Raw genomic sequence first — 144,179 nt, 5'->3', positions numbered from 1 at the left:
GGCAGCAACTCTACCACTGCGCCACCATGCCGCTCTAAAGCAAGTAATACTACTTTGATCACCAATGGTTAAAGAAAACTAGAGCAAAGTATAAAGCATTGAATTCCAAATTACTTCTTGATAAACAACGTCCTAAATGCAGACATTTCACCTAGCTGGTAAGCCCCCTACATTCATGATAGCTTCACTCTGCTTCCAGTGGCTTATCATTCTCCATCCACAGAAGCTGCTATGTAGTCAACAGGATTAGAGGGCACCAGTAAAGCACTAACAGACTGCAACAATGACAATGAATATTCATAGCCAGAAATAACAGATTTAGTTCTGCATTTATCTGAATTTCATCACAGCTGGGTATCAACTCCAAAGCTAAGCTTCCCCTGTTAAAATGGAGCCTGCTGTGATGAAATGCTCTCTTATTGTCCCTCTGATGTGCAAAAAAATGGGCCTGTTTCTGATTCCAACGTGTCCGGGATGTGAAAACAACCCATAATTTATGAAATGACAGTTTCTTGATTAGTAACTGTAGTCAGGGGTTAGGGGGAGAAGGCAGGAGAATGGGGTTCGAGAGGGAAAGATAGATCAGCCATGATTGAATGGGCCGAATGGCCTAATTCTGCTTCTATAACTTATGAACATGAAGTACAATGCAATATGAATGAGGTTGAAGCTCAGCTAAGTTAAACAGGATGGAAGAGAAAGTCAGAACAAGTCCCGTCTCCCATCACAATATTCCAGCCAATTTTTATTCCTCCACTCATTCAACATTATTTAGTTTCATTTTACTTATTTTTAGTTTAGAGATGCAGCTTGGAAACTGGCCCTTGGGCCCACCAAGTGCATTCATCAGCTGTTTACTGTAGTTCTATGTACCTCCTCCCTCGCCTCCATCCTGGGACCCCAGTGCACCTACCAGGTGAGACAGAGGTTCACGTGCACCTCCGCTAACTTTAACTACTCCATGTGGTGTTCCCGAAGTAACCCCTTGTACATCGGCGAGACCAAGCGTGCGTTTCACCGAGCACTTGCACTCGGTCTGCCAAGGCCGACTGGATCTCCTGTTGTTCACCATTTTAACTCCCCTTCACATTCCCATACCGGCCTTTCTGTCCTTGGCCTCCTCTATTGCCAGAGTCAGGCCACATGCAAACTGAAGGAACAGCACCTCATCTTCTGCTCGGGCAGCCTACAGCCCAATGGTATGAATATTGAATTCTCCAATTTTAGTAAACTTCTAACAACCCCTCTTCTCCCTTCCCTTCCTTCCCCACCACCCCTCCGCCCCACCTGACCTCCCCCTTCACCCACATTCCTTTCTCTGGTTTTGCAATTCACAACTCTTCAAACGTTTTGTCTCACACCTACTGTTCCAACCATCTGCCTCTCAAAAAGAAATCTTTGCCTGTGTTCTCCTATTTGCTGCACGCTTTGTGCTGCCTCTTCTCACTCCCAGCTTTCTTTCCCCTCTCTGAGTCTGAAGAAGGGTCTCAACCTGAAACGTCGCCTATCCACGTTCTGCGGAGTTGCCACCTGATGCTGTGTAAAGCACAGGAGGGAGATTATCGTCTGAGTTCACTGGTTGCCTCTGGGTTTTACAGTCATCTGTCAGGTGCACAGCTGCCAGCACCTCCCCATGGCTAAAAGCAGCATAGCAAGTGTCTGACAATGGATTTGACAGCCATCAAGACCATGCCTTCCTGCTCACCAGCTGCCAGCACCGTCACAGTTATTGAACAGAGACACTGACTGCAAATACCGTCTGTGCAGATGTTCTGAACGTCCAAATACTCGTGAGAATAACTATCACAACTCCATTGTCGAGCTGCCGATATTTCCCAGCAAAATTCCAGTCCCCTGTCCACGCTTGGTTGCTACACTGCCTTCCATTGTTAGTTGGGAATACAGCACAGCAGCACTATCGCACCTTGCCTTTTTGTTCAGAAACATCTGCCAGTGATTAAAAAACAACAACAAATTGTTTCGTGATGGAAATGTGCGCTGCACAATGCCCACCTAAAACAAAGAAAAGATCTGAATTAGACCAGCGACAAACGCAAACTGTGAGCTGGGTCTGAAGAAGGGTCATAATTCATAGGTTCTAGGAGCAGAATTAGGCCATTCAGCCCATCGTCTACTCCGCCATTCAATCATGGCTGATCTATCTCTCCCTCTCAACCCCATTCTCCTGCCTTTGCCCCATAACCACTTACACCCTGACTAATCAAGGATCTGTCATTCCTCGCCTTAAAAATACCCATTAACGGCGCCACAGACCTCTGTGGCAATGTATTCCACAGATTCACCACCACTGACTAAAGAAATTCCATCTCATCTCCCAAGTCGAAACGCTGTCTGTCCATTTCCCTCCGCAGATGCTGCCTGACCGGTAGTTGTTGTGGAAAGACCTCAAGGAAAGGTTTGTAGGTTAATTGGCTTCTATAAATTGCCCCTATTGTGTAGGATGCAAAAGTGGGATAACGTAGAACTAGTGTGAATGGGTGATTGATGGTCAGCACAGACTCAGTGGTCCGGAGGACCTGTTTACACATAGTGTCTCTAAACTAAACTAAACTAAACTAAACTAAGAATGATTTCTAGTGTGTTTAATTGTCATATGGACCAGTACTGAAACTATGAAATCCTTGCTTGCTGCAGCTTTACAGACACATTAATAGTGCAGACTGGAGAACGTAGAGCAAACTAAACAAAGTCCATTGTAGATCGTAGCTGAGGTGGGGTTGTTGTTAGGGTTGTGCAGGGTGGTTCAATTGGTGATGGGAAGAAGCTGTTCTTCAACACTGTTCTCAGGCTCCGGCACCTTATTCCTGATGGCAGCCGCGAGATGAGAACATGACCAGGACGTTGTGGGCCCTTGATGATATTGGCTACCTCCAGGGGTTCCTCTAGCACTTTGTTTTTTTTCTGGACAAAACTATCCTCTTTCTACATTGAGTTCAATATGCTGCATATCCCAGCATGAAATAGATTTGATTTCAATCGTCCAGCTTAATTCAACTATAATAGAAACATAGAAACAAAGAAAAATTTGTGCAGGATTGGCCATTCGGCCCATCGAGCCAGCACCGCCATTCAATGTGATCATGGCTGATCATGTAAAATCAGTACCCCGTTCCTGCTTTTTCCCCATATCCCTTGATTCCTTTAGCCCTAAGAGCTAAATCTAACTCTCTCTTGAAAACATCCAGTGAATTGGCCTCCACTGCCGTCTGTGGCAGAGAATTCCACAGATTCACAACTCGCTGGGTGAAGGCGTTTTTCCTCATCTCAGTCCTCAATGGCCTATTCCTTATTCTTAAATTGTGACCCCAGGTTCTGGACTCCCCCAAAATCGGGAACATTTTTCCTGCATCTAGCCTGACCAATCCTTTAAGTATTTTATATGTTTCTATAAACTCCCCTCTCATCCTTCTAAATTCCAGTGAATACAAGTCCAGTCAACCCATTATATCATCATATGTCAGTCCCGCCATCCCGGGAATTAACCTGGTGAACCTACGCTGCACTCCTTCAATAGCAATAATGTCCTTTCTCAAATTAGGAGACCAAAATTGTACACAATACTCGGTGCGGTCTCACCAGGCAAATGCAGTAGGACCTCCTTGCTCCGAAACTCAAATCCTCTCACAATGAAGGCCAACATGCTATTAGCTTTCTTCACTGCCTGCTGTACCTGCATGCTTACTTTCAGTGACTGATGTACAAGCACACCCACGTCTCGTTGCACCTCCCCTTTTCATAATCTGACACCATTTGGATAATAATCTGCCTTCCTGTTCTTGCCACCAAAATGGATAACCTCACATTTATCCACATTATACTGCATCTGCCATGCATCTGCCCACTCACCCAACCTATCCAAGTCACCCTGCAGCCTCATAGCATCCTCATCCCAGCTTACACTGCCACCCAGCTTGGTGTCATCTGCAAACTTGGAGATGTCACATTTCATTCCCTCGTCTAAATCGTTAACATATATTGTAAATAACTGTGCGGAACTTGCTACTTCTTTGACTTCAGTCTGAAGAAGGGTCTCGACCCAAAACGTCATCCATTCCCTCTCCCCAGAGATGCTTCCCATCCCGCTGAGTTACTCCAGCATTTTGTGTCTACCATCAGTGTAAACCAGAATCTGCAGTTCCTTCCTACACATTATTCATAGCTTAGTTTAGTTTAGCGAGACAGCGTGGAAACAGATCCTTAGGCCCATCATGTCCAAGCCTATTGACACTTGTTCTCTGTTATCCCTCTTTTGCATCCTACACTGTACTGTATGTAGTGTATGTTTACATAGTACATGTTGTCCCATGTACGATGGGAAGCGATTAATATTCAGATCAGCTCCTTGGTGAATCCACTAAACTTGAAAGGTACTTTTTGCTTTGTATATAAAGTTTAGGTAAGATTGGGTCGCAGAGTTTGAAGAAGGGTCTGAACCCGAAACGTCACCCATTCCTTCTCTCCAGAGATGCTGCCTGTCCTGCTGAGTTACTTCAGCATTTTGTGTCAATCTTAGTTAAAATGGATACAGGTTGTGTTTTCCCCAAACTGTAAACTGTTACGTAAGTACATCACATCTACATTGAGAGGTTTACAATCCAGCATAACTTTGCCAAAACCTTATTGGCCACAAGTACTGCTACATTGATGATTTCGGTAAACCTCTTAAATTTGGAAAACAATTCTGCTTTTTGAAAAATTAATTCCCTCGCCAATGGTTCCCTTTAACCTTATACTTTCCACAGAAGGTTCCCATGCTTTAGATATGATTATTTATAATGAAGAACAGTGGGTTGACCAGTATTAATATTTTATTATCAAAACGTTCTTCATTTGCAAAGCTGTGAAAACATTATGACAAAATGTCAAGCAGGCATTGCTGAGTGGAAACCAAATATCAAGGAGACTTCAGGCTCCTGAAGCCTGGAGTCAATAAGAGACCGTAAGTCATCACAATAGAGAGAGATTGCTGAAGTCAGTGAAAAGGAAAATTGGACAGAGAATACTCTGGGCACTTGATTAAATATTGCTTGTTCTGTACCACCACCAGGGCTTAAAATTACCTTTATTTTCAATCAGAGTAATTATTGTTCCCACGTCAGCAGAAGCAGGCACGGGATGTAGACAGCATACACCACCAGAACTGTGGAACTCAGCATCTCCTCCCTCCTTCATCGAAAATCTCCAGTCCTTAATGGGAAACGTAACAAAGGTGCTGACAGCTTAGATATCTTGTTCAGAACAGCTGCCGTTGTAAATGGAATATTCATCGTGAAGCCACAAAATGCTGAGGTAAGCAGCAAAGTCAAACAAGAGGGGAAGGAATGTTATTCTGCACGTCCGTCCAATTTATTCCCATGAAGCTTTCACCCAACTTTGCGCAAAATCTTTGATCATTTGCACTAAAATAAATAAAGATGATCTTTTAAGCTTCTCGGTCGGGTAGATGAACAGAATCTTCTGCATGGAGTGGGGGAATCAAGAACCAAAGAACATAGGTTTAAGGTGAGGGGGGAAAGATTTAATAGGAACCTGAGGGGTAACTTTTTTACACAAAGGGTGGTGTAAATTTCATTGTTCTGTTATGACAATCAAACACTCATGAAATTCCAAAACCAACCCATAATAACCTACAAATAAAAGTTTGGATCAGAATAAACAAACAGAACAAATTAAAAATCCCACCTTGTGTTCCAGTCAGTCTGATGCAGGGCATCAGAGAGCACGTTACAGTCGTAATCAAAGTGCATGTTCTTTTACAATTATTCAGTGGCCACACTTTGAAAGTTCAATTACCACTTCGAACGACAGAGTGAGGGTTTAAGCCTTGATAAAAATATTGTGAGTTTGTGGACAGGCTAACTCCATTCCCTCATGCTCATTCCTTAAACTGCTCCATCCCCTAAATTCTCAAGGAACCCCACAAAACGTTCTAATTTTCTAACTTTCCAAATGATTCCTAATCTGTGCCCAATCTTCAGCCACACAGTACCTTTCAACCTTTGGTTGCATGGTCTGCTTTACTTTAGACTTTAGAGGTACAGCACGGAAATAGCCCCATTGGCTCACCGAGTCCTCACCGATCAGCGATCACCCCTTACACTAACACTATCCTGCATACTAGGGACAATTTACACTTTTTTTTTAACCAAAACCTACAAACCTGTACATCTTTAGAGTGTGGGAGGAAACCGAAGCACCCAGAGAAAACCCACACGGTCATAGGGAGAACGAATAAACTCCGTACAGCCCTTTACCCTGATTGATTCAATAGCACCAAGGCTCATTAATAAATGTCAGAGTAACACTGAAAGGGGAATATTATGTTTTAGTAACCGCAGAACTTGCTACGAGGACGAATGACAGAAAGATGATGTGATTAGTGCCACGGAACTCCAAAGGCTCTGGATAATTTATAACCTTGAAAATTGGCCAAGGAAATGTGCTACAGAAAAAAAATCAATACGTTTAATTTGTCACAGTCATTCCGGAAGTAAGATAATAGTATGGCAAATTCCAAACCAATTTTGAAGCTTTGAACCAAATAAAATACATCAACTGAAACGTTCCCAGAAATCCTCATCTTCAGAGCTTAAATCTTTGTTTTAACTGCAAAAACACCCTGATGTTATGTAAAATTGTGCACGAGTCATTCGGAGCAAAACAGAAAATAGATAGGAAATCAGTGATTAAGATACCTGGTCAAAATGAGGAGAGAAAACGCACAAGATAAACATCCAGTTGTTTTGAGCAACACAGATGCTTTTTCTTGACCAACATAACTATTTTTAACAATCAAATTGTTAAATATAGCACAGTTTCTCTGTGTCTATCCTTGACCCTAGTGTGTGTAGGATAGTGTTAGTGCACGGGGATCGAAGGTCGGCGCGGACTCGATGGGCTGAAGGGCCTGTTTCCATGCTGTATCTCTAACTTAAACCGAACTAAAAGGAACACAAAGTGCTGGAGTAACTCAGCAGGTCAGGCAGCACTTCTGGAGAAAGGTCCCAACCCGAAACGTCACCTATCCATGTTCTCCAGCTAAGCTGCCTGACCCGCTGAGTTACTCGTACTTTATGTCCTTTTGTGTAATCCAGCATCTGCAGTTCCTTGTCTCTAAACTAAACTAAACTTTGCAGTAGTTTTCAGTTTAGTTTAGAGATACAGTGTGGAAACAGTCCCTTCGGCCCACCGGGTCCGTGCCGACCTGCAATCCCCACACATTAACACCATCCTACATGCACTAGGGACAATTTACATTTATACCAAGCCAATTAACCTACAAACATGCACTTCTTTGGAGTGTGGGAGGAAACCGAAGATCTTGGAGGAAACACACGCAAGTCACGGGAGAACATGCAAACTCCATACAGACAGCACCCGTTGTCAGGATCGAACCCGAGTCTCCGGCGCTGCAAGCACTGTAAGGCAGCAACTCTACCGCTGCGCTACCATGCCGCCAAGGATCCTGTTATGTTGGATTACATTTTTCCAACCTCTTAGGTCATTGGAAAGCAATAGGTTCAAAAGACACTTGTTCCAAAAGACAATCTCTCACAGTGAGGAAAGTTACATTTGGCCCACAAATAAAATTCCGAGGACTACAAACAATTTTTTTTAAAAAAATTATTTGTGATAAACCCATAACATCCCCACAACTAGCTCATAATAGCAGCGGGCAAGGCAATGGAGCTTTATTTGTTGGTCAAAACATGCATACACAGAGCTACATTCCCACTATACCTTCCTGCTATTAGCAGGAAGTTGGCCTGTATTATAATACTTAGTTACTTATAGACACAGTGGTAGAGTTGCTGTTTTACAGTGCCGGAGACCCAGGTTCGATCCTGACTACGGGTGCTGCCTGTACGGAGTTTATACATTCCCCTGTGACCACGTGGGTTTTCTCCAGATGCCCCGGTTTCCTTCCGCACTTAAAGACGTACAGCTTTGTGGGTTAATTGGCTTCTGTAAATTGTCCCTTGAGTGTAAGGATAGAACTAGTGCACTGGGTGATCGTTGGCCTGCGTGGACTCAGTGGGCCGAAGGGCCTGTTTCCACTCTGTATCTCTAAACTAAACTAAATTTTAGTTTACAATGAAAACACTCCAATGACGACATTGTAGAACAGAAGAATGTTGCGTCCCTCAAACAAATGGAGTAACACATGAGGCTGGCACTTTAGATCTAGCTCCATTATGCTGCTTTCCTTTTAATTACTTTACACAGGGACACCACCTTCACTAGGTGTTTTTCATCAATCATTGTCTATCGAGGTCGCCCAACATGCCTGAGTTACGATACCTAGCAGGGATCTCTGTGGAGTGTGTAGCTCCTGTGGAATACATCACACATATCTTTCATACTTGTTCGCACAGACTATTATACATAGTGCGGGAAAAAAACAAACCTTAACAAATAATTCAAGAGCTTGTAAATCAAATCCCACAAGTTTAGTCAGAGAAAGATAAGACAAGAGGGAAAGAAATAATTTATCTGGATGAAATAGAATAGGCCAGGTTACATCTGCTAGAGAGGCAAACTACACTGTGTAAATCATAAAAGATGACAATGGTATTATCATTGCACACATCTATTAGCTAAACCATTTCCGAAAATGATTGCAAAACCAAGAAGAGCCTATGTTACAGCCATCTGCAAATAAAAGGTTGGCTAGAATATGTTTTCAGAATAAGATTGGAGTAAGACTGAATAAAGGCTGAGTGCACAGTTCCAAATATGGATATTTGATGTACGGTTAAAAGTTGTCTGTCTATAAACATTCTTGCCTCTTTGCCTCATCGGGCTTTATGTAAAATGCCTCCCAATCCCCTATTGTTAAATCTGGTTCCAAGCAACTTCACTTTCCTGCCAAACAGCTTACTCTATTTCTGATCAGTAACCTTCCACACTGTTTCACCTCCCAGCAAAGCCTAAGTTTAGTTTAATTTCGAGATACAGCACGAAAACAGGCCCTTCAGCCCACTGTCTGCACCGACCAGCGATCCCCACACTTTAACTGTCCTACACTCAGGATAATTTTTACATTTATACTAGGCCAATTAACCTACAAACCTGTGCGTCTTTGGAGTGTGGGAGGAAACCGACGTTCTCAGAGAAAACCCACGCAGGTCACGGGGAGATCATACAAACTCCATATAGACAAGCCAGGAGTGAACCCGGGTCTCTGGCACTTTAAGTGCTGTAAGGCAGTAACTCTACTGCTGTGCCACCATGCCGACCACAAAGTACTCACTGTATGGAGTTTGTAGGTTCCCCCCCGTGTCTGTGTGGGCTTTCTCTGGGTGCTCCAGTTTCCTCCCACACTCGAAAGGTTAATTGGCTTCGGCAAAATTTGTAAATTGTCACTAGTGTGTAGGGTCGTGTTAGTGCGTGGGGATTGCTGGTCGGCATAGACTCGGTGGGCCGAAGGGTCTGTTTCCGTACTATCTATCTCAACTAAACTAAACATGCTTCATCTCTCCCCTCCACCATCTAACATCTGCTCCTCTTTGCTGCAACCTTTCGATTTACGATTGAAATTTACAGCACAAAGAAAGACCATTCAGCCCATTAACTCTATGCAAGTCCAAAAAGTATTTATGGTCTCTACACTATTTCTACTCTGGTATTTATGCAAGTTGTACTCCTCGGTTTCTGTAGATTAAGCTAAGTACCTCATTGCTGACAAGGGCCTTTTGCTCTGGAACTGCTGAAAAACTATATTCTGCACTCTGATATTTTTCTTTCCACCCAACCTGTTGTATGGTTTGATTGTTTTCCTACTTAATATTATTGGGTTTGATTGAATAGCACGCAAACAAAAGGTTTTCACTGTTGCTCAGTACACATGACGATAAAGCAAACCAACCCAAAGGTGATTTTTTTTAATGTGATAAAGGCTTTTAGTCTCCACTGCATTTTGTGTGAATTCCCATCCTCACCATCCTTTTGATGATAACATTCCCCCTGCACCCCCAATCAGTGATCCTTAACTTACCAGATCAAATCTCAATTTTAACTCTTTACCTGGTGAAATATGCTTTCCTAATCAACCTGTCCTAATAAATGCTTTGCCCTTTAAACCCATGCATTGCAAAGTAAACATTCACAGCCCAACTAATCCCTTCTCATAAATACAAAACAGCCGAGCATCTGCATCATGAATTTTGACTGCTCCTTCTCAGATAGAATCACACCCTTCCTCTGATGCGGCTTAACTGATGTTTTACACAGTTCCACATTCCCTCTCTGTTTTCGTGTGGATAAAGAGTTTTCCTCTCACTTTTTGACCACTTTATCCTGCTACCCTCAGGGATTGTAGACACCTGCTGCATAATCACTGTGTTTTTATACATACAATGATCCGTTTCTCACTATTTACACCCCAGCAGTATGAACATTGACTTCTCTAGTTTCAAGTAACTCTTGCTAACACAGCTGGTAGAGCTTCTGCCAGAGCACCAGGGACCCGGTTCGATCCTGACCTTGAGTGCTGTCTGTGCGGAGTTTGCACGTTCTCCCTGGGCCTGCAGGGCTTTCCTCCAGATGTTCCGGTTTCCTCCCACAACCCAAAGACATGCAGGTTTGTAAGTGAATTGGCCTCTGTAAATTGTCTCTAGCCTGTAGGGAGTGGATGTGAAAGAGGGATAACTTAAGTAATCGATGGTCAGTAGGGACTCAATGGGCTGAAAGACCTGTTTCCATGCTGTATCTCTAAACCAAACACTTCTCTGGAATTAACTCTACTTGCCACCTTTTTGCCCCATGTAACCAATCCATTAATTCTGTGTGCAGCCTACAACACTCTTCCTTATTGTCACTGCACTGCAATTATTTAACTGCTTGCACACATTTGCACACATCTTAATCATAGCTCCTGAATATTAAGTCCAATTTGTTGAGTTTGCCACAGCTCCACAGAAAGCAAAATACTTTGTAATTAGCTCTTTGGAACCCCATTGGTGTACACGTAAATCCTGAAGCCACCATCAATCGTTGCTGTTAGAGTCATACAGCAAAGAAACAGGCCCTTCTTCATACCAACTCAAAGGCCGTTTTTTATGCTTTAGGACTCTGAAACAGGCCTTCCATCAGGCTAACACGTCCATGCCGACCAAGATTCCCCCATCTAAGGTGGCAGAGCAGCGCAGAGGTAGAGCTGCTGCCTTACAGAGCCAGAGCCCGGGTTCAATCCCGAATACTGCTGCAGTCTGTGTGGAGTTTGTACATTCTCCCTGTGACTGCATGGGGTTTCTCCACCTTTCTGTTCAATCAGTCACATGGGTCCTCATCACAAAGCCTTGTTAAACTAAATCAAATGCACGAACATTCCGACCCGTCATTTTTGAGTCAGACACAATGTTCTTTTAACAAATCCATTTCTCTTCCTATTAGAGGTGGCATTGATTGATTGATTGTAAGATACAATATAGAAACATGCTCTTCAACCCACGTTGACCATTGGTCACTCGTTCACATGAGTTCTATGTTATCCCACTTTCTCACCCACTTCTACACACTGACAATTTACACTGGCCAATCAACCTGAATGGTGTCAGGTTAGCAAAAGGGGAAGTACAACGAGCCCTAGGTGTCCTTGTACATCAGTCACTGAAAGTAAGCATGCAGGTACAACAGGCAGTGAAGAAAGCTAATGGCATGTTGGCCTTCATAACGAAAGGAGTTGAGTATAGGAGCAAAGAGGTCCTTCTGCAGTTGTACAGGGCCCTGGTGAGACCACACCTGGAGTATTGTGTGCAGTTTTGGTCTCCTAATTTGAGGAAGGACTTTCTTGCTATTGAGGGAGTGCAGCAGAGGTTCATGAGGTTAATTCCTGGGGAGGTGGGACTGTCATATGATGAAAGAATGGAGCGACTGAGCTTGTATTTACTGCAATTTAGAAGGGTGAGATGGGATCTTATAGAAACAAATAAAATTATAAAGGGATTGAACACGCTAGATGCAGAAAACATGTTCCCGATGCTGGGGGAGTCCAGAATCAGGGATCACAGTTTAAGAATAAGGGGTAGGCCATTTAGAACAGAGATGAGGAAAAAAAATTTCACACAGAGAGTTATGAATTTGTGGAATTCTCTGCCTCAGAAGGCATTGGAGACCGATTCACTGGATGCATTCAAAAGAGAGTTAGATAGAGCTCTTAAGGCTAGCGGAATCAAGAGGTATGGGGAGAAGGCAGGAACGGGGTACTGATTGTGGATGATCACATTGAATGGCTCGAAGGGCCTAATGGCTTCCTCCTGCACCTATTGTCTATGTATCTATGTAACCTATAAACCCGCATGTTTAATTTAAGGCTATCACATGGAAACAGGCCCTTAAGCCTACCGCGTCCACACTGACTATCGATCACCTGTTGAGAAGTCAACCATCCTACAAACTCACGTGTGTTTGGGATGCAGGAGGAAACCGGAGCACCCAGAGGAATCCCACATGGTCACAGGGAGAACTTGCAAATTCCACACAGACAGCACCTGAGATCAGGATGGAAACCATGTCTTTGATTCTGTGAGGCAGCAGCTCTACCAGCTGTGCCACTGAGCGACCCATATATTGTTGCAATCTAATGTGGAACACATCAGTTGTGCTTTTAGCAGCCTTCCACCTCAGCATGAGGAGCCCCAGGATTGCAAGCTGACGTTCACGTGCATTTCTGTGGTATTGCTGCATTCAAAGTGCTGTCCTTCAGATACTAAACCTAGAGCAGCATCTGCCTGTCAAGGCAGACATTGCAGATAGACACAAAATGCTGGTGCAGCTCAATGGGAAGGGCAACATCTCTGGAGAGCCTACTCATGCTCTCCAGGGATGCTGCCTGTCCCACTCAGTTGCACCATCATTTTGTGTCTATCTTCGGTGTAAACCACCATCTGCAGTTCCTTCCTACACAAGACAGACATTGCCACTAGTTCTGCTTAACTAACAGCAGGAAATAATTTGTTTGGTCTCCTTCATTTGCCATCATCCCGCATAAATAAAACAGTAATTCGCCTCATTGATAGGATTTTGGTATTCACAAATAGCTAGAGTTTTTGGTTGTAATACAACTAATCGCATTGGAATTAATAAGTGTTTGAATAAACTTTCAAAATCACGGTGCATCAAAATACAAACAGATGCTACTCTTGAGTGTTCCGTCTAAGCTTGTATATATATTGTATATGGGCGGCACGGTAGCGCAGCGGTAGAGTTGCTGCTTTACAGCGAATGCAGCGCCGGAGACTCAGGTTCGATCCTGACTACGGGTGCTGCACTGTAAGGAGTTTGTACGTTCTCCCCGTGACCTGCGTGGGTTTTCTCCGAGATCTTCGGTTTCCTCCCACACTCCAAAGACGTACAGGTATGTAGGTTAATTGGCTGGGTAAATGTAAAAATTGTCCCTAGTGGGTGTAGGATAGTGTTAATGTACGGGGATCGCTGGGCAGCACGGACTTGGTGGGCCGAAAAGGCCTGTTTCCGGCTGTATATATATGATATGATATGATATGATATGATAACATTAAAATGCTGCTTCCAAAATGAAGCTCCTTTTTTTGTACAATTCGCACACATTTAAAAAACATGAAGTGCTGGAGTAACTCAGCGGGTCAGGCAAAATCTCTGGATGACATGGACAGGTGACGTTTCAGGTTGGGAATATCCGAAACGTCACCAATCCAGGTTCCCCACAAGATGCTGTCTGACCCACTGAGTTACTCCAGCATTGTGGGTTCTGTACAAAAAGGATGCCAACCCAAATCATCGTCTATCAATGTCCTCCAGAAATGCTGCCTGACCTGCTGAGTTACTCCAGCACTTTCAGTTTTAATCTTAATATTACAGCTACTTGAGAGCAAACTGAGCCATTTTTCTAACATTAAAGTATGGAAGAAATCCCAAATTCTCTGCAAAGCCAATGGATGTTGTGCCTATTGGAGCTTTCAAGGCGAGGGTCAATGGATCAATAGGTAGGACATCACCAAGATCAGGTAATGGACTGTCATAGAGGTCAGTCTTGATCTAATAGGTTGATGGGCTGAATGGCCAGGCTGGGAACATTGGAACAGGGCAGCACAGTAGTGCAGCAGTAGAGTTACTGCCTTACAGTGCAAGAGACCAGAGTTCGATCCTAACTATGGGTGCTGTTTATACAGAATTTGTACATTCTCTCTGTGACTGTGTGTGTGTCTGTACAGAGTTTGCGCGTTCTCCCTGGGACTGCGTGGGTTTCCTCCAGGTGCTTAAGTTTCCTCCCACACTCCAAAGTGTGGGAGGAAACTCAATTCCACCAGCAGCCCTGCAAATGTTCAGACCTGTGTGTGAGGGAAACTGGAGAAAATGTAGAATTGTTTGTTAATCTCAGATGAAAGGCAGGGTTGAACTCAATTCTCATTTCGCAGGACACAACAAAATGTCAGAATTAAAGACATAGAGGGACGTAACTAAATTTGCAGCTAAGATAGACACAAAATATTGGAGTAACTCAGCGAGGCAGCATCTCTGGAGAAAAGGAATAGTGACGTTTTGTGTCAAGATCCTTCTTCAGACTCTCAGTCTGAAGAAGGATCTCGACCCGTAAAGTCACCCGTTCCTTTCCTTCAGAGATGCCGCCTGACCTGTTGAGTTACACCAGCATTTTGTGTCTATCTTCGGTGTAAATCAGCATCTGGAGTTCCTTCCTGTGCAACAACATTTTTAGCACTGATCTCTCAAGATTAGCAGTGAGCTGATTAGCAGCGTCCAAATTCAAAGATAGACACAAAATGCTGGAGTAACTTAGCAGGTCAGCAGCATCTCTGGAGAAAGGGAATAGACAATGTTTTGGGTTGGAACCCCTTTTCAGGTGGAAAGGGGTGGGGGGGGGGGGGGGAAATGGAGGTGAGAAAAGACCACAACATGGGTATCTTCAGCGTTTTGTGTCTATCTTCGGTATAAACCTGTATCTGCAGTTCCTTGCAACGCAGTCTAAATTCAGTTATTTCATAACATGGGTGACAAAACATGTTAGACTTAACCAGTGGTTTAATTCCGTATAAGAGCAAGATTAATTCACATTATCAGCAGTTAAATAAACACCTGGGTTTTACAATTGTGCTCTCTGATTGCAGATCGTAGAACACACTCCCCGCCCCACACCCCCACACCCACCCTCCCTCTTCCCGCTGTGAAACACTCCATGAAATAACCAACTTTGTCTCATAACTCCTTTCGCGACGTGAGTCCAACACGAGAGTCCAACACCATCTCCCTCTGAGGTGCCAGTGGTCAGCGGCGAGACGTCGATCAAGCTGGTTCGGTGCGAAGTCCTGACTAATGATGAGAAAAGCATTAACGGTGTTCGATTTCCAAATAACTTCTCGCCTTGTGCGTGTTTGAATCTGACAAATCGCCAAAAACAATCAATGCGACACCGCCTCTTCTGGACGGGACTTTGCAGGGGGTAGAATATTGGGCAGGTTTTAAGCTGAACTTGTCAGAATCCGCCGCTGAACGGATAAAGTTTGTTGATCGACAAAAGCGGATGCGGATGCATTTTTAAACGGCGAGGTATTTTTTTAACCAACAAGTTGGCTCATCTTGTAACATATTAGTCTGTATTCAGAAGTCCTCGCTACGGCTTTAACACGGCATCGGTCCGATACGGATTGATAGCAAGAGTTCGGCGAATGAAAGCGTCTATTCTGTTTCCTATCGCCAGAGTGACTGGCTTTCCTTGAGACAAGGAAAACAGAGAAGCTGGGAAGGATGGGGTCAGAAGGGAGAAAACATTTACAGATAACCAATTCTCAAGCTTGGCCGAAGTTCTGAGATCATTTGTCTAACTCTACCTGGTCAAACAGGTCTCGCACACAGTGAATTACCCCCCCACCCACCCACCCACCCACACACCCACTGGGATGATAGGGACTTTAATGCAAAAACAACAAAAACACAACATTCCCCTTTTGATTTAAAAAAATAAAACCCACAATCTCCGCTTCACTCTTCAGACTTTCTGCGCCTTCCTTGTCCTGCACAAGATATTTTTGAAAGCCTTCCTGAAGTCGTGGTTGAAGATGGTGTAGATGAGCGGGTTGAGGGAACTGTTGCAGTACCCAAACCAGAAGAAGAATTTGAAGAGTGTCTTGGGCGGGCTGCAGCTCTCGGGGCAGATGGCGGTGAGGGAGTAGGTGAAGAAGAAAGGGAACCAGCACACGACGAACACACCGATCACCACGGACAGCACGAAGGTGAACCTCTTCTCGCGGTTGTGCCTGCCCTTCCAGCGGCCCGCCTTGGGGCTGTTACCGTCCTCCGGCTTGTGGAGGCCGCTCACCACCTTGCCCTGCACCGACTGCACCACGTCCGTGGCCTTGGGCCGGGTCTCCGGCTTGGACTTGGCCGGGCAGTGGTGGTCAGAGGACGAGGAGTCGTCATGCTCCAGACCATTGGCTTCTGCCGGCCGGGTGGGACACGCTCTGGTGGTGCCGTTCCTCCTCCCATCGTTGGGCGAGGGTGAGGGCCGGAGCCCGTTGTGTCCGGCGTGCCCGGCGTTCGTGCCGGGGAGTTGGTGCCTGGTCCTCGACTTGGCGATCTGGTAGATCCTCACGTACACCAGGATCATGATCACGCAAGGGGCGAAGAAGGAGCCGATGCAAGAGGAGATGATGTACCATTCGTCGTTGTTGATCTCGCACTGGGGGTTGTCCCGGAGGCCCGTCTCCTTGCCGATGGAGATAAGCGGTGGGAAGGAGATGACGGCGGCGATCACCCACACAGTGACGATGATGCACTTGATCCTCCTGGGCGTGCGCTTCAGGTTGTACTCGATGGCCTGGGTGATGGACCAGTACCTGTCCAGGCTGATGGCGCACAGGTGCACGATGGACGAGGTGCAGAACAGCACGTCCAAGGCCAGGTATATCTCGCACCAAACTCTGCCGAAGTACCAGAACCCCATCAGCTCCTTGGCCAGAGAGAAGGGCATGACCAACGTGGCGACCAGGATGTCCGCGGACGCCAGGGACACCAGGAACAGGTTCTGTGGAGCCCGCAGCCCTCGGCTGGTCAACACGGCGATCACCACCAGCACGTTGCCGAAGATGGTGACCATGATGATCAAGGTGACCACCGAGGTCAGGGTGACGGCCGCCTGCACAGAGTAGGAGTGGACATCGTGGGGAGTGGTGTGGTTGCAGCTCCAGTTACACGGGGTGGCTCCTGGCCCCATCATCGAAGCTCTCACCCCATCCACACCCTGCAACTTCAGCATCGATCACAGCGGCGGCGCCTCCGACTCGCAAGGCGGCTCGGCTCAGCCCAGTGCATCCTCTGCGGCTTCACCTTCACCTGCAAGGCTGGGCGGGCAGTCTCCGGCGGTAAAGGTGGTGTTGGAGGCAACTGTGACAGTGAGCACAGGACAGGACAGGCGGAGTCGGAGCTGAAGACTGAGGGGGGGGGGGGGGGTGGGGGGGCGAGCGCCAGCACAGACACAAGATGGGCTAGAGAGAGAGAGAGAGAGAGAGAGAGAGCAAGCCCTTCGCCTGAGCTGCCGCCCGTCCGTCCTCCCCTTTATATAAACCCAGCGGCGTGAGGCGGTGCAGGACACGCCATCGTCAGGGCACCACGTGGGCTCTGTGGGCTTTAAACAGCGGAAAGTTGGGCGGAGGGGGAGGCGAATCTTCCGCTGGTACTTGGAGTGCCTCAGTCAGTGAGTCAGTTAGCGACTGAGAGAGGGAGGGAGGGAGGGAACGAGAGAGAGGGAGGGAACGAGAGAGAGGGAGGGAGGGAGAGAGAGGGAGGGAGGGAGAGAGAGGGAGGGAGGGAGAGAGAGGGAGGGAGGGAGAGGAGGGAGGGAGAGAAGAGAGAGAGAGGGGGGGGAGAGAAGAAACGAGGGGGGAGAGAGAAGAGAGAGGTAGAGAGGGGAACAGAGAATGAAGGGGAGAGAAAGGGCGAAACAGTGGCGGCCCCGCTGCCAACTCTAATCTCCGAGACTACCTCAAAAGCTGCAGTCTCTTTAATTCCATCAGAGTTTTGTTGAATAACGTCTTAGTGCGAAACTGTCGCCTCTAGTTCCGTCCGTGGTTAATCGCACCCAACAATACGCAGAAACAAATAACCGCAGACGCTGGTTGATGCACAAAATGTCCCAAAGTGCCGGAGTAACTCAGCAGACCAGGCAGCGTCACTGGAGACCATGGATAGGTGATCTTTCGGGTCGAGACCCTTCTTCAATCTGAAGAAGGGTCTCGACCCGAAACGTCATCTATTCCTTTTCTCCAGAGATGCTGCCTGTCCCGCTGAGTTACTCCAGCATTTTGTGTCTATCTTCCGTGCTTTAGAATGTCGCAGGATATAAATTAGCCTTCTTAAACTAAAATTAGGCTTTGCTATCGTTTGCAATCGCGGACCCACATTATAATTTCAGCGAAGTGTTGGTTTTTTGTTGCGCTGCCGAGACTACAGGCTCCCTACCACGTCAATACACTAATATTGTTACAGCTCCACTGTTCTAATTTCGGCAGCGTTATCTTGCTCAATAGAATCGGCTGCGTTTCTCCCGGTTACTCTGTTATTCCCGATTTGCTGTAAGCGTCCTAGTAACAGTCACTGTGCCAACGCACTGTGCCTGAAGAAAGCCCCCGACCCAGAAACATCACCTATCCATGCTCTCCAGTGACGCTGCCTGGCCTGCTGAGTTACTCCGGCACTTTGGGACATTTTGTGCATCAACCAGCTTCTGCGGTAGTCTCGGAGATTAGAGTTAGAGAAAAGGAATAGGAATAGATGACGTTTCGGGTCGAGACCCTTCTTCAGATTGAAGAAGGGTCTCGACCCGAAGGATCACCTATCCATGTTCTCCAGAGATGCTGCTTACGTGGTGCGCTGAGTTACTCCAGTTTTTTGTGTCCATCTTCGGTTTAAACCAGCATCTACAGTTCCTTCTTACACAAATATTCTGAACCAGTCTGAAGAAGGGTCCCGACCCGAAACGTCACCTATCCATGCTCCCCAGAGATGTGCCTGACCCGCTGAGTTACTCCAGCACTTTGTGTCTTTCCTTGGTAAACCAGCACCTGCAGTTCATTGTTGCTGTAATATTATCTGTCAGAGCGGCAGCTTGCATTGTGAGTCTGTAATGTGTGTTACACTAGCATGGATGGGCGAGGATAGTTAGCGGAGTTCTCTCAGCCAGTTTTTTAAACACACACAGAGGGTGGCGGGTGGATGGTTCGCGCTGCCAGGGATGGTGATGGAGGCAGATACGATAGTGGCGTTTAAGAGGCTATGGATCACGTGCGGGCAGAGGAGATGAGTTTAGCTTGGCATCATGTTTGGCACCGACATTGTGGGCCGAAGGGCCTGGTCCTGTGCTGAACTGTTCTATAGACAATAGGTGCAGGAGGAGGCCATTCGGCCCTTCGAGCCAGCACCACCATTCAATGTGATCATGGCTGATCATTCTCAATCAGTACCCCGTTCCTGCCTTCTCCCCATACCCCCCTGACTCCACTATCCTTAAGAGCTCTATTAGCTCTCTCTTGAATGCATTCAGAGAATTGGCCTCAACCCCTTAATAATCTTATATGTTTCGATAAGATCCCCTTTCATCCTTCTAAATTCCAGTGTATACAAGCCAAGTCGCTCCAGTCTTTCAACATATGACAGCCCCGCCATTCCGGGAATTAACCTAGTAAACCTACGCTGCACGTCCTCAATAGCAAGAATATCCTACCTCAAATTTGGAGACCAGAACTGCACACAGTACTCCAGGTGCGGTCTCACTAGGGCCCTGTACAACTGCAGAAGGACCTCTTTGCTCCTATACTCAACTCCTCTTGTTATGAAGGCCAACATTCCATTGGCTTTCTTCACTGCCAATGCATGCTTCCTTTCAGTGACTGATGCATTAGGACACCCAGATCTCGTTGTACGTCCCCTTTTCCTAACTTGTTTCATATGTTTCTATGTTTCATACAGCCTGATTATAGTGCAATTTGCGACTATAAATGGACACGTCCTAACGCCAACTCTAGTTGAGCAAATGTTCCATCGATTTCCAGCTACTTGTCCATTTCGTATCCCAGGAAAGCAGGCGGAAACTAACCTGTGATAAACCACGAGGAAATGACTGGCGTTCTTCTATTCTTGGGAATGTGTAGGAAGGAACTGCATATGCTCATTCAACCCGAAGATATACACAAAAAGTTGGAGTAACGCAGCGGGTCAGGCAGCATCTCTGGAGAAATGGAATGGGTGACGTTTCGGGTCGAGACCCTTCTTCAGACTGTGTTCACTGAGGCAGGGTGAAGGCGTTTTTGTTCCCCCTTTAGTTCGTCGCTGGAGATCGAGTCTTTGGATTTACAGTCTTCAGATGACTCGAGGTTGAAGGATGAGAAACGTTATTCAGGGCTCATACTAAAGAAACCACGCAATCGAGCTGCCGGAGCGACTCAGCAGGTCGAGCAGCATCTGTGGAGGGACTTGGATGGAGGGCGTTTCGAACGAGGCAAAGTTTCGACCCGAAATGTCTAAACCCCGAACATTGCCCCATAGATGCTGTTTGAACCGCTGAGTTACTCCAGCAGGGGTTTAATTGCTCGGAATCCCAGCGTCTGCAGTCCCAGAAATACGTTCTGTCCACATTTTATATTTAGACTGGAAATAATTTGTCCACAAATTACATTTGCAATTCCCCAAGCCTGCATTTGCAGCCTCCCATCTATGGCGCTGCCCCAGTGCCCCCGCTGGTAAAACGTTGCAATTACAACACATCGAAACGTGTCAATTAATCTCTAGCTGCTTCAACGATTAAGCTGCCAACTGCTTAGATGGAAGAGCGCACCGTATGTCGGGGTTTGCTGACGGCAACAAGGTAGGTGAGACAGCACGTAGTGTAGAAGAGAGGGAGGGGGTGGTTACAAAACCAGAGTGGGCTGGTCTATGGCAGATAACGTTTAGTAAAGATAAAAGTGAAGTCATGGAAGTAAAGTCCTTCCCTCTGCACTTTTAAACTGTGGAAAGCACGGCAGGGGATAAGTGGAGATTTTGAGAGGTTCTTGTACAGAAATTAAAGAAAGTGAATGAACAGGTATATCAATGGATATTTTTATGGCGGAGATTGAAAGATTCTTGATTACTAAGGGTGTGAGGGGTTATGGGAAGAAGGCAGTAGAATGGGGTTAAGCTGGAAAGATAGAGCAGGCACGATTGAATGGCAAAGTACTTGATGGCCTAATTCTGCTCCTAGAACTTATGAACTTATACCGCCATCCCTAGGATGCCAGAAATGAAACTTTAGTTCAGGAGGGCTGGAATGCAAGGATGGGCTTTATGTAACAGTTGGTCAAGTGTCTGGATGAATTGGAATATCATCAGTTCTTCGCCCTGCTTGGAAATTCAAGACAGTTCCAATTGAAAGAGTTGAGCTTTGAAATTAAATTGCATTGACAGGATGCAGCCTTCAAATATGAAAATTAAGAGATTCTGTAATTTAGATGAATAAAGGATCTATCAAAAGGTAGATTAAGAGATTTCATTTAATAAACAGGGGCGGCACAGTGGCACAGCTGTTGAGTTGCTGCCTTGCAGTACCACAGACATGGGTTTGATCCTGACTATGGGTGCTATCTGTAGGGAGTTTTCACCCAGAGTGTTGTGAATTTGTGGAATTCTCTGCCACCCTTATGGAGGCCAAATCACTGGATGGATTTAAGAGAGAGTTAGATAGAGCTCTATGGGCTAGTGGAATCAAGGGATATGGTGATAATGAATGGATAACCCTCAACCTATGAATGGATAACCCTCAAAAAATGCAGATCCAACAACCCTTAAAATTAAAACAGGAAATTCTGGGAATATCAAACAGGCCAGGCAGCATCTGTGGAAGAGAAATGGAAAGTTTTTTTGTTTTTTGATTTTGTTTTTTGAGTATGTGTGTATGTGTACTTGTATATATGTACGTATATTTATACATATATATGTGTGTGTGTATGTGTGTGTATATGTATATGTGTGTGTGCGTGCGTGTGTGTGTATATGTGTGTTATGTATATATATGTGTATATATGTGTATATATATATGTATATCTATGTTCTATGTTCAGTTCATTTTTTTTAATTCCACTAATCCTCAAAGTCTGATTTCAGAATAAATGTTTCATTATGAGGTGCAACCATCCTAATTCATTCAGTGTTTCATTCCAAGGTTATTAAATTCTTAAGAACCATACAACCTTGTAATAACTGAATTAATAATACCACACACCAGTACTATTATTGCTTCACTGTTACATCTATCAACCATATTTACAAACTTCTTATTAATCTACAACATGCTGCAAAGCTAATATCATTGCTACCTTTGTATTTTATAATTCAGAAGGATTTTAGATTTTATTGCAAATAATATGAGTTTTATATTATGCACTATTTTCTTCCTATAATTAAGGCATTAAGGCCAAATGTGCAGAAATCTGACATAAAATTCCAGTCACGATCTGACTCTTATACATGCACTCATCAATATATTCCTTTAGAATCTTAGGATAACTCTTGGTATGGAAAGGCTCCATTGAATCTATAATGTTGGGGCAACACCAAAGATACTAGAGGAGCAAGATGAACAACTCCGTCGAAATCGCCTCTACTGAAGTGCAGTCCTCACAGGAGCGGAACGTCCATTTTAGTAAGCAAAACCCGCCGATTGCTATGCCTCTCGTAGTGTAATCAGTGTTTTGGGGGAATAGTATGTGTGTTGATACCATTAAAATGCAGAATATATCTCATCTATCAATTCACAGATTTTTGTTATTTTTCTTTTCAAATGTTTCTGCAAGTTTCTGCCTACTAAAATGGCGCCATGACATACTAGGGTTTTTAGGGTCAGTGGTCTATCTTGCTCTGCTCTATTATCTTTGGGCAGCACAGTGGTGCCAATGGCAGACCTACTGCCTCACAGCGCCAGAGATCCGGTTTCAATTCTGACCAAGGGTGCTGTCTATGTGGAGATCGCACAGTCTTCCTGTGGCCACGTGGGTTTCCTACAGCTGTTCCAGTTTCCTTCCACTCCCCAAAAAACACGTAGGTTTGTAGGTTGATAGGCCTCTGTAAATTTCCCTGAGTATGTAGGCAGCGGATATGAAAGTGGGATAACATAGACTAGTATTTGATGGTCGTCGTAGACTCGGTGGAATGAAGGGCTTTTTTCCAGGCTGTATTGTTCAATCAATCGTCTCCCAACATACATATTCCATCTGGTCTATGGTTCCGCAAATGATTCTCTCAGAATCTTGCCCCATTCCCTTTTGAAGGCATTCACTGATTCTTTATTCCACTATGAATCACCAGTGCTAAGAACTCCAGATCAAAATCACCATCATAGAACTTTAGAATCAATACTCACACAACTGCATGGTGTTTTGCAGACATTGAACTGCACAATAACACAAAGGATACTTGCCTGCGAAGCCACTACAATTAACTAAACTGAAAATGAGATATTCCCCAATTCACTGGGGAAAATTTCAAACGTAAATGTGTGGGAATCAGACAGAACAATAAAGTCAGTTTTAAGTCAAGGCAATTGTGTGAAAAATGGACCTTGATTCTTTAAAGAACGATCAGAACATTTGTTCCTCGCCGCTACCGTGTGAAAATGAACACGGCGTCACAGAATGTAGAAGTGCAGCACTGGAACAGGCCCTTCTGCCCACATGGTTGGTGCTGTGCATGATGCCCAGTTCAACTCATCTCCTCTGCCTGCACTTGATCCATATTCCTCCATTCCCTGCATATCCATATGCCTATCTAAAAGCCACTTAAACGCCACTATCGTATCTTCCTTCACAACCACCGTGTGTTCCAGACACCCACAACCTTCTGTGTAAAAAAGCTTGACCAGCCCAACTCCGTTGAACTTTGCCCCTCTCATCTTAAAGCAACAATCATTGCCATCTCTAGGGGTAGTGGCAGGAGACAGCCAAGTGGTGCATCTGAAATGCTGGTGGGCACAATGTGAGTTCATTGGAACAATTCACATTTTATGTGGCGAGTCTTTAACGACCTGATAAATCTACTTGGAGAACGTTTCTGGGCATCGTGAGAGTACACTCACGTACTTATGTTCATGCCTGATTAAAGGTGGTCCATTTGGTCACCGCTGTACTCGATGAAGCATTGAATCTGTGGGCTGTCTGTATAAGATGCAGAAAGGGTGATGGAAAATCATGTATTAAAACAGTGAAGACTGCGGTTCAAAGCACCTAACATCGTGGAAACCGTTTAGAAATCTCAGGCTCTGTTTTGAAAGTGAACAGTAAAGGTGGTGGACATTAAAAGTGAACATTAAAATTGCAGGTGGTGGATATCTGAAATTTAAAAAGAAAATGCGAAGAACACTCAGCAGGTCTGACAGCCTCTTTGGAGACAGAAGCAAAATCAAAGAATCAATGTTTCAGGTCGACCGCCCTTCGCTTTGACACATCGTCCGGGTCTTCATTAACCCCGTTTCCCGCGCTACGTATGCTGCCAGATTTCTGCACAGCAAACTCACTAGTGAGGGTGGGGGGGGGTGTGGGGGGGGGAATCTTTCTTTTTTTTTTAGGTCTCTTCCGCGGGGCCTTCCATCGCCCGGCGCGGCTCGGCCGCGGGGCCTTCCATCGCCCGGTGCGGCTCGGCCGCGGGACACCATTCTGCTTTAGTTAAACATTTTGTTCATGATGGCCGCGCCGTTGTGTTTGGCTGCCTGCCACTGTATGTTTCTTTTTTTTTTTCCTAATCAGATGTGCAGCACTTTGGTCAACGTGGGTTGTTTTTAAATGTGCTATACAAATAAAATTGACTTGACTTGACTCCGCTATCCTTAAAGAGCTCTATCCAGCTCTCTCTTGAATGCATTCAGAGAATTGGCCTTCTGAGGCAGGGAATTCCACAGAAATACTCAGCAGTTCAGGCTGTCTCTGTACTCTACCGTTGCCCCGCCGTTTTTTCTGTTCTGGGGAAAGGTCTACGTTCTGAACCGTTGACTCTGCTCCCCTTCCCCCCAGATACAGCCTGGCCTGCTGAGGATATCCAGCATTTGCTGCAAGCGTCAATTACTCTTTGCCCAGGGATTTCAGCACCGCGGACAGAGCGAGCCCATGCTGCCCCCTGGTGACCGGCGGCGCCAGTGCAAGCACGGCCGGGAGCGTCCTAGTGCCATCCAGCGGCCACCACTCGCTTCTACCTTAGCGAAGGGATTGAGTTACTGACAACTCAATTGTCACCTATTGTCACCTTCTCAATACAAAAAAAAACAGAAGTCGAAAGTGCCCGTTAGGCTACAAGCACAATGAAAGTAACAAAATGGGATAATGTGAGCACATCCTGTGAATTAAAAGGCCATTTGTTTAATTCTGTATAGTTAACTGGATTATTTTACCCCGTTGAATAAATTAGATTTCGTCTTAAGGAGGATGAATGGATGTTTTATTTTCGGGGTCATTCCATCACCGCTTCCTTTAAAATGCTCGGCTACCTGGAAAACAGATTTAATTCAACTAAGCACATCACCGGGTACAAACACAGACCTGAGAAAACCACATTTGTTTGAATTAAGAGACCTGCCGTCTCCTGTTATTAGCTTTCTTTTAAATCTTTTTTTATTAAATACAAACAAACAGCTCTTGAAATATCCCGAAGGCACTCAGTGTCCCCGATTTACCGTTGAGAGAGTTGTGGAAGTGCATTCTCTCGCCACGTGTACCGAGATACAGTGAAAAGCGTGCTCTCCAGACAAATTATACTGTACGTGAATACAGTCAAGCCAAACATCAGTAAAAGTCAAGTATGCTTAATTGTCATATGTACCGACTGAACAATGAAGTTCTTACTTGCAGTAAGCAGCATAACAATCCAATAAACACACTACTCATAGTTAATATAATAAGCACAAAAAAACCCAATACATTAAACCCCCCAATAATAGTGCATGGAGCCAGTAGTCAGTCCCTAGTGCAACCAAGACAGTTTATAATTCAAGTAGAGCAGGTAGCGCAAAGAGAAAAATGCCGGATTGCAGAATACAGTGTTACAGCATTATAGCGTGAGGTGGAACACATGTACCGACTCCCAGTTTAAATGTTTTATTTTCCACATTTCCATGCAACATGGAATGAGGCAATTCGGCTCATCGTGTCGATGCCGCCTCCTTTGGAAAAGAGTCCTGACCCAAAATGTTGTCTGCCCATTTCCTCCACGGATGCTGTCTGACCAGCTTAGTTCCACCAGCACTTTGTGTGGGGTTTTTTTAAAATTCAAGATTCCAGTATCTACAGTCTCTTATGTCTTCCATCTCATTTCCTTGCTACTTTGCCTTGTTACCAATTTCCCATTAATTCCACCCACTGTCCACATTCAGGAAAGGCGGTAGTGTAGGAATAAAGAACTACAAATGCTGGTTAATACGCAAAAAAGCACAAAGTACAAAGTACTCCTTGGGGGTCAGATACAGGAGGTGGAATGGGCAGATGGGAACAGTGGGGGGGGGGGGGGGGGGGAAGAGACATGATGGGAGAAATGTGTGGGAGATGGGCAGATGGAGTGAGTGGGGAACAATCTGGGTGAGAGGTGTTTTGGGAAAGAAGGGAGTTAGTGGGAAAATCAATGTGGATCGAGGGAAAAAGATGAAACAGGTGACCCAAAATTAGAAAATTTATTGTTTGTGCCATCACATTGAAGACTACTCAGATGGACTTTGAGGTGCTGTTTGCATTTGGCCACACCATGGCAATAGTGTTTACTATCTGCAAAATGTACAGGATTGAGGCACCTACAACAGCCCCTCCCAACCTATTGACTTCTAGTTTAGTTTAGAGATACAGCATGGAAACGGGCCCTTTAGCCCACCAAGTCCATGCCAGCCAACAATCACCCGTACACCAGTTCTATCTTACACACTAGGTACAATTTACAGAAGCCAATTAACCTACAAACCTGAGATAGATGCAAAATGCTGTAATAACTCAGCAGGTCAGGCAGCATCTCCGGGGAAAAAGAATAGGTGCCTTTTCGGGTCGGAACCCCTCCTCTGACTGAAAGATAGAGAAGTTCAGCACATCTTTTGAATGTGGGAAGAAACCGTAGCACCCGGAGAAAACCCACACAGTAACAGGGAGAATGTATAAACAGGATAGTCAGGATAGAACCAGGATCTCTGGCACTGTAAGGCAGCTACTCCACAGCTGTGCCACCAAATGTCCCCTTCTACTGGAGAGAGGGATGGGGGCTGCCAGCACAAGGAGCTCCAGCACCAGCAGCTCTCCTTCCAAGTTAAACTCAATCCTGACTTGGAAAATATCTCACTGTTCTTTCATCTTCATTGGGTCTAAATTCTGCAAACCCTTCCCAAAAGCATATGGCAGTTCCTTCACCCAAAAGACCGCACCTTGTTAACACTGGCCTTAGTCAATGATTCCCAGATCTAAAATAGGAAGTTAAAATGTCATAGAAATCAGAAGCATTATTAACTGGAAGAGGCCATTTTGATCATCTGTCCCACCAATTTATCATTGATCTTGTTACAGGAGTTCACTGGTTCCTGTTACTTTGTCTCATCACAAGGCTATAGCCGTAGTATCTTCTTGTGATTAGGACTGAATTTCCATTTTGATAATGGACCGATAAAGCACTTTGTACATCCTGATATGAATGAATAAGCTGCTTAATTTCACAGCAATTGAACATAGGGCTGGGATTCCACCACTAGTCACATCTTCAGATCTCCACCCCTTTCTGCAGAGACCATTCCCTCTGCAGCTTCCTGGTCAACTCGTCTCTTCCCACCCAAACCACCCCCTCCTCAGGCACTTTCCCCTGCAACTGCAGGAGATGCAACACCTGTCCCTATGCCTCCTCCGTCAACACCATCCAGACACCCCGACAGTCCTCTCAGGTGAGTCAGAGGTTCAGTTGCACCTTCTCCAACCTCATCTACTGTATCTGGTGTTCTCGGTGTGGACTCCTATATACCAGCGAGACCAAACTAAGACTGAGCGATCGTTTTGCTGAACACCTCCACTTGGCCTACATGATCTCCCATTTGCCAAACATTTTAACTCCCACTCCCATACTGACCTTTCTGTCCTGGGCCTCCTCCAATGTCAGAGTGAGGCAACGCCTAAATTACAGGAACAGCACCTCATATTTCGCTTGGACAGCTTACAACCCAGCGGCATGAATATTGATTTCTCTAACTTCAAATAACCCTTGCATTCCCTCTCTCTCCATACCTCGCCCACCCTAGTCCTCTTGCTAATTTAACCGTTTGTATCCCTTTGTTATCACCTCATCCCCAGCCAACAATTGATCATTGTGGGCTCTACCTTTTCTGAATCATCGATGCAGGCTCTGCTTTGTTTTGTACATTCTTATACCTTCAGTTACCCTCTTCTTGACTCTCAGTCTGAAGGGTCTCAAGCTGAAACATCACCTATTCCTTTTCTCCAGAGATGCTCCCTGACCCGCTGGGTTAATCCAGCATTTTGTGTCTATCTGTAGGGCTGGTTACGATGAGATCGATATTGCAAATAAAACAACGAGCCTTTTTGTGATGCTAAAGCACAAGGAATATGTGACCCTGCATGAAACATTAGGCTGCCTGACCTTAACATAAACACCCTTAAATATGCTCTTGCACTTTTATCCCTCAATGTAGCGACAGATGGGCCTCATATTTCTGTTTAAAACCTTGCCGATCACTATTTCTGCCTCCATTTATTATTCCCCTGTGTTCCATAATATAACGTTTGCCACACAAATTGCTATCAGCAAGCCATTGCGGTATTAATGGGATAGGCAGACAGACCTGCCTTTATATAGCACCTCTCACATCCTCACACTAACCCAGAAAAGGCATAAAATGCTGGAGTAACAGCGGGTCAGGCAGCATCTCTGGAGAATACGTCACCCAGCTAAGTTCTCCATAGATGCTACCGGCCCGCTGTTATTCCAGCACTTTGCTTCTTTCCTTGGTTAACCAGCATCTGCAGTTCCTTTTTTCTACATACTCACCCTTCCACAACTGAGTAAGTGTGCTATAGCTAGTGATGTAGCAGGACTGGTGCCACTGACACAATTACAGGATATCTTTGACATAATGGGAATGTATGTTCAGTATGCCAGTTCCTTTATTGCAATTAAAAAAAATATATATCCAAGACCTTAGATACCTTGCATGCTTTTCCGTAGTATAGATTTAGGTTTGGAGATACAGCGCGGAAATAGGCCCTTCGACCCACCAAATTCACGCCAACCAGCGATCCCCATACACTAGCACTATCCTACAGACTAGGGACAATTTACAAACCAGTATGCCTTAGGAGTGTGAAAGGAAATGGGAGAAAACCCACGCAATCACGGGGAGAACATACAAACTCCGGACAGACAGCACCCATAGTCAGGATGGAACCCGGGTCTCCGGCGCTGTGATGCAGCAGCTCTACCACTGCACCACTGTCCAATAGTTCCAAGGAATTTGTCTGCAGCCATTTGGAGAGGGCTTCAGTTCAGACTGGACTTCAGTTAAACACCTCATGAAATACTGAACCGCTGACAAGCGTAACATCCCCTCATTGTTGCATTAAACGTCACTTTGAACCTTGGTGCTCAAGTGTCTGGATTTAAGCACAATCTTTTGAGTCAGAAGCAAGCAATCACAAGGCCAGCCTTTTTCTGAGACTAATACTAACTGTCAGGGTTAATTTCAAAACAAGTAATCTACGATATCACAACTTTTATCATTAACATGAATATTGGAACTTTTAAAGCATATGACATAGAGCATGGAAACAGGCCCTTCAGCCCAACTTATCCTTGCCAACCAAGATGCCCCATTTATGCTTGTCCCACCTACCTGCGTTTGGCCCATATACCTCCAAACCTTTCCTCTCTGTATTACTATGCAAAGCCTTTATGTAAACATGATACATTATGTAAATATGTCAGAGTTTGTATAAAGCATGCACAGATCTTAGATATTTAAAATATTTAAATGTAATATCTCATTGATATGATACAAATATACAAATTGTTTATACAGATTGAATCAGGAGATAAAATTGGCGTGTCAAAAATGTAATGCTACGGTGGTTATGGGAGATTTCAACATGCAGGTAGACTGGGAAAATCAGGTTGGAAATGGACCCCAGGAAAGAGAGTTTGTAGAGTGCCTTCGAGATGGATTCTTAGAACAGCTTGTACTGGAGCCTACCAGGGAAAAGGCAATTCTGGATTTAGTGTTGTGTAATGATCCTGATCTGATAAGGGGACTAGAGGTAAAGGAGCCATTAGGAGGCAGTGATCACAACATGATAAGTTTTACTCTGCAAATGGAAAGGCAGAAGGGAAAATCGGAAGTGTCAGTATTACAATATAGTAAAGGGGATTACAGAGGCATGAGGCGAGAGCTGGCCAAAATTGACTGGAAGGAGGCCCTAGCAGGGAAGACGGTAGAACAGCAATGGCAGGTATTCCTGGGAATAATGCAGAGGTTGCAGGATCAATTTATTCCAAAGAGGTGGAAAGACTCTAAGGGGAGTAAGAGACACCTGTGGCTGACGAGGGAAGTCAGGGACAGCATAAAAATTAAGGAGAGGAAGTATAACATAGCAAAGAAGAGTGGGAAGACAGAGGATTGGGACTCTTTTAAAGAGCAACAAAAGTTAACTAAAAAGGCAATACGGGGAGAAAAGATGAGGTACGAGGGTAAACTAGCCAATAATATAAAGGAGGATAGCAAAAGTTTTTTTAGGTACGTGAAGAGGAAAAAAATAGTCAAGGCAAATGTGGGTCCCTTGAAGACAGAAGCAGGGGAATTTATTATGGGGAACAAAGAAATGGCAGACGAGTTAAACCGTTACTTTGGATCTGTCTTCACTGAGGAAGATACACACAATCTCCCAAATGTTCTAGGGGCCGGAGAACCTAGGGTGATGGAGGAACTGAAGGAAATCCACATTAGGCAGGAAATGGTTTTGGGTAGACTGATGGGACTGAAGGCTGATAAATCCCCAGGGCCTGATGGTCTGCATCCCAGGGTACTTAAGGAGGTGGCTCTAGAAATAGTGGAAGCATTGGAGATCATTTTTTAATGTTCTATAGATTCAGGATCAGTTCCTGTGGATTGGAGGATAGCAAATGTTATCCCACTTTTTAAGAAAGGAGGGAGAGAGAACACGGGTAATTATAGACCAGTTAGTCTGACATCAGTGGTGGGGAAGATGCTGGAGTCAATTATAAAAGACGAAATTGCTGAGCATTTGGATAGCAGTAACGGGATCATTCCGAGTCAGCATGGATTTACGAAGGGGAAATTATGCTTGACAAATCTACTGGAATTTTTTGAGGATGTAACTAGGAAAATTGACAGGGGAGAGTCAGTGGATGTGGTGTACCTCGACTTTCAGAAAGCCTTCGACAAGGTCCCACATAGGAGATTAGTGGGCAAAATTAGGGCACATGGTATTGGGGGTAGGGTACTGACATGGATAGAAAATTGGTTGACAGACAGAAAGCAAAGAGTGGGGATAAATGGGTCCCTTTCGGAATGGCAGGCAATGACCAGTGGGGTACCGCAAGGTTCGGTGCTGGGACCCCAGCTATTTACGATATACATTAATGACTTAGACGAAGGGATTAAAAGTACCATTAGCAAATTTGCAGATGATACTAAGCTGGGGGGTAGTGTGAATTGTGAGGAAGATGCAATAAGGCTGCAGAGTGACTTGGACAGGTTGTGTGAGTGGGCGGATACATGGCAGATGCAGTTTAATGTAGATAAGTGTGAGGTTATTCACTTTGGAAGTAAGAATAGAAAGGCAGATTATTATCTGAATGGTGTCAAGTTAGGAGGAGGGGGAGTTCAACGAGATCGGGGTGTCCTAGTGCATCAGTCAATGAAAGGAAGCATGCAGGTACAGCAGGCAGTGAAGAAAGCCAATGGAATGTTGGCCTTCATAACAAGAGGAGTTGAGTATAGGAGCAAAGAGGTCCTTCTACAGTTGTACCGGGCCCTGGTGAGACCGCACCTGGAGTACTGTGTGCAGTTTTGGTCTCCAAATTTGAGGAAGGATATTCTTGCTATGGAGGGCGTGCAGCGTAGGTTCACTAGGTTAATTCCCGGAATTGCGGGACTGTCGTATGTTGAAAGGCTGGAGCGATTGGGCTTGTATACACTGGAATTTAGAAGGATGAGGGGGGATCTTATTGAAACATATAAGATAATTAGGGGATTGGACACATTAGAGGCAGGAAACATGTTCCCAATGTTGGGGGAGTCCAGAACAAGGGGCCACAGTTTAAGAATAAGGGGTAGGCCATTTAGAAAAGAGATGAGGAAGAACATTTTCAGTCAGAGAGTGGTGAAGGTGTGGAATTCTCTGCCTCAGAAGGCAGTGGAGGCCAGTTCGTTGGATGCTTTCAAGAGAGAGCTGGATAGAGCTCTTAAGGATAGCGGAGTGAGGGGGTATGGGGAGAAGGCAGGAACGGGGTACTGATTGAGAGTGATCAGCCATGATCGCATTGAATGGCGGTGCTGGCTCGAAGGGCTGAATGGCTTACTCCTGCACCTATTGTCTATTGTCTATTGTCTATTGAACATATTCCCATTGTAAGATTTGAGAAGTTTTCCCTCATTCTGCAAAACAACAAAACCAAAGAGCTGCAGTTTGGACATTTTATACGGGACTGGGGCTGATAGCGGAGAAAGGCTGCGGTCAGTTTTTTAACAAGGGATGTCACAATCAGTGGGTCCCAAGATGGCCGCGGGACCTCGTGACCAGCCACAAAAGCAAAAACCCCACAGCCCAGTCTCTAGGTTTCTAGACACTGGGGCGCTGACATCAGCATACTCACAATGCCCCAAGCCGACCTACACAGTTAATCTCGTTATGGGGGCACAATAGCCCATAGAAACCTACCTGGCAGGTGATGGGAAACCAGTTAAACCCATCACCTCTCAACGAGAAACAGATTAACAGACCGTCTGGCCATCACCGGTACCCCCGGACATAGCGCAGATCAGAGAGAAAACTCAAATACCCATCTTTGAAACAAAGAGATCCCGAGATCTGGCGGGAGATAGGACGGGTCAGAATAGTATAACTGGCCACGATTTTTGGGTTTTAAACTCACGAAACTCATGCAAGTCAAACGGGTGCAAGACAGAAGTCAGAGGAGGCAACAAACGGCACGGAGAACGGAGACTCACCGAGAAGAACGGAAGGAAGAAACTCACGGAACAAGCACGACCCTCACGGAAAACAGCGGAGAAGCAGCACGAACAGCCAGTAACCCCAATAATAGCCCCATGGTGAGCATGTACCCCGATCCTGCACTTCCTGGACATAGTTTAGTGTAGAGGGGAGGGTGGTTTATTTAACGTGGGTGTATAAGTAAATATGTGTTGGCCAATTTTGCGATGTGTCGTACGTTCCCCATCTTACAGTCGTGTATATGTCTTGTAGAACTGTACGTTTTAGAATTCAGAGTCAAAAGTATTCATGTATATGTCTTGTAGAACTGTACATTTTATGATTCATAGTCAAAAGTATTCATGTATGTCTTGTAGAACTGTACGTTTTATGATTCATAGTCAAAAGTATTCATGTATATGTCTTGTAGAACTGTACGTTTTATGATTCATAGTCAAAAGTATTCATGTATATGTCTTGTAGAACTGTACGTTTTATGATTCATAGTCAAAGTATTCATGTAATTCGGTATGTGTCTTATAGATATGTCTTATAGAACTGTGAAGAGCATTCATGTACAATAGTCCCAAGCGCTCAATAAAAGCCTTTTCCATTTAAACCCTGGTCTTCAAATCTGGTCTGGTTGAGTTTTTCTGCACTATCAACGCTCCTGCATCTAAGTCCAGTGTCTAGAACCGTAGGGGGTGAGTGGGTCGAACCACTCACGGGGAACCAGTGTGCGCGGCCTGGTCAAGGGATCAGAGCAAGGCATGGGGACCTTAGGTCGGGCGAAAGCTCGGCGCAGAAAACCCCTTACACCATGTACCTCAAGATATCCTACAATTGTGTAAGTGGTGTGCTCTCCTGCTTTGTCATTAGCTGGAGAGTAGATGACACGTGTTGCTTTGTACAAGCACAGATACATTGTGCATTTTCATAGAGACATAGAAACATAGAAAATAGGTGCAGGAGCAGGCCATTCTGCCCTTTGAGCCAGCACCGCCATTCAATATGATCATGGCTGATCATCCAAAATCATATCCCTTGATTCTGTTAGCTCTAAGAGCTATATCTAACTCTCTCTTGAAAACATCCAGTGAATTGGCCTCCACTGCCTTCTGAGGCAGAGAATTCCACAGATTTACAACTCTCTGACTGAAAAAGTTTTTCCTCATCTCCGTTCTAAATGGCCTACCCTTTATTCTTAAACTGTGGCCCCTGGTTCTGGACTCCCACAACATTGGGAACATATTTCCTGCCTCTAACGTGTCCAACCCCTTAATAATCTTATACGTTTCGATAAGATCCCCTCTCATCCTTGATGAGGCCTTCTTGCTTGGATTTTATTGGAGGAGTGTGCACAGATTCACAACTCTTCCTTCACTGTTCAGTAAAACAGCTCGTCCCCCGGAGACCAGAGGCTGGGAGGATGGAGCCAGCGATGACGGACGTAATGGGCGAGGAACAAGGCCGGTAGAAGAGGAGAGGGAACCAGGGTCTGGCGTACTGTACCCTGGAGGTTGGCTGTAGGATGCACCCCCGGGGAACAAAGGTGGACGGGGGGAGGAGAGGGACGTGGCGTCCATGGAAGGAGATGGCTGGAAGGCCTGCAGCAGCCTTTGACTTGCCTGGAGCATGCGCAGGTCATAAGAACTAGGGCGTAGACTTTGAAACATGCCAAAACATGGCGCCTCTTAAATACAGGCTCAGCAGACTATGTCTGTGCAATTGCTAATCGGGAAACGGGAATATGACAATACTCTATTTTATGAAAAAGAAATTCATTGTTCTAGCACTTTGCACATGTGACAATAAAAGCACCATTGAGATGCAGCAAAGGTGTCTATTATCATGCTCAGTGATACAAAAATGATTAAATCCCTAAACCCAAACAGTCTGCCACACCATTTAATGCCATTGAGACATACAAGAACTGTCAGTCAAGTAACTAACTGCTGGCAGGAAACCTCAACACACATGATAGAAACAAGCCATTAATTTGTCCCCTGTCATCTTCGGATAGATGAATAAATTCTACAGCCTTCGTAGATCAGAGGAATTCTGAGGGGGTGGGGGGGGGGGCAATGTAATGGGAATAGACTGCTGTCAAAAAAAACAATACAAGGAATACATATTACCATTCTCCATAATTACCATTCTCCGAAAATTAACAGGCTCACTGAGTTTGAGTTTAGCTTATTGTCGCATGTACCGAGGTACAGTGAAAAGCTTTTGTTGCATGCTAACCAGTCAGCAGAAAGACAATACATGATTACAATCTAGCCTTTCACAGTGTACAGATACATGACAAAGGGAATAACGTGAATAACGTTTAGTGCAAGGCACCGAGACCAGATGGCATTAATACTGATTGAAAAGGAATAATTACGACTCCGGCAAATGATCGAAACTACATCCATCAGATTCTGAATTTCATATTTGGTAGTAAAACGCTATCCCCATTCAAGAATGTTCAAGTCAGTGAAAATATCCATTTCGGAATGGATCCCAAAGAATGAATATCGTACTCTCCCTGATTGTTCCCAACATTTTATGAGCTTCATGACATTTGACGTAAGGCTCCTAGTAAATGGTGATCCTTAAACTCGTAAGGAAAATGACAGCAAGATGGAGATACATTTTCTTCTCCAAGCAGTCAAAAGTTATAGAACAATTAAATGCAGGTGATTTCAGATAATTTTTTTCACCGATTGCTCTCAGGTTGTGGTATGCACTAGTGGGGCTACTGATTGAATCATCGCCATTTGGAAGTACGTTTGGAAATTATTAACGTGATATGGGATTATAGTGTCTACTAAGTCCCACTGTTACATATCTGTTGTGCTGCTGCAAGTAAGAATTTAATTGTTCCATTTCGGGATATATGACAATAAAACACATTTGACTTACTTACCGAATAGTGAAAGGCCTGGATAGAGTGGATGTAGAGAGGATGTTTCCACTAGTGGGAGCATCTAGGACCAGAGGCCATAGCCTCAGAATAAAAGTATGAACCTTTAGAAAGATAAGGAGGAATTTATTTCGTCAGAGGGTAGTGAATATGTGGAATTCGTTGCCACAGACTGCTGTGGAGGCCAGGTCAATGGGTATTTTTAAGGCGGAGATTGACAGATTCTTGATTAGTATGGGTGTTAGGGGAGAATGCAGGAGCATGAGAGGCAAAAATATATCAGCCATGAATGAATGGCGGAGTAGACCTGATGGGCCGAGTGGCCTAATTCTGCTCCGATAACCTATGAACTTGGCTCTCATGCAATTATCTGCATAAACAGGTTGAACTCTGTTGTAGTTTCTCTGTTAATTTATTCAGAGCCGGCCACTGTTTTGAAGACATTTGATTGCGTACACGCAAGATGTGATAGAAAATGAAAGTATGTGTTTGAAAATTATTGCCCAAGCAATGCACGGCCTCAAATCCATCTCACCCTCTGTCCCATTGCTATTCAATTCTGGCTTCATTGCTCTCGGTGTCCAAAATGGCTTCCGTTCAGCTTCACAAGATAATTATGGATGAGGCAGCTGTTCTGCCAATTATGGGGTTCATCCAGCCAGAGGCCCTAATAGCCCCTGTAAGTAATAGTCAATTTATTCTTAAATGATTGAAGGTTTTCCAGTTCCACAGCTCTATCTGTTAGTCTGTTCGATGCATTGACCAATCATGAGAAAATCTTCCTGTTAACTGCTTGAATATTTGACCCCTCCAACTGAAAGGTCAGTCGAAAGTGATTTAGCCAATCCTCAAAAGATTGCATTTCCTTTCAGAATTGAAAAAAATCAAGTTAATGTTTATCCTTGAAATGGATAGGTCATCGTTGTGGATTTTTTGCAATTACCTCCTTAATCTGAATGATTTACTCCTTTCTCATTACGAGTATATCACCAATCTGAAGAAGGGTCGTGATCCAAAACATCATCTATCCATGTCCTCCACAGATACTGCCTGACTCAGAGTTGCTCCAGCATATGGTGTTTTGCTCAAGATTCCAGCATCTGTGCTTTCTTGTATCCATACCTCCTGAAAATTTGATGATGTCTGACCCACAGATTTGATGGCAACTTCCTTGGACTTTTCGTCCTCTGCTTTGGCCTTACAATACACTATGTGATTGGCTTCACTAATTGCTGCATTGTGTGATTTAACCTACTGTAAACAACATGGAAATAACCTACAAACCCAAACATCCTTTCTAAACATAATCTTTCCCAACTTGGTTCATCAATGCTAATATTCAGATCTGTTTCCCATCTTTGTCTTGATTTTTGAATTCCTGTCTTTGGACTAGATTTTTGTAACAATTTATACATTGAAGATATAATTTTTTTAGTTCCCTTGCCCTGAATCAGGGATTCAATTCCTTTAATTTGAAATAAAAACATTGAATTACCTAACTTTTCCCTTAAAAAAGATTGTAATTGATAATAGAAAAAAATACTATTCACTGGAATTTGATATTTGTTTCTCAATTGAGAAAATGTCAAAAAATTATTTCCTTCATAGCAATCTCCTATATGTTTAATACCCTTCTGTTCCCAGACTTGTAATATTTGATTATTCCAAGCAAACGGCAGTAATCTATTTTTTACTAATGGAGTTTTAGCTGTTAGAAAAAATCTTTTATCATTAGCTTTAACTGTTTTCAACAATATATTAATTAAATGTTTTAGCAAAGGTGACTCTTGATCCTTTGATCCTTCGCTTCCCATTTATAGATCAATTCTTCTGGGCATAGTTCTTTTATTTTATCCATTTCAATTTTAACCCATGCTGTTTTTCCACCCTCTTGATAAAAGGATGAAATAAAACTCATTTGTGCTGCCAGATAGTAATTTTTAAAATTTGGTAATTGCAGTCCACCTAATTCCAATTTCCATGTTAATTTTTCCATAGACACTCTTGGCATTTTACCTTTCCAAAGAAAATTTCTCACAATTTTATTCAATTCTTGAAAAAAATTATTTGGTAAAGGTATAGGCAGTGTTTTTGGAACAATTGATGAATAAGAGGTTGTTTTTATTGGGAGATACTAAAGGAATATTACCAAGATTAATTTTAGATAAATATCAGGAAAGATTTCTCAAAATAACAATAGCAATAGCAAAAAAATGTGTGGCGGTCACTTGGAAAGATCACAATGAAATAAGAATTGCAACTTTTTGGAACAATTGATGAATAAGAGGTTGTTTTTATTGGGAGATACTAAAGGAATATTACCAAGATTAATTTTAGATAAATATCAGGAAAGATTTCTCAAAATAACAATAGCAATAGCAAAAAAATGTGTGGCGGTCACTTGGAAAGATCACAATGAAATAAGAATTGCAAGATGGTATGCAGAAATGCGTAGTTGTATCCCATTAGAAAAAGCTACTTATAATCTGAGAAATAAATATGATTTCTTTTTGAAACTTTGGAACCCATTCACTTTAAAACTAGGATTAAGAATTGGAAATATTTAATTTTAGGATTGTTTTGATACCCCTAAAAAGAATTTAATAAGAAATTAGTCGGAAGTGTTTCCTTCTTGTCTCCAGGTTTCCTTCTTTCTTCTTTCTTTCTTTCTTTCCTTTTTTTAATTATTTTTTTATCTTGCTTCTTCTCCTTTTGCCTCCTTTTTCTAACTGGGGGGTGGGGGGGAGGGGGGTTGTGGGTGGGGAGATAATACAGAACAATACAAGTATAATCGAATTTAAAATGTATAATCGAATTTATAATGTAGGTACCATCGCGTACTATGAGTTCATACATGTATTTGTTTTGTTAAAATTTAAATTAAATTGATTTTTTTTTAAAAACCCAAACATCTTTGGGATGTGGGAGGAAACCGGAGCATCCGGAAGAAAACCCATGCAGTCACAGGGAGAATGTGCAAACTCCACACAGACAGCACCTGAGGTGAGGATCGACTCTGGGTGTCTGGTGCTGAGGCACCAGCTGTGAAGCTGTGAGGTGAGTTAAAGGATTAATAGTAAAAATTCCATTAACTCCAGACGTATCAACAGCCGACTCCTCACGCACTCTTTTTAATTAAACTTTGCTTCCAGTGCAAAATAATTCTCAGAGGCAGTACATTCAAGAATAGGAAACTGGAAATATCTGGAGCATTAAAATAAACCTTTAAAAGAAAGTTTCGTTTTAGCTTAATTTAGAGATACAGCGCAGAAACAGGCCCTTCAGCCCACCAAGTTCGCGCTGACCAGCGATCCCCGCACACGAACACTATCCTAAACACACCAGGGACAATTTATAATTTTACCAAGACAATAGGCCTGCAAACCTGTACGTCTTTGGAGGTTGGGAGGAAACCAGTGCACCCGGAGAAAACCCACCTGATCACGGGGAGAAACATAGAAACATAGAAACATAGAACGTACAAACTCTGTACAGACAACAACCGTAGTCAGGATCAAATCCGCTGGCGCTGTAAGGCAGCAACTCTACCGCTGCGCCACCGTATACCTAAATAGACTTCTTGCTTGCTGGCTTGTCATATTATATTTCTCCATGCAATTTGCATTCAATGACTTTTTAAATATTCATGTTTTCGCGGTACAATAATATATTTTGAACAAAATCAAAGGAGTTTCGCATCGCATCGCATCTGTATTACAGGAACAGTACATTTGCTTGAACAGAAAGAATGGTGCAAGTCACGTTGATCATATCTCTTGGGCTCTAATGACTTACTCGATTCTGACTACAAGCTTCTCACCACAGGAACTTCCCTTGTGGAACCTACAAGGAAAATGAGTTTGGATCATATACAAAACCTTTTGGGTATCATTAGGAACTGTACCACTTTTGCTGAACATGATTGCCAAAACAGTCAATACCCTTGGTAGATAATAAACATGCCACTCATCTCAGCTGGCTCACTAATACATTAAAAATAACTTAATCCAGAGAACATACCATAGCTTCCTCTGAAATGTTGGGAAATTTGCAGTTAACTTCTCTGTAGGGAGAAAGTATCACACTTTTAGATTAATTAAAAACATTAGTTAAATTTGATTTATATGGGAAGGAACTGCAGATGCTGGTTTACACCCAAGATAGACACAAAATGCAGGAGTAACTCAGCGGGTCAGACAACATCTATGAAGAAAAGGAATAGGTGACATTTCGGGTCAGAACCTTTCTTCTTGACCCAAAACATCGCATGTTTATTTTCTCCAGAGATGCTGCCTGAACTGCTGAGTTAAATTTGATTGTTGCTCTTACAGGTGCAGATTTGAGTTAACCTGTGAATATTACTAATTTATTCTACTTTGCTGTGTAATGTTTTACAATTTGCATTTGTAATTTATTATGAATTCTGTAAAGTTTCAAACTGACAGAAAAAAAGTCCACCATCTGTAACTGACACTGTAGCTGTATCTAAAATCTAAGCAAACATAAATTATATATTGGATTAACAGAAACATTCATTTCAATGATCCAACGATACTTTATTGTCACGTGTACCTAGGTACAGTGAAATTGTTTGTTTTTGCATACAATACGCAAAGTATACAAAGAGTCGCCAAGTGTCTGGCAGCGGCAAAGTTATGAAAGTACTCATTGGAGTCCCGGCGGTCCCTCTTTGTTCTCGGCGATCCCCCGGCCCCGCTGTTCTTGGCGGCCTGATTGCCTCTCCATGGCCCTTCCTCAGCCCGACCCTCTCTCCCCCTCTCATGGTTCACCAGCCTCTCTCTTCTCCAGTCCTTCAGCCTTCATGCCCCGGGAGACACCTCCCGCAGCCAACCTTGAAGATCATTCAATAGTCAAGATCTGCCAGTCAGCGCCAACACAGTGAATGCCAGAATAACAGAATTCTACTGGACTTAAATTTGGCTATTGAAACTAAACATTACAGAGTTCTGAATTCATCCTTTTTTTCCATCAACTCTCTCATGATCCCATTCTTGATCTCATTCATTCTGTTTCTCCCATTGATAAGTATGTAAGCATTACAGCCCTTGGGCATACAATTGCTTGCTGCTGCTTTAATACTGGTCGAACAGCCAGAATGGGGACGAGGTAAACATGGGCAACATGGTGGCACGGCTGGTAGAGCCTCAGCACCAGAGACCCAGGTTCGATCCTGATCTTGGGTGCTGTCTATGCAGTGTTTGCACATTTTTACTGAAACCGCGTAGGTTTCATAAGCATGCTCCGGTTTCTTCCCACATGCCAAAAACATTTGGGTTTGTAAGTTACTTGGCCTCTGTAAATTGCCCATGGTGTGTCGAGAGTGAAATGACAAAATGGGGTAACAGAACAAGTGTGAGCGGGTGATCAATGGCCAGTGTGGGCCGAACGGCCTGCTTCCATGCTCTATGTCTAAAAGGTAAAATCATACAATAGACAAAGGTGCAGGAGTAGGCCATTTGGCCCTTCGAGCCAGCACCACCATTCAATGTGATCATGGCTGATCATTCTCAATCAGTACCCCATTCCTGCCTTCTCCCCATACTCCCTGACTCCGCTATCCTTAAGAGCTCTATCTAGCTCTCTCTTGAATGCATTCAGAGAACTGGCCTCCACTGCCTTCTGAGGCAGAGACTTAATACAGCCAATCATATAGTGCATTATAAAGACAAAGCAAAGGACCGCAAATCCATGGAAGTTGTCATCAAACTTATAGGATTTAGTCAGACGTCATCAACAGTTGTGAAAAGATTAAAGAGGCAGTGACACAAGGAACTGCAGTTGCTGGAATCTTGAGCAAAACAGTGCTGGAGTATCTCAGCAACTCAGGCAGCATCTGTGGAAATTTCAGAGAGCTGTGGGTGATGTTTCAGGTCAACAGCCATCCCAAAGATGTGCAGATTTGTAGGTTAATTAGTTTCTGTTTAAAAATATAATTGCCCCTAGTTTGTACGGGAAATGAGGTGACAGTACTTGTGTGAACGGGAGAATCATGGTCAGTGTGGACTCGATAGGCCAAAGGACCCATTTCCATGCTGCATCTTTAAACAAAACCAGCAGATGAACAGAGAGTATGCAAGCAGCTTTGACCTTGTGATTTACATGGGCTACAACTTGTTGCCCCATTTCACAGATCATTGGACAGATCAAGATAAATTGCATCACACCTTCCACAATTTCTCCCATCACCTTACTCAAACATTATCACCGTGCCTGTTGTGTTCCTGAGTAAGGGTCCTTATCTGCGGTATTAAAAAAAAACATCCACCAATGTTAGGATAGTCACTATTTTTTAACCCTGCATCTTGGGGTCCTGCATTTAGTATTTGCCATGACTAGAATCTCTTTAAGTGGTGCATGTATGTTTTTCATGATGTAACATGCAGTGTTGTAGACACTAAGGTCATACATTAATGATTTAAGCACATGTAAGGAACAATCCTGGGGATACGTTCCAGCTTTGCGTGATGACAAAGATAGTTACACAGACAAGAAAAACAATCTATTTCCAAGAAAGGGAGCAATTGCTAATCAGATTAAAGTTTAAGTTTCTCATTGGTCAAGCTTCCATGCCTTGTTTTGAAGTGCGTCTATGTTCAAAAAGAACAATTTTATTTTACAAAAGGCACGTTTATTTTTTTAATACATATGTTTATTTCTTGTAACAAGATTCTGAATAAAGTTTGTGAAACCTATCACTTTGCTTTTACTTTGATAATGTCACACCATGGAAGGAGATGACATGATGCGAGATTTTATGCAACTAGTTTACCTCATCTGTCAGTGTGTTTACAGTGAATCCTTAGAGGTTCCGGTAAGGAATGCTCACCAGTTTAACCAGCAGTGCACACAGACCAACTCAACCATGAGGCACAAAGACACAATAAGTACTATACTGCCTCAGCTTCTACAAATGCAGGAGTACATGCTGAGGGACGCACTGAAGCTTGGTGCCGCCAACGCCAAGGCTTTGTGGGGGAGGGCCGCAGTCTAGGGTCCTTCCGCTGCTGGACATGGGGGGCAGGGTGTGGTGCAGGCGCCCCTCAAAATAAGGGAAGCGATTCCATGGTAGTGGGCTACATGACTGGCAAGGATGGGGGGTAAATTTGTGTAAACCGTATTGAATGTATATAGAGCCTCGGAGAGTGTTGGATGGAGACTTATAAGGATCATGTATTGGATATATTTATTTCTCAAATAAAGTATATTTAGATTTTTTAAATTAAAAATGTTCCTGTGGCAGGGTTCCCAGAGCACACTGCCCAGCTTGTCCCGCAAAATGCCTCATCGCCAGAACTAACCAATAAGCACCAAGACCTGGCTTGGCTGGTGGTGAGGGGAGCCCTGTCAGTCAGATCCTTCCTGCAACCTCACTACCAGTGCACACTGCCCTCGGAACGGCTGCTATGGAGAGGAGACGGTTGCTTACCCCTTCACAGGGTGTGGATTTGCAAAGAGAGTCTTGGGAGGTTTGCAAGGGTCCCTGTCCTGATTTAATCTGAACAGCTCTGTCACAGAGGACTCCGTGATTTACGGACCGTTCCCAGGGATACAACCAGTATCGAGTGCTGCTGGAATGCCATCAACTTGGTGAAAGACACTCTTTGATCTGCCCGAGCTTTGTTGACCTCCCAGCGGAGCGAGTTGTCCATCGGGGAATGTTGCCGACTGGCCCGCTGCAGACTGCAGGAGTACGTGCTGAGGAATGCACTGAACCTTGGTGCAGCCAACGCCAAGGCCCTGTGGGGGTCACAGACTAGGGTCCTTCCGCTGCTGGATATTGGGGGGGGGGGGGGGGGGGGGTGGGTGAGGTTGGTGTGATGGAGCCACCCCTCAAAATAAGGGATGGGATTTCACACCAGTGAGCCACGTGAATGGCAAGGGTGTGAGGTAAAATAGTGATTTGGGTAAACAGCATTGAATGCATGCATAGCCTCCGAGAATGTTTTGCACCATCTGTCCTTGGTGGAAAGGTTCTTCCGGACCTACACCTTTGACCGCACCTCCATCAGGCAGTAGTCAGCTCGGAACATCCTGCAGGTAAAGGACTGGATGGATCCTGTGCCGTGGTTCCCTCGGCAGACTGCCCAGCTTGTTTGGTGAAATGCCTCTGCCAGAACTCACCAACAAGCACCAAGGCCTGGCGGTGAGAGGGACCCTCTCAGTCAGATCCTTCCTGCACCGTCGGAATCTTACTACCAGCGCACGCTACCCTCTTACTACCCAGCGCTGCTACGGAGAAGACGGTTGCCCACGTCTTTGTAGAGTATGGATTTGCGATGATAATCTGGAGAACACAAGGGTTCTTGTCACGGTCCACCCCGAGCAGCTCCGTGAGAGGGGGGGGGGGGGGGGGGTAGGGCATGGTGGAGACGCCCCTCAAACAAGGGAGGGGAAATCACCCCAGGTATATGGTAAGGGTGCAGGTATATTTATATTTCTGTAGCAGAAAATGCTGAGGAATAAAATCCTAATTAACCTACAAATTCCTCAGCATCCTTATCATGCTGAGGAATGTATGTAGAGCCATGGAGAATGTCAGAGGAATTTTAGCAATGTTTTTGTTTTGTATTTTTTTATTTATTCCAAATTAAGTTTATTCTGATTTAATAAACAAAACTCAGGTTAGTCTGTGTTGAGTTATCATGTTCTCCCTATGAATGCATCATGCCCTTCAACCTCAGCCCCCCCCCCCCCCCCCCCCCCGCCCCGGCACAGTTTCCTCTAGATCAGATATGCTGATTTGTGGATGTACGTTTCCCCAAATGTACATAGGAGGCAGTAGAGTGTTGATGCGAATGGCCCACAGGTAAATAAGTGAGGGCCAGCATGGACTTGATGAACAGAATGGCCTCATACATCACAAGGAAATATTATTTCAATAAGATTTGATGAATTTTGTTCCATTCCCTGAACAATTCTTGATAAATTTCATTTTCCTCTTTCCTGTTTGATTACAGTTTGGTTTCCCGCAGGACTTCGTAGTCCCATTTGATGCACTTAAATCACTTTGCTTCTGGCAATGCTATTTGCTTTAAAAATCTCAGCTGAAATGTAAATACCTCTGTGATACAACTGACTCAATCATTCTGCTCGACTGCTCATGATCAAAGTGTGAAGTAGGTCAGAGTTACAAAGCATAAGGAAGTGGGAGGCAGAAATATAAACTGTATCATCAAACGTGCAGATCAGGAGGTTTTTATGTCTTTGAAATCGTGAACACGATATCAAATATTTTCCCTTTGTACTCAAATCCTCATGCAATAAAGGCCAATAATATTGTTAGCCTTTCAGATTACTTGCTATACCTTCACATTAACTTTCTACAATACATGAACAAGGAGATCAAAATGCCTCTGAATACCAAAAGCTTTCAATCACTCACCACTATTAAAAATATATATATAATTTTACCATATTTCATCTCAAAAGAATGTCTATTTTTTTTCAATTTTCTTCCATGTCCTTGCCCATTCTCTTAACATATCTATATCCTCCTGAAATCTCCATAGTCTCACAGTCCACACTGTCACCTAACTTTGTATCATTAGCAAACTTCCTGAAATTTAAGTTTACTTTTTGGCACAGAAAGAGGTTCAACCACCACTCCTGGCAGTGCATCCGAGGCACTCACCACCACCCTCCGTAAAAAAAACACACACACATCTCCTTTAAACTTTGCCGCTAGTAGTTTACAACGATTAGCCTGCTCATTTAGTTATTGTTAAATATCAATCAGGACAGATGAAAGTCGTAATTAGTGAGAGGCAGTTTGAATGCAAAGATTAATACCTTTTAGTATTTCGTATTAGCATTTTAGTGGGATATGATTCTTGTTTCAATTTTGCTAAATCAATGATGAACTGTTGCATCTCTTTAGTTTGTGAGACATTCTCACTCAAAAGAAAAAGTCAGATTACAATTATTCATTTCTAACCATTTGTGCTAGTTTATGACTGAACGATCTATCGGGTAATGCTAAATCATGTGTTTAGTTTAGTTTTTAGAGATACAGCGCAGAAACGGGCCCAATGGCAGAGTCCACACCGACTAGCGATCCCCGTACACACCGGCACTATCCTACACACTAGAGACAATTTACATTTTTAAAATCCGAAGCCAAGTTAACCGACAAACCTGTACGTCTTTGGAATATGGAAGGAAACCGGAGCACCCAGGTAAAACCCACACGGACACAGGGAGAACGTACAAACTCCGTACAGACAGCACCCGTAGTCAGGATCGAACCTGGGTCTCTGGCGTTGTACCGCTGTGCCAGTCTGTTGCCCGTGTCAGGTAAGGTATGGGGCTGACTCAGTTTTAACATTTTTCTAGGTTCTTGCTATTGAGGGAGTGCAGCGTAGATTCACTAGGTTACACAAAGTTTAGTTTAGTTACACGGATGACACAAAGCTGGGTGGCAGTGTGAACTGTGAGGAGGATGCACGGAGGATGCAGGGTGACTTGGACAGGTTGTGTGAGTGGACAGATTCATGGCAGATGTAGTTTAATGTGGATAAATTTGAGGTTATCCACTTTGGTAGAAAGATCAGGAAGGCAGGTTATTATCTGAATGGTGTCAAGTTAGGAAATGTGGAAGTACAAAGAGATCTGGGTGTCCTTGTTCATCAGTCACTTAAAGTTAGTATGCAGGTACAGCAGGCAGTGAAGAAAGCTAATGGCATGTTGGCCTTTATGACAAGAGGAGTTGAGTATAGGAGCAAAGAGGTCCTTCTGCAGTTGTACAGGGCCCTAGTGAGACCGCACCTGGAGTACTGTGTGTAGTTTTGGTCTCCAAATTTGAGGAAGGATATTCTTGCTATTGAGGGCGTGCAGCGTAGGTTCAGTAGTTTAATTCCCGGAATGGCAGGACTGTCATATGTTGAAAGACTGGAGCGACTAGGCTTGTATACGCTGGAATTTAGAAGGATGAGAGGGGATCTTATTGAAACATAAGATTATTAAGGGATTGGACACATTAGAGGCAGGAAACATGTTCCCAATGTTGGGGGAGTCCAGAACCAGGGGCCACAGTTTAAGAATAAAGGGTAGGCCATTTAGAACGGAGATGAGGAAAAACTTTTTCAGTCAGAGAGTTGTAAATCTGTGGAATTCTCTGCCTCAGAAGGCAGTGGAGGCCAATTCTATGGATGCTTTCAAGAGAGAGCTAGATAGAGCTCTTAAAGATAGCGGAGTCAGGGGGAATGGGGAGAAGGCAGGAACGGGGTACTGATTATGAATGATCAGCCTTGATCACATTGAATGGTGGTGCTGGCTCGAAGGGCCGAATGCCCTACTCCTGCACCTATTGTCTACTGTTAAATGAAATATTTGCCACAGAACAAAAAGTGATTTTCATATTAATAGAGCTTAATGATTTTTTCCATGAAATTCAATCAATTTCACACTTGCTAAAATAATAACTCTAGGCATGATCAACTCCCTGGTTCTATGTTTATATTGGGTTTGAGGAATATGATCTGGCAATGTGATTACATACTTCAACAGAAATTCAAGTCAGTTCTTATAAAAGCATGGCATTCGTATGCCGGAGAAACATCAAGGGTCTCGACCCAAAACATCATCCATTCCTTCTCTCCAGAGATGCTGCCTGTCCCGCTGAGTTACATAGGAACATAGAAAATAGGTGCAGGAGGAGGCCATTCGGCCCTTCAAGCCAGCACCGCCATTCATTGTGATCATGCCTGATCGTCCCCAATCAATAACCCGTGCCTGCCTTCTCCCCATTTCTCCAACTCTCCTGGAGATTCTCCAGCATTGTGTCTATCTTCGGTGCAAACCAGCATCTGCAGCTCTTTCCTACACAAACATCCACGACACAGGTTGGTTATTAGTCTCATCAACTGGTAGAGATTTCACCACTTGACCCATGGCCTCACACGCTCAGTAATTTTATAAAGGATCAAAAAAGATATTCTGAAGTGCCAGATTCTTACCCAGGTTTACAAAGGAGGGCCGAGATTACATTTTTTAAATTCTTGGAGAAATCATGACATCCTTGGAGGTAACACCTCAAACACTCAAGTTTAATAAAAAGAACGCTTTCCATGTTGCCTTGGCAAAGTGTTTTAACTCATCTTGCAAAATAAATCAAGTCAGCCCACTTCCATCTGTCAGCGTCTTGCCATAAGCTCTGAATGCTGACACTCAGCAAGCAATATCAAACCTGCACCAATTTTCAATTCTTAACCACTGGGAACCATTTTAATATCTTTTACAAGAATGTAAACCTAATTAACCAGGAAGGAAAATTGTGTCTCATGTGTTTACACATGTACTCTGATTTAGACATTCTAAACCAAATGGGCCCTTACAACAAAGATAGACTATCTCGGCGGGTCAGGCAGCATCTCTGGAGTAAAAGGATGGGTGACGTTTTAGGCTGAGACTGCTCTTCAGGCCCTTACAACTATTGCTTATAAGTGAGAGTTTCTGTGACTTACAAATTCAAAGCATTTCTTGCACAAATGCTCGAAGACCTAAAAGTTCATGATCAAAATAAACATTTCCTTAATCAGGGCAGGCTTAAATAAAATACAAATAGTTGTAGTTTCAACATTGAAAATGTAAAGCAGCCTTTAATGTTTAATATCGTCAGACTTAAACCATAGCTCGAGTCAGATAAATAGTTGGATAATATTCAACCTAAATCGTAGCATTCCTCGATTCCAGCTGGATGAAGCCTGCATTCATTTCACAATGCAACAAATTGCTGAAAAGGAGTTATTTTCACTACAGAAATTTGCTTGGTGGTTATTTTAATGCACTGGATGAGCTGTGCTAACTACCGTGTTCAGATACCTGTCCATATGTTTTTCTTCTGTGTATCTGTCTTTCAGTGCGCGTGTGTGTACATATATATACACACACATGTGGGTGTGCGCATACATCTGTTGATCACTTTGTTTGTGTGCTGTGTACAATTCTGCATGTGGTTTGGGGTTTTTGTGTGTTGCCTGCAAGGCAACATTTATTGCCCATCCCCAATTGCCCTCCAGGAGGTGGTAGTGAATCAACACCTTGAAATGCTACACGTCAGTACACCCACAGTGCTGTTAAGCAGGAATTCCAAGATTTGTATCCATCAATGATGGAAAACCAAAGATACATCCCAGTCAGGATGGTGTGTGATTTATTGGTGACTTTACCATGTCTGCAAGGTTTGTTCTCTTGATAGTAGAGGGTGCATATTTGCAATATTATCAGAGAGGCCTGGGTAAGTAACTGCATTAGATTTTGCAGTTCGATATACTGCTGGTGAAAGGAATGTCATGAGAATTTAACCTTCCTAATCTATACACACAAACATCTGAGCTATAATCAAAATCAATGATAATAATCAAGAAATATTTAGAATGTAAAAATGACAAGTTAATTTATAAAGGTTAACACTCCATCTGAGAGGGGGGGGGGGAATCACATGGGGATTAGATTGGTGAGAGTTCACTAATGAGATATTGAAATGTTTTATTTGAAATAAAAATGTTCACATTACAACCATGAAAAAGTATATTTTCGTACATTAAATGTTTTCCACGTGCAGAGGTTTTGGCTATACACAATTTTGCTACGCGTCTTTAAAGTTTTGTTAACACTTAAATCTACTGCTTGGGAGCTGCATTTAAAAAAATTAAAGTGGAGTTACTTGATAGTTTCATTGGAAATAAAAATGTCCCAAATCCATGAGCTGGGATCTGTCCAAAGTACTGGGAGACTAAACATAGTAAAGGAAATCAGATTAGTTTCAAGGGAGGAATGAAAAGAATGTAGTAAATTGGCCAGATCCCCAATTTATAACAGCAGCTGGCAAAGGAATATATATATATATTTTTAAAGGAAAATAATCTAAATTACTTCAGCAAGGTATGTAATTTAACAATTTAAAAGGTGCTTCCATATGCAAGGAATATTAATCAATAAAAATCATTGTTACCAAATTGAAATGATTTTCATGTTTGGAGTTGCAAAATAATGTCCTTTTGCATTTGAGGTGGCTTGGATGGAACGGTGGCACAGCAGTAGAGTTGTTGCCTTACAGCTCCAGAGATCTGGGTGTTGGTTTGACCTCCGTAAATTGCCCTAGTGTGTAGGATGCAAAACTGGGAATAACACCGAACTAGTGTACAGTGATTGTTGGTTGGTGCAGACTTGGTGGGCTGACGGGCCTGTTTCCAAGCTGCATCACTAAACACAAACTGGCTTGTCCTTTCCTTGCTATAAATCAAATCTAAAGTTGTGACTTTTTTGATACATTGCATGTTATGTAAATATTATAGCTGCACTGCATAGATGTCATCAGCAAAATATTCACCAGGAAATCTTTGGTTTAGTGACTGAAGTCCAAGATCATGTTTTATTTCAACATTCAACAGGATGAGGTCACCATTAGCATTTGCAGTTTATCCATGAATTGGATAAACTACAAATTAATTGAGTCAAGCATTACACAAGGTTGTGGTGATGATTATGTTTGTAGCAGGTCTTCCATTTCTTAAATGTTGAAGAGAAATTATACACATTTTTCAATCAGACTCCCATAGAGGCTTTTAACCCAAGGCTAGTGTGTTGTATACGTGGTTGTGTTTTCTAAAAGTAATGTCAAATCTGTTTAGCTATTTCCAATTATCCCATCCATTTTGTTGGCAGTCAAGTAGATACAAACACAAATATTTTTTAGTTATGAAATAACTAAACTGTGGGCTTGTCAGTTAATTGGCCTCTGTAAATTGTCTTAGTGCGCAGGGAGTGGATGAGAGAGTGTGATAATATCAAACCAATGTGTGATCAGTGTGGACTCGTTGGCCTAAGGGCCTGTTTCCATGCTGTATCGCTGAACTAAACCTTAAGCACTTGCGAGGGCGCGTCTCTAAGAAATCAACTGGTTTGAAATTTCTCGGCGACAGCTGGCTTGTCGTCAGGTATCGTTGCTTATTGCGGGCGCTGTCGCATGCTGTCCCCAGGTTTGCTAGATTGTCTTAGATGCATTTAGAAGCACGTAATATTAAATTAAGTAAAGTAATTTGAAGATACCATAAAATACTTGTGTTAACCAATTTATTTACCGTTAGGACATTTGACAGGTAGATTGGAGGCGACAATTTGATGGTCAGGTAAGCGTGCGAATTTTCGCGATGTTTATGGCCATTAGCGATTACATTTAAAGTAGGCTCCCAACCCAGATATGCAACCCAGAAACCAGATATGCATCTCCCGTACATTTTCAAAGAATGCCCACACCCCGCACAAAAATCCATTTAACTACGTTTAAAATTAAATTTCTTAATACTGCTGGAAGTCAATCCAGTTTATGTCTTGTTAATGTGAAGCTTGGTTTTCAAGTAACCCGGGCAATAAGTTATATTTCAAAACTCTCAAGTAATTACAGACTTGTCAGTGATTTTAGTGAAAATTAGGACGCCGGAGAAGCATTGATAAGCGTGGGAATTTTTCGATGTTTCCGAAGACGGTGTAATCTCAACCTGACTCGGCATTGTCGTGGTCATTGTCATAGGGTAAAAGAAAATTTTGGCTATCTGCTACAACTTTGACAGTCGCCAGCAGTCGCCTAAAAAAAGACAGGCCCTTTAGAAACTAAAAAAGGACAGGCCCTTTAAAGAAACTAACTTCAATGATCCTTCACAAAGTCATATTGAAGCACATTAAACCAATGATGCACAGAAGGCACACATTTTGCATGTGGCCTCACCATAGCAACATTCTGTTCCACATGAGCACCATATGTGCAATAGAAGCAGCCTTCTACATTCAAAAGTGCACAAAGGCTTTACTTCTGGTAGCTGCACCTTAACAGGAGGAATCCAGGTAGGTCGCAGTCTAAAGGACAGAGAGGGGAAAATTAATCAGGATTTTTAAGAGTATGTTCAGTAATTAAGGTTTAATTAAATTCCTTTGTAGAGTGCACAAAACACTACATGAAAATAATTTATTGGGTGCCGTCTTTAAATGGAAATGCTTCTTTTCAATATTTAGTAAAGTGGTAGAGCTGGGAAAAATATGTTAACTTTTTTTTAAACTGAGAAAAGTGAATGAATTTATAGAATTAGGAAAAAATATGCAACATTTCGAATATTCAGAAGGTTCCCATTTTTCAGAACACTTAACACATTATAGAATAACTGAAGTTTCAGTAAATAGTTTAATATTGTTTACACCAGAAACAATGGCAACACATTTAAATGTCAATTGCTGTGTGCAAAATGAAATAGCAAATCAGATATACAATTATCACCTGTGATACTTGTCTTAATATTCTTACCTGAACAGAAATATTAACGGTCTTACGTTACAATGGAAGTGAACGCTCCTTCCAAAAACAGCAGCCAAAAGTCACCCCCTTCCCACACCCATGGATCAAAGTTAATTGTACAGTTAAGCTTTTAAAAAGTCATGCAACAATTGCAAAAGACTCAACAACAGCTCATTTACAAATTTACTATTTATAATGAATGCACGGATACACTGAATGACTTTTATAAAAACAAAACAAAAGGCAAATTTTTTTTAATACATATATATCGACATAAATGACGATTGGTTTAAAAATATTTGTTAACCGGTTTGTACATTCGTTATTTTGGTGAGTGGACCCAATGGTCTGATTGCACTGCCAAATAAAATATTTGTGCTATCTGGTAAAAGCTGCCACAGAAGATTGGCAAAAAAATAAACAGAACATTATTTAAAGACTTACTGGTTAAATTAGCCAATTTAGTTTCTCCAGGACCTACAAGGGCTGATGCAGAAGAATTGGAAATAAGCTATTTGATGACACCAGTGATATGCATGTATAAAATTATTTATATAAATTGCACTTAAATTCAAAATGCATCTTGAATGATCTGATCTACTGATCTTTGACTTTGCAACGATACGTCCAAATGTTGTAATTTAGAAAATACAGATAGAGCTTTAAGTAGTGCACGAGTGGTAAAGCTGCAGTAGATAACAGTTACCGCCAAGGAAGCGACAATTCAAAGTGATGATGACTTACTTAAGAAATAAAAAAGGTCCAATCTTTTCAGATGGCTGGATATGACTCATTAAATTTGACTGTTTTTCATCAATCTAACCTAAAATCAGAATGAAATAATGAATTTTGCAACTAATCCAATTAAATGACTGAATTCATACTTTTGCAGCATAATTTAGCAAAATTTTAAAACACTCAGGTACAAACAAAAATTGCCACTTTAGCTTTCAGTAATGCTTTCAATAGTTCAGTAACTATATTAAGATTAATGATTGCACTGCTTCTCAATGCATTTCCTCACTGAAATCCCCAAATTAGTTTTTTTTTTAATTGATCTGTAGCCAAAATGCAAATTAGAAGGGGATTTTCAAATCTGATTTACAGTACCAGTAAATACAATAAAGTGAATACTGCAAATTTAAAACACCACTCTAAGGCTGAAAACCTGGAGTCATGTTGTTATTTAAAACAGAACAACAACGAGTTTTAGACTTCACAATGCATTTGAAACTTAGATAAAGGCTATTTTTTCATAACTGCTAATCAATGTGTAAAAGCAGATTATGCTCTATACCTAGACAAAGATAAAGTCAGACACAGCATTGGAGAAAAATGAAACCAGACATTATCACAAATACACCTCAGAATTGAGATAAAAACTGACATTTAGCACATGAACGCTGAGTTTTGTTGTGCTATATATTAATTTAATGAGCAGTGCCATATATTAATACAGTTAGCACCCCACGGTTGTTGTAATATCCACATTAACACCTAATTTTGAAGTTTTGCTGTTCAATACGGTTGAATGCACTTTGCTTTGACGTCTGCTTTTTACGTTTGCTCACGATTTAATTACAAGAACTTTATATTTTAACATACCTTGAATACCAAGATTTGATACGCAGAATAGATAGGATCAAAGGTAAAATTTGGTTACATCAGGAAGTGGCCTTGATCACATTCAAAGTACAAATCAGTGATTGTAAAAAATGTTTGCACTGCAAAACAGATTGCACAATGCAACCCAGTCAACTCATGCTGGAGAGTACAGATTATGTCAAAATAACTGGTTATTAAAGCTACACTGGCAGCAAAGTGCAATCATCTAAAGAATACTGCTTCAATATCATTTTGCAACTTCTGGATTTCTTCATCACTAATTTAGGATTTGTTTGAGTTGCAGGTTAAAAAGGTAATCGTGGATAATCAGGCAACATATCACTGCAAAAGACAAGTTTTTCAACAGATTACTTGTTGGATAGGTTTACAAGCTTCACAATTAAGCATAGAGATTATTCCGTGATCGCTACAGTGCCAAATAACCATAATACATCCCTTGGTTTACAGACTTTAATTTCTACTTTATAAATTTGCAGGAAATAGAAACGATTTGAAAGAGATATAACAACACAAATTCTGCCGCTGTGCAGAATAAGCTCATGGTGGTTTTGTGCAAGGCTCAGAGCAAGTATTCTCCAACAAAGGGACCAGGACCAATCACAACAACAGCAAAATGTAGACAAGTGACAATTTGTTATTAATGTGCACTATCGTACAGCTAGAGGAGATATAGAAGTGGTTTCATTTCAGTGCAGGTTCTGAGTTTTGTCATCTTTTGAGAAGGAACTGAAAAATTCCACTATTTTTACTTCAGTAATTAAATTTAAACCTTAAAAATACAGTATTATGAGAGAGGAGTGCAATCAGATGTAATAGCCATCATGTAATCAAAAAGATCCTGATTACATGCAGTGATATGTACCTACACCAGCACATAAAAGCAACCGGCAATAGACTGAACAAAGACTGAATCAACTGTCCAACTCGGGAGCATTCCTCAAGTGAATACTGAACAGACTGACTGGCTTATATCAATACTATGTGCATCTTGTTCATAGGATGGTTCCTACAAACAATAACATTTTTTGTGGATTTACTGCACTCGCATTCACATTAATAAACTAACAATAAACTGCCTGGACTCAATCAGCCCATGCGTACAGTTTGGAAAAATACATGCAGCAGCGAAAAGGTACTCCGAGAAAAATTAGCCCTCCGCACACAGGTTCATGTGCAGATACAACATGAAGGACACATTAAAAAAAATACTGAACCTTGGATTGCCTGAACAAACTTTACACTGATCATTATGTGCTTGAAAGCTGTAAAGATATAGGATGCAAGATGGTTTGGTCACAGGGTTTGGGAAATAAAATAAATATATATTGCGCGTCCATGGTCCAATATGTTTCAGATTGTATATGGGAGAAAAGTTACTCTACGAGTCCTTCCCATGGATGATTTAGGAAAACATGAGCTATGTCTGGGAGTGTCCGTATGCTTTGCTCTTAAGCTATATGCACCATCATTGGGAGAAAATGAAATAATGGGCAACAGACTTTAAAAGCCATATTCCTGTGCATTCTACATAGACTACAGTATAGGCAAACTATGAAGCAATGCAGTGTTCGACCAGAGTATCTGTATTGTACAAATATTGCCCATCAGCTTCACACCATTGCTCAAAGCAACTGGAAAACCTGGACACTATGATGGAACTGATCAAGAATATACAGAATTTAAGGACAATATTTTACTCCCAGAAAAACCATTTAAGTAGTCTCTTACATATATACAAAACATCTGCGTGGGGAGAAAAGATATTTAAACCTTCTCTGCATTTTTGTCTCTCTTTGGTTTAATTGTTCTTCCCACCATTGGCTTTCGCATGCTATCTTGTGTTCTCTAACTTTTATGTTCTAGCATACCATGCAATTTTCTTCCCTTTAAAAAAAAAGAAAAACACCTTTTCTGCCTTTTTCAAATCTTCCCTTCAACCCCAATATTTTCACGTCTTTGCTTTCAATCAGAAATAGACTGGGACACATAGGAGAATGGCAGGCCTGAAGCACTGACAGGCTTTTACAATAATGACCATCGTTTACTCTCTGGTGACAAAAATCAAAGATGCAAGATAAAACAAAAATTTAATTGGCACCTACATACTCAGAGGATAATTCCTGAGGGCCTATGCCTGCCATTTTGAGTATGATAATTGTAAAGAAAATAATATACTGTGTATTGAATACCCAGAATAGTATCTTCAATGAATACTTATTTTAAAAATCATTTATGATTTTGCAAGATCCACTCCCACCCCCACCCACAAAAAAAGAATGGTACTTCTCACCTGAAACCTCAGCCCAGCACGGTAAATGTTTTTTTACAGGTTTTTTAAAAATTCTAAATGGCTACAATTCCTCTATTACCAGAAACACGTACTGCAGTCTTAGTAAAATTGCTTTATATAGAGTGACAATAACGCAATTTATATTTTGTACAGTGTATGCAACATTTTGATTCAGTCAAACCATGGCACGATAGGGGCCCTGCATCTTCAAGAACTGGATGATGAAGGACGGGCCACCAGCTACAATCTGTGGTGGGAGATGGCTGAGTGGGCAGTTCTCAATGCTCATGATGGACAACTTGCTGCAGAGTGCCAGCTCAAAGGGAAGGCTGTGTAAGTTCGGATTATCATTTAAATACAACTCCTCCAGATTTTCCAGTGTACCTAAAAAAATATCCAAGGGTTCAATTAATAGAATATTTTGCATTGGATGAGCAATATATACAATTGTTATATTGTACAGACTTGTAAACAATTACCCTCTTGTGCTCTAGACCTAGACTGTCAGTGAAAATGAACCAGTCTTCAGTTCTTCACCCAAAACATTACCTATCCATGTTCTCCAGAGATACAGCCTGACTCGCTGAGTTACTCCAGCATTTTGTCTTTCTTTGGTAACCAGCATCAACAGCTCCTTGTTATTACATTTCAGTTCTTTACCATTTGTTTCAGAGTCACAATGCTATTATTACCAGCAAATTTAAACAATGTTAACTACAATTTCACAGTATGCATGAAGGAATTCGTAGGGATAACTTAAATGCTTTATGTTACCAAGTTAAAGTGAATAAAGTACCAGAAATAAATCTCTATAAATGCAAAGAAATGTAAAATACATAACCTAAAAAAATATTAGTATGTTTTCCACTTATTGCATAGTTATAGTTCATATTTGGCAAGTTTTATCCAAAATGGCTTATCTATTATTGGCCGGTGACCATTAGAGAGGATTCTCTTGAACTACTAGTTCAGTACAGTAGAGAGCATATTGTACAGTACAGTAGAGAGCATATTGTGTACAGTAGAGAGCATATTGACTGGATGCATCATGGCCTGTTTCGGCAACTTGAATGCCCAGGAACAAAGAAGACTGCAAAAATTTGTGAATACTGCCCAGTCCATCACGGCCCAGTTCTGGCCTCCCCACCATCAAAAGGATTTACCGGAGTCGCTACCTCAAAACGGCAGTCAGCATCAGAAACCCACACCTCCCTGGCCACACACTCATTTCACCCCATGCCATCAGGAAGAAGGTACAGGAGCCTGTAAACTGTAATGTCCAGGTTCAGGAACAGCTTCTTCTCTACAGCCATCAGGTTATTAAACACTAAAACCTCAAATAAGCTCTGAACTACGTAGACTATTATTATAATTGCACTGTTATTGTATTTGTTTTGTACGTGTACATATGTATATCTGTGTGTATATGCGAGTATGTGTATATACATACATTATTTTCTCGTTTATTACAATGTTTACAGTATACTGTTTACATATTCTGTTGTGCTGCTGCAAGTAAAGGGCATGTCCCAGTTAAGCGATTTTTAAGGCGACTGCCGGCGACTAGTCAAGTCAAGTCAAGTTTATATGTCACATACACATACAAGATGTGCAGTGAAATAAAAGTGGCAATTACTGCGGATTGTGCAAAAATAATGACAGTAACAGCACAAAAATTAAAATTAATACAGAAAAAAAATGTAGTCCCTGGAGTTATGATAGTTAACAGTCCTGATGGCCTGTGGGAAGAAACTCCGTCTCATCCTCTCCGTTTTCACAGCATGAAAGCGGAGGCGTTTGCCTGACCGCAGCAGCTGGAACAGTCCGTTGCTGGGGTGGTAGGGGTCCCCATAACCTTGCTTGCTCTTGATCTGCACCTCCTGATGTATAGGTCCCGCAGGGGGGGGCGAGTATAGTACCCATGGTGCGTTCTGCTGAACGCACTACTCGCTGCAGGGCCTTCCTGTCCTGGGCAGAGCTGTTCCCAAACTAGACTGTGATGTTGCCGGACAGGATGCTTTCTACAGCCCCAGAGTAGAAGCACTGAAGGATCCTCAGAGACACTCTGAATTTCCTCAGCTGTCTGAGGTGGTAAAGACGCTGCCTTGCCTTACCCACCAGTGCAGCAATGTGTGTTGTCCATGTCAGATCCTCTTTGATGTGGACTCCCAGGTATTTAAAGCTGCTCATCCTATCCACAGTAGACCCATTTATTTCCAGTGGCGTGTACGTCCTTGGATGTTGAGCCCTTCTAAAGCCCACAATCAGCTCCTTAGTTTGCACGTTTGCCGGGGTGTCGCGGCCATGGTCGTGAGGAGTCTCCAATGAGTCGTAGCAGATCTCGGGTCGTCGCGGAAAATTGACTGTCCGAAATTTTTCGGCGACAGCTGGCTTGACGCCAATGACCGTAGCTTGTCGTGGGCGCTGTTGAAGGTTATCGCCAGGTGTGGTAGGTTTGCGCCTGTACCGAGGACGGATGAATTTCATTGGCGACTACCAAACGTCAATCGGCGACAGGTACTGGGATCAGGAGAAGACAAGTTGCGACAGGAACTGTCAAAACCCATCCGCAGAAGTTCAGCTGCAGCAGCCAGCTGTGGAATGGGGGCGTAGACCGCGATGCTGTCAAAGAGGGCTGACACCTGACCATACCAACAGCAAGGTCCGGCCAGACCACTTTTTAGTTATATTTTGTAATTGTTTGAAGTTTATTTTTCTAAAAAGATTTTTGCATGTAGTTATCCACCTTTCATAGGAATATAGTTTGTTTGAATAAAGTAGATTTTGGACATTTAAAAAAAAATTGGAGTCTGAAGTTATTGCATTTCTAAGTACTTCCTCATGGCATCTCTTTCAAATATTCTAGTTTCATTTAATTTGATCAATGAAATAAACACTGACACAGGCATTGCACTGCATTTAAAAGAGAACTCTTTTCATTTATTTAGATCAATGAAGCAAGACCAACACAACCAATGCACTTGCATTGAAAAAGAAACTCCTTTGGGACGGTGTGGAGGGGCACTGAAAAGGGGCTTGGGTTGTGGTCTTTTGGGGGCTCTCTTCCTGGAGTGGTGGACCTCTGCTTGTGGAGTGGGCCGTTTGCTGCTGGTCTTCAGATAATGTCATTCTGCCATGGTAAGCAGCCTAGTTCAGATTTGTAGTAAGTGCAAGTTGACGTTGGTTGTCGTAGTCCCTGTCGTAGTGGAAGTCCTAGGTCGCGAAGACTGGGTCGCCGGTTGTCGGCAGCTTGCTGTCACCTAGTTGGTAGGTTGTCATAGCTTGTCGTGGACACTGTCGTAGACTAAAAAATGTTTACGTTTTTTGGCGATCTGCTAAGACTTTGACAGTCGCCGGCAGTCGCCTTAAAAATCGCATAACTGGGACAGGCCCTTAAGAATTTAATTGTTCTATCTGGGTCATCTATATACTAAAACTCTTGTTTGTTTGTTCCTGAACTACAGCCAAAACGGTATAGGCAACAAAAAGCTTTTCACTGTACCTCAGTACACATGGCAATAATAAACTAATAAACAAGATTTCACTATCTGCCTTTTATCTTCTTCACATCACCACGAGCCTTTGTGACCATCGCCACCCTTTTCTACAACACCGGACTCAACTGCAAACTACCTCCTTACATGGATTAACCTTCTTGCCAGCCCTTTCCCCTCAACTCTTCTTGAGCAAGGATCCCAACCCAAAACATTGTCTATTTCCCTCCAACTACCAAAAATGTGGTTGGATGGGGGAGATTGCCTATATATTGGTGTAGTTCAGCAGTGGAGTTGCTGCCTTACAGCACCAGAGACCTAGATTCAATCCTGACTACGGGCGCTGTCGGTACTGAGTTTGTATGTTCTCCCCGTGATGACGTGTTTTCCCCAGGTGCTCTGGTTTCCTCTCGCACTCGAAAGTATAGGTTTGTCAGTTAATTTGGCTTTGGTAAACATTGTAAATTGTCCCTAATGTGTAAGATAGTGTTAGTGTAAGGGGATCACTGGTCAGTGTGGACTCAATGGGCCGAAGGGCCTATTTGTGCACTGTATCTCTAAACTAAACTAACATGGTAAGCTCTGATCTGCCATACGAGGTGTACGAGGTGTAACCTCTGTAGCTTTGATTCTAGTGATCCCAGAGTCCAAAGCTCTCTGTTGGCTGCAGTGATGCTGCAATATGTGGCTTCCTCTGGGAAAAGACAGTGAACTGAGCCCTGAACAGAAGTTAGTTCTGAGACAAAGAAGTGACGTCTACACGGCAAAGTGCCATTAATTACATTCCCCAACTACCCAAGGTGAATTACAATGGAAATGGGAGAAAAAAAAATCACATTAGGGCAGCAAATCTGAAAGGCGAGACATTATTGGGGGAGAATAAAGGCTATGGCATGTTGCATCATATCCAACATTGCACACTGCTGACTGAGATGATCAGTAGTGGGAAATTAGCTCTCTAGAAGCAGATTTTGGAAGCTTAAAGTCAACATTTCAAATAGATTAAAATAAAATGCATTATGGTTATATTCTACTTGCTAACCCAGAGTTCAAGATTATGGATGGACACTAAATACTGGAGTAACTCAGCGGGACAGGCAGCATCTCTAGAGAGAAGGAATGGGTGACGTTTCGGGTCGAGACCCTTCTTCTGATTCAAACCTTTCAGATTCAGACACATCACCCATTCCTTCTCTCCAGAGATGCTGCCTGTCCCGCTGAGTTACTCCAGCATTTTGTGTCTATCTTCAAGATTATGGAGATGTGCACCATAGGTTGAAAGACTTACCGATCTCTTCAGGTAAATGAGTAAGCAAGTTCTCCCCAAGGCCCAGGTGAGTCAGACTGGTTAGGTGACCAATTCCCCTGGGGAGGGTAGTCAGCTGATTGTTGGTTAAAACCAGTTTCTGTAGGGAAAGAAAGGTTTAGTTTTAAATGTGTGTATATAAAACTAAAATAAACACTCGGATCAAATACATCAGGAACAGCAATTATAAAGGTAAAAACTTCTCCACAATGCAAGGCATCGTACCCCAATATTGATAGAGTTAGAGTCAGTCATACAGCACACAAACAGGCCCTTTGGCCCAACTCTAGACCATTCCCATCCTTGCAGCGGTCCAAATATCTTTAAAATGTTTCCATTACACCTGCCTAAACCACTTCATCTGGTAGATCATTCTATACATACAGCCTTCTAAGTGAAAAGGTGGTCTTTCAGGTTTCTATTAAATCTTTTCCCCCATCACTTTAAACCTATGCTCTTGGTCTTGATTCCACAATCCTGGGACGATGACATATTTAAGCTCATCATGATTTTGTGAACCTCTGTAAGATCATCCCTCAGTGTCCTACACTCCATGGAACAAAGTTCTAGAATCCCCCAACCTCTCCCGATAACCAAGTTCCTTGAATCCTAACAAAACCCTCTTAAATCTTTCCTGCAGTCGTTACAGCTTAATGACATCTTTCCAATAACAGGGTGACCAACACTGACCAAAATACTCTAAGTGTGGCCAAACCAATGTCTTGTACAACTGTGATATCCCAGCTTCTATACTCAATGCCTTGAATGAAGGCTAATGTCCAAAAGCCCTCTTCACCTCCTTGCCTACCGGAGAGTCACCTTAAGAGCATCAATATTTCTTCATTATTATTGATTTATATTCGTAGATTTTAATTGGTTGTGCTGCAAGCACCAATGGAAAAGGCAATAGCCAAATTAAAATAAATGTGCTAAAATCACCCTACTGTAAATATTTTGAATTAAATCCGAACTTAAGTGGTATCAACCTTTTACACAAAATGCTGCATATAGAAGTTGTGTGTTTAAGCTGAAAAAGCTTCATGCTGTGAGTTGAACTACAATAATGCATGCAAAATAGAGACAAGACAGCTCAAGGGGTTTACATATTAATTAACAGATATTAATGAACATCCTACTTTAGAATGGAAATAAAACCATAATGGAACAAGATAGTTTTTTCCTCAAAATTAATCAACTTACATCAGCACAAATCAAACATTTCAAAACACATTACGGCATATCTTCTACATGCTCCAATGCCTAAAAACTAAATTTCAGAACAGCCACACTTTACAGAAAAATGGTCTGCAATCTAGTTGAAATGTCTGAATGGATAATTGTTTGTGTCAAAAATGGAGACTTACAAAAGCAATTTTGAACACTGGATAATTAAAGAAATCATGCTGCAAGGATGGAAGGTTGGTACTGTCGGCAACAGTCAGCTAGTCAATAATGAATAAATTGAGGAACAATTTAAAAAAGCCGCAGACTAATCAGGTAGAGTTTCTTGGATCTTTTCTAAAAGATACGTGGGCAAATTTGTTTTTTTAATAAAGAAAAAGAATATCATGTAGCGAAAATGAGGACAATAAGTCAAAAAATAACCAAAACTTTTGGCAAGATCCTACTTGTCAGACCAATGAGAAGGGAAAATGGTCAATCAGATCAAACTTGCTCACCAACTACATTTTATCTCTGTACCGCCCACTCCCCGGACATCAGTCTGAAGGGTCACGACCCGAAATGTTACCCATTCCTTCTCTCCAGAGATGCTGCCTGTCCCACTGAGTTACATCAGCATTTTGTGTGTACCTACACTCACTATGTCCCTTGCTTTTCTTAGCATGTACCGCTGATTTAGATTTAAAATTATATAAGCAGTCATGAGTAAACAGACAATACAAAATGAATGTAGGGCTGAAAGATAAAACCAGCTATAGACTGCCGATTGCAATAGGCAGGAAGGCAGGCAGGAAGAGAATTTTGCCTTGACAATATGTATCGACAAGATGTACCCAAATTAGGCAATAGAATACAGGTTCAGTACCGATTTTCCTGCACCCTTGTTTCCAGAGTTTTCTGGATTATCTATTTTGCTAGACCAACAGAAATCACGGCCTCAGAGAGTTGAACAGTATTGGAACGGTCCATCTAGACCGTTGAGGAGTCGAGATACCAGCCCGCAAAGTCTGCCTCAGAAGTCGGCTATGGGAATGGATCTGCCGGCTCCGGACATGCCGGAGTTCCAGAGCCCCGGCCACAGGCAGCAAATTCAACTCTGAGATCGGCCACATAAGTCCAAATGAGGTTGAGGTCGGCTGCCTCACCCGACCTGGGTGCCACATTTTTGGGGGGACTTCCCCGTGACCACATACACGCTGTATGACTATGACTATACGTGAAAGGATAAATGCTCACATTTTAAAAAACTACCTTCAACTACAAGGAAAGGGACTAAGAGTTGGAAAATGGGATTATTCCAACCAAATTCTACAGGGCTGGTACAAAAACATTTGTTTCAAGAGGGAGATTCCCACACAGTAAATTTGAGATTTTTGCAAATCTGGAGTATTTGCAAACTTCTGAAACAAGTTTTGCAGGCTGAGTAACTACACTGCTGTGTTTCTGTATGATTGTACGTTTAACTGCACTTTGACACAATTCTTTTGGGGGAAAAAAAAAGTAAAAACCCAATTGATATGTCACAAGGTTTGAAAAAAGCCTAGCATTACTTGAGTAATAGCGCAGGGTTTTGTTTAAGGTCAGAAACTAGAACACTGCAAGGAATAGGGAGCCATCTGATTCTATGCAAACATTCTGATGATAGAAGTAAAGCTAGCTGCATAAAATAAATTATCTCAAGCTTCAGACCCTTTTAGCTGAGATAAAGTTCTGTTGCCTTTAAACTGCAAATGGAAAAAAAAGCTAATATTACTGCAACAAGTCCTTGTTTATTGCCACAAATTACTACACAAACAGAATGCCCAAACCACTACTTGTGTTGGTATTAACCACACAAAAGCAGTCTAATCCTGTAAAGTCACCTTTCACCATTTCTCTTCCTTAAGGTTAGCTGGCTAACTTAGTTTCAAAAGTAGGCACCAACTCGGGTAAATACATTCCACAACATAGTGGCTTTATCTTCTGCTTTTCATCATAACCTCTTCTTTATTTGGTGGCTTGGTGGTAACACTGGCATTTGAGCAAGGAGGCTGTGGGTTCAAATCCAGATTTAGCAATTCAAGTATATAATCTAGTCTTGTGCTTCAGAGTAATAATACTCAAGGTACTCTTGTGACCTTATCCTTTTTTTCATCTGTTTTGGGACTTTTACATCCGGTATATGAACATGGTTTTCCAACAGGGATCGGGCTACATAGAAAAACGGCCTCCTCTACAAAAATGTATTATGCAGTCAGACACCAAAATAAAGTTCTGCTGTAAAAAGATTATTTACTTTAATTTCATCTAGTTAAGCCCAATGGCGCAAATGTTAATGCATAAAAGAACGCTCCTGTAAACATGACACGTTTAAAGTGCTGGGACAAAGCAAGAGAGTTAGATAGAGCACTAGGGGCTAGTGGAATCAAGGGATATGGGGAGAAGGTAGGCACAGGTTATTGATTGTGGACGATCAGCCATGATCACAATGAATGGCGGTGCTGGCTCGAAGGGCCGAAGGGCCTCCTCCTGCACCTATTTACTATGTTTCTAAATTACCCAAATTCTGTAAATTTAGCGCAGATAAGATGGAACTTCTAAATGTATTGCAAACATTCACCACAATCCTCACGAGGATAAAAGAGAGATGTTGATTTAAAATTCAGCTTATTTGGTGAAGGATATCTTTACGCCATTTGCAATATTCAAGTAGAAAGAAATCAAGGAAGGGTGTTTTCAGCATCTAGCCTGTGACATTTTGTTCTCCATCATGCCTGCATAGCAACCATTGAACTGAATTCTCTTAATATACTTCAAACGATTGCAACTTCAAACAGCTCACCCTTTAAGTAAATGCATTTAGATTATAAACTCAGCTTTGTATTGATATTTTCATGATTTTCAGGTCTTACCAACCTGATTCATCCTGACATCAGGTGAGGTGAGCCACACAATAGAATTGACCCATCTAAGGATTTTGTATGATATTATTTGCATTTTATTGAATGTGCTTTTATTAAAGATAACAACATTAACCAGTGCTTGTGTACCATTTAAATCATTCAGCTGTTACCTATGTTACCTATCAATCATTTAAAAACTTAACCCACTTTTATTAACTTTATTATAAATCGTTAATTTTTTTTTAAACGGAATGTTTCAACTGTCTTAATATTTAATTATATTTATGCATTGTTTTCTGTTAATACATGTATTCTATGATGAGCAAAATAAAAAAAAACAAATGTCCTAAATTTACATATAACGCACTGGTCAAGGGTCATACACTTAAAATGATCAGATAGTTGAATTTGCTTTGCATTTATCAACTGTATTCAATTTACTTTGCACGATAGATGTAAATGAATTAAACCATGCAAAATAGTGCAGAAATGCTATTATTGTTCCCTCTAAATTGTAGCAAGGGATGACAAAAAATATTATTGTCATGCACTTCAAAAAGGATGGGAGAAAAACTGGCATTTGGTGGTGGGAGAGGGTGTGGCACCTGAAAACGTAAAATTTAAATACCAACTGCAGCAAAAGCAACAATGGAAAATCCAGAAGTAACACCAGGGGCCTAACATCGCTGGTGCGGCTCGGCCGCTGGACTTAACAGTGCCCGGTGCGGCTCGGCCGCAGGGCCTAACATCACCCGGCGCGGCTCGGCCGCGGGACTTTTCATCGTCGGTGCGGCTCGGCCGCTGGACTTAACATCGCCCGGTGCGGCTTGGCCGCGGGGCCTTCCATCGCCCGGTGCGGCTCGGCCGTGGGGCCTTCCATCGCCCGGTGCTGCTCGGCCGCGGGACTTAGCTGCGCACGGCTCGGCCGCGGGGCCTTCCATCACCCGGCTCGGCCGCGAGACGTTTCAGCGCCCGGTGCGACTCGGCCGCGGGGACTTCCATCCCCTTGCGGGGACTGTGCGGGTCGGTCGGGGACGAACTGTCTGTCCGTGGGCGTGGGGGGAAGAGAGTGGAAGTTTTGTTGCCTCCATCACAGTGAGGGGGTGTTTGGAGTCACTGTGATGGACGTTTGTGTTGGGGTCATGTGTCTTGTGTTCTTTTTTTGTGTGACTGCTATGTAGTTTCGTTCGGTACCTTGGTACCGAATGACAAATAAAGCTCTGTTGAACTGTAATGTGGCTTGCTGGTCAATTAGACAATTATGTGCATGCAGTTTATTTATTTTTTAAACACCTGTGGCGGATCAGGCCACTCCTCGGGTCAGCCCCCTCGTTACGTGACGGACAGGTGAAAGGGGTTAAAAGCCAGACCAAGGGAAGGCGTGGTCATCCCTGGGAGAACTACGCTGTGGGCACCAGCTCACAGCCTAATAAAGAATCTAACTAAACACTGCCTGGCGTCTTGCCTTTTCTCTGGCCTCCGCCAGGCCACTACATTGGTGACCCCGACGTGATTGGTTCCCATCTGTAACTCTCCAAGAACTGAAGGGATAAAGCAAATTTAAGATAGCCTGTGCATTTTATTATAACTTGAGAATATAATACAAACAAAATATTAAAGGAAGACAGCCTAGTTTATATTAGATTAAAGATCAAATTCAAATCACTTACTTGCAGATCCTTAAGATAAGCAATTTCATTTGGAAGAGATTCAAGTTTATTTTCTTCCAAGTCCAACTCTCTGAGTTTTCGTAGGTGTCCAATGCCATGAGGCAGTTTTCGAAGGAGGTTATTTGATAAAATAAGAACCTAGATGGAAATCAGTATGTTGATAAATTTATTCCCATAAATATCTAATGACTTTCGTATTTGATTATTAAAAATGCACCAAAGCTTGAGCAAACCTTGTCAGAGGATAAATACAATTTGGCAGATTCAACTCTGCACAAAATCACTTTCTGGGGAAAGGAGATTGATTACGATTGCAGTAACAAATTAATAGCATGAGAAAGGCATGCCACATTAGAATGCAAGGGCAATGATGAGACAAGAGCAGAACACAAAAGGGCAATGATGAGACAATTGCAGAACACAGCAATAGAGCTGGAAACCTCGTTGTGTAGACAGAATCATTTAGAGTTTTAAACAGCTTTTAGGGAACCTAGAAATTGAATGATAAGGATAAGAGTTGGGAAAGGAGTCATTTTTCTTTCACATTTTTATGCTTTTATGTTCCATTCTATTCACAAAAATAATTCACTGTACTAAATATCTCTACATGCAGATAATTTAATACAAGGATCCAAGGTCTGTCACATTTTGCAATGTTTGATTTTTCATCACATTATGGATTTTGGAAGTGACCTATACTGAAGGACGGAGCAGTAAATTCGTACAGTCATGTTGGGGAAGTTATGGTTTGCTTGTGTGTATGGAAACCAAACAAAACAGGCTGTGGACTTCATAGTTTAGTCCACTTCCCTTCAAGCTGGTTCAGTGTCAAACTCTCACACTAGGCCCAATTTGTTAAGTGATCCTTCTTTCTCATTTGCAAAGGATTTAAAAAATGCTATCTATTACTTCCAGGAAACAGGTAGATACAACAAAATAAAATCCCACATGTTAACCTTTATAAAATTGCAATAGAGGCTCGACATTTGCTAAATTTGATGAAAGAATGGAGTTACTGGGTTTGTATACACTGGAATTTAGAAGGATGAGAGGGGTTCTTATAAAACATGTAAAATTATTAAGGGATTAGACACGCTACATGCAGGATACATGTTCCTGATGTTGGGGGGGGGTCCAGAACCAGGGGCCACAGTTCAAGAATAAGTAGTAGTGTAAGAAAATAACTGCAGATGCTGGTACAAATCGAAGGTATTTATTCACAAAATGCTGGAGTAACTCAGCAGGTCAGGCAGTATCTCAGGAGAGAAGGAATGGGTGACGTTGCGGGTCGAGACCCTTCTTCAGACTGATGTCAGGGGGGCGGGACAAAGGAAGGATAAAGGTGGAGACAGGAAGACAGTGGGAGATCTGGGAAGGGGGAGGGGAAGAGAGGGACAGAGGAACCATCTAAAGTTGGAGAAGTCAATGTTCATATCGCTGGGCTGCAAGCTGCCCAGGCGAAATATGAGGTGCTGTTCCTCCAATTTCCGGTGGGTCGCACTATGGCTCTGGAGGAGGCCCGTGACAGAATGAACAAATGGGTATGTGAGCTTTTGCAATCAAAACCTTCAGAAAACTAACAGGGTTGCATGTTCAGGTTTCTTACCTCCAGTGAAACCAGGCCTAAAACATCTTCTGGAATCTTTGTGAGTTGGTTCGTAGCAAGGTTCAGCTCCACCATACTTATCCATGTTCCAAAATCCAATGGAAGTGAAGTTAGCTGATTGTCCTACAGCGAATAGAAAATGGGTTAGTTCTTCAATTATCGCTTGGTTGTTTTAGATCTGAAATCCCATTTCTTCCTTTCTGTAATTATTGGTTAAAAATAGAGCACTTTTTCCATTGTCTACAAATGTGATTCTATGTGCTAATTAGTAATTAAATTAGGAAAGTAGAAAAGTGATCAATATTCAATAAATCACTACTCAATAAAGTTTCATCTGCATTCCATGATTGAAAAATACTGCAATATTATTTTTAAGATTATTACTAAAAACCTATCTGCCTCCAATGGCATTACTTCAACACGATTCGAGACATGACTATTGAACAAATTTCCTGCCAATTATTTAAGTGAGATTGACCAATTACAAAATGCATAAATGGAACAATGGAAGGATACAGAAACTTGCTTTAACACCTAATGTAGCTCTTGCCATAATTACATTGAAAACTCTTACCTGCTGATAAAATGATATGTAGTTGAATATCAACTCTCAGCAATTAGTAGAAACCACATCATTGATAATAAATGAATTACCTTCATTTATGTGCATAAAACACATCAAGATCCCTAAAATTAGTGTGCAAGGTGATTAATTAACGGGGTATAATGATGGGAAAAGGAAATCTTGCTTGAGGGAAATTTAAATGTCAGAGCATTAAGAATTTCTTACATTAGTGAGAAGGTCTAAAATGATGCTGAACTACAAATTGTTGTCAAAGAACTAGCACAAGGCTAGCCACCAGCCAATTTTCAACAAGCATACAATACATTGTAGACGCTACCTAATTAAAAAAGTTCTACAATAAGTCTGTCCATTTTTAAAATTTATTTATGAAACTACTTTCATAATATGAAACTCCTAAATAAAAGATGATCTATTATGAACAGCAATAATTAAAGTCATAGAATGTGGAAACAGGCCCATCGGCACAACTTGCCCACACTGACCAACATGTCCCATCTGCACTCGTCCCATCTGCCTGTGTTTGTCCCATATCCCTCTAAACCTGTCCTATCAATGTACCTGTCTAATTGTTTCTTAAACATTGCAATTGTCCCTGCCTCAACCACCTCCTCTGCCAGCTCGTTCCATATACCTACCATCCTTTGTGTGGAAAAAAATTACTTCTCAGTTTCCTATTAAATCTTTCCCCCTTCACCTTAAACCTATGTTCTCTGGTTCTCGATTCCCCTGCTCCGAGCAAGAGACTCTGTGCGTCTACCTGATCTATTCCCCTCATGATTTTATATACATATAAAATTATTTAATTCTGCATAAGGAAGCCTCAACATGAATATGACAGCAACTGACAGTTTTCTAAATCAAAATACCAGGCAACATTTCCCAGATTAAATTGGGTTGTAAATGTTCTGAACTCTGACAGAATTCAGTAGTAGAAATTGTTTGAGTTTCATCCTGTAATTAAAAACGTGACCACCTACCTTCATATTCAGCTTACTCAACACTTTAGCTCTAGAGAAGATTCCAAAAGGTATTTTGTTGATGCGATTATGTTCCATGTTGAGAGAATAGATAGTTGAAAACTGTAAAGGTCCGCCAACCGGATATGACTGGAAGCAATTCCTTGCTAATGTTAAACTGGTCAAGTTTGCAAGGCTTGAAAGAAGACCCTGTGTGAGAGTGGGAACATTTTAATCCTCCATTTCTGAAATGAATGTATACATATAGGATATCAAATATTCATAGAATTAATCATTCATAATAGTAAAAAAAAATCATTTTTAATAACACTTTGCAATTATAGATTTCTTAAGTGAAGTGCATGGAATTGAAGCTAACAGACGCAAAAGGTCAAATAAATTAATGATACAAATATTTTATGTCAGTATGTCAGGAGCACATGCAGCTAACTCTGGTTTAAGGATACTGAGAATCTCTGTAGTATAATGCAAAATTAACAAGATCAGAACCGCAAAACAAAATTGCTGCAAAAGTATCAGTCTCAAGGCGACCATAACCATTTGCCGAGCCAGCTTCCATTTAACAGAAAAATAAACAACATCTGGACCTATTTAAGAGCCTGATTTTTATAAGGTTTATCAGCCAACTGCACTTACATTTTAGACAAAAGGCAGGAACTCTTAGCAAGATAACTTACCTCAGGCAATGTTGAAATATTATTGTTCTCTAAGTTAAGCTCATCCAGTTCACTACACCTTGCCAAAGATCTGGGTACAGCTGACAGTCTGTTGTACCTCAGCCCCAAACGACTCAAACTGGACAGATTACCTGCAGAGAATGTTGAATATTGAACATATTACCGAGGGGAAACAAAAGTTTACAATATTTAGCATCTTTAAAATGTACGTACTGAATTCAAATTACAATTTTACTATACAAGTTTGAACTTTGCTCCTTGTAATCATATCAATTCAGAAGTAATTCACTGTAGCACTCGTAATTATTTGCTACTTTTAAAAAATAGTATCCACTATCTGGTAGAACACCCATTCGTTATTGGTCCTGGAGGCTGAACACTCACGGGTAAACACCTATAAATGACATTTATTTGTACAGCACAATGCTTTAATGGGAACTTGCCACAAATCCACACCCTCCCCACGGGTGCACCTACTACAGGGCATTAATCCCAGCTCTCCCTTTTTGTTGCACACTGCTGCACCCGTCCCTGGGACAAATCACTGCCCTACCCACTTTCTCGCATGCAGCAAAAAAAAAAAAGTATTTCTGGCTCTGAAGTTGAAGACGGTCTGCGAGGGTCGGGCAGTTCAGAGCAACTGTTTAGCAAGATAATAGGACTTTGCGCTGCACTCCAGCAACCAACCACTAAGAGTTGAGGCATTTCTGGGGACCCTCAGCATCTGCTCCGTGAGTTGTCAGACCTCCTGCATCCTTTGATCTCTCTCCTTGCCTCATTAGACAATAGACAATAGGTGCAGGAGGAGGCCATTCGGCCCTTCGAGCCAGCACCGCCATTCAATGTGATCATGGCTGATCATTCTCAATCAGTACCCCGTTCCTGCCTTCTCCCCATACCCCCTGACTCCGCTATTCTTAAGAGCCTCCTGCTGGAAATATTGGACGCTGCTATCTCTCCAGCCTGGAGACTTCTCTATGATGGCTGGTGGCCATTGAGCTTGTTACCACTGTAAAATCTCTGGTCTGGCGAAGGGATGCAGAGCCAAATGAAGAGGGTGTGACAGCAGTCCTTGTCAGTACTCCAGACTGAGCAATGAGCAATTCATTGTTGAGAAACTATCGAGTGAAAGGACGGGGATCTGCATCGGGTTCACAGCACAGCTGCAGACAGGGCAGGGATTCTTGCCAGGTTCCTAGCAGAGCAGTATTATCAGTAATTTATCTCCATATAATTCAATAATGACCCCTTAACCACTGTTCCCATCAGCACTTTAATTCCCGGCAATGCATCTGGAGTACTCTGCAAGATACCAGTGTCTGCCAATATCGATCTAACATTTGTCTTGCAGAATCTGTGCTTTAAAATAACACTCCAAGATTTCTCCTTAAAAGCTCAATAGTTTACTCATCCTTCAACATGAAAAGATCTAGGTTTTAAAAATTTACAATCTCATTCATCTAAATTGTTTAATATGCAGCAATTTCTCATGAGTGACTCAACAAGAATACTCAGTTCCCAAACCAAGTATATGCAAACCAATTTCAAGTTTAGTGCAGCATAGATTCACGAGGTTAATTCCCGGAATGGCGGGACTGTCGTATGTTGAAAGACTGGAGCGACTGGGCTTGTGTACGCTGGAATTTAGAAGGATGAGAGGGGATCTTATTGAAACATAAGATTATTAAGGGATTGGACACACTAGAGGCAGGAACCATGTTCCCGATGTTGGGGAGTCCAGAACCAGGGGCCACAGTTTAAGATTAAGGGGTAGGCCATTTAGAACGGAGATGAGGAAAAACCTTTTCACTCGGAGAGTGGTAAATCTGTGGAATTCTCTACCTCAGAAGGCAATGGAGGCCAATTCTCTGGATGCTTTCAAGAGAGAGTTATATAGAGCTCATAATCATAGCGGAGTCAGGAGGTATGGGAGAGGGCAGGAATGAGGTACTGATTGTGGATGATCAGCCATGATCATATTGAATGGCGGTGCTGGCTTGAAGGGCCGAATGGCCTACTCCTGCACCTATTGTCTATTGTCTAACTTCAATGTTACAAATATCTAATTTATTACGTGGTTCTTCAACAAACCCAATAATTCACTGACCAAAATGCTGGAGTAACTCAGCGGGTCAGACAGCATCTCTGGAGAAAAGGATTCTCCTTTTGGGTTCCGGTCCGAAAAGTCACCCATTCCTTTTCTCTATCCTGAGGTCATCTGCAGCTGGCCCTGTTTAGTTCTGGCCTTTTCTCGCCTCCTGTTTCCCCCCACCTCTATCTTTCAGTATGAAGGGTTCGGACCCAAAATATTACCTATGCCTTTTCTCCAGAGATCCTGCCTGACCTGCTGAGTTACTCCAGCATATTGTGTTGATTTTTGATATAAAGCAGCATCTACAGATCCTTCCTACACAATTCACTGACCAAAGTGGTTGAAAGACCCTCTGTGAAGACCAGCACTTTCCTCACTTCAAAATTCCCCACATTTTCAAAGCAGCCGCCACTTCCTATGAATGTGCATCCAAAAAGGAAAACACTATATGCAATTTCACATTCCAACCAGTACAGTCATGCACTAGAGTTACAACACAATTCCCTATTCACAGATGCAAGGTAATTAAATAATTTTAAATGGTTTAAACTTAACCTAAAGAGCTTTAGGCATGGATAACTAACTGAGGCAATGTAAAAATGTTCTGTTTCTACAAGACCAAATCTAACCAACATTTAAAAACAGCACCAGAAACTAACCCTCACAGATGGATTCTGATATCAACCAAAAAATGTTCCATTGGCATCTGCATAATTGCCGAGCTAGATTTTGCAACAATAGTGGCAATATTTGATTATTTTGAGGTACTTAAATGCACCACCCTCTTTGATAATGACTCAAGCTCAAAGAACACAAAATGAGGGCGCAAGGATAAAATGATAATGATGGGTCCAAATTTTTAATTGCCCACTGCCAATCCAGCCAAAATTAAGCACACATCAATAAACTATTCATATCCATTTAAAAATACATATATTCAAGAGAGCAAGTTAAGCCATAATGAATATATTACTTGAGGCATGAATAAATTAAGCTTTAAATAGTAAAGGACCAGAGTACTGAAGATCTTTCACATTTAAAATGAAAATGGTATGACCTTCATTTTTTTGTTAGCATTCAAGTTCCAAACACTAATGCTTTGGAAGATTTCCAGATAGATAAGAAACAGGATCAGAAGTTTTGTCCCCGACCGATGAGAGGCTAATTCTAAAGACAACTATCATGATCACTGCACATTTAAAGTTTGTTATTTGGCAGAGCTGAAAATGAACCCGATAAAAACGTTAAGTGGTTTTAAAGCAGAATATGTTGTGCATTCATGAAGATGCTATTTATTGTAGCTATGACTATTGGTAGAGCAACCTATTCTGGCAGTTATGTTATGGTATCAAAATATACATGCAAGAGCGTAAATGGAGTTTTACTACTGTGCATATTTTGTTCTGTTTTCCAGATTTTTTACAATTGCACTTATTTTTATTTTTACTTACAACCTAGAGTAGTGATAAAAGAGATGCTTAGTTGCGGATTCATCAAACAAAATTTGATTTTAGATATCTGTGAAAGAGTACATTTGATCATTTCCAGTTTACCACGATGTTTAAAATTGTTGTAGAAACATTCTCCCCTCCCCCCACCCCCCAAACCTCAATTGGAAGATGGCTTGCATGAGTTTGAATGGCAGCAACTGAAACTGAAAAAGGAGCAGAGGGTTCAAATCTTAAATAAACACAGAAATTGCGAAAAACAGTCAGCCGGCCAGGCTGCATACATGGAAACGGAACCAGAATTCACGCTTCTAGTCAAAGAACCTCATCGTGATAGTTTGATGAAAGGTTTTTGATATGAAATGTTAACTCTACTTCTCTTCCCTTGGATGCTGCCCGACTTGCTACATTTTAAATGTCAGCAACATGGTCTAAAGGGATCACAAAATTCTGGAGTAACTCAGCGGGTCAGGCAGCATCTCAGGAGTGAAGGAATGGGTGATGTTTTGGGTCGAGACCCTTCTTCAGACTAAAGGGATAACAGTAAAGTGAAAAAGGGAGAACATTTCACAAAATGAAACCTCACAACATGGATAACTTACAAGGACAAAATGTCCACCTTCAGACTGGAGAAGGTTCCTGACTAGGGGTGCCAACAATAGCACACCCAAATACGGGACAAGGTGACCTCACCCAGCCAGCGGCCACGTGTTCCCGCCCCACCAATGGCGGCTTCCCGGGACGGGATGCGGGTTGCCATGCAATCTCCGTTAGGCGGCGCCCGGGCCTCTGGGTCTACACTGTCCCCACCGACCTATACTGTCCGGAAGGTAGGCACAGATTTTAACCAGCATCTGCAGTTTCTTTCCTACAGCGTCCGGGCCTACAGCATCCCCGAGCCCAATACAGGACAAGGGCGGTCTCGTACGGGACAAGTCAATTTAGCCCAAAATACAGGATGTCCCGGCTAATACGGGACAGTTGGCAACCCTAGTCCTGACCCAAAACATCCCCGATCCATTCCCTCCACAGATGGTGCCTAATCCATTGAATTCCTTCAGCATTTGCGCTTTGCTCAAGATTCCAGCATCCTTTTGTCAAGCATTTGTGGCTCATTCATGTAACATGACACTTGTCAATGCAAGCATTTTACCCACATCTCCATCTATCTCTGAACCAAGGTGTCAATTAAAAGTCAACCACAGTGCTGTGTTTTGAGTAGCTAACAGACCTTCCCTGAAGAATACGCAAATCAGAGGAGTTTGCAAATCTAGAAGTTTCACGATTGCAAATAGAGGTAGACTGGTTGCTTAATTCTGGGTTTATCTTATTATTTGAAATCAACTTCCCTAACTATTAGATGTGGAACTTTAGAGATATACCTATCTACAGTTGGGCATATATAACTATCTACAGTTGGAAATGCCCTTGGTCTCCACAATCGCAGAATCCATTTTTAATTGAATTTGAATCATTCGGCTTCACATCAAGGCTGAGGTCACTGGAACACCAAGGCCTTGAACACCACCCTGCCAACCAAGCTGTTCGCATACAGGTATTCCAAACAAAAAACTATGCCCAATTAAGTGGAAAGGCCCAGTCCTAAAAAAAAACAGGAAACCACAAATTAGCCAATTCTCACCAGTTCTCTGGAGTTTAGAGGAACACGAGGGGTCTCAAAGGGAACTAAGTTCTAACAGGACTGGAATAATCTTAGGAAGGAGGTTCCCAACAACAATGGATTCCTGGACCATGGTTTACAGCAAAAAGTCATTTCAAACATAGAACAGATCAGCAATAGCCTCTTCAGCCCACAATGTCTGTGATGTCGACCAACTCCTAACTGCCTGTACGCAATCCATATCCCTCTATTCCCTGCACGTTCACATGCCTATCTAAATCTCTTAAATGCCACTATCACATCTGCTGTAACTTCCACACCTGGCAGCACGTTCCAGCCTCTCGTCACCCGGTGTAAAAGTAAACGTGCCCCACACATCTCCTGTAAACTTTGTCCCTCTCGCCTTGAAGCTGTGCTCTCCAACATTTGACATTTCCATCCTGGGAAATAGGTTCTGACTGCCTACCCCATCTGTGCATAATTTTTATACACTTCTATCAGGTCTCTCCTCAACCTCCAGATAAAACAATCAAAGTCTGTCCAAACTCCCCTTGTACCTAATACCCCCAGTCCAGGCATCATTCCAGTAAACCACCTCAGCACCCTTTTCAAAGCCTCCACATCCTTCCTGTATTGAGGCAACCAGAATTACACACAATACTCCAAATGCAGCCTAACCAACATCCCATAAAGCTGCATTTTTAAACACAGAGATGACAAAAAAAAATCTCAGAGTGGTATACTTTTGGAATTCTCTACCATTAAAAAGCAAATGAATTTTAAATATTTAACGAGTTAGTAATGGTTCTTAGAAGTTACAGCGACCAAGGAACATGACGAGAAAGCAAGAACAGGATATTAAATTTGTATGATTGGTTCTAACCATACCAAATGATGGAGCAAATGTGAAGAACCAAAAGGCCAACATCTGCTTCTGTGCTATGTAATTTCATTCCCATTCAGAATCAATTTAAAAACTAAACCATAAATTTGAAATAAAAATAGAAAATGGTGGAAGTACCCAACCAGTTAGGCAGCGCGAGTAGAAAGAGAATTACTTTAAAGTTCCAGACCACGAGCTTTCATCAGATTAATAGCGATGTAAAGTTTACCATTCCTCTCTACAGAACTCACTAGAAACAAATAAAACGCATTTCATGTAGGGCTCCTGAAAGTATACCACCAACTATTCCCATTCAAAGATGTTTTGAAGATGAAATACAATATACTAATTCAGTAATCCAATATGTTTATTATAAATACAAATCAAAATCAGAGGATATTTTACATTTTAACCAGTAATCTATTCCAAAAAACTGAACATCTGAAAATAAACGTTTGCATTTAAATTCCCCTCGCTTCTTACCCAAGACAATTTTAGATTATTTCAATTAACCGTTTATATAGTTTGCCTTCAAATTGATATTTCAGAGACAACACAAACTAGCTAACAGATTGAATAATGTCAGGTATGCAGAGGATCTCAATACTGGCAGCCAGTTGCACTCAAAAGCACTGAATAAAAGGAGCGATAATCAAGGCCTGTTAAATTCATCCAAAGCTTAAGACGATAAATTATAGAGTCATGGAGTGATACAGTGTGGAAACTCGCCCACACCGGCCAACAATGTCCCAGCTACACTAGTCCCACTTGCCTGCGCTTGGTCCATATCCCTTCAACCTGTCCTATCCACATACCTGTCTAATTGTTTCTTAAACGATGGGATAGGCCTAGCCTCAACTATCTCCTCTCGCAGCTTGTTCCATACACACACCACCCTTTGTGTGAAAGCGTTACCCCTCGGATTCCTATTAAATCTTTTCCCCGTCACCTTGAACCTATGTCCTCTGGTCCTCGATTCCCCTACTCTGGGCAAAAGACTCTGTGCATCTCCCCGATCTATTCCTCTCATGATTTTGTATACATCTATAAGATCTCCCCTCATCCTCCTGGGCTCCACGGAATAGGGACCCAGCCGACCCAACCTCTCCCTATAGCTCACACCCTCTAGTCCTGGCAAAATCCTCGTAAATCTTTTCTGAACCCTTTCAAGCTTGACAATATCTTTCCTACAACATGGTGCCCAGAACTGAACACAATATTCTAAATGTGGACTTATCAACATCTTAATCAACTGCAACATAACCTTCCAACTTCCATACTCAATTATCTCAATGGTGTCAGGTTAGGTAAGGGGGAAGTGCAGCGAGACCTGGGTGTCCTTGTACACCAGTCATTGAAAGTTGGCATGCAGGTACAGCAGGCAGTGAAGAAAGCTAATGGCATGTTGGCCTTCATAACGAGAGGATTTCAGTATAGGAGAAAAGAGGTTCTTCTGCAGTTGTATAGGGCCCTGGTAAGACCATATCTGGAGTATTGTGTACAGTTTTGGTCTCCTAATTTGAGGGAGGACATCCTTGTCATTGAGGCAGTGCAGCGTAGGTACACAAAATTGATCCCTGAGATGGCGTGGCTGTCATATGAGGAAAGATTGAAAAGACGAGGCTTGTATTCACTGGAGTTTAGAAGGGCGAGAGGGGATCTTATAGAAACATAGACAATTATAAAAGGACTGGACAAGCTAGATGCAGGAAGAATGTTCCCAATGTTGGGAGAGTCCAGAACTCGGGGCCACAGTCTTAGAATAAAAGGAAGGCCATTTAAAACTGAGGTGAGAAGGAACGTTTTCACCCAGAGAGTTATGAATTTGTGGAATTCTCTGCCACAGAGGGCAGTGGAGGCCAAATCATTGGATGAATTTAAGAGAGAGTTAGATAGAGCTCCAGGGGCTAGTGGAATCAAGGGATATGGGGAGAAGGCAGGCAAAGGTTACTGATTGTGGATGATCAGCCATGATCACAATGAATGGCGGTGTTGGCTCGAAGGGGCGAATGGCCTCCTCCTGCACCTGTTTTCTATGTTTCTAATACTCTGACTGATGAAGGCCAAAGTGCCAAAAGCCTTTTTGACCTTCTTATCTACCTGCGACACAATCATCAAGGAACTGTGCACCTGCACTCCTTGATCCCTCTGCTCTACAACACTACCCAGAGGCCTATCATTTACTGTGTAGGTTCAACTACCCAAAAAGCAAAACCTCACACTTTTCTGAATTAAATTCCATCAACCATTACACCCCCACCTGGCCAATCGATCCAGATCCTGCTGCAATCATTCACAACACTCTTCACTATCTGCAAAACGACTAACTTTTGTATCATCAGCAAATTGATAGCAATAGTAATCCTCTTTTGAAAGTCGATTGGCTCTCATTTCAACGACCTATTCATATAAATTTAAAAGCAAACTACAGCCTACAAGAGTAGATGCTTAAATCCTAGAGTGTAGAATAATAGGGTCTATGTGCCCTCCTACAGCAAACAAGACTTTCATTGCACATATGCTTCACCATTTTTGTGTAGATGACAAACTTCACTTATGAGAGGTTGACCCAAACACATACAAAACCAGTGCTTTACTAAAGAGGTGGGATTATAATGAACAAAAAAAAAACTACCACAAGAACTCAGCAAGTTAAGCAGCTTCGGTGGAAGCAAAAGTATAATCAACAATTCAGTCAGACTTGCATCAGAAGGGAGAAGACCAGTATGGGTGAGAGGGAGGAACAGGTGGAACTTGGTGAGGAAGGGTTATGACTTAAACAGTAGGTTGATTTAGAATCTGCAAGACCAGGTAAATATGTATACAATATAACTAATTTGGAAAGGATTTAAATTGATTGCATAAGCAGGGGGCAACCAAGTAATAGAAGGCCTACAGAATAGGGAATTACCCGAGTCGGGGTTTGTTCGAACTGGATTTGGACACTGAAACAAGGCCATCAAGAAATTGCTTTGTTATTTGCTTTTAGTCCCTTTGAGTTCACTTAACTTTGCAAGATAAAGCAGGGCAATCTAGTGATTTTATAAGGACTGAACATTAAAGTACAGGTGTAAGGTGTGGATCCCATGGCTAAAGGGAGATAGTGTATTATACAGCAGAAAAATACTTGGAACATGCACAGGAGGCTGTCATCTTACAAATGTTGATGTTACAAATCACATTTTCCAGGCGGCACAGCGGTAGAGTTGCTGCCTTGCAGCGCCAGAGACCCGGGTTGCATCCCGTCTACAGGTGCTGTCTGTATGGAGTTTGTACGTTCTCCCCGTGTCCTGGGTAAGTTTTCTCCAAGATCTTCGGTTTCCTCCCACTCTCCAAAGACGTACAGGTATGTAGGCAAATTCGCTTGGTAAATATTAAAAAATGTCCCTAGTGTGTATAGGATAGTGCTAATATGCGGGGATCGCTGGTTGGCGCAGTCCCGGTGGGCTGAAGGGCTTGTTTCCGCGCTGTATTTCTAAACTAAACTAGCATGGGACATACAAATTTAACCAAATAAATATGGCATGGCTAAAATACAGCACAGACATAAGACTTGATGCCAATCTAATCCAAATTCAACTACCTGCAGGGGACGGTGCTGGGACCGTTCCTCTTCAGTGTATATAAATTATTTGGATGAGGGAATTGAAGGCTTTAGGGCCATGTTTGCAGATAATGCACATAGGTGGAGGGGCAGGTATGGTAGAGAAAGCAGGCACGCTGCAGAAGGACTTTGACAGGTTGGAAGGGTGGGCTGAGAAGTGGCATACGGAATACAGCGTAGCTACGTGTGGAGTCATGCATTTTGGTAGTAGGAATAAAGGCATAGACTATTTTCTAAATGGTGAGAGAATTCAGAAATCGGAGATTCAAAGGGATTTGGGAGTGCTGGTGTAGGATTCCAAAAAGTTAATTTGCAAGTTGAATCGGTAGTAAGGAATGAAAATGCAATTCTAGCATTTATTTTTATACACAAAAACACGGATGTAATGCTGAGGCTTTATATGGCATTGGTCAAACCACATTTGTGAGGGGTTTTGGGCCCCATATCTGAGCAAGGATGTGCTGGCATTGGAGAGGGTCCAGAGGAGGTTTACAAGAATGATCCCAGGAACAATTGGGTAAACATATCATGAGCGTTTGAAGGCACTGGGCCTGTACTCGCTGGAGTTAGAAGGATGAGGGGGGACCTCATTGAAACTTACTGAACAGTGCCTGAATAGCATGCATATGGAGAGGACATTTGCACTAGTGGGACAGTCTAGGACCAGAGGCCATAGCCTCAGAATAAAAGGACATACCTTTCAAAAGGAGACGAGAAGGAATTTCTTTAGTCATAGGATGGTGAATCTATGGAATTCATTGCTACAGACAGTTGTGGAGGCCAAGTCAATGGATATGTGCTCAATGGATCTCCGCTCAAGGTGAAGATTGACACATTCTGGATTAGTTAGAGTGTCAGGGGTTATGGGGCGAAGGTAGGAGAGCGGAGTTGAGGGAAAGATAGATCAGCCATGATTGAATGGCGTAGACTTGATGGACCGAATGGCCCAATTCTACTCCTAGAACTAAAAACATTATTAAAAAGGCATAGAAAAGTTGAAATGGTTGTATTTACCACTTACTGAAAAGTATTGCTCTTTCCACTCCCCTCCACCTTGTGTGCAGCTCAGTTGTTCATCCAGCAATTTGGGGCCGTAGTTTGAGAGGGGGTTCACTGTCAAATGCTTTATTTTACTTATTTAGAGATACACCATGGAAACAGGCCCTTCAACCTACCAAGTCCACGCTTACCATCAATCACCTGTTCACACTAGTTCGATATTAGCCCACTTTTGCATCCACTCCCTAGGCACTAAGGACAATTAACCTACAATAACCAAACGTCTTTGGGATGTGGGAGGAAACTGGAGCTCCCCGAGGTAGCCCACGCAAAGGAAGAACGTGCGAACTCCACATGGACAGCACTCGAGGTTGGGATCGAACCTGGGCCCTTGGCATTGAGGCAGCAGCTCTACCAGCTGCGCCACTGTGACATCTCTTTAAACCAAATAAAAGTAGAAATATAATTTTGTTAATGTTCCTGCTGTTCCCAACAGAGACTATTTTTAGATAGATTAAAATGAAAACTTGTCTAATAGGGTTAATTTCACTTGACTATTATAACCAAGAGGAATGTTTCTTCTATGAAAATTTGCAAGGGCTCCTTAACTATTTGAAAATGCACCCAGATTATGGGAAACGTTTTTGATGAAAGGGAGGCTTATTTAAATATATATATATTGTGCACTACTTATGCCAAAGACAGACAGCATGTCAAGAAATGGGAAGCAAATCCATTCCATTGGAAAGCACTCAAAGCCAGAGTTGTAACACATTGAGATAGAAGATATTACCTGTATTTGTCATTTTGTGCAAGTGTGTCAGGAGCACCAACACATTTCTTATAATTACAAGACACAGGAGGCTGACATCTGGCTCTTCAGCTCCCATGGGATTACATCTTTGCAATGTGGGAGGAAATCGGAGCACACGGAGGAAACCCTTGCGATGATGCGGAGTATTCAAGTTGTGCAGATAGTACCTGAATGTAGTCTTGAGCCCAAATTCCTGAAGCCATTAGGCAGCACCAACATCTGCAGCACTGTTTGAGCAACAACTTGCAATTATATAGCAACTTTCGAACATTACAAGTCCCAATCGTCTTCAAAGGAGTATTGTCAGGAGCACACTAAAGCACCAAATAAGACATTAAGAATGGCAACAAAACACTTGGGTCGTAAGAAATATTATGAAACACTAATGTACTGGAGTGAGATTAACCAAGGCTAATGTACAATTGAAAACACTTCAAGGCTTGCAGATTAGCCAAAATACTGCATCGCCGTAGCATTAGTTGCAATTTACTTTTGAGATGCAGCATGAAAACAGGCCCTTCGGCCCATGCCGACCATCTGTTTACACTACTTCTATGTTATCCCACTTTCTCATCCACTCCCCACACACTGGGGGAAATTTACAGAGGTCAATTAACCTACAAACCGGCAAGCCTTTGGGATGTGGAAGGAAGCCCACAATCACAGGGAGAATGTGTAAATCCCACACAGACAACTTCCGAGGTCAGGATCGAACCTGGGTCTGTGAAACTGTGATGCAGCAGCTCTACCAGCTTCTCCCTCTTTGCAAGTGTGTGGAAAGAATTATTAATGCTAAAAAAACTGCGGCTATTGATTATCAGTAATTATGAAAAACCCTTGTAAATTAATCAGGAAGTATCAATGCTAGCAAAGAAATTCTAAGGGGGGGGGGGGGTCAATACTCAAAAACAAAAATTCTCTACCCACATTTGTACTACTGTCATTAATGCAATCTCAGCAAATATGCAATCAGATCTGAATATTAGATTAAATGCAAAGCTCTGAAAATAGAGTCTCTGGGAATGAAAATGTGCATTTGTTCAATTATGGTAATGGATTAATTCATATTTCAAGGCAAGGGAATTCACTGTCTGGGCTAGAAATTCTAGAAATACACAATGAAAAAATTCTAACAAAGCTACAATAAACTCTTCCGCTGTGGTCTCTCTTACTCATTTTTCAGATGTTCTGAAATGAATTTAACAAAGGTTAAAGGATAGTAGTCAGACAAGTTGATTAAATTAGTTTCCATTTAAGAGCCAGTCATCAACACAGATTACAGGCTTTTATCCCATCTGTCAGTGCTGGATTTGAACACAAGTCCCAGAGGTGAAAAGGTAAGTGATGGACTCTAATACCACAGCAACATATGCTGAATTGGAGCACGAGCAAAGAAAATCAAAACTGCAGGTTGATTTTCCACAGGCTTGGCCCAGGACTGCATTCAAAAGCAAGATGCTGGAAATGCATTGTAAGTCACTTAGAATCTGCAAAGGGAAAGGGCAGATAATGAAATTTTGTATGCACATTTGCAGTACAATCATAATAATAATAATAATAAATTTTTATTTGTCATATGTAGGTTGGCACAGGGTCAACGGTACAATTAAATGTATTTGACAAGACAACGGGTCACCTCAGCAGTAATATTCCAAGGATAAATAAGATTAAAAAATGACATTAGTAACGTAAAAAGATAATATTAAAAATAGTTAAAAAGACAATATTAAAAAATAATCAACATATATGATTTGAAATGTGTTTATGAGTTCAGAAGCCAGTCCAAGATCAAGGAGCTTGGCGACGAGTTTTGAGGGAATAATAGTGTTGAATGCCGAGCTGTAGGCAATAAAGAGCATTCTCACAGATGTATTTCCTTTGTTTAGGTGGGTGAGCGCAGTATGTATTGCCATGGCGATGGCATCGTCCGTGGCCCAGTTTGGTCTATATGCAAACTGAAGAGGGTCCAAGGTGTCAGGGAGAGTGGAGCAGATGTGAGTTTTGACTAGTCGCTCGAAGCACTTCATGATGACCGATGTCAGTGCGACAGGACGGTAGTCATTTAAACAGGAGGTTACTGGTTTCTTTGGAACAGGAACAATGATGGATATTTTGAAGGAGGTGGGAACCACAGACTGACTCAGAGAGAGGTTGAAGATGTTGGTGAACACCTCTGCCAGTTGATCAGCACACGCTTTGAGGGCCCTCTCTGGAATACCATCCGGCCCTGGAGCTTTGCGATCGTTGACCTTTTTGAAGGACCGCCTCACATCTGCCGTTTGTAAGGACAGTGTGGTAGTCCCCCTGCACACCTGTGGACTCATGGTGGGCGCTGTGTTGTCTGCATCGAACCGGGCGTAAAAGATGTTAAGCTCACCGAGAGCGATGCGGTCGGCTGAACAGTACTCCTGTTTTTCCCTTCGTTGTCTGTGACGCAGCGTAATCCACTCCACATGGGTCTGGAGTCTGAGCTGTAGTAGTTAGATTCCACTTTGTTTCTGTAGTCTGTAGGCTTTCCTGATGGACCTCCGGAGGTCATATCTGGCTGCCTTGTAGGTGTTGAGGTCACCTGTTGAAAGCAGTAGTCCGTGCTTTAAGTTTAGCATGGATTTCCCGTCCGACCCAGGGTTTCTGATTTGGGTAAGTGCAGATGGTGGCTTTTGGAACCACAACATCGATGCACTTACTTATGAAGCCTAAGACAGAATCTGTTTATTCGTTGATATTGCCTTCTGCTGAGAGATGAGATCAGGTGAGAGATGACAGATGAGATCAGAGAAATATAAAAAACAATTTGAAAATAAGTGGATGAGAATGTGGTAATGCAAAGAATGAAAGCATAATGCTGGGGAAAACAAAACTAAAGGAATTAAATTCACAATTGGAAAGTTAAATAATGCTCCACATTAAAGATTTTTTTTAAAATTAAATTTTGTATCATTCAGAGTATGGATATCATCAGCCATACCGGCATTTAATATCCATCCCTATTGTGTTCACAATTCAGTGCATTAAGTGACACTTGGATTGGCATAATTGGTCACATATTTGCCAGATTGGACAAGGATGGCTCATTTCCTTCTATAAAGTAAATCAGAGAAACAAAATATTCGTAATGATCATCAATTACTTTTATAGTTACCAGAACGGAGACCAATTTCATAATGTTTTAAATTCATTACCCAAATTTAAATTGCCTGGCTGACAGTAGAATTCAAGCTCAAGTTTCTCAATCAAATGGTCCAGAAATCTTCCAGCTATACCAATAATATAACAAACGCACCACAGCGCCCAACCAAGTGTCATATTTGTAATCCTGGCACGGTTATGTGCTTTGCTACTTTATAAATCTTGTGCAAAAAAAATCAGCATGAAATGCACCAGGTCCATTTCAAAATTCTTAAGTTAGTTCTTTGTAAGGAAGCTTCAAAAGCTTCAAATTTTAGAAACAATTACTAAACTGCCAAGCACAATTTACATAGATCAAGTACACCAAAATTAATGTTAAATCTGGTATTCTGAAACATGCACTCTTTTGCTAAACCTATAGAAATCTTATTACTTATTTGCAAGTTATTTTCATTTTTATACACAAGTAGTTTTGGAAATCAAACATTGAATGAATACTGTGGGAATTATCACTAGAGTTATTAAAACAGTGGCAGAATTTAAAACCATGTATAGATCTTGAATCAGACTATCTTCAAACTTAATCTTAATCGAGAGCAGAATATGGAAATTGTAGAAACTCATTTCCCATTTCAGTCATACCAATGAAACATATCGTGATCAACAATTGGCAAAGTTTTGACAAATAATCAGCTCCACTAATGTTGGACAATCTAATGAGGCAAGTAATTTTGCACAGTAATAATTTTCTCAGCTCCAAGACTAAGCTTCAGCTGAAAATACATTTGATATTAATTCTGTTCAATTACATTATTACAAAAATATTTGGCCTATATCCAGACATCAAATCAGGTTTGAAACCAACTATATGAAGTATGTCTCATATTTTAATATGCCAAACTAGCTACATACAGCTTCACTTTTTTAAATAAAAACACATTTACCCCAATATTTTTGCAGAATGTTACTGAGACAAAGTTCCTGGAGACCATCTATTGCTATTTTCAGACCCAAGAGATTGGCACACAAGAAAATCTAGAGCAAGAATGCTAAGAGCATCAATTTACAAGGATAGCAGCATTTTCTGAAAGCTGTTTGCCCTGCTCAACAGTGTGTGCCACCCAGTCTCCAGTCTATTACTATTAACTAATAAGTATCATTTAAACTGCTCAAACAGAAGATAGAAACTCAAACACAGAATTTCATATGGAACTGAAGCCAGGTATACGGCTCCTAGTTCAGGCAAGATACTGTCAGAGCATATATTGACATCCTGGACGAATATATCCTCATTGAAGAATCCAAGGAAAATTAGCCAAATTATAATGTCCACTTGTTGGTAAAATACTCAACTAAAATTAAAAACTTCAAAAAGAGTTTTAAATGTTAAGTTGTGGCCTAAATTACTAAGTATCATGCATTTTAGATGAGACAATGGGTCCAAGGTTATAGTTTAATGTTTTTAGTAAACAAATAAAAATTTGCAGATTTATTTGAAAATGTCTGGTAAAGAACACATATCGGTATTTATCAAATATTTTTATTTATCCTGTGGTGGAGGACCATGCCATTTTGTAAAATGGCACTGGCTAAATTGCAAAGCTCTTTCAGGCTGATCAATGCTCTTAAAGCTGTTACTGAGCATATAGCAATAAATTGGCATTGGAATATGTTTAACTTCAAAATATTTCAATAACCTAAACATGCCGGATTACAATTCAGATACAGAAATGAATTGATTTGAAAGAGACATTGTTGTTCAATAAGGGTTTAAGTAATGCATATTAATCCAGTTTCACTGCCTTTTTATTTAATTTTATGACAGTGCCATTATTAAGCACAGAAATCCAAGAACAAGATATCCCAACTGTCTTTCTCTTGCTGTAACTTACAATGCTCCCCAGCAGATTTTTGAGAAATGTATAGACGCTAAACAAAAATGTCCACATTTCAAACAAATTGCAAACAAATGGGACGATAAAGGATAAAAAAATAATAATAAAAACTCTTTAGGCTTCTTGCATCCATAGTTTAGGGTAGCACTTCATGGAACAGGGTCATAGCAGTTTCCCAGCATACATGATCATCAATTTGTCACTTCACCAAATAATTTGTATTCAGGGATTCCAAGTGGAAAGGCAAGTTAAATAAATGCGAGGGACTTAAAATGATAGACTAATTTGTTTTCTAAATTTTATTAGACTCCAGGTTTCTCAGACATCATTTTCAAAATGTATTGTATATTTCCATCCGTTTTTGCCATTGGGCTAGTTCAAACTGGCTAAGAAACACCAGCATTCTGCCACTTGTAATGATCCTGGACTTGTTGGGTACTGCTACGTGCGGAACATGTCAGTGGAAATGGGACTCCTTTCCATTGCCGAACTCTACATGGAGTCCTGACAGCAGAGCCTGGTTATTGGCAATGAAATTAGCTCTGCAATCCTGCAGCAGCAAAACTTGGCAAAGAGCAGTAACCCTATTCCAGATTTAGACTCGAGTAAGAAATAAAAGTTCAGTTACTTGATTTATTTTAAAGCTTTTAATTTGCATTTTAATTTTATTTAAGAAAATTATAGGTTTAGACAATTTAAATAGTTTTCATAGTTTAATAGAAACTTGTAGTGTCCCTACATTTCACTGTTCAACTCTGATTGAGTGGTGTGGCTGGAGACAATTGGAACGGTGCACCCATACAAAGTGAGCATGAGGAAGGCAATGTGAAGAGTTTAGATAACAATCCAAAATACTTCAGTAGTTTTGGGGAATGAATGACCACTGCAGTACAGTCCAATTTTCTGTGAACCCTACTGAATAGTTCAGCTTAGAAATACAGAATTCAACAAATTATTAGAAACTAAACAGTATGTTTTGAAAGCCTCCAGGATTTTATGTCTTAAAATTATTTCACTGTGGAGAAAATAAGTCTGCAGAGCAATGGAAACGATTCCCAAACCCTTACCTATAGTTTCAGGCAGATCAAGCAGTTCATTGTGTTGTAAGTCAAGATTTGTGATTTGTGTGCAATGGCCAATCTCTGTCGGCAGGTGTTCAAGCTGATTGTGAGCCACATCCAGTGTTATGAGGCTACAGAGTTCACCTGTCAAAAAAAAAAGATGGTCAAATATTTTATTACAAAGAGACTCACCAAGATCAATAAAACCAAACCAAGACTTAGGCCACCAGTTAGACTACTGCCCAAGGTAATTTTGAGATCATCCTGGGCATTTTGTCATGGAATATCTTGCCATAAAGAGGTTCAGAGCAGCGTGTTTGTTCGGAAATCTGATATCAAATGAAGTGTCTCACTCAGAGCGGATTCAAAGTGAGGAAGTGGAAGTTGATTCATCTATCTGGCCAAAAGGAGGTTATGCTGGAGGAGGCCAACATACTCCGATGAGCCAAAACATTATGACCACTGACAGGTGAAGAGAATAACATTATCTTGTTGCAATGGCACCTGTCAAGGGGTGGGATATATTAGGCAGCAAGTGAACAATCAGTTCTTGAAGTTGATGTGTTGGATGCAGGAGGAATGGGCAAGAGTAAAGACCTGAGTGACTTTGACAAGGGCCAAATTGTTATGGCCAGGTGACTAGGTCAGAGCATCTCTGAAACAGCAAGGGTTGTGGGGTGCTCCCGGTCAGCAGTGGTGAGAACCTATCGACAGTGGTCCGAGGAGGGGTAAACCACAAACCGGCGACAGGGTGTTGGGCGCCCAAGGCTCATTGATGCGCGAGGGCAACGAAGGCTATCCCGTCCGGTCCAAACCGACAGAAGGTGGCACAAGTCACAGAAAATTTTAATGGTGGTCACGGGAGTAATGTGTCAAAATACACAGTGCATCGCACCCTGCTGCGTATGGGGCTGCCTAGCCGAGTGCCCATGATGGCCCCTGCCCACCGTTGAACGCACATTGGACATGTGAGTGTCGGAACTGGACCTTTGAGCAGTGGAAGAAGGTCGCCTAGTCCGATGAGTCCCGTTTTCTTTTAGATCACGTGGATGGCCGTGTACGTGTGCGTTGTTTCCCTGGGGAAGTGATGGCACCAGGATGCACTGTGGGAAGACGACAAGCCGGTGGAGGGAGTGTGATGCTCTGGGCAATGTTCTGCTGGGAAATGCTGCATCCGGCCATTCATGTGGATGGCAATTTGACATGCGTCACCTACCTAAACATCGTTGTAGACCAGGTACACCCCTTCATGGCATTGGGTTTCCCTGATGACAGTGGCCTCTTTCAGCAGGATAATGCGCCCCACCACACTGCACACATTGTTCGTGAATGGTTTGAGGAACATGAAGTGTTCACGGTGTTGCCCTGGCCTCCAAATTCTCCATATCTCAATCCGATTGAGCATCTGTGAGATGTGCTGGATCGACAAGTCCGATCCACGGCTTACAGGACTTGAGGGATCTGCTGCTAATATTTTGGTGCCAGATACCACAGGACACCTTCAGGGGTCTTGTAGAGTCCAAGCCTCGGTGGGTCGACGCTGTTTTGGCAGCACATGGAGGACCTACAGCATATTAGGCAGGCGGTCATAATGTTTTGGCTCATCAGTGTAATATTGGATCTATTTTTCATGAGGTTAATTACAATCACACATTGAAAATAGACAATAGACAATAGGTGCAGGAGGAGGCCATTCGGCCCTTCAAGCCAGCACCGCCATTCAATGTGATCATGGCTGATCATTCTCAATCAGTACCCCTTTCCTGCCTTCTCCCCATACCTCCTGACTCCGCTATCCTTAAGAGCTCTACCTAGCTCTCTCTTGAATGCATTCAGAGAATTGGCCTCCACTGCCTTCTGAGGCAGAGAATTCCACAGATTCACAACTCTGACTGAAAAAGTTTTTCCTCATCTCAGTTCTAAATGGCCTACCCCTTATTCTTAAACTGTGGCCCCTTGTTCTGGACTCCCCCAACATTGGGAACATGTTTCCTGCCTCTAACGTGTCCAACCCCTTAATAATCTTATACGTTTCGATAAGATCTCCTCTCATCCTTCCAAATTCCAGTGTATACAAGCCTAGTCGTTCCAGTCTTTCAACATATGACAGTCCCGCCATTCCGGGAATGAACCTAGTAAACCTACGCTGCACGCCCTCAATAGCAAGAATATCCTTCCTCAAATTTGGAGATCAAAATTGCACACAGGTGTGGTCTCACTAGGGCCCTGTACAACTGCAGAAGGACCTCTTTGTTCCTATACTCAACTCCTCTTGTTATGAAGGCCAACATTCCATTGGCTTTCTTCACTGCCTGCTGTACCTGCATGCTTCCTTTCAGTGACTGATGCACTAGGACACCCAGATCTCGTTGTACGTCCCCTTTTCCTAACTTGACACCATTCAGATAATACTCTGCCTTCCTATTCTTACCACCAAAGTGGATAACCTCACACTTATCCACATTAAACTGCATCTGCCATGCATCCGCCCACTCACTGTTCCTGCTAATGGGTAGTTCTTTCAGTGAATCGCTTTGCAAAAGCAAAATAGCTGCCACATTTCCCAATGTTGCTGTTAGCAGCCCAACTACTTATATCAGTGTGGTTAGAAAAGAAAGTTCTGTTGAGTCAAATCAATACAGTAATCATTTACAGTGCGATCCGACATCGGATGTGGGAAATGATATCATTAATTCTCAAGGTAGAACACAAAGTGTTGGAGCAATTCAGTGGGTCAGGCAGTGTCTCTGGAGGACATGGATATGTGACATTTCGGGCCGGGACCCTTTTTCAGATGGTTATCCATGTCATAACGCCAAGGACACAATAAACGCCGAAGCAAGTATGTTCCGAGGCCTCAATGGAGTCTAATCCAGCCCAATATTCCTAACTTTTGTTACAAGAGATGGGATCAGCTGGGTTGTTCTCTCTGGAGTGCAAGAGGCTGAGGGGTAATTGTTTATAAAATTGAGGGAATGCATAGTGCAGATAGTCAGTTTTTTTCCTCCCAAGGGGAGGAGGGACATGTTTAATGCGAGAGGGAAAATATTTAAAGATAATCTGAGGGGCAAGATTTTCACACAAAAGATGGTGAGTACGTGGAACTAGCTGCCTGCAGTGGTGGTATAAATAGCTACAATCTCAGCATTTAAAATGTGGAAAAGTGGAATTAGCGCAGATAGACATCTCGGTCAGCACAAACAAATTGGCCAAGGGGTCTGTTTTCATGCTGCATAACTATGAATATTTTCAGCCCATCTTCAAATACTCCCCAAATACCTCTTTTGCCACCTATTATTTATGCTCAGTATTTTCTCCACCTCCATACATTCTAAACAAGTCACTCTTGGACATTTTGCTGATAATGGCAGTTAATTCTTAGCATAATAAGCCTATTCCTCACTAAATAAGCCTTTTCCGGTATTAGGAGTCAGAGGCTTAATTGTAAAATACTTCAGCAGTCATCAAAAAGTTAATGTCAATCATTTCACCCAACTGCCTTTTTTTGTTAATGTGGACAGCAAGAGTGTTACTTTTTCACCCAGAAAGTTGTGAATTATGGAATTCTCTGCCACAGAGGGCAGTGGAGGCCAAATCACTGGATGAATTTAAGAGGGAGTTCGATAGAACTCTGGGGGCTAGTGGAATCAAGGGATATGGTCAGAGGTTGGGCACAGGTTACTGATTGTGGATGATCAGCCATGACCACAATGAATGGCGGTGCTGGCTCAAAGGGCCAGATGGCCTCCTCCTGCACCTATTTTCTATGTTTCTATGTTTACATTGGTATCTCCCAGATCTGGCTGAGCTCCCTCCAAAATCAGTGTTGTTATACGAAAGTATCAATGAACGAATAAATAGTCCACATTTACTTGACTGAAGAACATGTGAAATTTGCTGATACTCTATGGTTATAATTGACAAATTTTATTCTAAAGCCCAATCTCAAAGACTTCCATCAAATCAGTGATCTCAAGTTAAAGAAATTCAAACAATACCCTCCTGTGCCCAGATTACATGTATGGTGCAGCACTAAAGTCACACAAAGAGTAAAAGCTTAAATTCTATCGGTTCACAGACAACCCCCACCCCCAAGTCAAATTCCCTAGAAGATCACTGCAATTATCAGCAAATTTTGTGATAATAGCAAGCTTAACTAAACTTCTAAGAAAGGAATCATTGCTGAATCTGGTTCAGAGGACCGTGATATTAGGGCATAGAGTTCATAGCGGTATAACGATTAGATTGTTCTTTCCCCTTAAAGTGACCAATCTGGAATGGGGGTTATTTGAATAAGCGCCATGTCTCAAAAGTATAAGGGGTGAACGACTCTGGGTTAATTGGAACCCAAGTTAGCAGGCAATGCTGTAATGGAACAAAAGGAAGCATTTCAAGAGAAGACGAGAAATAATCAGGTATATTCCCAGGTAGACACAAAATGCTGGAGTAACTCAGCGGGGCAGGCAGCATCTCTGGAGAGAAGGAATGGGTGGTGTTTCGGGTTGAGACTCTTCTTCCTGGCGAGCAAGCTTGCGATCCTTTGCGAAGTCCAGGTAGGAAGGGAAGCATTCGTTGAGGGCGTGGCTCTGGCGTTGAATGAAGTGCAGTTGGAGTCCTTTGCAAGTGTGGTTGAGGCCTGGAGCTGTGGGAGAGTCAGAGTGAGGGCCTGCTGGTGCCAGCGCATTGCAGCCAGTGTAGAACGCAGGGCACGGAATAAGAACTGTTGTGAAAAATGGCAGATCGACTATCGGAACCTGTAATCTGGGTTGGGTCCGAACTGGGAAGAAGGGTCTCAACCTGAAACATCACCCGTTCCTTTTCTCCGAGATGCTGCCTGTCCCGCTGATTTACTCCAGCATTTTGTGTCTGCCTTCGATTTAAACCAGCATCTGCAGTTCTTTCCTACAAAAAAAAGATATATTCCCATGCAGGAAAAGGTTGGGCAACCCATGCTGGAGCTCATTGCCTGACAAAAGAAAAACAGAAGGCGAGGTGAGACATGGCTTGTTGACAAGTTGCAGTCAAATCTAAGAAAGGAACCTCTCCAAATCGTTGGACAGCTTTCCCATAATAATAACCCATAATAAACAACAAAAAATGTTCAGTGTATATAAAAAAACAAAGTTGAGATGGGAACTGGAGCAAAATCTCTTGAGAAAAATGAGCCAGTGGATTAAGTGTGTTTAACATCGGGCAAAGGTTGACAAATAGCTCACTGCCCTTGTTGGTCTCTGGATGCTTGCCGACATCGATCATGTCTTAGTCTGCTTTCAGTTTTCTATGCAATGCTCAAATCTGTGTGAATCTTTCTTTGACAAAACTTAACCCCCCCCCCAGCTCAGACAATAATCACTTAATCAATATTTGGTCTTTAACAGAGTCCACGAGCTCTTGTGATCAGAAATAGCACTCCCATTTAAGATCCCAAGTAACCTCCGAGCTCCACCCAGGTCTGTTCCTCGTGGTAATTCAGATGTTATTTGGCATTAACCTTCCTCAGATCATTTTACAGGCAGATCTGACCCTTTGAACAATCCCTTGTGAATCCATATTTTCACTAACTATTGACCATATAGATTTATCCAGACAAATCTTTGCTCTCGATCTTTCTCAATAGACAGCACAGTGCTTTGAGGCAGACATGCATCAGCTCGGTTCTGTAGATTCCCCTCAGGCGACTACAAACCCACCATCTTTTTGCAGTGACGCATCAGCACACATAATTTACATATTCGTTATCATAAAACCTGGTGGGAGGCAAAGTTAAGGGATATTTAACTTACCCAGATAAATCTCATCATTAAGATTACAACACACAATTCACAAAAAATATTACAAATTGTTACATTAGAGAGCAAATAGTCACATTTAACAAACCCGTGGAAGGTGCATGATCAATTAATCAGCATCTCTCCCAAAGATTCCCAGTCCTGAATGCAATATGGCTTGTTTTGAAAGATGATTGGCCCAAAATCTAAGTGTCATATGTGCTGCTTTACCTGCTGAGTATTTCCAATGTTCCCCATTATTTAATTTGTAGTTCCACAAATTGTTGAAAACCATCATAACTTTTAGGTATTCACTAATAACTGAGAGGTGGTATTCACGAATGACTGATAGGTGGCAAGATGTGATAAGGTAACAGATTAGAAAATACAGCACCTGTCAAGAACGTGACATAAACAGTCGTAGACCAAGGAACTGCAAATGCTGGTTAACAAAAAAGACAAAGTGCTGCAATAACCCTTTGAACAATTCCTTGTAAATCCGTATTTCAGGCAGGCAGTATCTCTGGAGAACATGGATACCCATGTTCAATGGTCTCCGTGGATGGTGGATATCCATGTTCTTCAGATTCTGACTGACCACAGCACTATCTTTTTTTAGCTGCTAAAATATACTTAATGATATTACTTTGATCTATTAACATAGTATCCCAACATTGCAATTTTTCACTAATTATGCTGTTTAATCAGAAGTGGTCCTAACTTGCTCTGCAATGATCAAATAAATCCTGCCATAAAAGCTATCACAGATTGGTAATAAAACTATAATTGGCCAATCTCTAGGAAGAGAGCATAATGGAATTAAAGTAGCAATTAGTGTATTACAATCCCATTTCGTTATCATCAATCGTCTACGAATCTATCAAAAAGTACCCATCATATTTTTAATGCAATGGGGATAATTGAAGAATCTTGCTGACATTACTCTTTCCTTTCTCACAACAACTTTAAAAATCCACATGAATATAAACATAGCACAAAAAGTAAGGAAATTTGTGTTTGGTAGATTATTTCTTTGTTGTAACAATGCTTCTTGGCAATAAATCTTATACCGTTGGAAAGCCTGTTTATTTCCCTTTTAAATGGTGCCACATTTGTAAGGAACATGCATTTGTGGGATGAGCAGGAGAGCTGAGTATATGGGTTGCGCCCATGAAAAATTTGCCAAATCTTCTCTGCCAATGCCAAACAGCTTATTCTGCCATTGACTCTTGTTCGGTGTTGTTTGGTGGATTGGATGATTGAAGTCTGAAGAAACAAGACATATTGGCAATTTAACAATTTATTCATTTAATAAACAGGAGCCACAGTAGCGTGTGGAAGAACCATACACAGCCATAACAGCCTGGCACCTCCTCCTCATGCTGGTCACCAGCCTGGTCACACACTGTTGTGGGATGGCATCCCATTCTTGTCAGCACCTGGGGGTACCAGAAGCTCAAAACAAGAGTCAATAGCAACAGCAGAATAAGCTGTTTGGCATTGGCAGAGAAGATTTGGCAAATTTTTCATGGGCGCAACCCATATACTCAGCTCTGCTGCTCATCCCACAAATGCATGTTCCTTACAAATGTGGCACCATTTAAAAGGGAAATAAACAGGCTTTCCAACGGTATAAGATTTATTGCCAAGAAGCATTGTTACAACAAAGAAATAATCTACCAAACACAAATTTCCTTACTTTTTGTGCTATGTTTAGTACTGAATGAATGGGACATTAACTAACATCAGGATCATAAAGGGTTTCACTAAGGCAGTAAAGCAAATAATATTAGACATCTGGTAGGATTTATAAGCATTTATCCATTCGCGAGATCCAGGTAATGAATGACTCCAGTTACATTTCATTTCATCTGAAACCTTCTTTACTACACTGTGGTCAAACGCCAGCCCTCCAGCATTATTTGTTGTCAAAGAATTGCATTACAGTTTATACAGTTCTGCACAATTTGGCATGTTTGAAATCAGAAGCGCATTACATTGAACATCTCTGAACACTATGGTTGGAATGAAAAATTGAAACTGCATTGATTTTCAAAATGTTACCATAACATCTATAGCTAATATGCATTAAAAATGTTACTCTAATTTGTATGAGCAATCTACACATAAAAACGCACCAATAAAGAATGAAACAGAAAATATTGAGATGTCACTAACATTTTCAGTGAACCTTCATGAAAATGGATGCTCAATTGTACTGGATGTGCATTAGCCTTACCTATTTCTGCAGGGAGCTGTTTAATTTTGTTCTCTCGGATACTCAGCATTGTAAGTTTGGATAGGTTTTTAATGTCCTTCTCCACAGTAGTTATGCGATTAAACCGGAGATAAAGAGTGGCAAGGGAAACCAGCTTGTACACGACTGCAGGGATTTCTCGAAGTTTGTTATGCCGTAAATCAAGCATTCGCAGCATCTTCAAATTATCAAGAGAGTCAGGCAAACTTGTAAGCGAATTTTCACTCAGTGCCAGGGTGACCAAGTTCACAAGGCATCCCAGTTCGACTGGCAAACACTGCAACTTGTTACTATACAAATAAAGCTCAGTTAATTGGGTCAATTCTTTGACTGACGTTGGAAGCACATGAATTGATCTTTTAGCCAAGTCCAAACGCATTGCATTCTCCTCACGACACTTGTTTAACTCTTTAACCACTTCAGCATTGGTAGATTTTTTACGTCCCGGTGCTGGATTTGGCCGTTTTATTGTATTGTCCACTTGGAATTGCACACCTGGTTGTACTCCACTAGATTCCTTCTTTCCATCTTTGGCATCTTTCCCTTTGGTTTTGGATTCTCTCTCTTTTCCAAAGCCACCAGAAGCTTTTGCATCCTTTCCCAATGAAACTTTAGGGTCCTTTTCCTTGCAGTCCTTTTCTTTTCCTAATGTACTACTCATAATGGCTGCAAAATCAGTAGCCAAGTTGATAATGTTTTAGAAAACACACAGTGGAGCAATTTCTCTTCTTCAAAGGTTAACAGGGTCCTTATGTTCTAGGACACAAAGTAAAATGAAGAAAGTCTGATATGACACCAAACTGCACATCTGTCATTAAAGGACATATCCAGTTTTAATCTGGAATGGAGATGCAGTCCACCTGTTCAACATCCTTACTCTGTTGTATCATTTATGTCAGCAGAAATATTCCTGCAACAAAAAGATAAAATATTGTTAAAATTACTTCCAGTAAATTAACTGCCTATCATGCAATTTCTTAAATCCTTCCAACCAGGGATACCCAAAACTAAAATAATATTTTCATTATAAACCAAGATTCAAAGACTAGAATTGCTCAATGACCAACTAAAAATCTATGGTTTTAGGTTTAACCACCTGCAACATCTTAATTACTAGCTGAAATCTGTAAAAATAAACCCGAGAGGCAATTTTTTTTTGCCCACACAAAGGGTGGTGGGCACATGAAACGAGCTACCAGAGGAGGTAGTTGAGGCAGGCACTATTGCAACGTTTAAGAAGCATTCAGACGTACATGGATAGAATAGGTTTACAGGGATATGGGCCAAACGCAGGCAGGTGAGACCAGTGTAGATGGGATATGTTGGTCTGTATCTGCAAGTTGGGCCAAAGGGCCTGTTTCCATTCTGTGTAACTTTTAATCAGAGAAAACGAGTGGAGAAGGTGGGACAGATGTTGGGAGTTAGGGAAAAATCTTTGAGAAAGTGGCAGCCCAATTTTCTCCCTTTACTGTGTCCCAAATAAAACTAGCTTTAAATGAGATTTTGGGTCAAGAGCATAGTTAAAAATACATTAATTCATCAATCCTATCATCTGCTTGCATTAATCACCCAAGGTGGAATTTAATAGCTTTTGACATTGTATTCTTTTGTTGCAAAAACAAAAAAACAGATTGAGATCTGTCAACCTAAACAAATCCAACATTTGAGTGCAGACTAATGATCAAAGAGTTAGAAAGATATACAAGCCAGAATGGTTTTCCAGGTATTAATATGCAATAATAATAATGAGCTAAAGTATTGATTCATATAACATGAAAATAAGGTTCAGAATTTTTTTTCAAGGCATATTTTAGGCACTCAAAACCTTTCCTGATTTTCAATCATCAAATTACCATAAACTAAACTTACTGTTAAAGTAAAACAATATTGCAGCAGCTTCTTTGGAAGTAAGCAGCAGTTCTTAGTTTTTATGTAAAGGTCTAAAATGGCCAAGACCGAAAAATGTCAATGAAAAAGACCTCCGCAATATTGGAATTAATAGTATTAAAAAAAACACCACAAACTTGACAAGAAAGAGCAATTATTCAAAATAGAGTTACCTGCCAACCTAGCCATTCTCTTTTTCTCTCTTCTACCTTCTGGGAGAATGTACAAGAGCTTAAAAGCCAAGTTGTTTAGACTTAAGACAGCTTCTGCCACGCTGCTGTCAGACTCCTGAACCAATCACCTCGTTAACACCACCATCAGAGGTACTGCCACGTATTCTTACTCTTTCCCTCATTCAGTTATTCTATTATTGCATTATTCCTTTTGCATTACTTCAGGTGGCACTACAATCTTTGGACCATTCTACTGTTTGTATTAATTATTGTATCTATCATTACCATGTATAATGTCTACTCTAGGAACTTCATGTTAACAAAGAATTTCATTGAACCCTGGTGTATATGATAATAAACTAACCCAAGAGGAAACCAATTCTGCTAATTGTGGGATCAAACATATACATGTACATTAGTCTGCTGGATTTAATATTCTGGGGGTTCTTTCATACGTAGGTTGTCCATATGCCAGAGGCTCATAACCTGAGAATGGACTGCATTAGGGCAGAAAGGCTTGTGATTTATAATGGAGTAGCAGGAAGTTTGTGACTGTTGTACGAAAAGTGGGTTATTTTCCAATTTGTACAGTTGTGTAAACAACAGCATCAGGGTCAGATCTGTTTACAGTACAACATTACGGACATGCATTTTTGCCATTAATTTCCTCCATAATTGCAAGAGGAGTAAATGTTGTTAGCCTGAGTTAGAGATTCTGGGATTTTATTCCTCTGCTTCCAAGCAAGGTGACGCATTGGGGGAAAAAAAGTGACACCCATTTTTGGCAACTGAAACACCGAAGTAATGTGTAACACTGCTTTCAATTTTTTACAACTCAGAACTTTACCAAAGGTGATCTCATTGAATCATCAATCTACACAATACACTTTACAGGAATTAAAAAACACTAGTAACCAGGTCCTGATTTGGTATAAAAAGAATTAATTCCTGAATCAAAAATAAATACACTGGTTGATGAGAGTCCTATAGTTTAAAAGGTAGCAGGACTTTTCCTTCTCAGGAAGCATTAATCATAAAATTTAGCATTTGATTATTCCTCGAGACATACAAATCCAACTGAACAAGTTATTTCATGTTCAAAACAGCCTACCTTATCAAACGTTTAACACCTTTAGAAACCAGTTTGACTGAATGCACTTACAGGTGCCACAACTAAAAATTTTAACACAGCAAATTTTGATTTCATCACAGATTATGATTAATTCCATTATTTAGCTATGCACTACTGTGAGCAGAGCTTGTAATTCTAGGAGGCATTTCATCCCCCGCTTCCCTCTCCCAGCTTCGGGCAATGATTTCATCAAATACCAAAAAACCAAAATGAACACTCAGAATGTCAGAGAAGCAAAGGAAACCATGCAATTAACAAAAACTGCAAAAAATCCAAATACCGCAGATTTTGCTTGAAATCAGAATCCATTGACAAAAATGTCCCTTTAAAAATTTATCTTGGTGGGGATATATATATATACTTACCTTGGTCATTTTACAAGACAGTAATAGTAAAGCTGTTGGTCACTGATCCGATAAATTTAATCCGTGTCCTCACCAACCTTGGTTCACGAACATAATATTAAATCAACTGAATGCACTACACTAGTCAAGTCAAATGCATGGTAATTTTGCACTGCCAACTGAACACAAAATCACTTATCATGGAGAATGAAATGTCTGCAAGAGTAACTCCAGCTGTTTGTGTTTAACACTTGTCAGGTAGCTACTAGAGAACTCAACTAAGGACACTAATATAAATGTTGCTCAGTGCAAAATAGTTTAAAGTTTTGCTTAAAAATACCACAGTTAAGGATTTACTGAGAGATGTTACATAAATATACAAAGGTACACTAATATACCTTTGTCTATTTAGGTAACATCTCTCAGTAAATCCTATATTAAACAGCTGTGTCATATTTTCTTTTTTAACATTGAATGTGAGGGGTGGGGTAGGTTAGAAAATACTGGACAAGATAGAGCTAGTTTTTGGGGTAGAGGGGGAGTCATAGAGTGATACAGTGTGGAAACAGGCCCTTCGGTCCAACTTGCCCACACCGGCCAACAATGTCCCAACCACACTAGTCCCACTTCCCTGCGCTTGGTCCATATCCCTCTAAACCTGTCCTATCCATATACCTGTCTAACTGTTTCCTAAACAATGGGATAGTCCCAGCTTCAACTACCTCCTCTGGCAGCTTGTTCCAGACACCCACCACCCTTTGTGTGAAAAAGTTACCCCTCGGATTCCTATTAAATCTTTTCCCCTTTACCTTGAACCTATGTCCTCTGGTCCTCGATTCCCCTACTCTGGGCAAGAGACTCTGTGCATCTACACAATCTATTCCTCGCATGGTTTTGTATACCTCTAAGAGACCCCCCCCCCCTCATCCTCCTGCACTCCATGGAATAGAGACCCAGCCTACTCAACCTCTCCCTGTAGCTCACACTGTCTAGGCCTGGCAACATCCTTGTAAAGCTTGCTGAAAGGGAGTAGAAAGTGACAAGAGAAGGAAGAAGGGGACACTCTCTCGACAATGTCACTATGTCTAGGTTACATCATGCTTTTATGACTGCGGTGCCACCTCAATACTTTTTGAAGAGCAGCGTACTAACCAAATTTCATTTCAGCTAAAAACATTCACTTAACGACTTACAAACGAGATTCACCAAAAACTATTGAAATAAAAGATGAGGACATAATAGATGAGGAAATTAATCATGATTTAAGATTTGAGACAGTAAAAAGTACTACATTGCTTCCTTTTCAAATTATAATCACTTTTATAGAGAGCTAGATTAAAATCAGAATTGTATCTCATGTGTATTATTTGCTTATATAAGGAACTGCAGGTGTTAGTTTACAAAAAAACCTCCACAAAATAGACGGATAGGTGACTTTTCGTGCCAGGACCCTTCTTCAGAGATACAAAGAACTGCAGAATTTCTCAAGAAGGGTTCCAGCCAAAAATGTCACCTATCCATGTTTTGCAAAGATCTGCTGAGTTACTGTGGAATTTTGTCCTCTTTGCTGATGACCATAATATTAATATTATTATAATATTAGGCATAGTATTAGGCATAATATTTTAAAACAAAATAAATTATTTTAATAACACTCAGTGATATTACCAGGATTATTATAGAGCATGTAAATGTCCATAAAGCAGGTAACTGCTCTGGAAGGTTAGAGCGCATGGAATCCAAGGAGAGCTAGCCAACTGGATGGAAAATTGGCTTAACGGAAGGAAGTAGAGGGTAATCAGACTTCACCTTGCACTATACGTTACTTCCTTTATCCCATATGTACACTGTGGACTGCTCGATTATTATCGTGTATAGTCTTTCTGCTGATTGGAAAGCACGCAATAAAAGGCTTTTCACTGTTCCTCGGTACATGAACTAAACTAAACTAAAATAAACTAAACTAACCAGTTAGAACGAGTTAAACTAGAATTTGAAGCTGCTACTCTCTCCACCACTGACCCACAAATGAAAACTGACATGTGGTACCCAGACTTGCCCTTTCTAAATTCGACAACAAGTTTCTTGGTCTTGTTAACTTTGAGCAAGAGGTTATTGTTGTAGCACCACTCAACCAGGTGTTCCATCTCTCTCCTGTACACCAACTCATTACCACCCATGATTTGGCCAACCACAGCGATGTCGGCAAGTTTATAAATGGCATTGGAGCAGCGTTTAGCTATACAGTCATGTGTGTAAAGAGATGAGAGCAGGTGGCTAAGCCCTGAAGTGCACCTGTGCTAATGGCCAGCAAGGAGGGGATGCTACTGATACTCACTGATTGAGGTCCGCCGATGAGCAAGTCAAGGATCCAGTTGTAAAAGTTGCCCACATTCGTTTTGAATGGAAGAAAGTTTTACAGAATGCCAAGATCACTCTTCCAAAATCATTTGAATTTTATTCATTAAGACACTTTAAATTTTTATAAGTATGTTAGGCATAATCCTATGCTGATGACAGATTTGCAACCATTTTAAAAATACAATCAGCATTAAATTGCTTTAAGTAAAATGCAACATTTTAATAAAAGAAATGCCTCAAATAATATAAAGTAATCTACAATCCGATAGGTTTTTCAAGTAATACAGCTTTAAACACTTTCTATTTTCTGACAAATCGGAGAGCAAAACACATGAAATTGCTCCATACACTTCTATTAAATATGGCAAAACCGCTTCCAGTGCTTGCTGTACTTTGCTGGGTGTTTGTTATTTTTAAGCCAATGGCAGGGTCTGCGTGTATTCAGTGTTATTGAAAGAGAATATGCTTGTTACCACATCAGAACAGTTAAAAGGTCATTACCACAGAGCTGAAACTTTCCTGACATTCTTCAAAGCTTTAACTGCCACAGCATTCAGCCAGCACCAGCTCGGCAAATTATACCAATACAGAGGCGTCACTATGTTCCATGTTTTAATTAAAGCGCAATATGTCAATTTACGTTTCTAAAATGCGCAAACTGCTTAAAATCTTACGTTCTTCACACAAAAAGGTGCCTTCAAATAATTAGTGCTCTGACAGATCAGAAGTACCTTTGATGTTGCAATGTTTAAACAGCAACTTTTCAATTTCAGCCTGGGTCCTTTTTTAGGATATCTGTTTACCAAGGGAGCAATTAGTAATTCTTTATTAATTAAAATATTTACATAACCATTGCTATAAACCAAAATAGAAAAAGCAATAAATAGCTCCTGTACAACATGGTTAAAAAAAGCATTACATGTGGGGGGGGGGGGGGACACGACTGATGCCATCATTCAAATAAAAACAAGCACTTACAGTAATACGGCTCAAGATATTAGACTGTATGATCCTATCTGTCTGCAAAGACAAGATGCAAATACAGCAACTTTTATCTGGACATACTGATTCAAATTCAAAGTGTGAAACTAGAACTGAAATGTAACAAAGATAATGCTGCTTTTCTGTAAAGCCATTAGGGTTTGATTTAAATGCTGTGCAAATTAATAAATGTATCAACAGAAGTGTATAACATAACATTTAAGTGCAATTATTTTTTTGGTTATTCATGAAATATTGGAATCAGCAAGTCATAAGAGGAAGATGTCTTGGTCATTTTGGTCTGAAGCTTTTAAAGCATAGTATGCTGCTAGGGGTTTGTGATGTCCCCAACTGAAAACTTAAGGTCTTAGCCCCTGAACAGCTCTGCATGTGCAGCTTCTTGTATTGCCCCTGGTATTCTAAATTATATCCCACAACATGGAGGAAATCAAGAGCACTGGACAATGTTTTAATCTCCTACTTTATTATTCATTCTGCACACCAGTTTATAAGATTGACGCCACCATTAATCATCTCCAAGACTCAGCTAGTTATCACTGGTTATGCAAGGAATTGCTTCCTTGCAATGCAATGCTCTGAAGAGCAAATCAAGTGCACCATAACAGAATACATAAATTTTGCTGCCCATTTCTGTGCTGTACACCCAATGCAATTCCATGCATTATTTGTTTCCGCCAGCATTCTGCAGATTTTCTGCACAAAGAATGGTTGAGCAAAAAGCTTGCATCTCCATTCAAAATTCACCAATGTTATAAATAAAAAACACGTGCAGATCTACGATTTTAAAACAAAAACATTGAAGTCAATTAATGCTGATTTATAAGCCTCAAGATCCTTTACTTGTATCACTGAACTGTGGGATTATCTGTGTTTAAAGCATATTTTCTAAATTCATCAAGCATTGTGCAGGCAGGATTATTTTCTCTCCCACTTTTCAATTCAAGCTATGAAATGTCGTTGGAACTCTGAAGTCATGGAAAGTTATAAAACCCCTGAAGGAATGAACAGACTATTGGAACAGACTAGAGAAGACCTTGAACACAGTACAGACCTTTACGAATACCTATTTTCATGTTCCTATCTCTGCTAATTGAATCTAATAGATTAGATGCCCTCGTGTTGACACGAGAACCTACTGAGAGATTTCTTTCAACGTATGACAGAGCTGGCCTGCAAATAAGGAAAATATTTTCTAAACATGGCGAAGGTGCAAGTTGTTTGATCTTAACATGACAAGCATCAAATATTTCTCATTCCACCTCTGCACTTTGTCACTATCTCTACCCATCTACCAAGCACCTCCCTCTTGTGCATCCTCCTATCATTTACCAGGTTTTGGCCTACTCCTGCAGCTCATGTTGTAGATCCTGCACTGCTGCCTCCTCATCCTCCCCAGAGCCCACCTTGGAAGTTGTCGGCGTCTCAGGGGAGGTCGAGACAGCAGTGAAGGGGACAAAGCAACAGCCGACAGGAAGAAGTGGTAGCTGGTGAGAGGGGAGGGAGCCTACGGGAGCCCCATGTCCAGGCAGTGGCTGAGCCCTGAAGAAAGTGCGGATGGCCAGGGGCTACAATGAGTCACAACAGCCATAGTGTTGGTGATGAGCTCGCTGGTGCACCAGAAGGTGTTCCCCACGCCTCCCTCGTTCTCGCCCGCCTTCCCAGTGTTGCACCGACCATGGCAAAAGGGGAAAAGCATCAAGCCCAAGCAACGCTTTCATATCAATGAAACAGACGGGAAGCCCTCACCACCCACCTGTTGCAATAACACAGGTCATTCAGGAAACAGGACCACCTGTTTTTAATTATTTACGTAAGTGCAAGCTTACGTTACTCGCGAATGACACAAGTCAGGGAGTGCCTATTGTGCTGCTTCTGGGATGTTGGTATTAGAATCACCACTGACATGTTGAACAGGTATACAGGGCATAATGTCATCTCAAACTCAAAATAAACAGTAGACAGTACTAGCGATAATAATTAGTTACAAGGTGGAGTACTGCAGATACATAAGGAAGATCCAATTTAATGCAGACAAATGAGATGTGTAGATCCTGTGATTCATTTATATTAAGAAAGCAAACAAACAATCCTCTCAGCAGTTCCAAGGATCACTGATTTTCAGTACATCTGAGCATTCTGATGTGTCTTTTGTGGAATCTGCAGACTGCCACAGGGTTGGTCAGATGTACAAAATAGTTCTTAAATGCTCAACATTAAAGCAGGTACAGGAGAGAAGAGTCTCAAGAGTGAAAACACATTTATGAAGATAGACACAAAAAGCTGGAGTAACTCAGCAGGACAGGAAGCATCTCTGGAGAGAATGAACACATTTATGAAGTTGGCAGAAGAAGCTGAGAAGGCTTTTTTTCTTTAAAAAAGCAACAAGGGAAAAGCACCAGAGTCTGAAGAAGGTTCCAACCCAAAACATCGGCCATCCATTTCTTCCAAAGATGCCGCCTGACCCACTGAGTTACTCCAGTAGTCTTTTTTTTAAAAACCAGCATCTGGACCAGCATTAAGATGGCACAGTTGCCAGCACCAGAGACCTGGGTTCGATCCTGATTACAGGTGCTGTCTGTACAGTTTACACATTCTCTCTGTGACCACATGGGTTTTCTCTAGGTGCTCCGATTTCCTCCCACATTTCAGAGACATGCAGTTTTTATGTTAATTGACTTCTGTAAATTGCCACTAATGTGTAGGATGCGAAATTGGGATAACATAGAACTAGTGCATGGGTGATCATTAGTCGGTGGACAGAAGGGCCTGTTAAAATTGCTGTATCTCTAAAACTAAAACAAGTTCATTGTGTCTACCAAGGGAAAATTGTCTCAATAACATAGCCATATAGAACAAAAGCAAGCTGAAACTTAATAAACTAGTACTTGGGCTGCAGCTTCTGTCTTATGCCCAATTCTGAGCACCATCCCACAGGAAAGATGTTAGGGCCTTCACTAGATGTAGAGAAAGCTTTCCAGATTGGTAAATGGGAAGCATGATTTCAATTCCATGGTGAAGCTTCATTGGAGACATTGGAAATCGTTCACTCAAAAATCACTGGAAAATTTGGTAACTGTACATTTAAAAAATTTGAGAATGGACATATTAAACCATTTCTCCAATAATTTATATTTTAATACAACATGCTTTAATTCCAAATTTCAAGGCAGTAGGAAAGTATATACTTGTGCTCATGAGATTTGGTATTGGGATCACCACTCCTGACACCCGATTTGAACAAGCACAGAGGGCATAACGTCAAGGCACTAACTCCAAAATAAATCAAATTTCCACATTTCAAAATTAATCCTCGATTACACTGATTACAATTAAACTCAGGGAAGTTTCTTTCCGCAGTTATCAGGCAACTGAACCATCCTATCAACAACAAGAGAGCGGTCCTGAGCCATTATCTACCTCATTGGAGATCCTCAGACTATCTTTAATCTGACTTTATCTTGCACCTAACGTTATTCCCTTTATCACGTATCTGTACACTGGATGGCTCGATTGTAATCATGTATAATCTCTCTGTTGACTGGTTAGCACACAAAAGCTTTTCACTGCACATGTCCGGTACACGTGACAATAAACTAAACTAACTACCTACACTGGCAAATGGACTAGCTTAGATGGGCATCTTGGTCAATGTGGATGAGTTGGGCCAAAGGACAAGCTTCCATGCTATACAACTTTACGACTGATTTAAGAAATGCCAAGGTTCCAAAAGCAATTGGTATCAAAATCATTAATTTCTAGAACAGCACCTGATCTATCAGCGAAGTTCCAAGAAAGCTGTTCATCAGCTTGTGCAGGCTAGGTCCTTTCACATGTTCACTGCTAGAATGCCATATGGCAACAATTTACTGTTCTTCCTGATTGTGAGCATGTGAAGTGACTCATTGAAAAACAGTGTGAAACAATGCTGACTGCAGGAGCAACTTACCTCATACATCACTAATGGAAAGGTTGCAATAACACCAAAGATAGACACAAAATGCTGGAATAACTCAGCAGGACAGGCAGCATCTCTGGATAGAAGGAATGGGTGATGGGTCAAGACCCTTCATCAGACTGAGCATCAGGGGAGGGAGTTACAGAGATAAGGAAGTGCATGAGATCAAAAGAGATGCAGATCAAGGAAAATGTAGAATAGACTAGGAGAAGGCGACAACAAAGCAGACAGAGATACAAAGTAATCAGAGGGACAGTCAGATTGGTCGGAGAACAGAAGGGGGAGGGATGGAGAGAGAAGGAAAGTTCAAGAAGTCAATATTCATACCACTGAGGTATAAGCTGTCCAAGTGAAATATGAGGTGCTGTTCCTCCAATTTGTGCTGGGCCTCACTGGACAATGGAAGATGCCCAAGACAAAGGGTCAGTGTGGGAATGGGAGGAGGAGTTAAAGTGTTTAGCAACCGGGAGATCAGGTAGGTTTAGGTAAACACAGGTTTGGGAGAGGTAGACAAAATAATATACATGAATAAATACCATGAGGTAACAACTGTAGTCAATATGCACAGATGAAGGAGGAAATGGATGCGGAAGTTTGAGAATTGCATACCAATAACAGAAGGCTGCTTTATTATGGATGGATTCAAGCTTGGAACATTATTAGAGCTACACTAACAAACTAAGCAGAGTATTCAATCACACTCCTGACTACTCACTACAGGATACCCAGCCTCCAACCTGTACTTGGCGTAATGGTATTTATATGATTAGCCCACAGTTCTTATGAAATATTGAGTAGAGAAAAACGGCAACAAATAACCCTGAAAAATTATGACAGGAAGCAGTTCAAAGAATTTTGCAATCTCCAATTGCATCACAATTCCTTACCCAATCTACTGGCAAAATTACATTCAACTTTTAAGTTACCTTGATCACAATGCAATGTGAACAAATGGCCTCTTTACTTCCAGAACACAATTACACTGGCGCAGCGGTCGAGTTGCTGCCTTACAGCAAATGCAGCTCTGGAGACCTGGGTTCGATCCCGACTACGGGTGCTGTCGGACAGGAAGTGGCGGCGCTGCGCAGCAGCTGCGGCTCACCGGCAGTCCGTTAGTCTTGTGTGTTTTTGTTGTTTTTTGCCTTAATTGTAGTGTTTAGATGTGATGTAGTGTTTTTGTGGTTGTGTACCATGTGTGGGGGGGGGGGGGGGAGGAGACTAAAATTGTCTCTTCCGAACGGAGACCGACCTTTTTTTCTGGATCGTGTCTCCGTTCCTGCTGCGCCCTGCCATCGGCTAAACACCTGGAGCTGGCGGCCTCCAGCTGGGACCACCTGGGGCCCTGGTTCACAGAGCGCGCGGACCAGACTTACCATCTGCAGAGCTGGCTGCCTTCAGAGGCTGTGGTGGCACTGCGAGTGCGGCTGTGACTCGCCTTCAGAGGCTCTGGAGGCTTCAGCCGTGGGCCGCGTGGATATTGGAAGCTCGCAGGCCCCTGGGTGGGGGCCGACATCGGGAGCTCCGGCAGCGGCAGAGTCTTGGCCCGTCCCGAATCGCGGGGCCTGGGTCGACCCGCTGCGGACCTTTCACCGTCTGGCGCGGCCTGAAATAGGCCGTGGGATTTTCTCTGCCCGGCGGGGGCTTCAATATCGGGAGCCCCGACGTGGCAACTTCATCAGCCTGACCGCGGAAGAAGGCAGGGAAGAGAAAAGACATTCTGGCCTTGCATCACAGTGAAGAGGTGACTGGAGAAGACTCACTGTGATGGATGTTTCTTTTTTTTTGTTTTGTGTTGGTTTGTGACTGTGTGTGTTATTGCTTATTTTTATTGCTCTTATTGTTGGACTGTGGGTAACGGAATTTCGTCCAAAAGACGGTTTTTTGGATGACAATAAAGGTGATTCTGATTCTGTCTGTATGGAGTTTGTACGTTCTCCCCGTGACCTGCGTGGGTTTTCTCCGAGATCTTCGGTTTCCTCCCACACTCCAAAGACGTACAGGTTTGTAGGTTAATTGGCTTGGTAAATGTAAAAAATTGTCCCTAGTAAATGTAAAAATTGTTCCTTCCAGTATAGTCCCTGGTGGACTCTTCGGAAGTGATGACCACGATACAAGAGTGAACAGGAGATTTACATTGCTGTTGTCTAGTTTAGACGATTTAAATTATTGGCAGAGATTGGATAGGCTCAACTTCTTTTCCATCCAGTACAAAATGCCAAGATTAATCTGATAGAAGTGAATAAAGTCCTGACAAGCTTATATAGTTGGAATCTATTTTTCAACGGTAGAGGCAACAAAAGCAAGGGGATATGTACTCAAGGTGAGAGGAAGAAGTTCGAGTTTAGATGGAGATCCAAAGAGAAAGTTTTGGTTGACATTTAGAAAGCATTCCTAGCAGACATTGGAACCAGGAAAATCACTAGGTTTAGAAGGTATTTATTTAGTCGGATACTTAAATAGGCAAGGAAAGGACACAGAGCTAGTCTTCGTGCAGGTGTACTGTTAGTGTAGCTAGTATTCCCTCACAACCACCCATCATCCTTGCTGTCTCTATGCAACTGCAGAATTAGATTTAACAGGTCGTTTACAATTAATGCATTGGTGTGAAAGATGCACACCAATGCCTTAGAAAGCATAGCTTGGTTTGGGAACAGTTCTGCCAAAATTGCAAGAAATTGCAGAAAGTTGTAGAATTAGCCAGTCAATCACAGATAAGACTTCCCACCATTGACTCCATCTGCACTTCACTCTGCCTCAGAAAAGCAGCCAACATAAATACTTGGCCCACCCCAGTCATTCCTCCTCAATGCTCCCGTATGGCAGAAGATGCAGAAGCTGGAAAGCTATCATCGCCAGACTCGGAGACAGCTTCTTCTCCTCTATTATCAGGCTTCTGAACAGTCCTTCCTCAAGTTAGGGTACTGTTCGATTCATCTCAACCATATCGAAGACATTGGACTTTGTATAAGGAACTGATGTGCTATAATGCTGCACTCGGTATCTTCTATTTTATATATTCTGCACTCTGTATCTCCCCCTTTGCTTGGTCATTGTATTCGAGTTTGAATGGATTGTATCTATGAATGGGAAATCTGATGTTTGGATGGCAAGCAAAACAAGGCTTTTCACAGTACCTCAGTACATGTAACAATAATAAAACTAACAAATACGGCACGGTGGCACAATGGTGGAGTTGCTGCCTTACAGTGCCGGAAGCATGGGTTTGATCCCGACTACAGGTGCTCTCTTTACGGAGTTTATACGTTCTCCCCGTGACCACGTGGGTTTTCTCCAAGATCTTCGGTTTCCTCCCACACTGCAAAGACGTACAGGTATGTAGGTTAATTGGCTTGGTGTATGTGTAAATTGTCCCTAGTGTCCCTAGTGTGGGGATCACTGGTCATCGCAGACTCGGTGGGCTGAAGGGCCAGTTTCCACATTTATATATCTAAAACTAAAACCAAATTCCTTCACTCATTACAAACAGAAATAACATGCATGATAAGTTGTGATTCCTTCTAGGGCATTATGGATCTTCTACAAATCTTTGGAACCAGAGCAATTTGCTATTGCAAGATAAAAGTTGCAGTAAATCCAACATTAGGCTTTGTAAAATTCATATCTTTTATAGATTTCCAAAAAAAAACATAATTTAAAATAATGAAGCAACAAATATACTCTTCAAAATAAATTTGTATTTCATGAACAAGGTAAATGCTTAAGTATTAAAAATTTCAAATATTTTTGAATCCTAAATATACTGTTTGCCACTTCCATCCTGAACTAGAGGGTTTCCACTTATTTGGTGCAGAAACAACATACCAGTAGACCAACAACTAATTGGCAATATTTCAACTATTCAAACCTATTTATAATTTTATCTTAACATGGCAAAGTCTGCAGAAACTCATTACAAAAATGTTAACCTTTACTTGTAATTCTTGGCCTTTGCAAATCTATGTCACCCAAGATCCTACCAACCTTTTAGAAAAATCACTTATGAAATGAAACAAGATGCTTCAAAGAACATTATGCAAAGCATGTTCATTGAATAAAATCACCCTCAGTCAAGTTTATCAATTTGTTACGCCGATGGCAGATCCTCTTTTTCAACTTTAATTTCATTAGGCACAATCATCTCAAACCAGGCGGGCTGTCAAGACTCAAGTCCCCACTATTTTCTTCTGGGGGTGCGACATGGCTGAAATGGCTGATCCCCCCCCACATGAATAGAATGCTCACAAGCGGTCAAAAACTGCGAACCGTTTTTATCATTGATTTTTAAATATCTCTGCAGTTGGAGATATTAAAAATTCAAGATAAATTAAAATCAATATACAGTAAACCCTTGATTTAAAGGACCTTGTTACTACAGATTTTGGTTATAGCGGACTGACCTAACACCCCCCCAGCTTGCACCACCTCCCCGTCCGCTTGCAGCCCTGGGCTGCCCTTAACAACACCCCGGCTTGCCGCACCAACGCCGCACCTGCCACCACCACCAATCCTTATCCAGATTCCAGCCACCCACAGGCCGTGACCATTGACTCCACCTATCCTCGCCTCTCCCCCAGCAAGCCAGGACCGACAACTCACTTCCAGGCCCAGACCATCAATTCCAGGACCAGTTCTAGCCCAAGAGTCTAAGAAAGGTCTCGACCCAAAACATCGCCTATCCATGTTCTCCAGAGATGCTGCCGGACCCGCTGAGTTACTCCAACACTTTGTGTCCTTTTGTGTATTAACCAGCAACTGCAGTTGTTTGTTTCTACAACTCATACAATGATAATATCTTACCCAGTTCTACCACACAATCAGCAAAAACAGACCCCCATTTATCCCCCACCCTGTTCTGTTATAATAAGAGTTTATTATTTTAAATACACCTAAAAATGAACAAAATTCAGAACATTATGATAATTTTAAATAAGTATTTGGCAGCGTCTGCAACACCGGTCAAATGAATTGGGTCGAAGATAGACACTAAAAGCTGGAGTAGCTCAGCTGGACAGGCAACATCTCTGGAGAGAAGGAATGGGTGACGTTTCTGGTCAAGACCCTTCTTCCCGGTGTGAAGCTGAAGCCAGACCCTCACTTCAGGAAATCACTGCTTAGCCATTGGGCTTTTCTGCAAGTCCCGCAATGGAGCAGACAACTCAGATACATTTGACCTGCACAACGTCTAAAATTTTGTTTTGGATTTGGAAATCAGCATCTTCGACAAACATAACAAGCATTAAAGTAGTCATTAATTCAAAGTTGCTGACTGATCATGTCTTATGCCTAACTCCAGGTTCCAAAACAAGCCTTGCACTCCGAGCTTTGTTACAAAAAAATCCAATGTTTGAAAGTACCTGCTTACTATTAGAATAGCATCAGTTTCAGTATCACGTAAAATGCATTGTTCAAGATTTCAATATTGCTCAGTTAAAAGTCAGGATCAACATTTAAAATCACAGCTATGCTGGCTGCAATTCAAAATGGCACTGGCCAGGGTTTTACCATGTCCAAAGCAAAATGTGGATTCACATAAGCATAATACTAATGAAAACAAAATAAAATCTACTTTATAAAGATGATCTTTATGAGTAAACATTTTTGATGTAATGTAAATTGGGACACAAGATCGAGATGTGGGCATGCCTTTGATCTTGATCCAAGTAAATTCAATAAATTAGACATTTGCTCTATCACGTGCCCCATTTGACATTTAAGTCATCCAATGTCAGAGGCAGAGTCAATATGCAATTCACTGTAATCAATCATTATAAATCAAAGTGCTCCTGGATAGGACAGATATACCCTTATTTATATTCAGCAATGGCAAGATATGGTGGTTAGCAAGTATACGAATTTGAAGTTGACATTCTACGGACACCTGTGGCAAATAATCAAGTTTCTCATTGATGAACCATTCAGATTTTAGCATTTTGGATTAAAAAAATGGTGGAAAACACCTATAAAAGCATGTTTTATCTCACAAATTAAAAATTCCAACTTTAAAAAAAATCACTTCAATCACAGCTTAAACTGCAATTTTCCAAGGCTTTCAACAGATTTTTTTATAAAGTGAACGGATACAAATTTAATATGTTTTTTACAACACTTTTATAAAAATTGTTTATGAATGTTAAAATGGGATTGGTTTGCTTCAAGCCAAAACAACCTGCAGCATTAAATTTTATTCCACATGTAAAGGCCTGACTTGGAATCAAATTTTAAATACGCTTTTCCAAATCTTTGTTTTGCTAATCAAGGAACAACCCCAAAAGCAATTTTGCATAAGTTTCAGATTCAGCACTATTAGGTTTCTACTCCACTTTGTGGCCTTGGCCATCAGTGCTGTGGCCTACCTTGATTGTTTCATCACATACTAAATCTGACTGTTCCAATCGCTAGGTGCAGAAGGGGGAGCGAAATAGGAAGATATACGGCAGCAGCTACTGCTATCGGCAGACCATGAATGTGGGACCAAGTCATGGGTCAGTAACCATCTTAAGTAGGGAGTATTGTGGATGCAATGGTTTTGAGGTATTTGCCATCTCCACCCCCCAACAAAGCCAGCACTGATACAACTGCACTGAACCTGAATGTTGGGGCCATGCACCAGAAACACAGATCCACACCATTCCAAACCCAATGCTAACATGCTTAATCTATCCTTGGAGAATGATGGCTGACAGACGAGAGAGGACAGGAGCTTCCGCTCAATGGACGCCACAAGGTCTCGACCCAAAAAGTCACCTATTCCTTTTCTCCAGAGATGCTGTCTGACTCACTGAGTTACTCCAGCTTTTTGTGTCCACCATTCTTAGAAAGAATGAAATATAGTACAAATATATAAAAAGAGTTGAAGTAGCTTAAGCTATTTTTCCCTGAAACAAATATACCTGATGACTATGAAGTCAACATTACTTTTCTGCAGTTTCAACTTCTCCACAACTACACCACAATTAAGGTTCCATCTGCAATTTTGTTATGGCCTTAATAATGCTATTAATACCCAATTACCAATATTTAGTGCTCACCTTACGACAAATTGCTGCCAGGTTTACCCTTGGCACAGGGCCATTGATTAATTGGGCCTAGAAATTTTGTTGGAATACTTTGACAAGCTTGTGCTGCTTTCAAAAGGAGAATGTCATATTGATGAAATTCCATAACAAATGGTAAATAAACATTGAGCAAAGAACTAAAGACACCACCATGAAAATATTATCTAGAAAATACCAAGGTCTCCTTCCCTCAATGACATGAGGAATGAGGTAATCTTAAAGTCACCAGTGATTTTAGTTTTTTTCCCCCATCCAGATTTAATTAACCAAATTTAAATTCCCCAGTAACTATTGGGATTTGAACTTAGGCCAAAAGTAATTATCTAAAGGTTCCTGAGTTGATAATTGTCTCTCAAGGAATTTTACATGTGGGTGTAAAGATGGCTGGTCCGATTGATCTGGACTTACAAACTTCACTACACGAGAGCACATATTTTCAAATAGGATGTTCATCCAGGCCATAAACGTGTTTTACTGTTACTGTTTTTCCATTTGCCATTCCCATTGTTTGGTTTCAGTGTGCACAAGTCCTTGCAATGGGTTTTAGGTCCACCTCGTATATCAGTCACCCACAAGGTGGCGGAGACACCATTTATAGTTTGCTCTCAATGCTGCCTTATTGTTACATCTGCGAAGTGCAAATGCAGAGATTATTTTCTTACAGTCCAGTCGAGTATCACCATACCACCCCCGATTAGCAACTGTACAGAAATAGCCAACTGAGCCTGCATGCAAGAGGCGCCATGCTTGCCGCTATTTTTCAAGTCCAATTCACACTCAATTGTTATGAGCGGTGCCAGATTCCAGCAAGGCCCAGGCTTCTGTGGGCCTCCAGCCATCGCTGTCCCTGAGGAAGTCCTCAAGATGCTTCCTTTGCAGGCCTGGATCATTTGCTGCAGCAAAGCTTGGAGAAGTAGGTTTGTTTTGGTAATTTGGAATGTGGCACAAGATATAATTAATTCAAAGTTGTTGAAGGATCACCTCTATAATGCTTGTCATATTTTCTTGCAGAGGATGCTGCTGGAGTTTGTTCTGTTATGCTCCAGGATTTCTTCATGTAGCATGGTTGATACTTCTGTACCTTGAGGCACTTCCTATGATATCATCCACATCACAGCTCCATGGCTTGGGACTGCCTCCAGACATCTGGATTACCTAACATATGCCACTGAACTGTTAATGACAGAGTAGAAAAAAAAGGCTAAAAATCAAAGTTTATTTAATTCATATTTTATTAATGGAAACATTATCAGAAATAATATTTTTGGTGCATTGTAAATCAAATAACCACTAATGCCCGAAACATCCTACTCCACATTTAATCCACTTACACAGAATGCATCCTGTGTCAATCTCCGTGAAAGGCATTCAAATCAGATTTGAGTTCCTTTTACACAAATTCGTTCATGACCAGATTTTAAAACAAGCCTGTTGAGTTAATTTCTTGAACTGTAGCAGTCCTTGTTGCAAAAGTAATCAGACAGATGGGAGTTCCAGAAATTTGCCACAGCAGCAAAAGAATAGCATTTATGCTCAAGCTCAGGATAGTCTGAGATTATGCAAGAAATCTGGAGAGGTGGCACTCTCATGAAACTGCCTCCCTTGTATTTTTGGCATCAGAAATTGCACCTTTAGAAAATGAAGTTGAAGCAGCTTTGTCAAGTTCTTGCAATGGCGCATCAGTGAATATTTCAAGGTGCTGGCTATGATTCCAACAGACCACACTGCTGTACTTTGGATAGTGCCCAGTTCTTTGTTGGAGCTGCACTCTTCTGCAGTCAGTCAACTGGAGTTGATGAAAAGGTATTGAGGAATTACTTGTTGCAGACAATCCAATCACTGATCTACTCTTACTACCTCAATGTGGTTCTTCCATTAAAAAAATATTAAATGACTTCCTCCTCCCCTTTAATCCCATTCAAATATCTCCAGGGTGTAAATGTACTGGATTAGACAATGGTAATATCACTTAACCAACCAATAAGTTTCTGTTAAACATTGCAGAACAAATAACTTGCCTTTTTTCACCCACTCCCATTTTCTGCCCAGGTCATGTTGCAAAAAGGGAAACTACATTTTCTGAAGAATTTCTTTAAGTATTAGGCGTCATTTCTGATACAAGATAATTAGGGGATTGGACACATTAGAGGCAGGAAACATGTTCCCAATGTTGGGGGAGTCCAGAACAAGGGGCCACAGTTTAAGAATAAGGGGTAGGCCATTTAGAACGGAGATGAGGAAGAACTTTTTCAGTCAGAGAGTGGTGAAGGTGTGGAATTCTCTGCCTCAGAAGGCAGTGGAGGCCAGTTCGTTGGATGCTTTCAAGAGAGAGCTGGATAGAGCTCTTAAGGATAGCAGAGTGAGGGGGTATGGGGAGAAGGCACAAACTGGGTACTGATTGAGAGTGATCGCATTGAATGGCGGTGCTGGCTCGAAGAGCTGAATGGCCTACTCCTGCACCTATTGTCTATTGTCTATTGTCTATTGAATGAAGGGCTTTTCGATAAAACAACAAGGTTAGTTGCTTAGGATGTAATAGGACAGAACTACGGATGCTGGTGTATACCAAAGATAGACAAAGTGCTGGAGTAACTCAGTGGGTCAGATAATATCGCTGGAGAAAAAGGATAGCACTTTCAGTCTGAAGAAGGGTCCCAACCCGAAATGTCACCTATACTTTTTCTCCAGAGATGCTGCCTGACCCACTGAGTTACTCAAGCAACGTGCCTATCGTTACTTGCTTAGGACATTGACTGATGCCTGAAGGCAACGATGATTGGCCTCCAAAGATATGACAGCCTATATTGCGTACTACATTGTCATATATATATATATGACAGTACTATATTTCGTAATTGTTCAATAATGCTGTTTTGTATATTTTTAAAGAAACATATACCATAAGGGTATATATAACTTGGTTGTGAACTGCAAAAAATAAACCATTGCAATATTACATTACGATTCCAGCTTCCAAACAACATACAACAACTGCACATACTATGTTTTTATTTTAAATCTCAATTAACTTCAACCAAATGATAAAGTTTGACAGAACCATAGATGTGAACAGATTTTCAAAAACGATCAAAGTAGCTTTAAAAAGCATTTTAAAAGGAGGAAAAGGAGGGAGAGAGAGTAAAGAGGTTTCGGGAAGGAATTCAAAAATCATAGGTAAAACTGTTTATGAAGTAAAAATTGAATTCAGGTTGACCAAAAAGTTAAGAAATTGAGAATGCCCAGACATCTTGCAAGGTTACAAGGGTGCAGGAGTGTAAAGAGTTAAGGACCATGGAGAGATATGAATCAGGTGAAAATTTATTATGTCAATATCTTTCTCAACCAGGAACCAATTGTAGGCCACCAAACACAGACATGAAGAATGAACGGGAAAGTACAAGTTAGGGCATGAGCCACAGAGTTTTGTATAACCTCGAGCATAAGGGTGGGAAGTCAGCCAAGAATGCATTAGCATACAAGTGCATTAAAATGAAGGTAGCAAAACTGTAGGGCAAGTATTACCACGAGCCAGAGTAAAGCCAAGAGATATTAGGAAGGCATGTCTTGGTTCTAACAAGGATGTGTGGTCTGCAGCTCTTCTCGTGATGGCATACATCTAATAACCGACATCTTTAAAAAAAACGAGTTTCATTCTTCTCTTTGGATCCTTGCCATCTTAAATTGGCTACCAAGCCTCCCGTAGCACACCAATATACAGACTACCTAAATCACAGTCAATTAAGTCCTTTTAAAGCGTTGAAGATGAGAGAGATTATCAATGTAAAATCCCTCCTCAGTTTACAGGAAGAAAAACACAGGCACCAGTTTATTAAAAGCATCCACACCCAAGCTGTTTCCAAATGCAACATTTAATCTTATATTTTAGAGATTTCCATGATCATACATATATACCGATTTCCTGCCATGTTGACAAAAACCCACTGCAAACTAAATTCTCTGGTTAAATTTGTGATAAAATCTTTTTAGACTTTCCCCGGTAAAGCATTTGAGGTCAAATGCCAAATTATCTAGCAAAACTTTACTCTAAATAGTTGTTGAGACCAGGATGGATCAGCATATAACATTTCATCATTTTATAAAGAAAGGAATTTGCTGCAGTGATCATTAAAATTAAGCCCCAAGGTTAGAGAAGTAAAACGGTACTTAACAAATATTAGCTGGATCAGATATTACAATACTAGCATCTAGTTACACAAATATTTCATTGTAATACATGAACAATGCATGTCTGAAGAAGGGTCTCAACCTGAAACATCACCCATTCCTTCTCTCCAGAGATGATACCTATACCACTGTTACTCCAGTATTTTGTGTCTACCTTCAAATTAAACTAGCATCTGCAGTTCTTTCCTTCACATCTCTGACCTGTGTCATTTTCCCCAATTACAACAGCTTTGTGAGAAATTAGACTTGCACATGACCTTAAAAGCTTGGTTCCTATTCTACTGGCCACCAGTGTCAGATTGTTACTGTATTTAGAAAACCAAAACAGAGTTAACAAACGGTTTTATGTAAACAATGCCATTCCCACAAAAATAAAGTGCAGTATTCATGTAGCTACAACTATTTCCAATTACATCCTCAGTTTTATGGATTTTTACAAAATTACAGCTACTCAAAATTAAATTTTCACAGCATTAAGTCAAAATTTTGAACATTTTCTACACATTTTTAATTGTGCACAAATACATTGTAATCTAACTCCAAGCGGAGTTACTTGGGCAATCAATTATGATCAAACCGAACAGCAGTGATAACAGGGGACTGTGGCCTACTTTAATTCAGTAAAAATGAAAAAGGAACTAAGCGGGTCAGGCAGCATCTGTGGAGATGTCTGGAGGACTCGAGTGGCAGGCTAACCTGAGAGATTGGATGAGTCAATGTCCAAACCATGCCATTGGGTTGTTGGCTACTCTAGCGGAATACAAGGTGCTGGCAGGTGGTCTCGCTCGGACAATGGAGACTGGGGACAGAAAGTTCGGTATGGGATTGGGAAGATGTATTAAAATGGCTAACAATTAGGAACTCCAGCAGGCCCAGGCATAGTGGTCTACACTTGGTATCAATGATGTAGTGGAGGCCACATCAAGATGGACACAAGATTTTTGTGTGGACTTTGTATATGAACCTAATATTGCTGCATTATTGTACTGGTATGCTCTACATCAAACCCAATAAATTTTAGTGTTAGGCCAATACACTTCCTGGATGGTACACTCTGCACCTTATTTTTACCACAAACAACAGATCTGCACTTCATACAAGTTCAACTAATACACTGCAAAATGGTACAATTGTATAGCAGAATACAAAATTGTATTTTGCTGGGTGGTTTACACATTTCTAATGGGCAGGAATAATAATAAATATTTCACACACCTACTATTATAGTTCACACTAATGACAACACAGAAAAGCACTTTCAACTGCAAATGTTTTGGATGTTTAAAACATTAGCATGTTACTGAAAGCTCAATTTGTGTAATACATTACGCAGAAACGTGCACTTCAAAAGCTTTAAGTTGAAAGGTTTCAAGTTAATCAATACTGTTCCAGTACAATACATTTTCTATCAAGCCACAATCAGATGATGCCAGAAAGTTACATTTGAACCATTTTAAATCATCACCTGGTTATATGCACTAGCAAGCCAAACTACAGTTCAAGGAAAAAAATAGGTTTGTATTTTAACCTTTCACTTCATGTCAGTACCTTCATGAAATGTCCAGACGGCCTAGACTATTAGACCTACAAAAAAAACGGTTCCAAATCAACTCTTAGGCACCCTGACAATGCAACATAAATCTTCCAATTTGTTTCAAATAGCAATCTCAACTGACGAAGAATATTGTGATGGATGGTGTAAGCAGAGAAAAACTTACATTGTTAAGACAGCAAAAAAAATGTAGACTTTGCTCTGAAAACAGTTTTGTTGAACACAATCTACGTGTGATTGATTGCTGGCACTAAACTGAAAAAGTGTTCGACTTGCCAAGACTGATAACACTCAATGAAAAATAAAAGCCTAATGTTTTTAAATGAGGTAGACAAAATGTTTTGACGAACATTTCAGGAGCATATTACATTGGTTAGGAAATATTGTAAGTCCCAACTTACTGTAGTCAATTCCTTTTAAATTCTGGTATTAATTATTTGCCAGCACAGAAGTGCATGCAACAAATTCACCTGTTCACAATGGCAATCCTTGCATTATATGCAGATTACACGTTTTATTTTTGCTCACAAGCACAAATACATGACAGACATTTAGGTTATGAATTCTGGTTTGTAGAAGTACTTTTTAAAACTGCAGGAAAATGTAGACATATCTCATATGATTATAGGCCAATATAGAAGTGATATCTGGAAACCACATCTTTAGCACTAAAAATTGAACTGTTCAACAACTTGAATGAAAAACACAATGAAAAATGCCCAAAATATGAATTGATATTTTTAATTGAATAGTTTACATATTCTACACCAAGTGGTTTTCCAGGGATATTGCTTAAAATAATCTGATTTCACCAGGATCACTCCATATCTTACCACAACTAGGTTCCAAACCTGGGTCAACAAGCTGCTCTTGAAGCAAGGAGAGGGAGACTCCATAGAAATCATGGCAACATTTGACCAAATGAACATAAGAAACCATTGTAAAACTACAGTTAATGGTCAAAAAGGAAGACACTTCTGTGGTTAAAGTCATACCTCAAAGGAAGAGGGTTGCAGGTACCAGAGGTCAACTCTCACACCTTCAAACCATCAACACAGAAGCTACTCAGGGCAGTGGCTTTACGCCTTTAAGGTCAAAGTGAGGATGCTAATGGATGCTAATAGTACAATGTTAAATTTCATTTGTGACTCCTCAGTAAACGAAGCAGCCTTTACCTGCACGCAGAAAGACCTAAACACATTCAGGCATGATAAACAAGTAAAACTTGTGCCATGAAACTAATCCGGGCAAGTGAGGAGTGTTGCACTTTGGCAGGTTACGGGGGATAAAAGTACAGAGTTTATGGCAGTACCCTGAAGAGCATTGATGTAGAGAAGGATCTTGGGGTCTAAGTTCATAACTTACCAAAAGTAGCAACACAAGTAGCAACACAAGTAGATAGAGTAAAGAAGGTATATGATATGCTTGCCATCATTACTCAGGGCATTGCATACAAGCTGCAGGTTATAATGTGGCAGCTTTATACAGTCTATCTTTTTACGGACCACTTTATAACAGATTTCGGTAATAGCGGACAACGTACTCACAGTAATCAGACACCACAGTCTCTTTAATTACACTATGGAGGGGCATTTAATTGACAAGCAATTACGTTGATCAACACTTGTGCAATGATGCAATTAAACAATGTTTAGCATTTTTATCAGTAACAAAAATACATTTTTAGCTGTTAAAAAGAACTTTGTATGTGAAAACAAGTCATTTCACAGAGTGACTGCTAGATGATTGGAGCGAATCCCTTACTCGGTTATGGTGGACAATTGACAATAACGGACATGGTACGTGCCTGGAACATATTGCCAGAGATAGTGATGGAAGCAGATGTGTTAGTGGCATTTAAGCTATGAGATAAGTACATGAATATGCAAGGAATGGAGGGATATGAATCATGTGTAGTCAGAAGAGATTAGTTTCTGCATAGACTTTGTAGGCCAAAGGGCCCGTTCCTGTGCTGTATTCTTCTATCTTCTAAAAATGCTTGTCAATTACATCCCCAACAAGATAGACAATAGACAATAGGTGCAGGAGTAGGCCATTTAGCCCTTCGAGCCAGCACCGCCATTCAATGCTATCATGGCTGATCACTCTCAATCAGTACCCTGTTCCTGCCTTCTCCCCATACCCCCTCACTCCGCTATCCTTAAGAACTCTATCCAGCTCTCTCTTGAAAGCATCCAACAAACTGGCCTCCACTGCCTTCTGAGGCAGAGAATTCCACACCTTCACCACTCTCTGACTGAAAAAGTTCTTCCTCATCTCCGTTCTAAATGGCCTACCCCTTATTCTTAAACTGTGGCCCCTTGTTCTGGACTCCCCCAACATTGGGAACATGTTTCCTGCCTCTAATGTGTCCAATCCCCTAATTATCTTATATGTTTCAATAAGATCCCCCCTCATCCTTCTAAATTCCAGTGTATACAAGCCTAATTGCTCCAGCCTTTCAACATACGACAGTCCCGCCATTCCGGGAATTAACCTAGTGAACCTACGCTGCACGCCCTCTATCTAACCAGCCACTCTTGACATTCAATGACCCATACTATCAGGACCCTTTGAGTGACCACTGGCTAGAACCGGACACGCAAGTGTCATGGCTAAATAAGCAGGTCAGAGGCAGTTGTCCTACAACATGAGAAATATCACCGGAACTATCCACCATCTACAAGGCTCGTCAAAACCAAGATGGAATATTCCCCCTTTGCTTGGATATGTGCAGCTCCTACAAATCTCAGGAAGCTAAATATCATCTAGGACAAAGTAACCTGCTTCACTGGCACCCCATCACATCAATAAATATTTGTTTTCTCCATGTGCAAGAAGCAACTCGGCAGGTCAGGAGGAAAATGGGTGACATTTTGGGTAGAAACCCTTGATTAGACTGTCTGATGAAGGGTCTCGCCCAAATCATTATTACCAAATCATATTTACCCACAATTATTTTACAAATATGCTTTGTAAAACATTAGTGGTATAGAAAATAGAGGTTTAATGTAAACTATTTAGCATACTGCTAGAGACATGAAACATGTCTTCGTTAACGCAACTGACCAATTTCCCAAAAGTCGGCTTTCTAGGTGTCTCTCTCCCCCTCTGTCCTAATGTGGGAACTAGTGAGGAAATCTGTCATTGGCCACAAATTTGAATAACAGTGGTGATACTCTGAATAGGATGTTCGATGTCCATGCACATCATTTTGGCTACCAAACAAGTATTGAGCTTCAAAGCATCAACCATACGAGAAAAACAGTTTCACAGAGTTATTTAAATATAAGACTTCACATACATTTGGAACCTTTTACACAAGTAAACAGCCAATATTTCAAGGTAATGATCAGGCAAGCAGCTATTGGAGAGATACCCAAATGTTTAGTTAATGTGCCAACTTTTAAGCAGTGTCTGAAAGGAAAGGAATGCAAGAGGTGCATAGTTCAAAGAAAGGAATTCCAAAGTATTACATTATGTTGCCTGATGGAATTACCATCAATAGTCAGAGAAATGCAATGATTGAAGGACGTTTCAGGATCAGGTAGGGGCAAGTCATGAGATAAGTTAAACAGATTGAAAGAGTTTGTTGAACTATCTGCCTACTAAGATCAACAAGAAGAGATGCAATGGGTGCTAATGGCTGGTTTGTATGGGATTACAGGAGGCAGAGGCTTAAAAATCACAGAGGATTAGAAATTTATCAATAGAGCATTCAAAGTTAACCAGATCTCAGGGCAACAATGCCTGATTCGCAATTTTAGCAGCAGGGTGGTGGGTAGGCAATGTATAGGTGAGTACAAAAATAATAACCAGCGCCATCATTTAAAACTGTTGGAAAATAAACTACAGTCTCATCTTGGCAGAATAGAAAACAAACATCCAGATACTGCAAAATACTGACAAGATCAAGACTATAGCAAAGTGAAAATGAACAGCATACGCATACAAGTTCCAAAGGGAAGAGAAGTTTCAGATACCCTGGAATATTGGTGATGCTCAATTAGACTAATCCCATTTGCGCATGTTAAGCTTGTATCCCACTACTTCCTTCCTATCCAAGTGCTTGCCCAAATGCCTTTTACACATTGTCATTGCATTTGCCTTCACTACCTCCTTTCACAGCTTGTTCCAAATATTCACTACCCAGTGAAAAATTTAACCACAGGACTCCTTTAAATTTCTCCCCTCTCACATCAAATCTGAGCTCTCAGGTTCCATATTTCTCTTGGGAAATAGATCAAGGACTATCTATCCCCCTTATTTTTGTAAACCTCATGATTACCCCTCAGCCTTCTACATTCCAGTGAGAATATTCCCTCCAATCCTACCATCCCTAACTCAAGTGTTTTATTCCAGGCAATGGTCTGGTGAATTCTTTCTGCACATTCCTACCATTTCCTTCCTCTTGTGTGGCAAACAGAATTGTACACAATACACTCTTACCAATGTTTTGTACAACTGCAACATGTCCCAATGCTTTTACTCAATGCCTGGGCCTAGGAAAGGAAGTATACCAAATGCCTTTCTCATATCCTCGTCAACTGATCATCACTTTCAGGGAAAATATGAACATGCACCCCAAAGTTTTTCTGCACATCAATGCTCCCAAGGTCCTTGCCATTTTCTCTTTATGTCGTAACAGAATTTGACCTCCCAAAGTTCATTATCTCACGCTTGTCTGGATTAAATTCCATCTGCCATTACTCCAACCAATCTTTCTGCTAATCAATGTCCTACTGTATCTTTAAACAACTTTCTTTATCTAATTTTTGTGTAATTTGCAAACTTAGTCATCATACATGACTTCTATATATCAAACAAATCTCCTCGCGCCCATCCTTGTTTTCCACTTTTAACAAATGTCCAGTCAGGAAAAACACTCATCCATCATTACCCTCTGCCGTGCATCAATTTTGGATCCAGTTCAACAATGCATTTCAGATCCCTGTGCCTTAACCTTCTCAACCAATGTACATAAGCAGAGCCTTGTCAAAAGCTTAGCCCACACAGACAACATCTACCACTCTACCTTCACCAGTCTCCTTGGGTTTCTCCTCCAAAAACACATGGTTGACCTGCTACAGTCCCAGTTCCAGTTGTTACTGTTTAGGACTTTGGGCAGGATCAGTTGGGTTTCGAACCTTGACCAAATCTAATTAATCAAACATGTGTCGAGTACATTGAAAAGAGCAATTTGAGATATTACTTGTTTAAGGACTTGGGCAGGGAGGACAGGGAAGTCTAGGTAGTTTCTGAAAAAGGAGTGCTGGCAATAACTGAGATATGTTGAGAAAGACCACGAAGTCAAGTAGAGTTTTGGCAAGAGTGCAGGACTTGATGGAGAACAGACAGATCTGATGACAGATGGTTAAATCTGCTGTGCACTAGATAGCTCAAAGCTTCATCACATTTAATAAGAAAGATGGGGATAATTCCCAGGGAATTAACAGGTCTGAAAAGTAAAAATCTCATTGTAAATATTGAAGGCAAGGCAATGAATGGAAGAGATCAGGAATTGCAGAAATAATATGGCAAATAGGTGAAAGACAAAGTAGGTGGCACATTTTCAAAATGCAATCATAATTGATTTCAAGGAGAGTTAAGTTTCAGTACAGGTTACACAAATCAATTTTTAGGGAATGTCTCACAATAGACAAATTGCTGGAGTAACTCAACGAGTCAGGCAGCATCTTTGGAGAAAAAGGATCAGTGACCTTTTGGGTCGGAGCCCTTCTTCAGACTGAAGGTCTGGCAGACCTCATCAGACAGAGGAGGTCTGCCAGAAGCAAGTGATAAGGGATACAAGGAAGGGGAAGGTTTCGTTGAGACCATGGAAGCATAAAGACTCTGTAACTTGACAAAATAGAAGATTGTATCTCATTACAAATACTAGTTTAAAGGGAAGTAAATTGAGGCAAATTGAGAGAGAATTGAAACAGTTTTGGATAAGAAATGACAAGGTGAAAGATTAGTAAATAGCAGGAAGAAAAATGAGATCAAGCAGAGAAAGGACTGTGAGATGCATGGAGATAGACAGGTCACTTGAATGTGCAAGAGCAATGTGTGCTTGAGGAGCTTGTTGGGAGGGCAGAGAGTGAAATTGAATACTAATGACATAATTTGGCAACCCACGGACTAAACTTGTTTCAAAGAAGCAATGTCAATCCAATCATCCCGGATAAGGCTATAGATGACAACAGTATTGTTTGCCATGGAAAATACTTTATGCAGGGAAATGCACAAGTGGTCATCTGCTGCAGTCGTGGATGGTTAGAGGGAATGATATTGGATTGGATTATTATTTCCAACCAACTAGTTTTCAACAAGTAACACTTTGATGACAAAAGTCCACTGTTATATACATTGCCCAAAATATTTTGTACAAATCAAATGAAGGGCACACACAGCTTCACTGAACACACAATTAAAATGAAATGTTCTCCTCTTCCAGCTTACGATATCAAATTAAATATTTTACAATTATCTTCCAAATATCTCAATTAATAAACGATAGTATTCTTATTTTAAATTTTTGTAGTTTTAAAAAAAAAATAAGTGCGCTTGGCAATTTATTAAACATAAAACTCATTCTGGCACTTTACAAACCTTGAACTTTGCATGTCTCTGCATAAAGGAATAGTTATTGCCTCTTGCAAAGAGATCAGACACAAGAACTGTTAGCACTGTTTCGCCCTCCATAGATGTAAGGCTACCTTACCCAAGTATATCCCCGTATTTACTATTATTTCACACATTGAGCACGTGTATTGCTTTGCTTTTGTAGATTCTAAAACTATTTTTAAAGGCAGCAGTAGTTCACTATTACCATAATACACAGAATATGGGGAAATTTTAACTATAACACGTATATGGGTTTGTACATTTGAAAAATATATCTCAACACACAATTATCTTAGTGTTACAGGTTGCATTTTAACCTGCCTTATTACATGCTCCTAATCCGATTATTTAATAGATTACCATATTTATTTCCATACGTAGTTCTGCCTGCCTACTAGATCTTAAAACAATAGTATAGAAACAAACATATTTCCCTTGCAAACATTTAACATTTCTGGCTACCCAAGTCTGCAGTTGTATTATTAGTCACGTCTATTAAATGGTCTGGTGAGAAGTGCAGCGCAATTTACAATGCCTTCGAGACCTACAGATTTACAAAACAAATCATGTTTTCTCACTAGTATATCTGATAAAAAAATATCCCCATTCGAAAAATCCTACCCCTCCCAAACCAAAACGCTTCGCGTTTAAACAATGCTCACGAGTTAAAATTAAAGAGCCTTCTTGTTTACAAATACGGTTTCAAACTCTTAAAAATAAGTCTTCAAAAATAGTCTCACTTCTTTCGTCGTTCACGGCTAGGAAGGAGACTTTTAGTTCTTGTCTTTCTCCCCCGCCCACTTTTTTTTTTGCCTTTTGCTGCTGAATAAACACATTTTTTTTAAAAAGCCCTGCCAGACGAGTTACCTCAGAATCTGCGCCGACTTGACGCGGAAAGGGAAACCCATCGTATTTATTTCCCCCCCCCCCAAAAATATAAATGTATATTACAACAATGTGCATTTCCGCTTTTTTTTCGGTTCCCACAACAGAGAGTCGGTCGGTCGCCCTCACACCCAAACAACGCCCATCGCAGCCAGCTGGCTGGTCGTCCATCCATCCATCCATCCCGCAGACAGTGCCGCCATTCGCTGCATTTACCTGCTCCGAGCGAGTGGTGACCCTCTCTCTCCCCCACACACACCCCGGGACCCGGCTGCAGCCGCGCTGCTCCCTCGTCCGCTTCTGTGCTCGTCTTCCCCCAGCCGAGGCCCAGGCCCCACTGACAGCCGTCGGACAACAACGCCCCCCGATCAGCCTCCTCCTCCTCCTCCTCCTCCTCCTCCTCCTCCTCCTCCTCCTCCTCTCGCCGCCGCCGCCGCCGCCGCCCGGCTCCGGCCCAGTCCGCTCTCCCCAACCGCCAAAGTCTGACCTGGCTTCGACGGCCGCCCGTAAAACAGAAGACTGTGTATTTCTGAAATATTTATATTGTAATAACGAGGCCCTGGCGGAGGGAGTGGTTGAGAGAGAGTCAGTCAGCCAGCCAGCGCCCGGCCCTGTGCCGCCTCTCGCACTGCGCTGCGCCTCGCCTGCCCTCCCCTCCGCACCGCCGCCATGGCGTCATCCACCCCCATTAGCTCATCGCGCACCGAGCGCGCCCCCGCCCGCCACAGCGTCGGGGTCGCGCTTTGGGAGATCTCTCATGTCCGCCCTTCTGTTCCCTGCAGAAAACCTCAGCTGCAGAGGTTCCCCAGCTCTCGACTCGAAACGTCACCCATTCTTTCTCTCTAGAGATGTTGCCTGCCCTGCTAAGTTTCTCCAGCATTTTGTGTCTATCCTACACCCCTCTTCTCTAACTTCAAGTAACCCTTGCTTTCTTCGATTTGTACCAGCATCTGCAGTTATTTTCTTATACTACTTGCTTTCACTCTCTCTCCATCCCTCTCCTGTCCCAGTTCTCCGGCTCATCTGACTGTCCCCCTGATTACATTTTATCTCTTTGTTGTCATCTCCGAGCTAATAATGATTCTACATTTTCCTTGACCTACATCTCTTTTGATGTCTCGTTTTCACACCTTACCCTTCCTTATCTCGGTGCCCCCCTCTACCCTGACTCTCAGTTTGAAGAAGGGTCTCGACCCTTCTAGTTACACCAGCTTTTGTGTCTATGGATAACCTTGGTCCTGTAATGTAGATGCCATGGGTTAAATAGTTTTGTATTAGTTTTGAAAATTGGTTCCACTCCCATAAGAATTTTGTTAAAGGTGAGGTGTAGCATAGTCAGAAGAAAGAACAAGAAAAGTGTTGGGGCATAACACAACTTTGTATGACATCAGTTTTCACTGAGAATAGTTCTCTTGTAGATCCATTGGTTAATATAACGGATCGCAAGACCACACTTTAAAATGTCTGTATGCAAAAGGAATACTGAATATTTATTTGGGAGAAGCATGCTTTTCAGTAAATACTTCTGAATCCAATGCTTTATCAGTTCTGATATTATGCACTTGCAATTATTGAAAGATGTATTGTATGCGGTGGTACTGAACCTTACAGACCAAATAGGCATTTTAGTTTTGTTTTTTTTAGTTTAGTTTTAGAGACATAGTGTGGAAACAGGTCCTTCATCACACCAAGTCTACACCGACCATCGATCACCCCGTACACTAGTTCTATCCTACAAATGAGGGGAAATTTATGGAAGCCAATTAACCTACTAACCTGCACATCTTTGGAGTGTGGGAGGAAACCGGAGCACCTGGAGAAAACCCACGTGGTCCCAGAGCAAACGTGCAAACTCTCTACAGACATCACATGTAGTCAGGATTGAACCCTGGTCTCTGGCACCGTAAAACAGCAAATTTACCGCTGAGCCACTGTGCCACCCTGTGTACTCCCTCTCATATATGCCAACCTAGCAAAAGGTGATCAACAGCTTTAAAGGAAAGGGTTGGCAAAGATCCAGATAAGCCAAAAACTCAAGGCCTTCCCTGACTAAACCTCTGCTGTATCTGGAGACAGTTACATAAATGCTCTATTTTAATGTTAAGAACGATGTATTCTAATTAACTTTAAGCATTTTTGTTCCTCACAATTTCGTATTGTGATTAAAAACCAGCAAAGTAGCATTTGGATTTTCAGTCGATCATTCTTTCTTACAAAGGTATCTCCACAGTGAAAAACTCACCCAAAGCTTTTCCCGTGGGCATCAATCTGACATGCACAGTGGTGAAGCAGTTCATGGTGCTTCTTCATAGCCCCAGGGTCCTGGGTTCAGCCCTGACCTTGGCTGCTCCCTTGGTGGTTTACATATTCTCCCCTTGACCATGTGGGTTTCTGCTGAGTGCCCAGGTATCCCCTCACATCTCTAGAGTAAGTTACCGTAATAAGGAAAGGGGAATGGGATTGCTCTGCTGGAGGTCAGCATGCACTCAATATGCCAAAAGGCAATTGAAAAATAAATCAAAATAAACTTTATTCAGAATTAAAAATATATACAAAACAAGAACTGTGCAACAATTCTGACATTCCCGGATGCTATACATACACTCATCGTCATATAGTAGTGTTCACAGAAATATAATGATATCCGCCACCCTTGCCACTCATGTGACCATCTGAGGTGATATCCCTTCCCTCATTTGAGGGGCATCTCTGCCACACCTGTCCCCAAAGTCCAACAGTGGAAGAACCCTAGAATGGTCCTCCCCCACAGAGCCTTGGCGTTGGCTGCACCAGGCTTCAGTGAGTCCCTCAGCACGTACTCTTGCAGTCTGGAGCAGGCCAGTCAGCAACATTTTGACTGTGTTGTACTGAGTAAGCAGCACAGAGGGTGATGAGTGGAATAAGCTTTAGACTTTGCTTTACTTTAGAGATACACCAAGTCCCGACCAACGATCCCCGTACACTAGCACTATCCTACACACTCGGGACAATTTACAGTTTTACTGAAGCCACTGAACCTACAAACCTGTGTGTCTTAGGAGTGTGGGAGAAAACCAGAGAACCTGGAGAAAACCCACGCAGATCACGGGGAGAATATACAAACTCCATACAAACAAGCACCCGTGGTCAGGATCGAACCCGGGTCTCTGGAGCTGTTAGGCAGCCACTCTACGCTGTCCCACCGTCCTGTATTTCTAAATTCTAAACCCCCATTGTGTTCTGAAGCCATCAACTACGATTGCACTTTATGACAAGTTAACAATGACGTTTTCCCTTCCCAGGCACAAGCCAGAGAGAGGACAGACACTCCTCAGGTGATGTTAATGGGTTAGGCTGCAGACAGAGAGCAAATTATGGCTCATTCCTATTTGCATCTGGCTAACACCCATCACTATGGATTCAAGTCTAAACTACACCTAGAAGGAAAACTATCTGACTGTCTATGTTCACAAGTAAATAAAGTGGTGCTGACAGATTGCCAGTGTGGTGCTTTACACGGGACTCGAAATGAAAAGAAACTCAGAAAGGAAAAAGCAAACAAAAATCCGAGGAAGAGACATTTTTGAGTCCAAACAACATTTGTCTCAGGTGATGGCTCAGAAATAAAACCAATTTAAAAAAGGCACCTACATAACCCTCGCCCTTCTTCCCCCTTAGAACCACCTCCCCCAACCCTTTCTCCCCTGTGCCACACCTGGACTTGCACCTAATTCCCTCATTTGCCCCTTCCACCTACATTCCTGACTCTAGCTTCACAATTCACAACTCTTCAAGATAGGCACAAAGTGCTGGAGTAACTCAATGGGTCAAGCGGCATCTCTACCCGACCCACTGAGTTACTTCAGCACTTTGTGTCTTTCATTGGTCTGCAATGGATCAACTAGCATCTGCAGTTCCTTTCTTCACCATTCTTCAATCCTTTTGTCTCACACCTTCATCTCTGGCCTTTTCTGCCTATCGAATAAACCTCCTCATCTGCGTCAACCTACTACCTGCCAGGCTTTGTCAAGTGTTCTTGTTTGTAACCCCCATTTCACTCTTGAAATCATCAATATTGCTATTTTCAAAAATAATGTAAAAGAAAAGCAACAACAACATCAGGAGTAAGGATGGAGTGCATGTTGAAAGAAGCCTGTCCTATATTTTTGAAGTGCAATGTTGGTAACACTTTTTGCAATCTTGCTTTCGTTCCATTGTCCTATGCTGGCAATCATTGCCAAGGAGTTAAGAATTTGAAGAAATATTTGTATTTATGCTTTTTTAATGTACCGTCCGTCTTGCTCCTATTTTGAGGTGAAATAAAGTGACAGGAACATGATTGATATGTGTAGGAAGGAACTGCAGATGCTGGTTTAAACTGAAGATAGACTCAAAAAGCTGGAGTAACTCAGGGGTCAGACAACATCTCTAGAGAAAAATAATAAGTGTGTTTTGAGTCGAGACCCTTCTTCAAAAGGGTCTCGACCTGAAACGTCACCTATTCCTTTTCTCCAGAAATACTGTCTGACCCGCAGAGTTACTCCAACATTTTGTGTCTTTCTTAGGAACATGATTGATATACCATCTGGAGGATAAGGACAACATTCATACCTAAAGCTCAACTCAGCTATCGAGAGCATGTTAGATTTAATAATGATACCGCGATGAGAATGATTCTGCTTGAAATTCAGATGCGAAAATGATTCATTTATTGTTTGCATAGTATTAATTGCTAGCAGCAAATTATGCCAAGATCTCGTTGTAATTTCATAGAAACAGAAAGCTGAAGAAGATAGAGTTAATGTTTCATATTAATTCTAGAAGAGTAAACACTTAATAATGCATTTTTTTCAGAAAGGCATAGGGGAAGGGGGGTAGACAGAAAAGTAAAGCTTTACAGTTGAGTGGAAGACAGGAATTATTAAATGTCATAATGAAGGTAAATAATAAAGGATGATTAATAGGGAAAACAATGAAACAAAATATTGATCCATTGTAGCTGTAAATGCAAACACAAGAAACATAACAACGTCTGCTGTTGCAAAAGTGCAGGCAATCCATTAGGTACTTTTAAACTCCATTTGACATCTAGATTCTTTATCATAAATCCTATTTATTTTATTAAAGAAAGAAATCTCGCGCTAGAGCCAATTGTATCATTGAATGGGCCTCATTAAAAGTTTACAAAATAGCTACATTTACAGACTGAAAAGAGGTCAGGAGCTCCCCCTGCTGGCAATGAAACTTTGCAGCGTTACGCTCTGCGAGGGATAGTTTCGATTTACTGGTAAAGTTAAGTTTCATTTCAATGCCTAAATTATGAAAGCCAGACTTTCTGCCAGAATTTTTGAATAAGTGCCAAAAATGGGTAAAATGGGCAAAAGTAAGCAGCATTTAGCAGATTATCTAAATTTTATTTTAGAAACAACCCGTAGAGTTACTACCTCACAGCGCTAGGAACCCAAGTTCGATCCTGACCACGGGTGTTTGTGCGGAGTTTGCACGTTCTTCCTGTGACCAGGTGGGTTTCCTCCGGGTGCTCCGGTTTCCTCCCGCATCGCAGATATGGGAAGGATTGTAGGTTAATCGGCCTCTGTAAAATGTTCCCTGATGTGTAGGAAGTGGATGAGAAAGTGGGATAGCATAGAACTAGTGTGAACGGTTGATCGATGGTCGGCATGGACCTGTGGGCCGAAGTAGCTGTTTCCATGCTGTATCTCAAAACTAAACTATCCTCGTGTAGGAAGGAACTGCAGATGGTTTAAACTGAATAGACACAAAAAGCTGGAGTAACTGAGCAGGTCAGACAGCATCTCTGGAGAAAAGGAACAGGTGACATCACCCAGATGTTGTCTGAGTTACTCCAGCTTTTTTGTAAACTATCTTCATTGCGTCTGAATAAGCTAAAGAATTTGTCGGGTAAGATAAACAATGAATCCATGAGTCAGCACATTTCATCAGTTGTTTTGCTTTGAAACAACTTACATGCTTATGGTGTTGTTCATGTAATAAAATATCCAAAGGAAAAACATACCTTAATATGTCCTTTAGACATTCGTAAATTCTTCAGTTAGCCATAGAGCCATACAGCATGGAAACAGGCCCTTCAGCCCAACTTGCCCACACCGGCCAACATGTCCCAGCTACACTCGTCCCACATGGCTGCGTTTGGCCATTTCTCTCTAAACCTGTCCTATCCTCCTTGTACCTGTCTAATTGTTTCTTAAACGTTGCGATAGTCCCTGTCTCAACTCAGTTGATGAATTACTTCTGATGTGTAATGACTGTTTTGGAGAAAGCAATTTGTGCACAAGGTTCCACTGAAAGCAATGAAACGTCTAAGCAAATAAAACATTATTATTTGTGGTAAATAAATATTGAAATTAAATATTGACAAAGAAAATCTTCCTGTTCTTACTTGAATATTTCCATAGCATCTTGTAAGTCAGCTTTGAATGTTGAATGTCTCATTTGAAGTAAAACATTTTTTGGCAGTGCACACCCCCCTCAGTTACTTTTCTGAAATCACCCCAAACTTTACATTCAAAGCCTAAAACAAAGATTGAATAGTACCCCGTAAAAACAGAATTTCGTACCTGAAAGCTCACTTTCAACATGGTCAGTGAGATTCAGGCAGTGAATCAGACAAGGCAGTAATCCTAAGTAGTCTTGTCAAGGGGCACAGTGGTGCAGCTGGTAGAGCCGCTGCCTCACGGGGCCAGAGATCTGGAATCAATCCTGACCTCAGGTGCTGTCCGTGTGGAGTTTGCACTTTCTCACTGTGACCATGTGGGTTTCCTCTGGGTGCTCTGGTTTCCTCCCACATTCCAAAGACGTGCAGGTTTGTAGGTTGACACAAAGTGCTCAGTGAGATATAGACGGTACTTAGGAGAAATGAATGGAAGATATGCAAAAATCAACTAAATCAAGGAAATGTGGGGCCCACAGTAGGCCATTGTTGGGTGTAGGATAGGTGACGTTTCAGGTCGGTACCCTTCTTCAGATCATTTCTATGCAGCATCAGTTAAAACATTGTAGGAAACTGAAAATACCACGAGCTTGATGAGGTAAATGTGGTGGTGGACAGTCAGTGTTGAAATCGAGAAGCCAGCTTAACTATTCTGCTGAGTTCCCTCAGGTCGCAAGATCTGGGAAGTAATCTTTCTATAAATAGATAAATCTCTTATTCTATAGAGCGAATGAGGAGAATTACATGGTGGCTATTGTAACTGCTGGAGTTAAACAGTGATGCATTCAGCAAAGCTAAGCCCAATTGACAAGAGCTGCAGTGTGGAGTAATATTATAGAGCTGCACAGCAGAGAAATAGGCCCTTTGAACCACCTTGTCCATGCCGACAAAATTGCATATTCATTGCTTGCCTTTAGCTCACAGCCCTCCAAACCTTTCATAATCTCTCCAAATGTTTTTTAAAGTGATAATTATATTGAGTTCTATAGCTTCCTCTGTCAGCTCATTCCAATTATGGACTATCCTCTGAGGCCCCTCTTAAATATCTCCCCTTTTACCTTAAGCCTGTGCCCTTTAGTTTTAGAATCCTCTGCGCACAGAAAAGTCCTGTGAGCCTTCACTTTATCCATGCCCTGCATGATATTGTATACCTCGGGTAAGGTCACCTTTCAGCCTCTGAAGAAGAAAAGGCCCAGCCTATCCAACCTCTCCCTTTAACAAGCCTGCAAGCCCAGGTAATATGCTGGTGAATTTTTTCTCAAGTGTGTTTTATTGTCATATGTTCCAAAATGGAACAATGAAATCTTTACTAGCAGCAGCACAACAGATACGTAAACATACTCTGTAAACACCATAAACAAAACTTTTCTCTCTCTCTCTCTCTATGTATATATATATATATATATATATATTATACACACACACATATACATATTATATGATATATACGTATATCCATAAACACACACACTTACACACAACTTATAATGACGTCCTTCCTCCAACTGGGCAACCAGAACTGCAGAATTGATCTAATCACTTCTCCAGTTAAGATATCAAAGGGTTAACGCCACACAATTCTGGTTGGAACAAGAATTTCTGTTGAAGGAACAGCCAAATTGGCAACATGATTGATAAAATAAACAGTGATTATGGGAACCTATGTGGTTGAACAGGTCCTTCTATTCATGGGCTGGACTGGCTCTGGCTTGTAATTTTAAAATAACTGCCTTTAAAAACACACTCCCAGAGTCACACAAAATTCCAAAGCAAGATGCTCCTGTGGGATCATGCCAGATGTGCCTGAAGGCTCAATTTCAGCATCGACAGGGAGAGGCTATGTGAGAGAGTGTGGGAAGCAGAGAGTGTGGTGAAATGGTGAAGAGGGGAGGGAGGATGGGAATGGGAGTGGTGGAAGGAGTGGGAGAGTACATTAAAATTTAAAGTGCAGATTCTTGGTGTGTAAATTGTCCAACAATTTGGGATGAGCATAGAGTCATAGAGTGATACAGTATAGAAACAGGCACTTCGGCCCAACTTGCCCACACCGGCCAACATGTCCCAGCTACACTAGTCCCACCTGCCTGTGCTTGGTCCATATCCATCCAAACCTGTCCCATCCATGTACCTGTCTGTTTCTTAAACGTTGGGATAGTCCCAGCCTCAACTACCTCTTCTGGCAGCTTGTTCCATACACCCACCACCCTTGTGTGAAAAAGTTACCCCTCAGATTCCTATAAAAAATCTTTTCCCCTTCACCTTGAAGCTATGCCCTCTGGTCCTGGATTCCCCTACTCTGGGCAAGTCTCTGTGCATCTACCCGATCTATTCCTCTCATGATTGATTTTGTACACTAAAACAGAAAAGATATCCTGTGGGATGCAAAAGACCACTACCATTAGGATCACAAGGGATAGACACAAAGTGCTGGAGTAACTCAGCAGGATCTCTGGAGCACCTGAGGTAAACCCACCTAATCATTGGGAGAACTTACAGACATCAACCATGGTCAGGATCAAACCCAAGCCACTGGAGCTGTGAGGCTACACATTTAACTGTTACTAGACCAGGTGGACCCGTTGCGCTCAAACCTCTCCTGCATTGGTGCAGCACCCTTTCCTCCCCCACTCCCTCCCTTCCTGTCCCCCTCCCTCTCTCCCTCTCTCCCTCCCTCCTCCCCTACCTCCCCCTCCCCTCCCCCCTTCCTCCCCCCCTCCTCCCCTGCCCCCTCCCTTCCCCCCCTCCCTCCCCTTCCCTCCTCCTCCTCCCTCCCCTTCCTTCCCCTCCCCCTCCACCCCAATCTATCCCCCCTTATCCTCCCTCCTCGTCCCCTTCCCTCCCCCTCCCTCAGATATTGATTTAAGCTTTAAAATGTGAATAACTTAAAAAATATAACACCAATTTCAATGAAACTGCTTCCATTAGCACCAAAGGGACGATGGTGAGTAAGGTGGGCCTAAAATTGTCGCGCTATCGTGTACCGTTTTGGCTGTAGTTCAAGAACAAACAAACAAACAAACAAACAAACAAATGAGAGTTTTAGTATATGTATATAGTATATAGAGTTTCAGTCTGAAGAAGGGTCTCGACCCGAAACGTCGCCCATTCCTTCTCTCCTGAGATGCTGCCTGACCTGCTAAGTTACTCCAGCATTTTGTGAATAAATACCTTCGATTTGCACCAGCATCTGCAGTTATTTTCTTATACACACAGTATATAGATAGATGTCACTGTCAGGCAACATTTCCTTTATTTATGAATTCATCTAAACTCTGGTTTTCTTTCCCTCCTTTTATTTCTTTCAGTTTATGACCTTACTCTAATGTCACTGTATTGTCTTCTCTGTTAACGCTCTTTCCTTCTCAGTTTTTAAATCTCATTGATTCAGGGGACAAACATCTGTTGATGACCAAGATCCCAAAAAACATATTAATTGCAGTTAAATTCCCGACCCTTTTCTTTATTCCAAAGAAAACGAGCCATAGCCAAGATAATCTTTCCTAGCAACAATTATTCTTAAGCTCTCTGCATCCTCTCCATTGCCATCGCGTTTTATTTTAAAAGGATAATGACTAGAATCATTCACGGTAGTTCAGTTATGATCTAAAACAATAAAAATGGAAAAATCACATCTGTGTTCTTAACTACCATGTCTGTCTACAATGCACTGCAATCAGATACTTGGTTTAAGTGAGATAATTAATACAGGCCATAAACACTCAGGCAATACAGAATAACAGAACATACACTGAACACTGAACACATACTATAAAACTACAGCTATGCGAGGGACAGACAGACTTTTGGCGAGGCAGCCATTGTTGGCGCCACCCGGTGGTTTATTTATATAAGTAGAATTTATCAACTGAATTAAAGGTGCCTCAGATGGTTCAAGAATTAAGCCCCTGAGCCTCCCGTTTGTTAAAACTCCAGAACCACCCTGGATGCTGCATAGTCCCCGGGGTCTTTTTTTAAATATTTTTTTATTTCAAAATATACTTTATTCAAGATTTTTTTGTTTTAAACATGATCCTTACAAGACTCCATCCAACATTCTCGGAGGCTATACATACATTCAATACGGTTTACACAAATCACACAAATTTTCCTCCCACCCTTGCCACTCATGTGGCCCACTGGCATGGAAAGCCTTCCCTTATTTTGAGGAGCGTCTCCACCACACCCTGCCCCCCATGTCCAGCAGCGGAAGGACCCTAGAATGTGGACCTCCGCCACAGAGCCCTTGGCGTTGGCTTCAGTGCGTCCCTCAGCACGTACTCCTGCAGTCTGCAGTGGGCCAGTCGACAACATTCCCCGACGGACATCTCACACGGAGAGCGTCTTTCAACGAGTTGATGACCTTCCAGCAGCATTCGATGTCAGTCTCTGAATGCGTCCTTGGGAACAGTCCGTAAATCACGGAGTCCTCTGTGACAGAGCTGTTCAGAATAAATCGTGACAGGGACCCTTGCAAACCTCTCTAGACTCTCTTTGCAAATCCACGCTCTGCGAAGAGGTGGGCAACCGATTCCTCTCCATAGTAGCCGTCCCGAGGGCAGCGTGCACTGCTGGTGAGGTTCCGACGGTGCAGAAAGGATCTGACTGGGAGGGCTCCCCTCATCGCCAGCCAAGCCATGTCTTGGTGCTTATTAGTGAGTTCTGGCGATGAGGCATTTCGCCAGACAAGCTGGGGAGTCTGCTCTGGAAACCACGCCACAGGATCCATGGAGTAATTTCCCTGCAGTGCCTGCAGGACGTTCCGTGCTGAACACTGCCCCATGGACTTGTGGTCAAAGGTGATGGTCCGGAAGAACCTTTCCACGAATGACAGATGGTGCGGCAATGTCCAGTTGACTGGCACATTGCGTGGCATTTGCACCAGGCCCATCCTTCGCAACACCGGGGACAGGTAGAACCTCAGCAGGTAGTGTCCAGTGTCTGGAGAAGGTTCACCAGATTGATCCCAGGGATGGTGGGACTTTCATATGAGGAAAGACTGGATAGACTGGGCTTGTACTCGCTGGAATTTAGGACTGAGGGGGGATCTTATAGAAACATATAAAATTCTTAAGGGGTTGGAGAGGCTAGATGCGGGAAGATTGTTCCCGATGTTGGGGGAGTCCAGAACCAGGGGTCACAGCTTAAGGATAAGGGGGAAGTCTTTTAGGACCGAGATGAGAAAACATTTCTTCACACAGAGAGTGGTGAGTCTGTGGAATTCTCTGCCACAGAAAGTAGTTGAGGCCAGTTCATTGGCTATATTTAAGAGGGAGTTAGATGTGGCCCTTTTTGCTAAAGGGATCAGGGGGTATGGAGAGAAGGCAGGTACAGGCTACTGAGCTGGATGATCAGCCATGATCATATTGAATGGCGGTGCAGGCTCGAAGGGCCGAATGGCCTACTCCTGCACCTATTTTCTGTTTCTATGTTTCTTTGTAGTGACACTTGGTGCCCACGTGCCTTGGCTCCATGCTCCGCCTGATGCGGCCACACAGGGGGAGGTGGGCATCAGGGTGAGGGCGGCGATGGGCACGCTTTTACCCCCGTGGTCTGCCTGATGCGGCCACACAGGGGGAGGTGGGCATCAGGGTGGGGGCGGCGTTGGGCACGCTTTTACCCCCGTGGTCTGCCGGCCTGTGCATTGTGGCCCGCGGACCCCGGGGTCACGGTTCCGTCATAAAGTGAAACACGGGGGGCAGACTCCGGATGACGTAATGCCTCGCCGTGACGCGTGCCGTGACGCGACCCGCGGCGTGACGCACGGCGGAACGTGATGAGGTTGTGGTTGACGCAGCGGGAGCGCGCTGGGGCTCCGCGCGTCATCAGTGATGACGTCACCAGGGGCAGCGCGGCCGTTCTCCGCGCACAGAGCGGTTGGAGACGTCGGCGTCGCTTCTGCAGCTTCGGGTAAAACGTGCTGGCGGCAACACTCTCGTCATGGCGGCAGTCTCTCTCCATGGCAACCGCCGCTGCCTCTCCCATCTTATGTCCTCAGCTGCCTCTCCGATTCCACATCATGTCCCCCTGCAGCCTCCCCCCTCCCATGTCCCCGTGCAGCCTCTGTCCCCCTCTCCATATCATCTCCCCCTCTCCATATCATCTCCCCCTCTCCATATCATGTCCCCCTGCCGCTTCTCCCCCCTCTCCATATCATGTCCCCCTGCAGCCTCTGTCCCCCTCTCCATCATGTCCCCCTGCCGCCTCTCCCCCTCCCCATATCATGTCCCCCTGCCGCCTCCCCCCTCTCCATCATGTCCCCCTGCCGCCTCCCCCCTCTCCATATCATGTCCCCCTGCCGCTTCTCCCCCCTCTCCATATCATGTCCCCCTGCAGCCTCTGTCCCCCTCTCCATCATGTCCCCCTGCCGCCTCTCCCCCTCCCCATATCATGTCCCCCTGCCGCCTCCCCCCTCTCCATCATGTCCCCCTGCCGCCTCCCCCTCCCCATATCATGTCCCCCTGCAGCCTCTGTCCCCCTCTCCATCATGTCCCCCTGCCGCCTCCCCCCTCTCCATATCATGTCCCCCTGCAGCCTCTGTCCCCCTCTCCATATCATGTCCCCCTGCAGCCTCTGTCCCCCTCTCCATCATGTCCCCCTGCCGCCTCTCCCCCTCCCCATATCATGTCCCCCTGCCGCCTCCCCCCCTCCCCATATCATGTCCCCCTGCCGCCTCCCCCCTCTTCATACTGTGCCCTTCTGCCGCCCTATATGATGTCCTCCTAGTCTTCCTTCCGCACATTGTCCTCCCGTCGCCTCTCCCTCCCCACATATCAACCTTCTGTCTCTTCCCCCTCATTAGGTCTTCCTACGGTTTCTCCCCATTCTTCTCTCTTCCTTACATTATATCTTGTCAATTTCCTCCCTATTATGTCCTCCCACAGCATCTCCCCATTCTCCTCACATTATATCCTCCCATAACCCCTCCCCACATTCTCATTTTTGTCCTCCCAGACTCTCCCCATTCTCCTCTCGCAGCTTCTCCTCTCCACATTATCTATCTCCTTTCCCCACCTTATATTATATCTCAGTTCCCTGTTTTGTTCGCCAACAGCCTCTCCCCTCCCCACATTGTCTCCCCATTCTCCACTCCACATTATGTTCTTGCACTTCTCCCCTCCCCTCCCCATTCTTCCCTGGGGCAATTTAAGTTGTTACATTAAACAAGACAGCAATATGTTGTTTTTTTTGTTAGAATTGTATTATACGTTGAGTTTATTTTAAATCCACAAATAAAGCAATTATTTATTTTATTTTCAGGAAATTAAACATTGTAAATTGTGAACGGGATTAACAATGCCTGAAGTAAAGTCCATATTTCGAGAAGTCCTTCCGAAACAAGGTACGTCTTTGTTGAGCTTTACTAAAGTCAATTGTAGTGCAAACTTCAGGGATCGTAACAGCCAGTCCGACTAATCAATCTGTACTTGTTTTGGATTGATACTTCGTTAGCTGAAAATCCACGACACTGACAACTTCCATCCTAAGATCAAAAACTAGAGGGACCTTAGTAAATCATGCACATTTTTGTTATGCAAAAATGTGAGTAGTAAATCAGGTGATAGAGATCAAAAACATGTTTTAACAGATAGGGCAGTTATTGCAAGCTGAATCTGAAAACCCCCAAACCAGTTGGAACTAACTTGAGTGAGTGTTGCGTTGTTTGAATAAATAAATAAAACTGGTGGAGAATTGCTGTCTTGGATGGGGTGTAGATAAAACAAAAGTAAATAGTCTATTTGTATTGACATTTTATAGGACTGATAACTTGCTGCTTATCCCTACTTTTTTCCCTCCCATTTGGGGAGGTATTGGGATGCACGCGCCATTAGTTGAGCCTCTGATGGTATAGAAATATGCTTGTCTAGTGGTTCTTATAGACTCAGAGTGATAGTGTGGAAACAGGCCCTTCGGCCCAACTTGACCACACCAGCCAACATATCCCAGCTATACTTGTCCCACCTGCCTACGTTTGGTCCATATCCCTCCAAACCTGTCCTATCCATGTACCTATCTATTCGTTAAAAGTTGGGATCGTCCCAGCCTCAACTACCTCCTCTGGCAGCTTGTTCCACACACCCACGATCCTTTGTATGAAAAAGCTACCCCTCAGATTCCTATTATATCTTTTTCCATTCACCTTAAACCTATGTCAATTCACCTACTCTGGGCTCAGAACTCTGGGTTCTGTAGATTGTGTAAAGTGAGTTTCAGCAATATGCATTCAGTTCTGGTCTGATTAAGTTTTCCAGAATGTTAAATTGCTGATCATTTGGAGGATATAGTTGTCTCGGGCAGGGAATGGCAAGAGTTGTTCTGACATGGTAATTCTAGGGCATATGTAAAGGAAGCAATAGGACCTGTCAGTAGGAACCACAGATAATATAAATTCTGGCTTTTAATATCAGGTTCTGCCAATTATGAATTTACTCTAAAGCAAACTTGATTATAATATTTTAATGTGAAACTGGGTTATCTTTTGGGTTAGCATTAGTCTCACTACACTGGAGCAGTCTCCACTTGACTAATCTTATGAATAGTGTTGCAGTTCATATTTCACTGTAGGTTTAAGATCACTTGTCAAATATAGTTTGTTTATAAAAACAACCAAGGGATTATAGTCATAAGGCAAACTCTTCAAAATGGGCTAAATTTGAATCAATATCTAAAAAAAAGCTCTTGAAAAAGTTAATTAAATTTACCATAGGAAACAGAATGCTCATTACTAAGGTCATTCTCAGTCAAAGCTTTAGAGCTGCAAATCAAAATGTAGAAATATGGTTGCCTGCATTTTTAATTTATTTTGTGGAAATGTATTCTATAGCTTCTGTAATTTATTTTGGCATTCATAGTGATAATTTACATTGTAATTGATTTGAGATTGTAATTATAGGTCATTGATTTTTGTTTTGCAGGCTGGCAAATCAGACATTTGTTGACTTTATGTCAGATTATTTGAACTTAAAATTAGCTTGGATGATATGGAATGAAACACGTAAAGGCTAGCACAAGTAGCAAGTAACAAAGACATTTTTAGACATTCGTCATTTAGATTTTCCAATGACCCAGTGGCATGTTATTATTTATTTTAATATTGTATTTTAATACTGCTCTGGGCTGTTCAGTTTGTGCTGAGTATTCATTTCCAGCCAGATCAGTGCTGGGGGTAATGAATGCACTGCTATGATACAGGAATGGTTTAGTACGATTGGTACAAGGACAAGCAACCCAATTTATGGTAATACAATACAAAAACTGGGCTGGTTGTCCTCAAAGATCTCCTCCACTATGAGTGAGGCCACAGATAAACTGGAGGAACAGCACCTCATTCCACTTGGGTAGGTTACAACCCAAATTGTATGAACATTGACGTCTCCGATTTTAGGTAAATAACCAATAATCCATTCACTTTCTACTCTTTACCTTCCTTTTGACTTCACATTTTGTACCTCTTCTCTGTTTATTTCACAGCCTTTTGTAATGTTCCCATCTCCAGCCTTTGTCCATCTATCAGACGATCAAACCCTCTCACTTATCCACCCATCACTTCCAATACTCTCCCGCTCCAAACCATCATCTATCCATGTGCTCCAGAGATGCTCACAAAATGCTGGAGTAACTCAATGGGATAGACAGCATACCTTTTAGAAAACCAGCATCTGCAGTTTCTTATCTACATAAACTGGGGATGTTCTCAGAGAAGGTAGTTTCCAGTGTTATATAACCAGGGAACCGATTTTTAATGTGATTGCAAGACAATTATGATGACATTAAAAAAATTCTGAAAAGCAAATGACAATAAGATGTCAGTTGCAGATTCAGTTGTCTTAAGAATAATGCGAAATGACAGCAGCAATACAGGATTTTTTATGTTTCCTAATTTATTTACATTAGGTCAACTCTCCTTCGAGGATACCCCAACTATGGTACTCTGCAAACCAAAACTGCTGCCGCTTAAATCAGTAACATTGGAGAAGATGGAGAAAATGCAAAGGGAAGCAGAGGCGACCATACGGCAACAGGAGCTGCTAGCACAAAGACAACAGCAGTAGGATGACTTCACACACAGCGCTGTTATATCTGTAAAACCATCCACAAAGGCATTCCTAATAAACCTGTAATAAAATTGTAATGTTTCTTTAAATAAAGGTGAATTCCTCTTTTTGTTTTAAAACTTATATTGATCTCAATTGTACTTTCCTTTTAAAAAGATGTCAGGGGTCTGTTATTCATGCCTAATTTTAAAAACAAACCAGCCCTTTAACTTG

At 41.9% G+C, this 144,179-nt stretch overlaps 2 protein-coding genes and 1 long non-coding RNA gene across 3 annotated transcripts; 1 reads left to right on the top strand and 2 right to left on the bottom strand.

Moving 5' to 3' along the window:
• Positions 1-15,915: 15,915 nt before the first annotated feature.
• On the bottom strand, positions 15,916-17,535 carry adra2a (adrenoceptor alpha 2A). The gene has a single exon (XM_078412823.1). It carries the CDS (start codon positions 17,267-17,269, stop codon positions 16,004-16,006), a length of 1,266 nt encoding a protein of 421 aa, XP_078268949.1. The 5' UTR covers positions 17,270-17,535; the 3' UTR covers positions 15,916-16,003.
• Positions 17,536-20,784: 3,249 nt separating this feature from the next.
• On the top strand, positions 20,785-24,508 carry LOC144600929 (uncharacterized). The gene is made up of 3 exons (XR_013548200.1): positions 20,785-20,872; positions 22,536-22,684; positions 24,355-24,508. It is a non-coding gene; the product is annotated as an uncharacterized LOC144600929 (long non-coding RNA).
• Positions 24,509-52,311: 27,803 nt separating this feature from the next.
• Positions 52,312-127,825, bottom strand: shoc2 (SHOC2 leucine rich repeat scaffold protein). Its single transcript, XM_078413412.1, has 9 exons — positions 127,683-127,825; positions 96,291-97,218; positions 88,290-88,427; positions 70,738-70,868; positions 70,061-70,249; positions 68,498-68,620; positions 66,892-67,029; positions 61,140-61,257; positions 52,312-56,741 (listed from the first exon to the last, which is right to left on the bottom strand). Exons 2-9 carry the CDS (start codon positions 96,967-96,969, stop codon positions 56,533-56,535), a joined length of 1,725 nt encoding a protein of 574 aa, XP_078269538.1. The 5' UTR covers positions 96,970-97,218; positions 127,683-127,825; the 3' UTR covers positions 52,312-56,532.
• Positions 127,826-144,179: the final 16,354 nt, after the last annotated feature.

This window comes from Rhinoraja longicauda, chromosome 16 (assembly GCF_053455715.1).
Source record: "Rhinoraja longicauda isolate Sanriku21f chromosome 16, sRhiLon1.1, whole genome shotgun sequence".
NCBI classification, from domain to species: Eukaryota; Metazoa; Chordata; class Chondrichthyes; order Rajiformes; family Arhynchobatidae; genus Rhinoraja; species Rhinoraja longicauda.
Note: the sequence above shows the minus strand (reverse complement) of the source record. Positions and strands in the feature narration are given on the sequence as shown.

Excerpts from the sequence above, each read along its gene's own strand:
- adra2a (XM_078412823.1), bottom strand. The coding sequence starts at position 17,269 with ATGCTGAAGTTGCAGGGTGTGGATGGGGTGAGAGCTTCGATGATGGGG.
- shoc2 (XM_078413412.1), bottom strand. The coding sequence starts at position 96,969 with ATGAGTAGTACATTAGGAAAAGAAAAGGACTGCAAGGAAAAGGACCCT. Across the intron at positions 88,428-96,290 it reads ACAGCTCCCTGCAGAAATAG|GTGAACTCTGTAGCCTCATA; the intron begins GTAAGGCTAATG and ends TTTTTTTGACAG. Across the intron at positions 70,869-88,289 it reads TGATCTGCCTGAAACTATAG|GTAATCTGTCCAGTTTGAGT; the intron begins GTAAGGGTTTGG and ends CATTCTCTGCAG.